This window comes from Agelaius tricolor, unplaced genomic scaffold (assembly GCF_023055355.1).
Source record: "Agelaius tricolor isolate 1412-34295 unplaced genomic scaffold, bAgeTri1.0.p SCAF_4, whole genome shotgun sequence".
Lineage (NCBI taxonomy): Eukaryota > Metazoa > Chordata > Aves > Passeriformes > Icteridae > Agelaius > Agelaius tricolor.
This window is the reverse complement of record NW_027269264.1, coordinates 23428741-23572919: the sequence shown is the minus strand read 5'-3', so window position 1 is coordinate 23572919 and position 144179 is coordinate 23428741.

The window sequence follows — 144179 nt, the reverse complement described above, 5'->3', positions numbered from 1 at the left end:
CAGCAGGGTTCATGGTACTATCAAGAACCAATATTCACCTGCAAGTAGCCTCTTGTGCTTGCAATAAACAGCCTGTATCACTTGGAAATTTATTTTACCTGCTAGTTCTGGGAGCCAGCAAAACCTGTTCCAGCTAGGAAAACAAGATGTCACTTCTGAAGATAGTCTGATTTTGTCAGACCTAGGGAAGGAAACACATGAAAAGAATGGAAAAATCTCTTTATAGCAAAAAAGACAGGTAATTTCATAGCCCTTTATATACCAACCAGCTTTAACGTACAGAGTTAAAGGAAATTCATGCCTAACCTTAGGAAAAAACGATATCAGTTTCAAAGATATCCAACTGGTTTTTGCCAGTCCAAAGTGACATCTTTCCATGTTGGCCAAGTCCAGAGTTACACAGGCAAAAAACCCAGGCTGCTTGTGCTGACAGGACCATGTGTGGAAAACTGAGTTCTGGTTTTTGGCTCCAAAGAGGTCAGAAGATAGGAGTACAGAAGAATGAAATTCTGAAAACTTTACACAAAAATAATCTGTGGAACTTTCATAAATCTTCTCCAAGTATGTTATAATAGTTGTTTTCCTCCAGCAAGTGGCAGGGTGATTAAGGGAGGGCTCTAGGGAGTGCGGCGAACAGGAGTGGGCAAATGGGCGTGGCACGACAGTTTTGTGGGATTTAGCGCAGCAGGGTAAGCAGACAAGGTTGCAGGTTTCCCCCTGCTAATGGGCTTTTTAGTTTGTTGTTTGTTCTGTTTTTGTTGGTTGGTTGGTTGGTTTTGGTTTTTTTTTTGTTAGTAATGGTTTTTACATGGTCAAAAACTGCAGTTAGTAAAAAGTGTACGTAGCCAAGTAGAACCCTCCAAAAAGGATGCATCTGTCCAGACCCCTTCCTGTGCAGAGTTTGTGAGCTTATCAGTGGTACCAGGGGACATTGCAGAAGGTGAATTATCTCCTTTTGCCCTTTTGCTGGTGCCTGAGCTTAGGTAGGAGGTTGAAAGACTAAGGAGTCTTAGGGAAAGTGAAAGGGAAATATATTGGTGGAGTTCTGCCCTTCCATCCTTGAGGGAGGCCCACCAGGAGCTGGAGGACTCCCATGCCTCCCACTGCCAGGCGATAGGAGGGCACCAGCTGATGGAGGGGAATGGAAATGGGTCCCTGCTCAGGGAGCTAATAAAAGTTCTTCCTGACCTGCATCACCTACCCAGGTGCCGCTTTAGAACAGGTATGAGGCCCTGGATCTAGAGGGTCAGACAGAGGACGTAGGAAGAAGATGATCTGCCCAATGAGCCTCCCAATTACACTTTGTCTGTAAGATAGATCACCACCTCTAACATTAAAAAGAAAAGAAGGGTAGTCATAGTGGGTGACTAACTCACTTCTGAGGGGAACAGAGTCCCCATATGTCGGACCCATACCACAGGGAGGTCTGCTGCCTCCGTGGGGTCTGGCTATGGGATATTACTGAGAGACCCCCTCGGCTGATTCAACCCTCTGATTATTACCCACTACTGGTATTCCAGGCTGGCAGTGAAGAAATTGAAAAGAAGAGCACCAGGGAAATTAAAAGGGACTTTAGGGCACTGGGTCAAGTGGTTGATAGAGCAGGAGCGCAGGTGGTGTTCTGCTCAGTCCCTTTGGTGGCAGAGAAAAATTATGAAAGGAATAGGAGAGCCCACATTATTGACAAGTGGCTCAAGGGTTAGTGCCATCAGCAAGATTTTGGGTTATTTGATCATGGGGCAACTTTCACGGCACCTGGCCTGCTGGAACTGTATGGACTCCATCCCTCTGTTAAGGGCAGAAGGATTTTAGCTCATGAACTAGCAGAGCTCATTGAGAGGGCTTTAAACTAGGTTTGAAGGGGGAAGGGCAGGCAGTTGGGCTGTCTGGAAGCAGGCCCAAGGGTGGTAAGCCAGAGGTAGGGGTGGGATCAGCAGCCCAGCTGAGGGGCATGTGCACTAATGCACACAGCATGGGCAACAAGCAAGAAGAGCTGGAGGCCATGGTGAAACAGCAAAGCTCTGATGTAGTCACCATCACAGAAACGTGATGGGATGACTCACATGGCCGGAACATTGCACTGGTGGCTGCAAGATCTTCAGAAGAGACAGGAAAGGAGAAGAGGTGGAGAGGTGGCCCTTTATATTAGGGAGGCTCTCGATGGCATGGGCATTGAAACTAATGACAATGAGACTGAGTGCCTATGGGTGAGAATTAAGGGGAAGGCCAACAAGGCTGGCATCCTACTGGGAGTCTGTTATCGTCCACCCAACCAGGAAGAAGAGGTGGATAACTAGAAGCACATGAAGGATTTTTCAAGATCACCAGCGCTTGTTCTTGTAGGTGATTACAAGGTGACTACCAGACACCTGCTGGGAACTTAAGACAGCAGAAAAGAGGCAGTCCAGCAAGTTCTTAGAGTGTGAAGGACAACTTTTTGTCACAGCTGGTGAGTGAGCCCACCAGGGGAGGGGCTATGTTAGACCTGTTACTTGCAAATAGAGATGGGCTGGTGAGAAATGTGGTGGTTGGAGGCTGCTTGGGGCATAGTGATCATGAAATTATAGAGCTCTCAATGTTTGGTGAAATCAGGAGGAACATCAATAAGACCTTAACATTGGACTTTTGGAGGGCAGACTTTGGCCTATTTAGAAGACTTGCTCAGAGAGTTCCTTGGGAAGCAGCCCTTAAAAACAAAGGAGTCCAGGAAAGGTGGGTGTGCTTCAAAACAGAAATCTTGAGGGCACAGGAGCAGACAATCCCTGTGTGCTGAATGATGAGGCAAGTGTCAAGCCTGGATGGCAAGTTTTCAAAGGAACTAAGGAATAAAAAGAGGATGTATCATCTTTGGAAGAAAGATCAGGTCTCTCAGGAAGCATTTAAGGGGGTTGCTAGGTAGGAGAAAAATAGAGAGGCCAAAGCTAGAACTTAATTTGGCAACTTTTGTAAAGGATAATAAAAAACATTTTTACAAATGTATTAATGGCAAAAGGAAGCTAAAACCAAACTTTGTTCTCTGTTGGATGAGGGAGGGAACTGAGTAATTGCAGATGAGGAGAAGACAGGAGTGCTTAATGCCTTCTTTGCCTCAGTCTTCAGTGAGAAGACAGGTTGTCCTCAGGACAACTGTCCTTCTGGGCTGGTAGATGGTGTCAGGGAGCAGAATGGTCCCCCTGTTATCCAGGAGGAGACAGTCAGAGAACTGCTGAGCCACTTGGATGTTCATAAATCCATGGGACCAGATGGGATCCATCCCAGGGTGATGAGGGAGCTGGCAGATGAGCTTGTGAAGCCACTCTCCATCATTTACCAGCAGCCCTGGCTCCCTGGGGAGGGTCCAGATGACTGGAAACTGGCCAGTGTGATGCCCATTTGTTTTAGGTTTTAGAGTTTAGGAGGGGAAGGTTGTGTTTGACCACACTTTTTTTATGACCAGGTACCCCCTTGGTGGGTGCAGGAAAGGCTGTGGATGTTGTGTACCTGGACTTAGCAAGGCCTTTGACACTGTCTCCCACACACACTCCTGGGAAAGCTGGCAGCACACAGGCTTGGACAGGAGCACTCCTTGCTGGGTTAGGAACTGGCTGGATGGCCAGGCCCAGAGAGTTCTGGTGAATGGTGCTGCATCCAGCTGGGGCCAGTCACAGGGGTGTCCCTCAGGGGTCTGTGCTGGGGCCAGTTCTGTTCAATATTTTTGTTGATGACATGGATGATGGGATTGAGTCTTTCATCAGTAAATTTGCAGATGACACTAAGCTGGGACTGTGTGTCAATCTTTTGTGGAGGGTAGGAGGGCTCTGCAGAGACACCTGGAATGGTTGGATGGATGGGCTAAGTCCAATAAGATGAAGGTTAATAACTCCAAGTGCCAAGTCCTGCATTTTGGCCACAATAGCCCCCTGCAGCGTTACAGGCTGGGGATGGCGTGGCTGGACAGTGCCCAGACAGAAAGGGACCCAGGGGTGCTGGTCCACAGCCGGCTGGACATGAGCCAGCAGAGTGCCCTGGGGGCCAAGAAGGCCAAGGGCATCCTGGCCTGTGTCAGGAATAGTGTGGCCAGCAGGAGCAGGGAGGTCATTCTTCCCCTGTACAGCACTGGTGAGGCCACACCTCGAGTGCTGTGTCCAGTTCTGGTCCCTCAGTTTGGGAAGGACCTTGAGATGCTTGAGCACGTCCAGGGGAGAGCAATGAGGCTGGTGAGGGGCTTGGAACACAAGGCCTGTGAGGAATGACTGAGGGAGCTGGGGTAGCTCAGCCTGGAGAAAAGGAGACTCAGAGGTGCCCTTATCACTCTCTACAACTCCCTGAAAGGTCGTTGTAGTCAGGTGGGGGTTGGTCTTTTTCTCCAGGCAGAAACTAACAGAACAAGCGGTCACAGTCTAAAGCTGTGCCAAGGGAAATATAAGTTGGATATTAGGAAAAAGTTTTTTATGGAAAGAGTGATGGAATGGTCTGCCCAGGGAGGTGGTGGAGTCATGTATTTAAAAAAGGTTGAATGTGGCACCTGGGGCCATGGTTTAGTTGAGGTGTTAGGGCATGGATTGGACTTGATGATCTTCAAGGTCTCTTCCAACCTAGTGATTCTATAATTTACAGCTGTTTGTACACTTGGATCTATACTGCATTTCTGGAAAGAGTTCTGAGTGAGGGACAGTGTGAAAATTGCACAAGTGTCTTACCCTTTCTGAGGCACAGGTGCTGGCTTTTGATGTGTATCCAGGGTTTGTCATGTGCATGGGGCTTCCAGGTCTAACTCTATCCTCAGAGACTGACAATTTTTAGCTCTAGCATTCCATATACCATGTGGGTTTTGTGAACCCTTAGAAGGACAAAACCCTCAGGGAGCTGATAAACTTATGCTTCTAGTGATCTTGCATTATTGGAAAGGCACAACTATGACTCTTAACATGTCATTCACAGCAGTGACAGCCCTAGACTGTGAAATTAGTTTATTTAATGCATGTGGCAGGCAGGTAATAATGTATTATTGTGCACATTTTGTACTCTGTACAAAACTATTTGGTATTTGGGAGTTGGTGAAGAAGCTCTGTAATATGAGTTTAGACCACGAAAATGCAGGGGATAGAGGAGAGGGCTAGAATATCAGAGTCCAAAGATGTTTGAGAAGAGGATGGTGCTGCTGGCTTGAGGGAAATTTTGTGAGTTAAAGATTTGTCTAGAAGAACAGTGAGAATATAAGGAGAGAAGCTATGTTGTTTAATGTATCCTGCACCAAAAAATTAGGATTGTCCAGTTGTAAATGAGCTGCATTCTATGAAATGGCTGACCACTCCTCTTAAGACAGAATCAAGCCTACAAGGCTTTTCTGAGGGTTTACTTCCTGAACAAAATGAGTTGAAAAGAACATATTAATAGTGATGGAAAAATTCTCTCTGATGGTAGCCAACAGCAGGTAAGGAAAACAGAAGCTTTGTATGTACTGTGAATGGAAAACTCTTGTACCTGAGAAGAAATACTGTAGTCAGTCTTTGTATTTAATATCCTTTGCAGATATTCCTAGCCTGAACTGGAAGCTGATTATTTCCTGCATGTTCTCGTGCATGTTCTCCATGTTCTCCCTACTCTGTCTTTGCCATTTACACTTCTTTTTAATGGATTTTTTTTTAAGGAGAGAGCAATTTTGAGCTAGAGGTAAAAAACCTTCCCCCCTTGGAGACACTTGGAGACACTTACAGCTTAGGTAAACAAAGTATATTTTTTCCTTCCAAATGAAAACTGTTTGTGAATTTCTTTTCCCCAAGATAAAGTGTGAATTTCTTCCTTGAGCATCTTGGTTTTTATGAACTAGGGTTGAATATTTTGAATTTCTTCTTACACTTTTAGCATCAACTGATTATTTTTTAGCAAACATGCTGATATTTTTTTAAATATTTTTTTCTGACAAGTGAAGCTTTAATATACTGCTATTTTTCAAAATATCCCAAGTCCCATTTATCATAGGATGATCTAATAAAGACAAATATTCAACCCATAATGAAAAGATAAGTAATGTTTAAACTCTATTGTATGCAGGGAAGTACATTAAGGCAGATCTAAGAGACAGTTTAATGGATTTAGCTTTAACAATCAGACCTGGACTTAGTATAAATCAAATACCACTGCATTTCAGCAGAATGTACACCCACTCATTCATTAATACTGTTCAGTGCAGATTATAAATATTAGTGAAGACACCTTCAGCATTTGAAGAATCTTTCCTCAGACACAGCAATAATTGAACAATAATGATGACAGTCTTATTTTTATGAATCGCTATAACTTATTGATTTGCACCTGGGACTTGAAAGAGCTCTCAGCCAGGATGCAACAAGGTATGGTTATAAGCTATTAAAAAGCTAAGGAAAGAAGGAGAGCAGAGAAGAAGAGAGAAAAAGAGAATAAAAGTACTGGAAAGATGGTGGAAGCAACTTTTGGTATCAGATAATTGCAAACATAATCAAGATGTAATAAGAGGTCCCCTAATTTACCAACAAGGTCATAAAAGATTAATTACCCTACCTCACATATGTGTCTCTGCATACACGTGCTGTTGACAAAATTTATGGTTTATCTTTATTTGCTTTCCAAAACAAAAAAGAGGCAACATACGTAAATATTTTATGAATTGCACATGTGTAATGGTGTAAGTGCAGAAGGAATGGGAACTTTGCTGCTGACTGTGATATACAGCTGCAAAACAACTTAAGCAGTGTAAGGTTTTGGAAATATGATTACTGTGAAAAAGAGTAGAACTCTCCTGTCTTCTTTTTGTAAAAGGTATTATGTTAGAGACCTTTTTCCTGTCTTGGATCTCAAAATTGGTAGTAAATTGAATACTCTGTACAGATATAACACTGGCATATATCTCTGTTTTGAAGTAGGAGGTGATTGTGTATGTGTGTGCATTATTATTAGCTTTTCTTCTCTCTTCTTTTTAGAAGACAGAAAAGATCTCATTTCACACACATAAAAGACAACTGGAATTGTTTAACCATTGTGCTGGTCTCAGCCAGAGTAGAGTTAATTTCTTCTCAGCAGCTGCTGAAATGCTGTGTTTTGATTTCAGAATGAGGATGATGTTGATAACACACTGATGTTTTGGGTTTTGCTAAGATGTGTTTATCCTGAGTCAAGGACTTATTTTTCCTTGTCTCATGCTCTGCCACTGAGGATATACACAAAAGTAACTGGGAGGGAGCACAGCTGGGACAGGTGGTTCAAAGTCCCCAAAGGGATATTCCACACCATAGGATATCAGGCCCAGTGTGTAAACTGGGGGAGTTACCTGGACAGGCAGGCTGATCTGGGTTTGGGAAGTAGGGTCTGGCATTAGTCAGTAGGCGGTGAACAATTGCATTATACATCACTTTCTTGTTTCTTTTTTATTATAATCATTATCAGAATTTACTAATAAAATTGTATTTTACTTTATTTTCAGTTAATAAACTGTTCCTGTCTCAACATTCAACTTAAACTTTGATTCTTCTCCCCATTCCACTGGAGAAGACTAGAGGTCTGAACAAGTGGCTGTGTGGTGCTTAATCTCTATCTGGGCTTAAACCACGACAGCCATTTATTTTATTATGCTAAGTTTGCATTGTATTATACTTATTGAGCCTCAAATAGCTTAGATGCCACCAAATATTAAATTCACATGGAAATTGTGGTATTTTTCTGTAACAGTTTGGAATAACAGCAGACTTACATATTTCATGCTAGGAATTCTTTATGCCAGCATTTAACAGTTGCTGTAACAATTGTTAAATTGTTAGCAGCAATCACAAAAAAATGTAACAATTACTTTCTTTTTCAATACCCTTCCTTTTAAAATGATTTGAAATCCTAAAGCCTAATATACTGAAATGAGTCTCCTCAAGGCCAGATTCTGAATAAGGCTCAGCTGTGCAAAAGTAATTTTGATATTCAGAAGTTCACCATAAAGCTCCACAGTGATTGAAGTAGAGAATTTCATTAATAGGGATAATAAATTATGGCTTCCTTTTAGATTCAAGTGTCCTGCTGGGAACTCTGAAGTATATATATAAGCTTGTAACACAATCCAATGAAACACAGATGTTTAGGAGTCTTTAGTATGAGTAAAAATGTCAAGAGTATTATTTTTATATGTTTCTTAATTGTTTTATCGTCTATATTCATAAAACCCTGTGTTGGCAAGTACAATTATGAAAAGATCTTGAATATGAAGTACATCCATATTGATTAGCTTAGTTCAAATTACAACACAGTGGTCATATATTACTATACAAATATTGGTACTGTAAATATGCTGAAAAAGAATTATTGCCAAGATACTGCAGCTGTGGACACCTTGGCAGTGGTTTTCAGGTTATGCCTCACTGAGATAACAGAGAGAATTAACCTTTGGTGAGATTGCCCTTCCATGAAAGAAAAAAAATCTTGTGAAGTTCTTTTAATAGGGCACCTGGGAAACACCCTTTTGGGTCAGAAGATTTGAAGGAAGTTAACAGTGTAGCATAGTCCAGAGGTTTGCTATATGGGAAGATGCAAACAACCAAGTAGGTACACCAGCCATTAATCTTATTTGCCCTTTCAGCAGCTCTAGGACTTTTTCTAGCTAAATCATGAGGCAGCAGTCCAGAATGGGAAGAAGAGGAACTTTAGTCTGTATCAGGTACTGCTCTGTCCTCTCTGTCGCCGAGGGATCTCCATGGTGAGCAGCTGAGGCACAGCAGCCCACTCTCGCCCTGCAGTAACTGCTCATGGAGAGATAGCCCCACCTGCACAGGTTCAAGGTAACACCTCAAACCCCAGTTAAAGCATCCACATTCTACATATGCTCCTAGCGGTGTAATTGTGGTTGTGTAACTGTGTATCATTACCTGCAGGAGGTGAATATCACAGGATTAAAAATGGCAATTTAATGTCAAATTTATTTGCAAAATGAACATGGTTGGATATGGAAGCTGTGTTACAAAGTGTGTTTGCAGAATCAAAGCAAAGCCTGAGAGTTCTGTGGACATAGAAGCAGAACAGCAGTACTTCGTGTAAGTTCCATGTCTGGAATGCCTTCCCTCCTGCTGGAAACTGGAATAAACAAAATAATTAACTGTGGTCCCTTCTTCACATTTCCTATGAACTCATCCAGGACACAGATAGAAAGATACAATGCAATAAACTTTCCATTTTCTGTGTCTGGTGTCGAGAACATAATTTGCCTTATTGGTGACTTTTCTGGAAGAAATTCATACTAAGATATTTGATTAAAAAATAAGTATTAAGAAAAAGGTGCTCAGTTAGACAGTCTGTGAGAAATGTTTATGACTGTGAGCAACATAGAGGTGTTCAGAGTTCCATTACATAAATATGGGTATTAAAAGGGATGCAAAATAATATATTGGAGCCATAATGATCATCTTTGTTTTGTTCTGAGTGATTTCTATAGTTATTAGGAATTTCTGCTGAATAGAAACAGTACATATGTACATTTGTGGGGCTCCAGCCATCAGCCAAATTCACCCCAGCCACTCCCTCACTCCCCTCTTCTGCCAGGTAGGAGGGAAATGCAGGGAGAGGGAGAAGACTCATGAAGGAAGGCACAGACAGTTTAAGCTGTGAAGCAAAAGCTGCACATGCAGGCAGAGCAGAACAGGGCATTCATTCCCCTGGGCAAGTGGATGTCCCAGCGGGCTCCCCAAGAAGCCGGGCCTCAGCACACCTAACACTGGCTTGGGAGCACAGACACCGTGAGCCTCCTGCCTCCCTCCTGCCACGGTGCTTGCTGAGCACCATGGGCCATCTCCTTGTCCACTGGGGTCAGCTGTGCCCTCTGTGTCCCCTCTCAGGCACTCGCCCACCCGGACCCTGCTCATTTGGAAGGCACAGGGAGGATGAGAAACAGAGAAAGCCTCGGCACTGCACAAGCACCGTTCACCAGCAGCTGAAGCTCTCAGGATTGTGTTATCAGGGTTGTTTTCAGCACAAATCAGAAAAGCAGCACTTTCTGGGCTGCTCTGAAGAAAATGAACTCCATCTCAGCCAGAAGCAGTGTGATGAGAAATGGAAATGAAAATGGAATTGGGATTTTTCATTCCTCAAGCTGCAAGGAGCAGTCATACTCTAGGAGAGCTGCACTGGCCCCCAGATAAAAGTGGAGAATCCAGATAGTATTATTCCTCCCACTGGCATCCAGAAGTGGCATAGCTTTTCAGATTTTTTTTTTTTAATGATTGACTTATTTTTCTGTGTATTTGTGCACCGGCTACTTTGGAGTTAGGAATAAGAAGCTGATATTTACAAATGCTCTAAACTGTCATTATCATGTGCTAACAATGTCCTGCTAGAAGGCTTACATATCTAATGCTTCAGTTCACAGACAGTGTGTTGCATGGTACTATTACTATAGCAATTCTTAATTGCTTCTGTGAACAGCCTCCAAAGTTGCAAACACAAAAACCCAAGATATATTCGATCTGCAAACCATGGTAGCTGGGAGAAACTTGCTGATTGGAGTTCTGTTATAGTTTCATTATTAGACATGAAGGCAGTAGAGCATTTTATTACACATATTTATTTATTATTATTTATTTGACTTACTTTATTGATAGTCGACAATTAAAGATAATGATAACTTGAAAATTAGTTACTGGTGGCAGGGACACCATTCCCTTTGTGGGAAAAAATCTCTATTTGAACTTGAAGTGTTCAATCCCCAAGAGAGCAATCCCCAACTAATCACTAGGAGAGATGAAAAAGATATATGTCTCTGAGAACAACTCTCCTGTGTGAAACATGATGTGCTAAGCCTCTCCAACAGACAAGACACTCTGTACCACTTCCGTATTTATAAAGATCAGGAGTATCATGATTATTTCAAATTGATAAACTGACAGGAAAAGTTGGTGAATTGGTTTTGGTTACGCTGTTCTCAGCCATATATGCTTGTGTTCTGCTTTAAAGGATTTTCATTACATGATCCTGAGGAACATAACCTTGATTATTTTTTTCTCTCAAAATAAAAAGGAATATTATAGCCTAGAAGAAGTCTGAAGATTGTCAAAATCAAAGAGGTCAATGGAAAATTGTGCTTTTTCTGCTGGGTATGCATGATGAATGAGAAGTGACTCAAAAATATGAATGACAATTCATTTAGCCTATGGAAGAAAATACCTAGAAGAAGTAAAAAAGGATCTTCTACCTCTGGAACCTTTGACTCGCCGCTCATCAGACTTTTCTCTGAAAATCACAGGCTTCCTGTGAATGAATAGAATGAATAGACATAAGAAAGTAGTTTAATTCTCATTTTCTTTTCTTTCATTTTATGTTAAGGCTAGTCATTAGCCTGAGGTTGCTGCTTGCTAGGGAACAGGGGATTGTTCCCTTAAGGTCTTTCTGAGAGATCCCACATATAGAGCTCCAATAGAAAAAAAACTCTTCAGGTCTTTGGGATATTTGTGTCTGGATTTTGGTTCAAACTTGTTTTTAGAGGTTCCTGTACTATACCATCTTCAGTATTATCCTGAAAATATTTAATTCCAGGTGTTTCTGTGCAAATATACACTTATGTTAGTTTGCTTCCTTACATACTAAGCTTTTAAAAAAACAATAACTGGCAAAGAAAAATTCCATTCATTTCACAAAAGTACAAGGTTGCCAAATATGTTTTTTGAAATAAGCAGAAAATGGCTCATTACTTGCTCAATGACATTTTTATATTTTATGTAAGGTAAAACTTTGAAAGTTTTCCTATTTTGGAGGTTTGCAGAAAAGACTATGGCACAGACAAAAGCAAAATAAACCTGTGCCATCCCACTATCATTGCTTCCAGGTGGGAGCTGTAGTCAGGATCCTATTAATACTAGAATGTAGCCCAACTGAGTTGATCTTCCTATGAGTTTTTGGTAATATAACCAGCAACTGTTTTCATACATAAGGCTGTTAAAAAAAAAAAAAAACATAACATTTGATCACTGCTGATCTGGGACAAATGGTGTAGAAATCCTCTCTTTCAACAACTATCTCTAAGTGACACACTTCCCTGATACTTACAAGGTGATTGCATCAAAGGTTGCTTTTTTAACATATTAGTGTCCATTTAAACTTCTTTTTTATTACTGATGGGATGAACACATAATGTTTCATTTACTCTGGATGGTGGTAACACCCTTCCCATGGGTAGGTTCTGTTTGCAGAGCTCATTAAAAGAAAAATTTTTTTGTAAAATAACATGCTACCTGTGGTAAGCCTCTGTTTTCTCTTTGCTAGCAAAGTCTGTGGCCAAAGAGCATATTCCAGTTGTTTTGTGCTATGCTGGTAATGTAAAGCAGTAGAAGCTTCTGTTTACTTAGGTGCTTAGACTGTAGGGAGGCTTCTTTGTGTGATGGCAGAAATATGAAGCAGAGAGACCATATCTGCACTAAGTATGACTTCCAAAGTGTACATTATGTCTAGTAACTGCTTTCCATATATACTGATCAAATATGCTGGGTAAGCTGAGTGTTTTCATCTGAATAATAAAAACCCTTGTATCTCTCAGACACCTAGTATTTTTGTGGCAAATAATACAGGGGGTTAACACATTTCCTTGGTATTTTAGGGTGAAGAACAAGTCGAATGGAAATTTTCTGTGGTTCAAGTAAAAGGAAGATACCAATCAGTGGGTTTTTTAGCCCTACCACTCTTTTCTTATCTTGGGGTACAGCTCACTGAGATGCAGAGCAGGGAGTACTCGGCTCTTTGAAAATACTGTCAGCACAATTGCCTGTGGGCTTCATGTTTAGGATAAAGGCTCTTGAAGAAAGGTGAAGAAAAAAAGTTTAATATTAAGCAATTTTTCAGCTAGGTTTACCAGGCTGTGCCAGGTGTGCCATAAGCAGAGGTATCATCTGCAGCAGAAGCTAACTGCTAAAGTGAACAGGGTATTTTTCTTTGCAAACTCACTTTCTCTGCTCCCTAACTTAATTTTTGGGCACATCCAGAACTCCAGGACCTCAAAGTGGGAGGACATGCTTTTATTTTTCTTCTCTTTTGATGTCATTTTGCAGTGAGAATTGGAAGCTTTTTCCTTTCCGCCTTTTATTATGAGACTGCTGACAGCAAGCTGTGCCCCCACCAGCATTCCTGGCTGTGACCCATCAGCTGAACCTGTCTGCCTTTGCTTTTTTCTTTATGCCTGTGCATGAATGCGTGTTCCAGCGTGTGTGTGTTCCTTCCATCCTACACCCAGCTTCCCTGTCAGAGGATACTGTCCTTGAACTTGATCAGAACCCTCACAAGCTGTGCCATGAGTTGAGTCGCTTACCTCTGCCTCTGGAGGAGTTTATCTCCCTTGACAAGGTTTTGTCTGGTTTTAGTGGCACGGCTGGTGACAGGCCATGCACGCAACAGCATGTGACCCTGGCTGCTTGCATCCGTGCGGGCAGTCGTCAGAGCTGTCACACAGTCAGAACGAGTTAATTCAGCCTGCAGAGAGAGAGGTGCGCTCTGTAATAATATCAGGCCTCTGGAGAGGGTGCTGTCAGGCAGCATGCACTGGCTGCTGCCCCAGCTGCTATCTCCTGCCTACGAGGATGCAAGCTGACAGGCAGCAGGTTTATCCGCCCGGGGCAGGCTGGAGAGCACGCATGTTAATTTTCTGTCTGTGCAACAGAGCTAGTAATATTGCTTGCTGTGCTGCTTGAGAAACCACTTCGTGCCTCTCACCTTGGACTATCGTGTGAGGCAACAAGATGCACTTGCTGGGGTGTTCAGAAGACTGTAGCAGGTCGGGGCTCCCTTCTGCTGCAGCTCTTGGGCTGCTCCTCCTCTGAGCTTTCTTACTGTGTTCTTCTTGACTTGCACGGATTACTCTGCACCTGTGTATTTCTTTCCCCCTTTGACAGGGGGTTGTTGCTTATGGTAATTAGATGCCTTTTGAAGCTACAGGGCTATTGATTCAGTTCACCTGTGATTGTGCGTACACTGCATATATATTCACACACTATACATGTGTACGTAGACACATGGAGTTTCTTGAAGGATTTACAGTTCTGGATGAGGCAAAGTAAGGCAGAATCTCTCCCTATAAAATGTATGTAATACTGTAATTAAAATTATACCAGTACTACTAATAATCGGTGTCAGTCAAATGAAATTTTTTTTCATTACAGACATGAGAGACTTTAGATCTGGCTGGTCAAGAACTCTGTGTCTATAAACATCCAGGTGTGATGAAACAGCAAGACTTGGTAGCACTTAATTTAGCAACCAGAATCAGCATGTGAAAATGGTGGGATAAACATAAAGGAAGAAGAAAAATCCCCATGTTTTTGTTTACTCCTATGCTCTTGACTAAAATACACTTAATCCAGGAATTCAGCAAGGAAAGTACGACTGCTGCGAAGAAAGTAGTAAAAATGCCACCAGGCTACCAGGCTTTTGCCTGGTAGGAGTGGGAAGTCTGCAGGAGATACTGTACATATAGATGCGTAGAAGTGGGCAGACCTATGGCTGTCAGCTGAAATGTGAGTTGGGGAAAATTCTGATCCTTGCCTGCAGCTGTACTGGCCTTGCTTCTTCTGCCTTGCACAATCTAAAGCAGAAAAGCTCTCTAATGAGATAAATAGTATCTTGTCTACACAGACAAATAGTGTATCTTTTGTCATAAACTGTTCTGTAGTTGATTGACTGAACTCAGGAAAAATGTCGCTTTCACTTCACTCTTTATTTTTGGCCTGGGTAAGGCTGTGGGAAGGGAAAAGTGGTAACAAAACCCAAGGGGGAAATCACTCTAAAGTCCATTGGTCTTTCTTTCTGAGTGGTAAAATCAGAGAGAGGACAAAGAATTTCCTTTTATTCTCATGACTGTAGTAATTGAATATGGATGAATTCGATTTGAGATCCACGTGTCTGAAACTGATTCTAGAATTATATATTTAGAAAAGAAGACAAAATTTAGTGTTTTAGGAAATGCAGGTTAAGAGTTGACTCATTACAGCTGAATTCTACTGTGGGCTCAGAACAAAGGGAAGGAAATGTCTTTTCATACCATGTTAATTAAAACTGTGAACTCCTTGCTGTAAAGATGACGTTGAAACTAAAGTTAATATGCATGAGAAAAAAGGGTAGGGCATTGATAGCTAACAAGAATATTCAGAATTGCAACAACTAATGATAGTGCATCCTTCAGAAGAATTATTAACCTGAAAATTTCCCAGTTCAAGTATTAGACAACTAAAGAATAGGACATACATTACTTTTAAAAGTAATGCTAAGAGTCAGGAGCAGGATAACACATTACTTGGACAGTGTGTTCTGACCCAGCTGTTCTAATACATGCCTCAGATGGGTCAGGGCTCTACCTCTGGTTGGGTGTTCTGTAAATGGCTGTGAGGTCTGGCTTATTTCCTGAAAGCAAACTCTTAAATTCTTGTCTTTCAGTTGGACACCAGGAACCTACCACTCACCTGATTTCCAGATCTTTTGATTCTTAGCCTTTAACTCACATTTTAAGGAAACTGTCCAGACTGAATCCAAGGCCTTTCTTTTCTAATTGATCTTGGAGTTTTCATCGCCTCATCGCACTAAAGCTCTTTTTTTTTCCCAGTAGCTAGAGACAAAGTATAATTCCAGATTTTTACAGGAGGAGAACCTGGGGCAAGAAAGCTGGGTCTTGGGGCCAGGAGGGAGTCAAAGAGAAACCTCAGACAGGCACTTGCCTCTGGAATAGCTTGCAGAAGATTGCAAAGAACAACTTTGCAATCAGCATTAATTTAAATACGACTCTACGCTACTAAAAATATTTCTTGGTTGTTAGGTTAAATTAGAGTTTTATGATTTCTTACCATTGTCATGAGACAAAAAAATGTGGATTAACACAGGAAATGTCAATCTCATAGCATGACTGCTAGAATGGACCCTAGCTCTGATTTTTTATTAATATTTACAATGAGGAACAGTTAAAAGGAGTTTAACTTCTTTATGTGTGAGACTTTTTGAGATTTCAGAATAATCTTGTGGTAGGTTATGCAGCACTGTGTGTTCTCATTTTGTGTATCTTTAAGAAACAGAATATTGAAATAGACAACATGTTTATACTATTAAAAATAACACTTTGACAGTGCCTGTTTATTAAGGAATTTGAAATCTCTTGAAATATCCTAGCCTTGTGTGCAGTGGCTTTTGTGTTGAGGCATTACAAAATCATGTCATCTGCAACACACATGTAAGATGTACTGGACTACTATATGTACTGGGGCATCTTATGCTGATGCTTAAATGATGCACATTATAAGATCCTTTGATATGTGGTTGGTCTCTTGAGTAAAGGCTAGAAAGTAAAAATGAGCTCATCGTGTGCTGCTTTTCTCTTGAGTAAGGTGAGCTTGGAAGAATAGGAATATAATAAAGTACTGATTTGCTCTGGTAGTGCTTTCTTTTTTTGGGTAAATTATTACAATTGTATTAAGTCAGTTTTCCTTAAATTGGCAATCCTTTCAGCAAGGACTGGAACAAAGATTGCTTGCATTTATGGTAGGAACTTCTTTCTTACAGGTTTTTGCTCACTGACTGTAAAGTACTTCTCAGTTTTGTACCCGTCTCTGTACTGTGTCTTGTCTCTTAAAATGTGGTTCAGATTTGCTTGTAGTAAAGTCAGTACATTTATTTCTCACCTCTCCCACTCTTTGAGGGCATATTCACCTGCATCAGGGATGAGCTGATCAGCTGTGGACAGATGGCGGGTTTGCCTCAGCCTTCTGAGCAGCTGCCTCTGCTGACAAAGATGCCCTGTGTCTCCTCAGCTGAAAGAACAGGACAGGGCTTGAGAATCATTGAATATTTAATCTGACATGAAGGGAAGAAGTGATTTTACAACTTACTTCTGGTGATTAAATCAAATAAATTCCCTTCACATGTATTTTATTCCTTGCTTGACTATTTCTTGTTTTGGAGAGGAGTGTCAGCATAGGCTGTATTCTCTCCCTCTTTTGCTCTGTCACACAAGCACCATCCCCTTCACCCAGCTCCTGAGATGTGTATAGAACTTTAGGTTCAGGTCTTTCTTTCTGAGAGGGGGGAGGCTGTATAATTTTGACTAATCTAATTGTATATTCTGGCTGTTAGAGGTTTAACCAAAGCTGGGTGAAAAGTCAGAGTAGTGTGTTTTATTATGTGGGGTTTTTTTCTCCCTTGTAGTCCCCAGAGATGCAAGAAGCATTGCAAAGGTGTGGTTGAGATCTGAATAAAAATGCTCTGACACTTGCTCACTACTGTCTTGTCAGTGTAGATAAAGTTTCAGCTCATCAAAACATCCCTGCAGGCAAGAACAAGACAGCTTTTCTCTCCAGTCTGCTGCTGAAAAGGTTTTAACAGAGTGGAAGCCAGTAAATTAACACTGGCTATTACCAGGTTGAGGAGCTTTGTTTCATACTTAATTTTGTAGTCTTTGGATAGGAGGATGGTGGTAAAATCTTCCACAACTTGTTTACTGGGCTATCCAAAACTATATGCAGGATGAATCTACAGAGAAATAGAGAGTTTGGTTTAGCTGCACTGCTCACTGCCATCGTTCTTGGTGCTGATTTTATGGATGCCAAAGTTTACATTTTATTAGACCAGTCAGGTGTTAGATATGACCCTAGAGCAATCACTCAGCTGGTGACAATTGCCTAATACTCTCCTCTTTAGCCCCATGCTGGGGACAGTTAAGGCTGCTTAGGATAAGAAATATGGCAGTGTCCTTTACAGAAATGTTTCCCCTTTGATTCAAGACCCCTGGAATATTTTGGTGTCTGTCATCTCTGCAAGAGGGATAAATGTTACATCAGGTTACACTGAGTAAAAGAGCCATGTATGGGGACAGTCAGAGGATGTGTGTTGATTTAGGTTACCACCTCTCTTCATACACTGGCTGCAGAAGGAATGGCTCTATTAGGGAGAGAAAAGAATAAATGAAAATTTGGATTGCTGTTTCTTTCCCTTAGATGTAATATACAACCATCTCCCACTTCCTTGGTGTAAGATCATCATATTGTATGAGATGTGTGGATTGTTCTGGTGGCTTGGTGAGGAATTAGGTACAATGAGGAGAAAATGAAAAATTTCCATAGAAGGCAAAGTTATGTAAAGTCCTGAAGAGGAGGTTTGCGACTCTCAAGTGCCAAAGTGTGAGCCCCTTCAGCAACTATATATGCTGGAGTGATAGGAGTAAGGAAAAACAGAAGAGAAAGTAATGGCTGTCTGGAAAGAGTAACAGGAGAAAGGTCTTGAGCCAAGATTTTAGTCTTCCCCTTCAATATTATTCCCACTCATTCCCATGAAAATGGGAGAGAAGAATTTTTCTTATCCTATAATCTTTAGTGATATGTTGATTTACATTGGAGTGCTGTTGCTTCCTGGACAGGTAAAAGGTTAGTCTTTGGAAAAAGCACTAATGGGAGAAACTCAGGTAGAGACAGGTACTTTTGTTACACATATTGTTATGCTTGTTTGAAAAGAACATGAAAGTTCTGTTTCCCTCAGTAGAGTAAGAGCTGCACAGCAAGAGCTCATGGCTCTTTGCTTTACCACTTTCTCACCTTCCAGTTCAGTCCCAAAGTCTGATCTCTGACAGTTTTTCATGGGTCACATTGCTGTTCCTACTGTGGCTGAGTCTAGGTTTTTGGCCTTCTTGCTCCCTTTGCTCTCTGTTTCTCTGGTCTTTTGGCATCCTTTTTTTCCAGACACACAAAACCTTTGAACATAATATCCAGTGAACCACCTTCACCCATGGCATGAGCTGGAAGGAAAAAAGTTCATTGAGTACAGAGATTCATCAAAACCACTTCCATTCTGTTCAAAAAAGCATAAGATATTTGTGGTCCAGATTAATTTCTCAGTTCTCTTTCAGGTGTTAGTGCAACCCTAGTCAGAATACTCGTTCTGGCTGTTCTGGTTCACCCACTTCTGAATGCCAGGAAGGGGTGAGGTAGCAGAAGTTCATGAAGTCCATAGAGAGCTTTGAGAAGTCAGGCTGGAAATTGCTGCAGAATGAGAAAGCTGCTACATAGATAAGATGAGGTTCTGGTAGTGTGAACGCAAGGACCACAAGAAAAACAGAGGCCCCTTCCCTGCCAAACAAATTACCTCAGAAGAGTGCAGTGAGCATGACCTTAAAATGAGCATATGACTCCATGAAAATTGTGCTGTAAAGAGTAATCATATACTAGCCAGTTTATTGTAAGAAATAACACCAGAAGGGCTGTAGAAGAATTTCTAAAATGGTGTTCTGATGAGCCTTGTCTCTTATAAAGGATGCAAGTTTGAGGGAGTTTTTACAGTGGGTAAATTAAAGAAGATTTTCCAATATTGAACAAATATGTCATGTGCCCTTTTCTCCTAGAAGTTTGGCTGATGAATCAGGTTTATGCTGGTATTTTCTTTTCCCCTTATAAATGCATCAGTCTGATTTCCTGCGTATGTATATAATCAATTTCTCTCTCTCACTCTCTTTTTTTTTCCTTTGTAGATTAAAGGAAGAAAATATATTGGTCTGATTGTTTCTATGAAAAGTACAATAAAGCTGATTATATGTTTTTTCATTTGTCTGTATTTTTTATCTTTGAATTGTACTACTTTGCAAAAGAATAAATGAAGAAAATAGAGGTGGAGAATTTGGTCTGAAATCCTCTTGGTGGTTTTGGTATTTGTCAGAGGTAGTCCTTGCAATTTGTGCAGGCTGTGTTTGTTACACTAGAGAACTGGATGAAAATGTCCACTTTTATTCTTTTCCTGTTTAATCCTAGACAAGATCAGGGGTGGCACTTTTAACAATTTACAAAGGTCTGTCTGTCTGTGTGTATTTATAGATTTATTGTAGTCAGCAAATGGATCACTGTAGCATGAGCAGAGATTTGATCATGTTCCTTTATCTCTGCTTGCATATCTTACCTGTGATGCTGAAGGTAGAAAAACAAGGAGGAAGTGTTTCTCCAGCTCTGGAAAGCCATAAAACTTCCTTTATATGGCAGGAATTTCCAGAATCATACTGTCTGATATTGTACTAAATTTATGTTAAATACTGTATTTTAAAGATGGGCCTGAGAGTTGCTGGTGCCTAGCATTTCTGGAAAAGGATAAAAATGTTATATTGGTGCAAAATTACATGTGTCAAGATGTTGTGGTATCCATTAATCAAATCTTCCTTGACCTAAATTATGATATTATGTAATTTTCATGTACTCTACTCCTGTAATGCATTTGGAAATTTTGTTAAACTTTTCTGACATCTTTGAAAATGAGATAGAAGTAATGTAAGCTTCTTGAAATGTACAAACACACAGAGCTTGATTTTGCTCTGGTCAAGGAGGTAAATTGATATGAAGGGAAAATTTTGCATGAAACTTTTTCTTTCACTGAATTCTGCTTGAATTCTCCACCTGACCACTTCAAGGCAATTTTAACTGACACTTCCCCTTATTTCTGTATTATCATATGGACGTAATTGCTTGCTCCTATTAACACATGGTCAGGATTATGAACTCTCCTCATTTTCTAAGAGAAGCAATATAATGATGTGCCTTTCAGTCCTTCAACCTTCAAGTCATCAAGTATTTAGCTCATTAGTGGTGTCATTCCCATCTGAATATAAGGAATGGTTACTGATGAATTAAAGTGGTAGGGGTTAACTTTTCATCATAGAAGCCTGTGGAAATGAAATGACTTTCACTCACATTTTTTGTAAGCTTTGTTGCTCCTATTAGAAAGACATAAAAAAAAAATCTTTGACATGTACATTTGGTATACATTAGCTTGGAACTGGAAGTTTAAGAAGGCGTATGAGAAAATTATGGGGGATGGGGGTGGGGTGTGGTTTGTAAGCATTCCAGACCGGGGATACACAGATGAAAGGTTTAGGTCACTTCAGCATTTATCTTCAGGATTATTTTCTTAAAAATATAGTCACTGATTTAAAATATGCAGAAAATTGTGCCAAAGCTGAACACAATATTGCTGGTACCAAATTAGCAGTGCCAAAGAAAATGTACAATAATTTTCCTCCATCTTCTGGCCAAAGTCAAAATGTAGTCTCTGTGACGTTTGTCTTATTTTGTGGTTAGAGCATTTTTTGGCTCGTATTCGGCCTAATCTCCACTGCAATTCCCTCATACTCTCCAAGAGATCAAATTTCAATGATATTTAGGTATTGTAAGTGTATTTTGGACTACTGTTGTTACTAGAATAAAGTTTGTACAACCCCACTAGACTTAGATGAGGGAGGATGCTTTTCTTTTTTGGCTATCCCTTTGCCAGAAATTTTCTTGTTGTAGGTATTTGCTTTATTGTATTTGAGTTAATTCACCATCTGTACTGTAGAAATACTAAGCATGATAAGTAAAGTCTATATTTATAATCCCTTACAGAAATGATGCCTCAGTAGTGTTTTAAAAAATGAACATCACTGTAATGGAAGGCAGCAATGACATTAAGAAATTTCCCTAAGTGATAGACAATACATATTTGAGTTTATGGCAGGGCTACAAATGCTGACCACTTGCTGCTTAAGTCTTCCAATTAATAAATGGATTGTTCCATTTATATTCATGTGCATTTCAGCATCTGTGCTGAGATTTTTCATGAGGAGGACTAGCCCTCATATTGTTTTGGTTTTGTTTTTTGTGAAAGTTTAAAAAAAAAAATTATTTGGGAACTGTTCTTTTATAGGATCTGAACTTTCAGCTTTTGCTGTTTGCTTATAGCCATCCTAGCCTACCTATTCTCTTGTAGAGGCACAAATAACTTATCTTTCGACTTGAGTCCTTTGATTAGTCCCAATAGTTTAAAGGGAATTACTAAACTGATAAGATTTCTCCCTGGACAACTCTTCTACTTTACAGAGCTTTCCCGCTTCTGCAGAATTTCATACTATATATCAAGTGCTTGAAAATAGAGAAGTGATGATGTAACACCCTACCTGGTCCCAGTCCCCATAATACCTTGACTGGCCAGTAAATTTAAACAAGGCCTAAACGAGCTTTGGGAAAAACCTGAAGATACTGATAGTTCCCCCGGGATAAATCTTTAATACTACATAAAGGGGTCATGGAAAGGATAGAGAATTCCTCCCCCCCCCCCCCCCCCCCCCCCCATTCATTTTTAATCCAGGGATCTCTTGTCTTGAGCAGCTAAAAAAAAACAACTTGAAAACTATATTAATAATTAAGACCCAGATCCTGAAAAAGACCCTTGGTGAATCAAACTCCTCTTTCTCTCAATAGTCATGATTTGAAATATGTTTCTGGCTGAAAACAACAACAGCACAAAAACCTCACTAAGAATAGGAAGTTGCTGCAGGAATGAAACTCCCTTTCTGGCTTACAGGGCTATGTTTTCCTATGCAAATGTAGCAAAGCCCAGAAATTAGCAATGACTGCTAAATTAACACACTTGAAGAGCTTGGCTGGTCCTAATAGGCAGTCAAATGGTCTTGTTACATTGTAATGGTGCCAAGCTAATTGAAGTGATTACTGTTGCTCACGAGCAACCCTTTTGAAGTAGAAGTCTTTTAAATTATCCATAGACGTTAAATGTCAGACACTATTGTGTAATTATACTTTGTAAACGCTGAATGTCATAAGGCATCACAGGTAATTGAGGTTTACAGAGAAGAGCTTTATCTAAACCTAATTGGGCATCAACTCTTTGTCACTATTTCTAAACCTAATTGGGCATCAAATTTTTGTGCCAGGGACACTCCAACACCTCACTGCAGGCCTCTCTCCATCATTACCAGTAGGGAAATACATATCACAGCAAATCTGACCTTCCAAACCCAGGACCTCTGACAGTCCAACCTGTACAGCCTGTCAATCCAAGAAATGGAAATTTTTATAGGGAACCAGACCTCTACATTTCACAGGTGTGGGGCATCAGTAGCTGACAGTGATTTCCCAGTTCATCTGTATGCTGGTTTCAGTTGTCACACTACGAAGCCACTACAGTAGTCAATGGAAGCTTTGAAATGAAGAGCAGAACTTGGCTTAGTAATATGTGTATTTTTTTCCCATTTACATGTTTTTTATAGAATTATTTCCTATTATTTGTATTCCTAGGAGAAGTTATGATTTATGTATAGAAATCTGTTTTACAGCAGAACCTCTGCCTTTTACTCCTATCATTTAACCTGGACACAGCTATTAACTCTCCTGAGGATTTCTTCCAGATAGATAGATAGCTGCCTACAGAAGGTTTCTGCTAGGATCATTCATGTACTGTGATTGATTGCATAAGTATGTCTGAATTTTATACCTGGCACCTGATATCCTTTCTAATTCCTCCCTCCATCCTTCCCACCCCCCTTCCCAAATCCAAGAATGACAGTTATGCAATCTTTACTCTGTCGTTCATTCATATCTCTGAAAGAATTCTATTTTACAGACTTTAGACCTCTAACTTTATTCACACAGAGTATTATTCAAAGTTTACTGAGATCATTGATTGCTTTACCCCTGAATTCAATGCTTTTGGTTTTCAAACCCATTAAAACAATCAGTATAGTCAGTGATTCACTTGTCAGAAGATATGGAAGTCCAAAAACTGCTTACTACTGCCACTTCTGCATAATTTTGTTTCACAGTCTGCTTTGCATGTTTTCGTCAGATGCTAGTGGGTAGAGAGTGTTGAAAGTGCTTATTACAGATAATGATCTTACATCTGCTTTTTATTAGTTAGTTTTAATAATGTGTTGTGACTGGGGAGGAAATTCAGGCACTTGTGGGATGAAACTCACTTTGTTAATGTGTATTTCAGTGTAAAGGTGCAGAGGGGTTTTCTAAGACATAAAAATTTGATCTCAGAATCTCAATCTGCTTGCAAAGAAAGAGTTTTCACTGGTTACTCTAAATATTTTCACTTTGTTTTATCATATTATTTTATATTCAGAAAACTCTGACTTTTTATCAAAGGATAATATAGGAAATGTTCACTCACTTGGAAAAAAGGTATAAACGTATCCTGTAACTTCTTTTTTTGATAGATCAGATCCTTTTTTACTCTCTTTTTTTTTGGTGGTGGTGGTGGTTTTCTTGCAGTGATGTAATTATATAATTATTTTCCTTTAGCTTGTCTGTATAATTGTATTTTAGAAACATAAAAGAATATGAATTTCACTTCTGGACAAATGCACTGAATTAAATTGTCCCACAAAATGTAGCAAAACTGGAAAATAATAAAAGGAAACACTGTGAAATGCATCAAGTGCATATCCAGTTATATTTGAGATCTATCACTTTGGTGTTTGATTTAGTCCTATCGTCTATGTGTTTGATAGCCTCTGACTTCCTCTTTCTCATATAAAATCATATACACATCCTTTCCTGGGGTGTGCTGAAGACTGTTGTCAAAAAGGCGTTTCATTCTCACTTGTCTGCAGCAGTCCTGACATGACTGCTAAAATATCAGAAAATGAAATTAAACCTGATGGCTGTGCTGTCCCCAAAGGGCAGGGAACTTGATTTCACTCAAGGCAGCACACACTAATCCACAGCATTAGCAGCTTGCCAAGGCTGTCTAAGTCAGTGCTTGTCTTTGTAAGGAGTGGGAATAGGGAGAGATATACATGGAGGTGGTGGGTAGGACAAGTTTGATCAAATGAAATTGGTGCTAACCAAAGAGATTATCTATAAACCACATTTTGCAAAGACCAAAAATAAATCATAGAACTGAAGGAATAAGAAAATGAACTAAAAGCACTGATTTATTTTTTCCGATGTGAGAATTTAGCTTCCTTTTAAGATTTTTAATTTAAACAAAGTCAATAGTCGTACAATTATGTACTTCTGGGATTGATAAATGCTGAAAATAGTGGCAATTTCATTGCTCATTTTTAAACAAATTAACATTGTTTATTGCGAGAAAACAAATACACACAGAAAAGATATTCTAGTAAAAAAACTTACTAGGGACACACAAGTATTTCCCAAAATAAAGCTGATATCTCGAAATACTAATTTTGAACAAATAACCCTCCACCCCCAAGGGTTGCAATAACAACAGGGTTGTCATTTGATATGTATCCATTATACCCAACACCTTCTGCTGTTACTGTGGAAAGGTCTGGCCCTTTCCAGCAATGGTGCATTTCACTGGATATATGTGGAACATTGTGTTTTTTGCAAAGGACACCATAGTTTTTATTACACATGGTAATCTGTCAACAGAATTGAGACAGATGACGCACACCATGACCTTGACAAAGTTTCTTTTCTTTCTAATGTTTTGACAATATCTTTTATTTTCTTGGCTCCATATTTTGGTTTTAGCAATTTTTAAAGGAGTGCAGCCTGCATCACACTTCTGTTTCTGTCATCTGACTTATCCAGTCTCTTTATTTGCAATAGAACTGGCAATATCTGTATTAAATATTCAATACTAGATATTGTATGAGTGACTTTCTCATCCTTTAATGTCAGCTCAAGCAATTCTCTCCTAATTTCCGTTGAGGAGGCTAGTGTATGTTCCTATTGCTTATAAAAATATTTGCAGACAACAGAGTTAATGGAAGTATTATAGAAATATGAAAAGTCCATTTATTCTTGAAATAAAGCATTTTACCTTTTGGTCCCTATCTAATGTTCCCGCTGCATCTCTTGCCCTGTTTCCCTGTGCCTCACTCACTGTTTCTCAGGAATTCTCAGAGCAGGCCTCATACTCACTCTTATTCTCTTCACTAAATTTAAGATGAAATTGAAAGAAGGTTCTGAAGAAAGACTTCCAGAAAGGGATTAGAGGTAGTTAGAGAAAGGGAAGTGGGTTAGAGGAAGGGAAATTACAATGCAGCTAGCTCTTCTGTATCAAAATATGACCATGAAAGTGAAAAGCCATATTGGAGCAGACTGAGACAAGCTGATAGAAGCACTGTGCAAGCAAAATGTTTGTGTCTACCATACTGAGCAAAATAGCCTCAGGACTTGCTGATTTCTTCCAGAAGTTCTTGTAGCTAACACTGACTCCTGTAAGAGCTACATGTACTGCTTGCTCAACGTTTGGTAGGGCGGTGGCCAAGAATTGTTAGTGCTTGTAAATTGCTGTGCTTTTTGTGCTGGTGGGTATAATGCTGTAGGTGTGGCAATGTGTGTATAATTTCCCCTCGCTGATGAGTAATTTTGCAGAGACAGCCTGGAACTTGTGGGTTTTTTGTTTTGTTGGGGTTTTTTTTTGCCTTTTTTCCCCCTTTATAATTTTCTCTTTTATTTGCATTCAATTATTTGTTTTTATTTTATTTACAATTTTATAATGGAATTTATTTTTGGCAGATGAATATTTCATAAATGAATTATGTTTAAATGTTTAAAAATGTTTGGTTTGTTCTTTCAGTAAACAATTTTATCAGCACAATAACACCATCCAGAGATTGTGTCTGGTGGACAGTACACACACCTAAGCTCTGTTATTATAAAGGATCCCAGCTATTTTCACAGGACACACTACAGTTTCCTGTGTCAAGCTGACCTCTTCTGTAAGAGTTATCTAGGCTTCATGTGGTGCAGTCGGACACTGACCTTGCACTGTTCCTTTGGAAACAGCTTCACTTTACTGCCTGAAACTGACTACTAGAAATCCCTCTTTTGTTTTTTAACCTTTTTATCAGTGATACCTCACTTATCCTCACTTTTGCAAAGCACCCTTGACATGTGTGAAGTGAAAAAATACTGGCTCATCTTTTGGACTGCAGATGGTTTTACAGATTTGGATGCTTTTGTCACAAGATACTTGGACCATTTCTGAGACTCTTGGAGGCAAAGGATGGTGTCATACCCCAGCAGCATGTCTGGCTTAGCTTAGGCTTTGCATTCAGCCATGTGAAAGATGCTCTTTGATCTCACTGGAGATATGCTAAAGCCCAGTGTGAAAGAGTTGACCGATCTCCTGGAGAATTATGCTTATTATGTATCTTACCAGCATATCCTTCCTGAAGTAACATACAGGTGGTTTTAGTTCAGTAATAAATCGTGACATGTTTCTAGGAATCACTGTCCTTTGAATGAGGTGATGGTGAAAATTCAGGTGAAAATGGCTGAGCTTAAAACATCTTCCAAGTGGGAGAGAAGCTGACTTTTAGATCCTGGACATCTGACTCTCCTGTTGGTTGATGTTTCCAAAAGCTGATTCCTAATTTCTTTGAAAGTTTTATAATTGATACATAAAATATACTACATTCTGCCAAACTCTGCTCTGTAGGAATAGATTGTTTAGATTTCACTGGTAAATATAAAGCTAAAGCTACACAAAAATTAGCAGCAGCTTTTCCTGAACATAGGTAAAATCACAACATGCTCAAGCACCCTTAACAAGTAAACATTTTGTTATTTGTATATTGTTAATTGATCCCTGCAGTTATCACTTCATTGCTAATTTAAAAGAAAACAATGTGGGAATTACAGAAATTGATAGGAACCTGGGTATTTAGCTTGACTTAATACCATAAACAAAGACAGGAAGAGAACAGATGGTTTGTATCCATGGTTGATATCCAGCCCAGCTGGGATCACTTTCTTGTTGAGATGAAAAGAAAATAAGTTGAGGTACAAGCAGGGTAAACCATTGCCATCTGGGTCAATTCTTGTGGTAACTATAAAGCAACCACTCCATACATCCTTGGTTTATCCTTCCTGTTTCCTCACTTATCAAATATTTATTGTCAACAACGGGCAGTTCTGTTTGCACACATTGCAATTGGATAATGAGATAGGTTTACTTCTGTTATTGATGGTGAGGGTTGACGGTATGAATAATTTCCTGTTTTTTTAAATGGGAATTGAATTATTGATGCTTCATTTAGGCAGTGATATAAGTATTAGTATGTTTTGCCATGGCTGTAGACTGGTAGTAGTAGCAGCCAAGAAGATACTTGCAGGTAATGGGCCAACTTTATTGTGTATCTGGAGTACAAACTGGAAATCTGTTCCCATGAACATAGTGATTATGGATTTACTGCTTTACAAATACTGCAGAATTTGTCCTGATAACTCTGCAGTTGACATCACTGCTAGTAGAAAAAAGACTACAGTTCAACAGCCTGAACTAGCAACATTTTAATTATGAACTCAGTTGCTCATCACAAAAAAGATAGTTTTTAAATAAGAAGAGAGAAAACAACAGTTAATATAGAAAGAAGTCTCTGTTTTGTATTGAAGGGGCCTTGAATATCTTCAGAGAGTTTATCTGAACTTTACAGATTGACTAATTTTAAACTCCTAAATTCTTGACTATCACTCTAATAACAGGGTGATTTGAGTTTCTGCAATTCAGGTTCTAGGATTTATCTTTTTTTATTTTTCCTTTTTTTAAAAATTTTTTCCCTCCCCATCCAAAACCACTTTACATTTTAAAAATGTAAGCTACACAGAAAGAGTGGCATTTGCATGACATCTTTTGAAAGAAGACATGCTTGGGAGAGAAGTAGTGGCTGAGATTCCCTTCTAGTACTCTAACGTATGATATTAATGTCCCTTGCCAAATGTAAAAGGTTGAAATGAAACCTTCTCTACCCCATTTGCATTTCTTCACTTGCTACTTGATGTACTCTTCTCTGTCCTATTTCTCAGTTCTTCAGTAGACTCAAATTCCCTCCTGCTTTCCCTAATCCCAGTCATCCCATCAGTGCATGAAGCATAGCAGTGCCTCCCTGGTCCGCAAACCTCCCCTGGCTGCAGTGTGAACCAGGTTCTTAGAGAAATGGCAAGATAGTGGGCTAGGAAATTTTAAAAAAATACACATTTTCCTCCTCAGATCATGTTAATAAATTTCAGAAGTGTCATGCATCTCTTAAGTCTTCCTGCCAGCCTTCATTTTTTGAACTGTGGGATGATGGGTAGGAGCCATTACTAAAAGTTTTGCGCAGTGTTTCTCATGATCAAATACAGAATCATGTAAAAAGTAAAAAAAATAGAATAAAGAAGATCTCAGGCCAATTATTTTTCTACAAAATACTTTATGTGACAACAGCAGCAGCCCCCAAAGGGCAGCATGTAACAACAGAGCCTAATTAGAATGATTTCAGTATAATCATTAACTAGCATCTAACACCTATGAGAGTATTTCTGTTTAAACTAAAACATGACCTGCATGGTGGAGAGGCCTTGTAAACTGTCGATGAAATGAAAAATGTGACAGTAAAGGTCAGAGCTGCGCTCATTTGAATTTCAAGCAGGAAGCAGGCTCCTCAGCCAGCATATATAGGAAGAGTGGTGGCTCTTTCCACAGGCTCTCTTTGCCAACTGTAGCTGTTGGAGAAATCCTCCAGGACTAATTACTGGGGCTGCAAAACAAGTATTGTTCTTTTGTCTCTTTTTCTGACCTGGTGAAATGCAAGGGTCCTAATTATTTTGTGTCAAAGATGTGGTTTTGTTTTTCACTGTCATGCAAGCAAAGGTCACAAGCTAAGAAAACCAAGTGGCACCTTACATCTCTCTCTATCCACCTGCTGACATCTTCCTTGATACCCCTGCTAATCACATCACCTTACTGGAGAAACAGGGGAGGGAGAATTTGCTAATAAACTCACCTTCCGGAGAGAACAACACTAACACATTGTGTTCCATTGGACCATGTAAATGCAGCTATCAAATCAGTGAGATCTGATTTGATTTGCAAGTCTCTGGTGAAATTTAAGAAGACAAAATTGTAAAACATTCTGTAAAAAGAACCCCAAAAACATTAAAAAATTTTTAAGGAAAGAACTTAAAAAGCAGGAGTAAAACATTACAATAAAAAAATGGCAGAAAGAGTGATATTCATTTTGGACCATTGCAAAAAGCTCTGTTAGCAGAATTTATCTTCTAAAAAATGCAGGAAAGCTAGTGCATTTAATTATTTTCCTATTTCCTTTTGTGATTTTAAGGTGCTGTATGTACAAACACAGCTTTTAACAGCTTTGAGGAATTGATGAAGCTATACATTTAGTATATAAGCCTTGCTATGCTGAACCTCACTTGTTTTTCTTCCCATCCTCTGAACTTCCTAAGTTTAATTTTGACTAGCCTTTTATTTCCCCTTTTCCTCTTCACAGTAGTTTGGGGGGGGGTTTTGTGTCCCTTCTTTACTTTCTAAAAATTTCCTTATATACTTCTCCTTTATTTTTTGTTTCTCATTGCTCATGTCTTTTTTTTGTTTTCTCTTGAACTTTGGAATAAAAGTAATGCTTGTGAAGTGATGTGACAGCTGCTACAGATATCCTTGATGACTTCACAGAAAAAACCAAATCAGTAGCAGATTATGTACAACAAATTTCTTTCCTTTCCTTCATTATCCCAGTTCTTTGCTGTCAGAGTAGCTCTGGCTTGTCTTCAAATGGCAGATGACAAATTGTACATATATTAATTATTCATTTATTTGTGTCTCAGCTAGTTAGAGTAAAATAGACTCTATGCAAAATGGCACAAAATATATATATGATATTATGTTGTAACCAGGAAGCGTTTCTGGCATGAGACATCACCCAGCACTGTATAGCTGTTTGGTGATTTCAGGGGCACTAAGAACAAAACATGAACAGAAGGCAGGCCCTCACTGTAAGCTGTTAAGTTTAATCACCTGTTCTTTTCCTTTCTGGAGAACTTTGTCCATTGAACATTGCTGCAGAATGCTTAGCTCTACATCCACAAGAGGGGGAGATAGTATAATCTTTCTTGAAGTTGGTGTAAGTCTGCTGATTTTTGGTGTTGAGGGTCATGTATTTGTAGCAGACAAAGTAAAGAAAAATCAAAACTAAGTTACCGGCACTAACAATTCAAGACTCTTCCTATTCTCTGCTGCTCCATTGTGGATGGCTGTGAAACCCTCAATGGCAAGTTATAGACTTGGGTGTAATATCTGTTTGTGACAGATCACTGAGGAACATGAAAATTTGTGAGGAAAAATTGTATTGTACTTTAAAAAACCATTATTTTCTGTGCATTTAACCTTCAGCTTTGTTACAGATTCTCAGCTTCTGCATGTCTTACTGCCTAGAGAAACCGTTAGGCTAGTGACATTTTGGTAATTTTACTCAAAGTATATTGTTTTCACAAATAATCCATATTCCAAACAACCAACGGCTTCCTGTTTGTGTCTTAACTTTTCTCCTTCCACTTGTGCTGGATTACTTGGCCATGAAGACGTGTGACTGTGGAGAATTCGGAAGTACTGGCTGTAACTTCATATTAGCCTAATGTTGTGGTTGGATGCTGGCTAAGCATCAGCTACTCACAAAAAACTATTAATTCCTTTTCCTCTACTAGAGGAAGGTTGAAATGAACCTTCAGAGAAGGGGAAAAAATCTCTGAAGAGTCCATGTTGAGATAAAGATTAGGAGAAAACACTAAGGGCAAAATAGGCTCAAACTTAGAAAGTAAAAGAAAAACTTACTATTAACAGAATTAAAAGAGGGTAATGAGAAATAAAATAAAATAAAATTTCAGAACACCTTTTTCTTCCCACTCCCTCCCTCTTTCTCATCAATAGTGCAGGAAGACAAAACATGGGGTTTTTGTCAGTTTGTCACTTCTAATTTTCTTCTCTTTGTTCATTCTGTTTGTTTCTTGTACTGTGGGGTCTCCCCATCAGGGGAGACACTTCTCTGTGAACTTCTCCAATTTGGTTCTCTTCTCATGAGCAGCAACCCCACCCAATCTGGTGCAAACCTGAGTGCTTCTCACAGGCAAAACAGGCTCCCAAAACTGTTGCCCGTGTGTCTCTTGTCTGTGTGAGTGCATATGCCTCCTTTTGGCATCCACTCATTCTGTTGTGAGAGTGGACCTCTGCATCTCTCATGGATCCAGTGAGATGCAAGGGGACAGCTTTCTTAACTATGGTCTTCTACCACAGTTTGCAGAAATAAATTGTGTCTCTGGCACTGGGAGCACTTCTTCTCCTTCTTTCTTTATTGACCTCAGTGCCGCCATTTTGGTTCTCCTCAATTGTCTTCACCTTTTCCTTTTCTCTGACTTGGAAGTAAATTTTTGTCAGTAAGTTTCTTTGTTCTCAAGTTCTATCAGCTGAAAAGCTCTTACGGGGTTTTGCAGTGCTGAAAGGCTGATCTCATCTGGGCTCCATGCCAAAGAGTCACTTGCTATGTTTCTGTTACTGGCCACGTGGCCTGCCAGCACTGTGTGGGCAGTTCTGGCCACCACAGTGCTGGCACCATTCAGCTCCACTCTTGCTGTGGGATGCCAGCAAGGAGACGCCACTCACACTCTCCCTGCCCTTCTGCCTGCAGCACAGCTGGCTAAAAGTGGCCAAGCAGGCACAGTTCACTGCAGATCCTGCCGAGATGTCTGCAGCCATGGCAGCCATGTGGCTGTGTGGCTGTGCGGGAAAGAGAAGCTGCTACCGCCACCCCTGCCTTTCTGTTGGTGGCACGGCAGGCTAGAAGTGGCCAGGCAGGCACAGTTCACTGCTGGCCATGCTGAGGTGGCAGCGACCAGGTGGCCCTGGTCACAGAGCCTCCTCATCCCTCGGAAAAGAAGAACTTTTGATTTCCTTCTTAAATATGGCATCACAGAGGAGTAACTGACTTCTCTCATTGGCCTAGCAGCATGTCTATTCTTAGAGCCAGCTGGAGATTGGCTTTGCCAGGCATGGAGGAAGCTTCTCACAGAAAATCACTTCCGTGGCTAGCTTCTTTGCTCCCCACCAAAGCCCAAGCCATGCAAACCAATGCACCTATTAAATGGCATCAAATTTTGGTACTGCCATGTGATTAGGATCTGACCTACTCTAACCTGTCGTTGCTGTGATCTGTTTTTGTTGGGAGATGGTGAATTTTGTGCTGTTGCATGTGGCTGAAGTCCAAATAATCTCTTTGTAGTATTAAGCCTTCAGTCTTCTCCTTAAATGTCTACTTCACTGAAAACTTTCTGCAAGATATATCTCCTATTTCTCATTAGGAAATAAGTATCTTTTATAAAACGTGAAGTTCTTTCATGTGCTAACATGATGTTATTGTGAGCAGTATTCCTGAAAAAATTAACTTAGCTCATATAAATGCTGTCTTTGCTTTCTAGTTGTTTTAACAACTAGACAAGACATTTACATGTTGCTTTTGATATCCTGATGATTACCATTTGCAATTTATGGATTTATATTAATAATTTTAAGTTTACAGAACTTTTTAAAATCCAAAGGATAATAATTAGAAACATATGCCTAGCAAGAATGTCAACTTTACATATCTAATATTCAGTATGGCTGGAGTTTTATAGCTGGTTTTGAATTTTTGCAAAGATATGGGAGTGTGTGGTAAAAATAAAAAGAACCTTGCAGAGTATTGTACTTCTGTAAAGCCTTTTCTATCGTTCTGCTATGAGTGGAAAGAGGGACTGCAATTCTTCTTTATTTGCTCAGCACAAGGACAGATACATATCCTTCTGACAGACTTGTTGTTTGACCACCACAAGGAAGATTTTCATTGTCTCACACAATTTTTGACGGTTTTGTTTTGCCTTATGCTTCCTTATAGCAAGCAGAAATAGGGAATTTAATAAGGTGACATACAATATCTGTAAAATCTATTATTTAATATAAAATCATGTCTTAAAAAATTCTCTTGCAGAGTTTTGCACAAAGGTCATCAGATCTTACTCAGGTACTGTTAGTAGCATTTAATTGTCTCTCTGCTTAGACCCACAATGCTGTGGAAATAACATTTTGTTCTGTTTCAATGTTGCTTGGAAGGCCAGTTTTATGTGCCTCAGATATCCTTTGTGAAGTGTCGGTATAGGTGGTGTGTGGGCCTAGGACTTTTTACATCCCCTATCATTAATAAGACTAGATTTTTCCTTCAATTTTGTCCAAATGCATTAAAAATTATGATTCAGAGCAGGAAAGAGTTATGGAATACTGATTATTGGAGAAAATGGGATTAGATAAGTATGAAAATTATGAAAAATCAGAAGGAAACAGAATTTAGGGAAATAGATAGTGAAAAATGTTTAGTTCTCTGTTTTCCTAGATGTACCTTTTGGGAGGAAGAGGTCTGGCATCTTCTGCTTATGGTGTCTGCTGAGTCATCAGGATGAACACAGCCTGGTTATCCCTGGTGCAAGATACCCCCTGAACCCACCAGTGTCAAAGGATGAAGACACTGTCCACATGCAACCGTGCAGGAATGCCAGGGGATGTTGAAGAGGTGAATCTTGGTGTTGGATGGCAGACCTTTGACTTGCAGAACACACTGCAAGCAGCAGTGCTGGTGAGCTCTGGCCTCTGTTTTCTCTAATGCCTGAAAAAGAGCAAGAAAATTGTCAAAACTCAGCGTGCTTTAGTGTGAAGATCAGTATTGTGACTTTAGGAAGGAGAATCCAGCACCCCCAGTGCTGAGACAGAAATCACATTAAAAAGCTTTTGGTAGCTTATGGCAATAGTTTTGGTCTATATTGCCATAAGGAAATTGAGCTTTATGATATTGTACTGGGGATAATTTTCAGAATTACAGAAGAGCATCAGTCCAATTAAGCAGGCTAAATTTCTGAAAGAAATGTACCACCTGTAGTTTGTTAATAAAAAGACAGCTTGCAAAACATTGTAACCACACTTCTTTTAATAGTATTTTATAAATTTTAAGCATGTTTCTTTTTTTAAAAATAATTTCTTTGCTTTAAAAGTAGTACAGAAATAATGACAGCAGTGTCTGTAATTAAACAAATGAAAATATAGATGGGACAAAGGATCTGTCCTTTCTTTTCCTCATTGTCTTATGTTCCTCACTCCCATGATATTAACAGATTCTTGCTGTAAAAGAAATTGATTCTTCACTCCCAGGCAGGTCATTATAAAACAGGTTTTAAATCATTTGGTCTTCCCATTTCTGAAATATAGACTTCACTTTAATATTCTCTCCATTACCAGCAATAAAAAGCCCATAATTTATGAAAAATGAGCTTTCTCTTCAATATGTTCTCTGATAAGTAGCATTTCTACTCCTCATTCACTTGTCCCACACCTGTTAACCTGCCAAACTGGTACTCAGTACATTGTGAAGATGCTGTATTTATTTCTGTTGCATAACCACGTGAAGATTAAAAACCATGTTAAAGGCTGGCCTCTTGTTTATTAATAAATTCCATTTTTTGATTAAGTTGACACTGACATTTGATCATTCATGGAGGGGATGGATGCACTGTCATGTTGGTATTCCAGACTGCACACACCTTTGTCTTTACACATCACACTTAAAGGCAGGCAGGTAAGGTGCATGTAAAGAAATGCATTCTCTCCTGCTGGCAGAGGTGGTAATTTGCCTGGTCTATTCCTGCAAAGACAACAGATGCAGGGCAGTTTGGGATAGAACGCATTTTCTGCAGAAGAGCGAGCTCACTTACAAGAGAGAGCCTGATGGTAGTTTACAAATTAAACTTCTGTGAATTTAAGACAATATGGCAACATTGGCAGTTAGTGCAGAAGAACATTGTGAATCCCTTTCACATGTAATATTCCATTCCATTCCATTCCATTCCATTCCATTCCATTCCATTCCATTCCATTCCATTCCATTCTCCCTAAGGAAAAAAGTTACCTGTAAATACATCTATGGTTATATGAACATGTCTGTGTGACTGCCAGCTTGCTGTAGTATTCTGGACTCCCATGTTAGGACCATGGCCAGATCCTTCTCTCTTAATTTAGTTCTGGTGGGGTTGTCATGTACTACTTCAAACTCATGCTCTCCATATTTATGTTTTTAATCATCTTCTCAAAGTTTCTTGCAAAGTTGGACAAAATGCCTTTTTTCTGAGTTAATTATCCAATCTGAAAAATGATTAAATCTATTCAACCTGCACTAATTTTGAAATTTTAACCTGCTCAAATTGAAATGAGATCAAAACAAGGTGGAATGAATTCCACAAAGAACAGATAATCAAAAAATGTTAGAAAAAAGCAGAATAGGTATTAAATTATGTTCTTTAATCAGATGGAGGCATAGAATTATCTTATATGTAAACAATGTTAGGAAAATGTTGATTCTTTAAGGTTATCAGTAAAGTGGATTTCATTTGATAAAGGAAAGTGACATACATTCATATTGCTTGAGAATAGTTGTCCACTGATAATTTTAGTATAATTCACGTATATTTGAAAGCAGTCATTTTCATATGCTTGCAAAATGTGTATTTGCATAATGGGAATAAATAGTACGTGTGCAAGAGTGAAGCTGGAAGCTGAAGGTGGCATTCATGACTAGGATACTGAAGATGATCTGCATCAAGAGCCACACAGTATAAAACTGCTCTCTAGGTTTCTCTGTTCCTTGTGCAAAGTTCAATAGAATGTAGTCAGGAGGGTGTGATCATCAAAGAACTGATCTGTCTGGTTAAAGTTATGAGATCACTGGGCTTGCCCTTTACCTGTGCTCCAACAATAGTATCTATACTATTTATACCATTTTCCTTTCCTCTTAATAGAATTTTTTATGCTATGGGAAACATAGTTGGAGGAGTCAAAACAAATCTCTCTTTCTATCTCAAATTTACTCTCAAGATAATATTTTAAAGATGCATTTCTGTACTATTAGAAGTACATAGATAATATTTTTATTTTTTTCTACAATATTATGACTTAGATCTAGGCTTTTAAGATCATAGAGTCATAGAATATTTTGTGTTGGAAGGAATCTGTAAAGGTCATCTAATTCAAACCCCCTGCATTGAGCAAGGTATTTCTTGGTAATTTCCAGACCTCATATGTTCAGGACTTTTATATCTTAGTTGCTCTAAAGCACATTTCTTTACAATTTGGTTTAGGTTTGATTGTAATACTTGTGTCTCTCTGCTCTGCTTTGATGCTCTTTGTCTATGTCGGTGTATTTTAAAGTTTGCGTGTAAACAACTCTTCACCTATTTTTAAAGATGTGCTGGATTTAACTTTGTCGTGGGCAACATGGAAATCTGTTGTGAAGATTCTTTCTGTGTCTATGTAAAACCATTTTTTGGCATACTTGCCAATGAAAATATTTCCAGTCATTTGTGTTTTCATTCAGGAATGTCCTTCCATAGAAAATCTGCACTGTCTGTAACTCTTCCACTCTCCTATTACTAAGAAAGAAAAGAAAGAAAAGGCTGAATGCCAAAATAGAGTCTTATTTCAATTTTGCCAATCCAAAATCTGTGCTTCCCTCTGAATTTCTATGGTCTCTGGGTACCTGTTCTAGGTACTTAAAATTTGCAAAAAATATTATGAAATATTTTTCCAGTGATAAACTGAGTCTGTTTATAGGCAGGAAAACTTTGGAAAACACATTGAAAGTACATAGCAGCAATATTTATACAAATATAAATCTGACATTAAGAAGACTACAAGATGTCTGGAGTTCCCTAGACATGTATTTCTCTTTCTGTCTCATAATTCTATCTTGGGAGACTATGAGGAAGGTCTGTATTTTTTCTGAGATTCCTAATATTTATAAGGAATATCTAGGTAGCTATATGTTGGAAAAGTCTAGACATGTTCTCTTTGCATATATTCACTGTGAACCAAAGTAAGGGCTTACTGTTCATGTAGGTGCAGTTTCCCATGGATTGCATTTATGATGGAAGCTTTAAATAGTAAATATGTATGTACTTCTGTCTGAAAAATCTTGGGCAAAACCAGGTAACCCATAAATACTTCCCATGATAGCGAGTAGGCTGCTTTTACCCCAAAGACCTTCCCTACATTTTCAGTTCACTATCTTTTCATTGTACAAACTGATTTTTTTTTTTAAATTAAGAAGCAGGTGGTTTTATCTGCATCTAAGAGTTTCTGGCATGACCTTGGCATGCTTTTAGAGGTATTTGAGGGAAAATCAGACAATTTCCTATTTCACTCTAATATTCTGATTCCATGTCTTTTGCTGATCAGATCTCCTTTTGATCTTTCCATCTCCCTCATCACTATAACTTCCCTTCAATGCCTCACATTTTTCTTCCTGCTTTTCTACTTCAGGAAGAAAAAGACACTTTTCAGACTCTTCATTTCTTGATTTGCCTGATCACTCCTCCATTTCTGCTTTTTTGCCTTAGGACTGCATCTGTAAGACCTATTGTTTCTAAGTGCTCTATGACTTAGTTCTTGTCAGCACCTAATGTTATCTTACCCTGTGCTTGCTTTCAACCTTTGCCTTTATCTCTTTGCTCCAACAAAGACTAGCAGTAAGTCTCTTTTCTCACCAGTCATTTCTCTTACATGAGCTATTGCCTGCTGAATAAGATAGATAACTGAAATCAGGGAATGTTTTCATCTTGTGATCTTGCAGAGCGTCATGTACACTTTAATAACACAACTTAATAGACACTGTGACTGTCAATACTGCCTATCCATTAAATGGAAAATAGCAAAGCTACTGACAACTTTCTGCTCTGAACTGCATTGGAAGGCTCTCCCAGGCTTTAGATTTTGGTGAACTTTCCTGTTGCATCTTCCTCTGGTAGTGAGCATGTAGATTGTTCTCTGAACTTCTCCCAACAACTTATATACTGTTGGAAATACCTTTCTCTTAGTTAGCACTTGCTAGAAAGGAGATCCTGAATTAGATGATTAATGAAAAGATGAAACAAAGAATCAGAAGAAAACCAGCATCCTTTAAAGTGCACATAATGACCTAACTTTTGTAAGAAACAACTATTTCCATATGGGAGATTGCTTGTTTGACAGTTGATCCATATTATCTATAGAAGTTCCTTGGATCTGGTGAAGAAATATTCCTGCCTTTTTCAGAAGAAATAGGAGGAAGAATGGAACTTTCTAGTAGGAGGTGGCCCTGGCTGTGGCAGGGGAAGTTGGGAGTAGTGATCTTTAAGGTCCATTCCAATCCCTTAACATTCTATGAGTCTTTGAATGTCACAAGCCACGTCAAAATTTGCAAATAATGTATAAAATCATTTTTGTTATAGATACATGCATTGCTTTCTGCATTCTTTTTAACTCACTGGCAGCTAGAGCCATTAATATGTGGATACAATATGATCTCTGTTTTAAAACTGACTTAACTGGTGCGTTAGCCTTCCTAGAATTCTCTCCCAGATCCAAAATTCAACCTTATTTCTTGGATTTTTGCATAAAAAAAATTTTGAACTTTCCCTATGACAATTAGTATTATATTTTTGGTTTAAACCTTTACCCAGTATACATATGAAACAACAACAATACCACAGTGAAAAAAATCACTTAGTATGTCTTAGAGCTATTTATTTTACATGCTTTCCCTTACCATTTTCAGTAACAACATTTGTATGACTAAATATAATAATATTTTTTTTTGATTGTAAGGCTGGAAAAATCAATGTTTGTTTTAAGGACACTTCAACTAATAATTTATAATCTGAATATTATATTTATCCCAATATATTGTTTACTGTTGTTTGTAGGAACTCCACTGTCACTATTGCTTGGTTTGCAGAAGAGGGATGGCTTGGAGAATCCACCTTTTCAGAGGTTCTTACCAGAAAGGAAGACTGTGATTTTGATCTTTTGGGCTACTATTTGTTTTGCATCATCCACATTGTTAAAGAGGGCTTCTGCATTGCTTGGAATTCCTGCAAATTTCTATTAAGAGAGATGGCAATGTTGAAATGCTTGACGTACACCTCGAAAATACTGTGTATTTGGCAGAAATAGAGTTCAAACAGTTTTTAACAAATATACTGGCAGCAGCTTCAGCAGAAAGTGGTATTAAGGTTTAAAAAAAAATAAAATTTCACATCCTGTCTCAAAACTGAAATTAGATTTCCAAACTGAAGCAGGACTATGCATCCTTCTATACTTATAAATAAAATATTTTACTGATTGAGAGTGCTGGTCTTTTACTTTAAATATTCCTTTCTTCTTCCACATACTTTTTCCTCCTTGCTGATAAGCTGCTGCAATAAACTTCAAGGGACAAGATGGCTTGTTTGCTTTTTGATTTAAGTATCTCAAAGAAAGACCTTTAAAGAAATAGCTACATTGATTAATTTACCCAACATACCTCTGTGTTTGTAGAACACTTTTTTTGCTCTATCTGAATTTAAAAACCTTCTTTCCTCTTTTGAAGGAATACTAGAAAAGCAAAAGTGTTTTCTTTTGCTACTTTTTACTTTCTAGTTGCATTGTTTCTTTGTACTGCCTGTCAAAGATGAAATATTAGTACATTAAACATAATTTCTTCTTTTCTTTTACAGGTGACCTGCTATTTTTGTTTTCTTTCTTTTTTCCTTCCTCAATTATACTAATTGATAACTGTACGCTAAATTTTGCAGTCTGGGAGGGAATAGGAACACATAAAAGATGTGAACTCAATCCTTCTTGATCATTCTTGAGGCTCTACATGGATACATGTTTTGGGGCTATTCTGTGTGTTATGGATTCAGTAGAGATTAGGTGGCACAGGGAGTCTTGGGATAAGGTGGCCTTGGGAGTCAGTTTGTGTTTATTTTGGTAATATAGAGGCTTTTGATTAAGACTAGGCACAATTCTCTCTCATTTTCTGAGCTCATTTCTTTGAAGGCCTCTTATTAATTTGGCTTTAACAAGAAGCATGCTGTGCCAACATTTTTTTTCTCAACACTGTTGAGCCATTTCTTTCTTTTCTAGTCCTAGAAGTAGTTGATAATGCAGATATTACCTTTCTGATGATTTAAGATTATTCTCAGCATCACATCCATGAACTTCATGTAGTCTTTTTTTTGAGTGCTAGGCCAGAACTAACCAGATTTCAGAGACAGGAAATTATTCCTGGCATTAATTTTGTTTTTTCTTGAGTCAGTTCTCTTTTTTCCTTTGCCACCTTAAACTGTTATTTTCTCTCATTTATTCATCCCCTTGTTCAAACAAAAATTATGAAAATTAATATAAAATAACATATGTTTTTGTTTTTCTGAGTTAGCCTTATAGCAAAGAGAGCCTACTGTTCTCATTATCTTTGGCTGCTCAGTTGTTGTGTGTCTGTATTACAGGGTTTTTCCCTCTCACACCAGTATAAATCACAAGGTGCTGTTGTTAATAATGCCACAGTCAGGATAAATCTAACACTTTTAGCATTCTTTCTGAATTCTTGACTGGGCTTTTAGCTAATGATATGTCAGCATAAACTGTGCAGAAATCAATAGTTGCCTAGATCACCATGGACTGGGCCCAAGGTATTATGTGATTTAAAGCATGTTATTTTTTCTGCAAAAATGATTTTATGTGCTATTGATTTTAGAGTTATACTGCTGTTTGGGTCCCTCTTCTCTTTTTTACTCCTTTTCTAGAGCAGTCTTCAAGGACATCATGAACACCCCGAATCTGGAGGGCAAGCCATAGCTTGTGATGTACTTATGCCAGTAGCAACATCTGCTGTTTGCTATTTTCTTTGGACTCAGATTTGAGATGGCAGAAATTTGCACATGGTGATCTCTTTGGATATTGGCTTCTGAAAAATGTGTCCCTTGGGTTTTGAACATGTGGTTATGCTCTGCCATGTGATGGTTTTCTTTAGAAATGTGGGACTCCTGCATTTGATCAAGGTTTAATCCTGATATGAACCCTCTTCACTTCTCTCTGCATTTGAGTTTCACAACAACCAAGCTCCAATGACTTCAGTAACGGCATTAATATCTTGAATAGTAAAATAGCACATGCAAGTGACTTATTTCCTTTTTCCTTTCCTCCCTTCCTGCCTGCCTGCCTCCCTCCCTCCCTCCTTTTTCAGCAAGCAAACATTGCATCTCTCTGGTTGCGTAGACTTGTGTAGAGGAAGTGGAATAAGTGAACCAATCCTGATTTACAACAGTCTTAAATGTACTCCAGACCTGAGGATAAGACATAAAATTCTGTGTTGCAGAGATTTGGAACCCACAAAGCATCTTATCTTAACTGTGTAATGTAGACTGTATTCAACCAGGTTATCACAGTGCTGAGGGCAGCAACTTCTGTTAGTTCAAAGGTAATTATTCTCAGTTTAAGGACACATGAACTTCTCTGACTCCTTCAAGAAACAGAATACAAAATTAAGCAAATGAAATAAGGTAAAAAGAAAGATAAGAGAAAACAGAAGCTGTGTTTGGAATATTAAGAACAAAGAACAGATCCTGTTATGGTTTACACATTCACACTGATTTTCAGAAGCATAAGGTGGTTATGCAGGGATGTAGGTTATGGAAAATTGCTTTGAGCTGTTCAAAAGAAGCAGCAAAAATTAATGTGCATCTCTGCATGCTAAACATAAACTTGCCAGTCTCATTGCTCTATCTTCTGCAGGGGTCACTAGAATAAATGGTTTAAATTCTCTGCATACCTCACTTTATTAATTAGACATGTTTTAGACGTCAGGGTGCCTGTTTTCTTTGCCTTCATTTCCTTCTTGTTTTCATTCTTCCTCATTCTGGATTAAATTATAGCCTGAGAACTAACTTATATAAAATCATACTGTAATAGTCAGTAAAAATATTGTCTACTGCTTGGGTACACCTGGGTGCATTTTACAAAAGCTACTGAGAAATAGGGAAAAATGGTTTGAGAATGAAAAAAATAAGGCAAGACATACATACAAGTGGAGCATACTCCTGCAGGCAGCTCCTCAGCCAGGGAAGTTTGAGTGAAAAAATAGTAAGGGCTTCCTGTTTCTGATTCATACCTCATGAGAGGCTTCTTTAATGATCGCTCTTTTGTGGAGCCAAAGTAATGTTCATTTGCCATTTATTTATGGTTTAATACCAATGCATCAGGATGAAAATTGAACAAGGAATAAGGTTAAATGAGAGGCATGCTCTGACATAGAAACTTCAGTGTTGATGAGTGTCTCAGAAAGCTGAATGGAAGGAAATAGTTTTTCAATAGTTCTTGCAAATAACAACAGAAATGAACTGATCACATTTTGGTTTAATGGTACATTTAACTAATTCTGAATTACAGGGAACTCTTTTGGAAGTGTTTCTCATAGCAGCATTAATACAAAATGAATTAATTGAGATCAGTGTTATTGCAGTGAATAATTGCAAATAAATTAATATAATTACAGGGAAATAAAAGTGTTAGCAATTTAATTTTTACATTTAATTCTTCATTGCCAAGATGCCATCTATTCTCTCTTGCAATAAGGTCTCTCTGCTTGCTCCTCCTTATCTCACTGCTTACATAGGGTTTGTAATTCTGGTGGTTCACATGTAAGGTGTATTGTAATTCCCAGGGGATTTTGCTCATTCATACCTGTCTGTGCATCTCTCTAGACTTCTAATGTGGTATCAGAGATGTCCTCATAAATCTTAGGGGACTGAATGACTATCAGTGATTTTGCTGAGTTTTACAGAGGAGAAGGAAACTGTAAAACTTGCCCATGGTTGTATTTGAGTATGTGAATAATGGTTTCAGCCCAACAGTCTTTTTTCTTATCTCCACTCATTTTTTGCTGACAAGTCTAAAATAACATGTTCAAGGTCAGTGGAATTACATCAATATAGAATAAGGGTAAATAAGAGAAGAACCAGGTTTCCATGTGCATTTCTCCTAGGAGAGCTCTTAGGATTTGATGGTTGAGTCGGCAAGCTGAAGAATAATTTTCCTTTTTTTGTAAATGCAATTAAAAAAACAAGCTAAATTTGTTTTGACTTTTCCACTCATATTTCCTCCAATCTAATGTTAATGAATCCGATAAGGAAGATTCCTCTGCCTATGTGATTATACAACTCATATTTGCAGATTTGAAGGAAGAATAGAGAAGAAGGATTTTGGAGTCTGATGGAGAATCCTTATTGGATAAAGCAAGGAGAGGACTTTGACCTGTGTTACTTGAAAAGCCCTTATTAAAGGTAACAGGATTATTTAAGCTTTAGCTTCCTAAGTATGGGTATTTAAACCTAGTGGAGAAGCTAGTCAGAAATTTTATTCTTTTTTTTTGGTGTTTGAGGAGGTTGCTGATTTTAGAAAGAAATTTTAAGATTTCTCTGTGAATGTCATGGGAAACGTCGAGGGAACTTGCTTTTTCAGTCTCTCCAATTAGATATCAATTCAGAAACAGGCTTTCTTAGAAGGATCAGGCTGTTAGTGCTTGGGTGAAACCACTTTAATGAAAGGTGGGTAGGGCAATTCCTGAATTTAGGAACCAGTATATTCCAGCATGCAGTATAAAACAAACGGAATAATTTTTTTTTTTTTTTATGATACCTGATGAGCCTGACCTGTGATGGCTGAGTGTGGGCTACCGTGTATCAGAAGTGACATCTGCAGTCCTTCCCATGCAGCTTTGCAGGCATGGTCTGCAGCACATGCCACCACAGCAGATAGCACAAAGACTACGCTTTTTATTACCCTACTGATAGATTTTATATCTGCACATTGCAGGAAGGCTCTCCTGGGTCTCAGATTTCCATGAATGGTGAGGAATGTTCTTTAAACTTCCATTCTACTATAATCCTTAATAATGTACAATACTTTCTAACTATTAAGCCCTATTGCAAGAGTCTCTTTTGGCTTCAAAGTATGGTTTGTGAGTTTGCAGGTGTTTAGCTCCACTGAAACCACTTATCTGTTTCTGCATTTGTCACCTGTCTTGCTTTATCAGAAAGAAAAACTAGTCATAAGAGAGAGCTGAGAGGCTTTTTATTGAAAAAAAACCAAAGTGCTGAACATACCCCATGACTTCGATATAGAATCCTTTATGAATTCTAGTCCCCATTTTTTAGCTATACAGGTAATTGGTGCCTGGCAGCTCATTCCTGTTGTATTTCTTTGGCTTAGCTTTGTGTTAATTACCTAAATTTACTCATTTAGAAGTAACGCTGCATGTGGTTTGGCAGGCACATGTTTTCCTAAAGAGACTTTCATGTATGCTTTTCTGCCTGCACTGGAAGCTGCATTTAGTGCACTGTACTTCAAAATGTTATTGTTTGCTTTTAGTCAGATAAACAAATATTATGATAATGAAAAGTCCATGAACAAATGGTGACAACAGCAGAGCACTAAACATAAGAATTAATTAGCAAGAACAGTCAGCTACCCCAGATGTCTGATGTAATTTTGAAGAGACAACTTGAAATATTTAAGGCATTGAAAACACTACTTTAGGAGGGTGAAAAACACCCATACACTTTAACATCTAAATTATAAATGTGATCTCTCTCTTAGCTACTGGCTTATAAATGAATGATACCAAGACTTACATGCCTACAGGTCATCAGTTGAAATAAAAAGACTATTCTTTTGCCAGTTTTCTGACCATATATTTCTTCCCAGTTCTGAATTTTTTTTGTCAGGATGGGCCAGGAGTCAATGGGAGCAAGGATTCCTCTCATTGTCAGGAGCTCAGACCTGCACATGTTGCACCAATTTCTAATATTTTGTTTTGGAAAGTGGACCCAGAACTCATAAAGTGTTATGGTGAAGCACAAGCATTTCCATTATGTCTGTCTTTTCCTCCATTTCTTTTACCACAGTCTTGTCTGTGAAATAACTGCTGAACACATCTGTTCTTACTTTGCCGAGGTTTCAAGGGCACATTTATAAGCCAGTTAAAGAGTGAGGTCTGCTATGTCTGTTGGGGTCCAGGTATCTAAAGCAGTGATTGACTTCTGATATGTCCTGTGCCATAATTTTGTTTGGTTTAAGTAGCAAGGAAAGTTGCTTGGAGGCTTCAGTTATCCTTGGTCAACCTGAATCTGTGTGCATCAGTGTTTTAGCTAGTGGACCTCTGCTGGTACAAAAAATACTCTGTAAATATAATCTCAGCTGCCAACCTTGGCAGGAGGAGTCCCTGGAGCTTCCAGTGTTCCTGGTAGATATTGCTAGACTGTGGCTTAGCTATCTACTCAGGAAAGGGGGTAAACTAGATTCCCTATTGCAAACTTTGCCATAGCCACATGCAGCTGAATTACAGCCAACAAAGGTATCCTCACGTGCATTGGGGTACAGGGAAGAGCTGCTGCAATTTTTCTTCTTTGTTGCTATTAGGCCAAGGCTAGCTACAACTTTTTCCTAAAGAAAAACTGTTCAGATGTGTTCTGCCCACCTCAAGTATGACCCTAGGAGTTTGTTTACAAATCTTTCCTCTCTTAGTTAAGCAGATCACATCATGCCAGGAGTTCGGTTCTGAATCCAGATAAAGATTATTGTGAGATTTAGTTTCACTGGAAATGAGAATTGTCCCTGTGTGCTGAATGATATTTGTAAAATGAGGAAATACTCACTAAAGCAGAGCATTGGCATATTTTCAAATTAAGATCACAGTGAAAATGAATTCAGTGCACTCTGGTTAATTAACTAACTAGAAAGGTATGAGAAATTCTACCTCCAATGCGGTAGAACACAGTCTGCCTTTTGATCTCAGTGCAATAAGAAGGAAGGCAGAGCTATTGAATGTCTTAACAATGTTGATTTTTTTGTATATTCAGTGGAAGTTTCCCAGAGTTGCAAATATTTAGAGTGAGAATATGTTCTTGCGTAGTTATTTTTCCATGACGACATCATCTCCATTTAGGAGGACTGTCTTTCTCTGATTTTGCTCCATCTCCAAAATAACCATTTGAGTGTCATTTCTTTTGCATAATAGCAACTACCTGTATTAAAAAGTAAAAGGCAATGTAGCAGTGGCAGGCTCTTCTTGATACACTTTCTCCAAAGAAAACTTCAAGTCCATTTCAAATGGACTCAGTTCTTTGCAATTTTTATTTCACATATTAAAGGTTTCTCTTTTCTTCTATCCAGGGAAGCCTAGCTATGTGCAGTAAGGGAAGGAAATCCTTAATAAACATCTGTCATCTTCATGGGACTGAGTGCAACTTCTGTAGGAGAGACTTGTGTCTTAGCAAAAAGCTTCATTTACAGGCTTCTGCTATGCCTATGAAATCAAAAGGTGGCTGGTCCCTGCCCTGTAACAGCGTTTAAGGATAAAATTCCATCTGGAAAGATAGTAGTTATGTGAGGGAGAAGCATGAAAAGGGCCACACATTTGCATAGGAAAGTGAGGAGGCAGCTGGCCTGTGTGAGGAACAAACAGCTAGAATGGCTTAGATGCATCCATTGAGTGGTCACGTCGCTTCCTTCACCCCATTTCTTGTCCCAAGCCTAGTGATTCCCTTGTCAATAACCTGAGGCAAGGGAAGAAAAGGCAGGGTCATTGGGAAGAATGAAATGGGGTCAAAAAGCAAAGTAGGTCCTAGGAGAGAGAATATTGCCATGAATGTGATAAGGGATACATGAGAGGAATTTTTTTTAAAGAAAGAAAAGGGCAGGTAAAAGAAAGAGTAGTGAAGAGAAAAGTGAAAAGAATTCTAGACAGTTGTGAAGTAAAAATTATGGTGATTAGTAGAAGTGATATGATGAGGAATACAGAAAATGAAAGTGAATACAAGAACAGAAAAAATTGTAGCCTTTTAGGACAGTTTATTTTCTTCTGTTTTTTGGCAGTCATCCTTGAAAGGCTTTAGGAAGGTGATCAGGTCAAATGCCTAATTTCTGATGACTATTTCTCTGCTGTAGAGATTGCCTTAAAACAGCTGGCACTGGTTGCTCTTTTGAGTTAGTATCTTAATGGCATAAACACTTATATTCTGGTCTGGTTGTCAGTGTTGGTCTTTCTTCCCCTGACAGTCATAACAAGACTCCAAAATGACATTACAAAAGTGGTGTAGCATGGAATTACTTTAAGATAAAAAACTTAAAACCTTATGAAGTGTAAGGTTATAGGTGCTAGTAGGAGCAACTTCAGGGGGTAGATTCTGAATACAATGTTTATAAGAATCTATAATAAAAATTAAAAATCTGTTAAAAGGCATTGGAGTTGTTAGTTCACAGATCTGTACCACAAGTCCCATAACTGAATAAAAAGGCCTAAAGATATGAAATAAGTGAAGGTTCTACTGTGAAGCTAGCAGCCTAGAAAGAAAATACATTTCACAGTTAGACACAGAGAAATAATTATTTTTATATAAATTTTTATATTTTTAGGACACTTGATTTTGAACAATTGTGTTGGCAATATGGAATAGTAGCAGAGTAAAAATAGCTTACCACTCTATAGACAGCCTGTGGCAAAGGGGAAATTTAATGTGAGCATTGCCTGAGTCATTCATCTGTGCCTAAACAAATTCTGATGATCTACCAGACTTGGGGCTGATTGCAGTGTCTGCCTTGTTTATGCATCCAGACTTCTTTTTTTTTTCGCTGGGGGTGGCGGCTGGGACAGGTAGCAAAAAGCAGATTCAGGAATTTGGATTGGAGTTAGTAGTTAATTACCTGTCATACGTTTTTGGGTTGTGTTAGAAGTTCAGAAGTGCTCTGAGCCTGTCCTCTACTCATCTTCCCTTGATCCCTCTTTGGAGATCTATGTTTTCTGCGTTTCTGCTGGTTGACGAAGATCCATGTCTAAAGTGCTATAATCCACCTTGCAGGTAAGGAGAGGCTACTGCTCATGTTATAAATGTACATGAGCCTTGAGAAAGTGTGCCTAAGGCCATTGAAGCTTTTTTTACTGCAGTTAATGCAGAGGAGAGATGAGAGGAAACCATCTTGTGAGATGTAAGTCTTGCTCCTACACCTCTCCATTTCTGGGCTGATAGAGGACTGCAAAAAATGTTGACAGGGAATGTTTTTCCTCACACAACCAATTACTTGTAGCAGCACCCATGAATTTCTCCAGTCCAGCAGACAGCCAATGAAAGGATGTAGAACCAGTGCTTGATTTCTAAATAGTTCAAACACCTTTAATCCCCTGAGTTTACAGCAAACACTTGTTTCATTCCATTTCACTTTGCTACATCTTATTTGAAGGAATAGCCTTCACTTTGTTCCTCATCATTTCTCTGCCCCACAGGACATGGTGCCAAAAGAATTGCTAAACTCCAGTGTTACAATCACCCTCATCTAGCTACAGTAGCATTCAAAAGAGACTAGTTTTGCAACTGCTTTATGTATTTACACTTTTTATCTCCCATTCCTTTAAATGTTGTGAGACAGGAAGAATTGCTGTTTGTTCCCCCACCCCTTGTCTCCCTTTCCTGAAAAGGAGAAAATATGGCTGTAATTAACAAGTTCTGACTCTCCTTCTGAAATCTCTTTTCCACTGAGGGGGCTCAGCTGTTCATTACTGAATGTTCTTCATTTTGGGTATGTGTTTGACTTACATAACTCAAGTCTCATTCTCTCTCACCTCTGTTTATATGGAGGAAAATAATATAAAAGTGGTTGGAGGAGAAAACAAAATATATTTTTAACCAATCATTTACCAAAATTAAAATCTGTTAAAATTCATATTTGTTAGTAGGTAATTCATCAGCTAGCTCTCTCTTTCAGTGATGGCTGTGGTGTTTGTTTTACTCAGAGAAAGTGGTGTGTGGGAAGCAGCCAGAAACAACCATAAGCCAAATGTGAGACTGAAAGAGGATCAAAGTGGTACAAATGGCTCAGAACGTGTCCTCTGTAACTGCTGAAGCTCTTGCTTGGAAGAAAAATTATCCCTGTTTGCCCTGATACAAACACACACATGAGGAAAAAAAAGGCTTTGGCAGATGTCCTATAGAATTTTTGATAGTTTGTTTAATTTTTCTGTGTGTCTGTTACATTATATCAGAAAGTCAGATAACCATTCTTCTCTACCCACTGAGGATGCAGAGTTATGAAATCACTGCTGTTTGTAAAACATGGGGAGATCCTTAATTGGAAGGATCAAACATTTCCTCAATTGGAAAAATCAAACATCTTGAATAAGTAATTTTGTACTGGGCAAAATGGTCTTAATGGCCTGGATTTATAGCAAGCTTTAATCTGCTCCCAGGGGGCCACTAATCCTGGAGAAACATTCAATTTTTTCAACAATTGGTCGCTTTAGTAATGAATATTTCTAATGAGAGTATAGAAACTGATCACAATCTATATATAGCACAAAACACCTAGTGGTCCACTTCAGGTGGTGATATTGTTAGAATTCATAGTTTATAAATGTTTTCTGTTTGCAGTCTATTTATTAACTTCTCTAACATCACAAAGAGAAACACATTGGATGAGAGCAAAGGAGAACTCTTGAAAGTTAACTGAATGCATGTTAAATCTGAGCAGGGGTAACAGACTTTGGGATGGTCCTGATCAAATAAAAGAGACAACTTTACCCCAAACTTACCTGGAGTTTGTGCTAACAGATTTGATCCCTGTTTGCTTTATTCATAGAGCCCCAAATTAATGAAGATTCTGAAGTGTTTCTGTTGCTCATAACATGCCTGACTTACCTTTGAATAGGAAATTTGTCACAGAATGAGAGAGCATATTGCTGGTTTTTGACATTTTAGGGAGAAGATAAGGTGTAAATGATGTTGTCAGAAATGTGGTACAGTAATTGCCTACAATGAGTTCAGGCTTATTATTCACAACAAGTCAGTCCTTTTAGAGACAGCTGCCATCAATACTCATTAAAAACGTCAGACCTTTATAGTGCTTCTAGAGCAAGGATTAAAAATATTAAATGAGATAAATTTAATAATACCCAAACCTGCCACATATTTAAATGCATCTACTTGCATAAACACTCTGAACATTCACTGAAAGCCTTCCACTTCTGATTTTTCTGATGATATACTGTTGTGCTGAGGTTTCCAAAATGAATTAAGTGCTACATTTATAAATACTTTTATTGGAAAACACATCACTTTTATGAATGACTTCTGCAGAGTGTGAAAAATTCCATAAGTATATTTAGTTTTCAGGTTAATCATAATGAGATTGCATAGGTTCAAATTATATAATTTTTCAACTTCCTTGAAAGTCAAGAATGCAACTGCTTGAATCAACACAGATTATAAAGACTATTCATATAACTTTATATCTTGAAAGTCTCTTTTGGTACTCTGTTATTAAAATATTATGAAAAATGAAAGAACTCTGATTAAATACGCCTGCATGGATAAATTTACATTAATGAGAGATGATTAATTATGAGTAAATACCCTGTTCAGAAAAAGCATTTTAGGTGGCATAATGAACAGGGTGTGATGATAATCTGGCAACAGTCCTCTGTTGAGAAAATCAAAAGCCAGACTCAAAGTGCTATTATGCATTTTGGAGCTATGATAATAATCACGATTCTGAACTCCCACACAGCTGTGCTTTCCTTGCTCCACAAGATGTCACTATGTAATCCAGGATGATTTCTGGCTTTTAAAATTTTTTAACAGATTTTTAAAGCTAAACTCAGAAACAGGTTTATTTCTTTTTCTGTGTTCTCAGGATAAAAAGAATCTTGTAGGATAGCCTATATTGAATACTCATCATGTGTTTTAAATAAATTAAAGGGTATAGGACTGCCAGAATTTTGAGAACAATCTCCTTCATTTAAAAGACTGTGTAAAAATCCTGCCAGCAGTCCTTGTGAAACTGCTGATGATCCATAAGAAATCCAGGAGCATGTTTATGGCAATTGTTTTTAAGTGCCATTTTCAAGGGTGTTATTCTGCTGTTCACTCTTCCTGCTCATGTCTCCACCAGGCAGTGTGGCTTTGTATCCTCCTACTATCACAAATACACATCCAACTAGGTGGAAGTAAAGCTTGTAAGAGTATTAAGCTGTCAAAGAATTGCACCAGTTTTAAAAAATAGCAGCAATTTCCTGTACTCCATGCTACAATTAAGCAGTCATAATATGGCATCCTATAGATCCCAGCCCCAGAAAGAATCAGTTGAAAAGAAAATCACTGACAGTGGAGATCTCATTTTCTGTATTCCTGTTTTAGAAGAAAAATATGTGTTTAAGTCTTTCTTTCTTTGATGTATTTCTTGGTAGGACTGTGATCTTTTACACTTCTGTCATATTTGGTCTGGATTTTTAATTTTTTTTTTTCTGGGAGATTAGATAAGACATGCTGTCTACACATATGCCTCTTTATGGCTGCTGCCTAAGTAAGTAAAGTGCTGTAACTTCAAGATAAGGCAAACACCACAGCCAGAAAATATTCTCTGGGAAAACCTTGTGCAAATGAACACTTCATCTTACCTCACCTTGGTGGTGGAATGAGAAAGTCACATCTAAAACATGTTTTAAGTGACTCTGCATTCAAAATGTGTTTCTTTCTTCTGACCTGAGGCTGACTAAGGTGCACAGCACGAAAATTTAAGCCAGCCAAAAGTATTTATTTACAAGCTAAAGATAAATTATAGAACCCTGACAGCAAGGACCGCTCTATTCAGTTATACATGTCTTTTGCTTAATTCAAATATCTAATGAAAAATTCTGTGGTAGGCCCTTTCTCTGATGCTATATGCCAGCAATATCTCTACAGCAAAGGGAGCACAGAGATTGGCACTGAGGTCTTGCTGATCAGATCAGGGAAGAGATAAAGCTTAGCTGCTTCCTTTTAATTCTGTAATATTTCACATACACCCAAGTTTTGTTAGGACCATGACTGACTACTCTTTCTCTCTCTTACACCTTAATTTGTTTTACTGCTTTTATACTGTTTTCTTTTCACTTTCATGAGGTAAAATCTTGCCCATGGAGCCTCTGAAATATTCTTGCTGCTATCATCCTGGCACCATAGCCACAGTGTCGTGGATGGGCATGGGAAGGTTCCCTCCATCCCTTAGTCTAATTCACCCTTGCTCCTGGCCTGACTGCACATTGCTATCATAGCTGTACAATATGGCCTGTTTCAGTGCATCGTTATTTCACTGTCCAGATTTTCCTAAATGCCATGTGTTGAGACAAAATAGCTCTGTGGTGCAGCTGGGGCACAGACTGTTCTGCCTAGCAGTCAGTCAGTCAGCTACGTCCAACTCCCCAGGCCTGCTGCTGTAGAGAATCATAGAATATCCTGAGCTGGAAAGGACCCACAAGGATCATCAAATCCAACTTCTGTCTCTGCACATGAAAACACCAAAAATCACACCATGTGCCAGAGACAGGGTGTGTGTGTAGGGGAGGGCATCCTAGAGCAGGCATGGCCTTGCAGAGGCACCTCACTGTCTGAGGACAATGGCTGAGCTGCAGGCAGCTGCCAGTGAACAGTGCTGTGCCAGGGCAGAGGCAGTGAGGGAGCTGGGATGGGCACAGCAACTCCAGCTGTGTTAGCTGGAGAGAAGGGAAGTGCTGTCCCAAGGTCTGAGGTGCTCCTTAGTCCTTGAGAAGAAGACCATTATGTATTCTGCCTGTGATATGTATGGCCACATTTTCAGCTGGTGGGATGTTAGCCACTAGGCATGGAAAGGGAAGAAGGCAGCATCAACTTGTTTTTATTGACAATTTTTGGCTGAAAAGGATGAGTATTTTAATACTCAGTCTCTCAATGTAACTATCACAGAGGTGTCAGTTACCTCAGCGTGTGGCATCAACAGTGGTATTTTAAATGCTGTTTATTCCTTTTTAAGCCAATACTGTTTATAATGCTACTTTAGGTATTCTATTTCCCCCACTGTCTTGCAGTGCCCTGCTGATAGCATTGCTTACCCTGTCCTTGGAGGAGGTGACAATGAAAGGCTAACTGGCCCCTCCTGCATCGCAGAGAGTCAAGGAAGAATGGCAGGACAGAAGGCCCACCAGGGATGGAGAAGCAAACTGGGGAATACTGTCAGTCTCTGACCTTGGACTTAGGTTATCTTTTGACCCACTACACATGCTTGGTTTTGGAAAAGGCAACAAGATATAGTTGCACTTACCTCTGCAGAACAGGTATTTGAAAAAAGAACAAAGATCAGGAGAGAGTTGTGGCAGTGCCTGAATGTGGTGAGGGCACAGAGGAGAGCTGCAGACCAAGTACACAGTGAGAATGTCTTTTTGGACTTCCAGAATAGCGTGTTGAGGACAATGCCTTCTCCATGTGAGAAGGTAAAGAAGCGTTGTGCCCTTTCTCTGTAGGTCTTCCTTGTCTTTATGCAGGTTCTAATGAGACTGGAAAGAAGGACACACATTTTACTTCAAACGAGAGAGATTGGGAGTCTGCTTATAGTTCATTCATGGTTGCTATCAGGCACCCCTGGTAGAACCCTTGTACCCACCAGCAAGGGATGATCTCTATGCATTGCTCGGCTGATGAGGCTTGCTCAAGTGTTGCTCAACCTACTTTTCATGCTGGTGCCAAGGATAAACACTGTGAATAGTTCTGAGCTAAAAAATGGCACTTGATGAATATTTGACTGGATGAGAAGATGCAGTAGAATGCACATCTCTTGTTGATTTATCAGTGGCTTGCACAATGACAGCACCTAGTACATAGATCCATGCCTCCAGGGAATGTACATCAGAGTGTAAAACCAAAAGGACTTCCTGCAAACACCAAAGGAACTACTGTTCGTGGCTTCTGATGGCCTCTGAGACAGGAGAGAATATTTGTCTCTACACATAAGCACAGCAAGTGTGGGCCCCTTCCCACACTTTGAAACACATTTGAAAACATCCTGATTGCTTTTAGGGACAGAAGTTCTCTGGGCATGATAAACTGAAGGGCACATGGCCTCACAGACTTTTGTGATAAAGACAGGTATAGGGAACTAAATTTCTGTTGAGACTGAAAGGGCAGAATAGAGAAATGGCATAAATGGTCCAACTGGAAAAAAAAAGATAGATAAAAACAGAGCAAACATTAAAATGGGAGTAAATCAGAATCTAGAAGCTGGTATGCTGCTTCTCTGGACTTGGAAGCTTTGCATCTAGAATTTAGGCATCTTCGGCTGGTCAGCACTCAGTCTGGACAGCATCATAGGCCACTAGTAAGTGCTTGCAATACATGCCCAGACAACCACTGCAGTCGTCAGACCTCAGCTGTGACAGGTTTCAGCCATGTGGATGTCCTCTTAGCAAATCTGAGGGTGGCTGATGTGCTTCTTTTTATGGAATGTAAGCTGTGATTCTGGGATGAGGTGGCTAGTTCTTAGACAGTAGCAAGATACAGATGTATCTTTAGCCTGGTAAGTTTACTGTGGAGCATCTTGGTTCTCCCCTTAAACCTTTAAAGTCACCATCTCTTTGCTGTGTTGGCTGAGAACAAAACAGTGGTAAGCAGTGTTTTTCATTAAGATTTTATTTTATATATATATTTCTGACCTAAGTTTGCTCCAGGCAGTGAAGAGCAGGGAAATATTGAGGTCTGTTAGGCCTGCAGTAAAGAAAAGGATGGTGAACATCAGACCACTTTTGGAGTGGCCTTTGAGAGCCACCTAAAGGAACAGTACAGCGAAAATTATTTGGACCAGCTTCTAGTGTATAGTGCTAATTATTATGAAAGTTGGCATAATTGGGCCCATTCAGTAGTAGAAATCTCACATGGAAGTTATTTTACTGTGTATATGACAAAACTGCAAAATACTGCTCTGAGAAGGTTAGACAGAGAAGACAGAAAGGTTTTAATACAGTGAAATTATACTAATGGGAAGTTCTCAACCTTGAAGAGGGTTAGGATTTTAATATGACCATTTAAAAGAATAATACTGCTCTCAGCAAACCTTTCTATGCATAATGAATTACTTTGCTGGCACCTGATTGACAAAGATGTTTTTTGGTATCAGACACAACAACAAGGACACATATTTTCTCACTGGAGAGCAACATATTATTGCCTCCACTGCTGTTTTTTAACATCACAACCTAAATGGCTTTAATGTTCTGAAAACAAAAAGCAGGGAGGAGAAAGAAAAGCTTTTGAAGGAAAAAAATAATTTTCCAATAACCCCCATTAACTGTAGAGGTCATTGAGGCAAAATGAATGGGACTAGAAATCCACTAAAAGCTACAGTACAAGGTACATTGAGACTGACAAGCCTTTCACCAAGTAGTTACAAATGGGACTAATTGTTAAAACTTGTTAGCCATTGCCAGAGCCTCTGATCCTTGAGTCAGCTATGGAGGCTATGGCAGAAATCAATAAGGCATTGCACACAGTGAACTGCTAGACCATATAGGTTGCCTGAAGGGAATTGCTCAGCTCCCTCTGGTCAGGAAACTGAAAGCAGGCAGCTGAATCTCCAGAAAAATTGAGAACATCACCCTGGGGCTATTGGGGCAATGGTGAGGATAAGGGGAAGGAATAGAAATCCAGCATGAGAGATTATAGGGTGAACTTCCATGCTGTGGTGAAGCTTGTGGTGGATGTTCAAGCATCATCTGCATTAAGAAGCTAATGACCTGAGGCTGGCACTTTTGTCTCAGAAGTAACAAAAACTTGGCAGTACTGTCACTGGTATGAAGCAAACTACAATTTGATAGCGAGCTACAGTCTGATAGCAAACTACATATAAACTACATCTGCTATGGAAAGGATGTCCTAGAATTTTGTCCTAAGACAAAATTCTAAACTGTTGGAGAAATTCGTTCCCATTGGCACATTTTGAAAGATTCCTGTTACATGGATGAGCTGCTTTCAGGTGAAGTACTACAAGGTTTCAATTAAATGAAGCATATTTTTGTAACAATTTTAGACATGCTACAAATTGTAAGCAAGCTATGAAAGAGAAATGTTGGTACTTGCATGCCAACAGACACTGTAAGACAGAGAGGTGCCATTGCTAGATCTGGTGGTCTCCTTGCCATTAGAGTTGGTTGTAGCCTCCATTTCTGACCAGCGCTGCACAAAACATTGGTATGCGTGTTATACCTCTGACTGTGTTTTGAAAAGGCATCTCTTGTCTCATATGGTCTCTCCACTGCTCTTTAGCTGTTCTTTAGCTTTTGTTCTCTCCTTTCCAGAAGTTTAATAATGCACTGCTATATGGCAGCTGGCTGACCAACCTCAGTTATTCTTCCAGACTGCTCATTCCCTTTCACCTCTGTGTCTGTCCAGGACAACTGAATATTATTCACATAATTTGTTTCAGTTTTTGTCTAATTATTGCGGGGGGAAGACCAGTTCCAGAATACTCAGTAGCTTGGCAGTCAAAGAACTTCACAGTTTAAGGGAGAAATGAAAATGAAGATGCTTTTCTGATCAAGAAAGTGTGCGGATGAACATATGCTATGCCAGATCCAGGCTCAAATTTTAATAGGGTAATTATCTATTCTGACGAAGGTGTGCATATGCGCTTGTGTGCTCATACATCTTTCTTTCTATCTTTCTCACTCTTCCTCTTCCTCTTCCTCTTCCTCTTCCTCTTCCTCTTCCCTCTTTCTCTCTTTCATCTTTCTTTCTCCCTTACTTTCTCTCTTTTCCCCCTTCTTTTTATCTTTCTTTCTTTTTCTTGCCTTGCCTTTTTTGTTTTTCTCTACAGTTATGTTTTCATACACAGTGGTGTAAAAAATTCAGAAAACTTCTGTGAGTTAAGGGCTGTTTTGTACAGGGATAGCTCCAGTGATGTCTTTCCTGCTGGAAAATGTTCAAGTGCAGCAAAGGCTAAAAATGCCAAGGTTGTGAATTTATTGCTGTCACTGTTTTCATCTCCTCTCATACATGGTGCATTTTGCCCAGGTTCTCACTACTCTGAAAATGACTATTGTTATAATTGCTTGATTTCTTATAGAGAAAAAAGCCTGTTAGAGGTCACTAAGGAGCTTTTTCTGAAAAAGATTTCCTAAATGATACAGTAAAAAGCATCTGGTGTGGTTAGAAAATGATGAAGAAAGTAAGTTCAGCTAGATAGTGTGGCTTGTTTTAGATCTTCATAAGCTGTGTAGGACACGACTAAGTTTTTCAAATTCCTCATCAGAGTGGGGATAACATTCTAGCAAACTTATGTGCACCTGGGGAAAAACAGCAAAGTCAACACAGTTAAGCTGAGAACCATTATCATATGATTTACAAGGAATTTCCTTAGTGAATGACACCAGAGCCAGCTAAATGCTATTATTGTCACATGTGCATTATTTTGTACGGGAACTTGACAAGAAGGTTATTTCAGGTGTAATTGGTAATGGTCAGTCAATGTAATAGGATATTTACTGCAATGCACATGACTGAAGGGTTCTACAGTAAGAAGTGGGCTGATTGTGCTAAACCCCATCCAGCAGTTTTCTCTGATAGACCATGGTATGACCATGCTTCAAGAAATTGATAGTGTCCAGAAGGAGAAGAGTTTTTGAAAGGAGTTTAGTTAGTCTTTTTTCCTTTCATTTGTTCTTGGAAGATTTACTCTAGAAGAAAAAGTACAATTATATGGTGCTATGGCAGGTTATTAAATCTAAATAAAACTTCCTATTTACCTAGCTTTACATGGCTTTCAATTTCTGCAACACGTCCATCACAATCTTATCATGAATTGCTGGCAAGCATATGCAAGTTGATAGCAGAAAAGTCCTTCCAATGCAGAAAAGTCTTCCAATGAGGTCAAGTCAGTCAGCAGTGTCTTGGTGCAGAAGCAGTTGATGGTAAACACCAGCTAAATCTATAGAGGAGAAATCAATTAATTTCACTTGCAAACCATATGACTCCTGCTTTCTTTTGCATATTCACAGTAAGGGCTCAGAAGCAGGGGTGTCGATAAAACTATTAAGCTGTAATTTTTCTATCTGTGATTCAACATCACTTTGACTGAATACCTAAAACAGCTTTTGCAGTACTGGAGAATCCTTTCTGTGAATGTGTTTTTCCATAACTCTCTTCTTAAACTTTTGCAAATGTACAGCAAGCATAACACAAACCTCAAAACAATCTCTTGTGTATTTATTCCACTTCATGGCGAGTGGCCATTCCATCAAGTTTCTCTGACTGTCTGGTTCTTCCTGCTGCTACAGTGACCCATGTAAGGGTTTGCTTTCTGTTGCCTTATACCATTAATAAATTTTGAAAGACTATGGGCAACTCTCACTTGTGCTTCATCTGATCTTTTGTCATGAGCCTGGACTGAAGCCTTCTCCAGACAATATTTTTTTGTATTCTTTGTGTATACATCATGTATTAGAGTCCTGAGTGAGAACTCCTGGTTAACTATCCAGGAAGTTAGATGTAAGTGGTAATGTTAGAGGAGATGTTTAATTCTGTTTCTTGTGATGAAGATTAAGTTACAGATAGGATATGTGAGCTTTCAAGAGTAAATTAACTGGAGAAGAAGTCACAGTGATATCCATTAAGTTCCCATTGTGACTGTTCCTCAGTGTGGGAAAATTTGGTGATTTTGTGTTTTCTTATGATAACAGTGTTGGAGTAATTCTTACAGAGCAGGCTGTACCCCTGTCTTCATAACTCCATTTTTGTTATCCTTTGTACATTATGGCTGCATACAATTTTTGATTGAGGATGAAAATAACAGCTCTGAAAGTAGCCTGGGGCTTATAGAATGGCAAACTTAAAATTATGAATAGGATTCCAAGTCTGAGCCTTCATTTAGGTAAAGATTTTTAATTCTTGAGGTCTCCAAGTGACCCAAGTCCATTTACTCTGCTTAACATGAAGTTGTAATATTTTCAATCAGGTAGAGCTTTCCAAGACTGCTGCTTGTGGTTTTCAAACAAGGAAGTAATAAATTTTTGTATTCATATTGTATTAACTGAGATCGAGAACAACATTTTAGCCAACCATAGAAAGAAAGGGAATGTATTTTGGGAGAAGGGTGGGATATGGACTGAGCTTATACAAATTGTATTTTCCCCAATACAGTCTAAAAGGACGCCAATGTGTGCTGCAGAATAATACAAGGGATTGAGAGCAAGGCATCAAAATCTATTGTCAAAGAAATAAACACTCTTGTTCATATATTGCCACACAGGTGCACAGCAGGGTGCCCTGGAGTAAGGGTATACCTGGCACTACTTAAGTAAATCTAGCAGTGCATTCAAGCAGCAGAGGTGATGAGTTCCACCTTCTGTAATAGCTGGGATGAATGGGTCAGGACAAAAATCTGTCACTGGCTGAGATAATTTCAAATTTAGTAACTTCCAGATATATAATTCCAGATAAAAAAAAAGCAGCTAAAAAAATGTCCAATTTTTATAGCAAATCCATGAATGACTAAATTACAAACTTTGCAACAATACTGTAATTCTTCATTTGGGTCTTGCACTTTGTCTCTTATAGAAGAATGATAAAAAAAATCATGCATTGCATCTATGCCTGATAATATATCTTTATGATGATAAAGACAATGCTCAAGGGTTTTTTTAAAAGGTACTTGTTCAGATTTACTCATGGTTTAATGTACTGTGACCTAGTTAATTCCTCTTAGTTAAAAGAGTTAGGAGTTTCACATATTTGCTAAAGCAGTCCCCTTACTATTAGTACAATATAAAGAGATCTTAAACCTGGCAGAGTCACCTTTTTTGGGTTTCTTATTAATGTTTTAGAAGGGTGAAGGCATCTTTGTATGAATTGAATTCAAGACTTCATGTTTCAGAATGTCCTTAGAGTATATCCCACCTTTATATTAATGGATAAATGTCAAATAAAGATACTGTGGCCATAATTACATTTTATTCTCCAAACCCTGTTTTTCATTGTGGAAATATCTCAGCCTATATTCTATAATTTGATTTAACAGCAGAATCTTAGTAACCAGTTCTTTCTCTTTGGCCTTTCTCCCTCTAGGATTAGAACTGTTAGGGCAGTGTAGATTTGTTTGTTCATTTGTTTTGTTAAAGTGCATAGAGCTTTACACTTATGTGGAAAAAGGCAGTTTAAATATGTTTTTCACTTAGACTTGAAAACACAGAAATTTGGGATGGCCTTTAGTTGTTATGGGGGCTTGTTTAACAGCTAAGGCTGCCCCTGAAAAATTTGTTTCAGGATGGTTACTGGTAGACTTACATTCACCCAGTTATTTCTCAGCATCAGACTAGAAGAATGTTCAATAGTTTGGATACCAGTATATCATCTATGGGTTGAAGTGCAATAAAGAAGTTTCAGCTGTAAGCCTAAACATAGCATGGAGTTTATGCCTAATTTCATTCCAAAGAAAAATTAAGACATTCTTTAGAAGTATGGGAAATTTATCTGCTTTTTATCATACAAGTCAGTAATCAGAATGTACATTTGGTAAGAGCAATGTTTGTTTTCGAAGTTATCTGAAAGGGAAATTGCTTACAGCATGGTCAATGGGAATTCTTTCACTCATGGCTAATCAGTCTAATCCTATGTTATGAAATTTGGAAGACCTGAATTCATTCAGTTCATCCCAGCCTGCAAAATTTTGTGAAAACAAAAAGTGATTGGCAGCAGCTTCATGAAAAAAGATGTGGAGAATATATTACTGCACTACTTGCTCCTTGGCAAGCTAATATATAGGCAGATTGATGCAAACACATTAATTGCTTAAACTTATTTTGAGGAAAATGGCCAAAGAGTTCCATCACTGTGTTAGGTCAGTAGCTTGAAAAATACAAAATAGGCATCTTGACATAATCCCAGTTCCTATGTTATTATTTTGATCTAATGCCTGGAAATAATGTTTTGGCAAATCAGTCCATTAGCCCATGTGTTCTTCTCACTAACCCATCTCATCTTGTCCTGGAATTAAAATCAAGAATAAACAGCACTAATTGTATCAGAATTCTCTACCAACAAACTTAATCGTCACTCTGTGGTATTTCTTAGAAAATAACCTTGAAAACATGCTCTTTTTTCAGTGTAGGCTGAATCCCATATCTCCTCAGTTTTTAAGCAAGGCTCTGACCCTAGATACTTAAATGGAGGTCAGATAAACAATCTCCTTTTGATGGACGGACACAGAGCATCCAGGATTTTGAAGGCTGTAATTCCTGAGAAATTCTTTTCAGAATGTGGAACAAACTCTATCCTCAACAAAATATTAAAAGCAAATAAAGGTGGCCATATTTTATTGCTGGATCAGCATGTTGCCTTTCCATGAGTCAGTTTAAAATTTTGCTTTTAAATGATGTTCCAATTTAAATAATCACAGAAATTTCAGATATTTTCCAGTAGATTTCTGGGATTTGCATTTGCATACCTTTAACACAGAGTAGATGTACCTGGACCAGCACCCTATGGAAGGGTTAAAATTACTCTGGAATGAGTGGGGGGTTGTGGATTGATTTGTATTTGTCATATATATCTTTGCTTCAAGTCCAAAGTTCCTACAATATTAAATTATTATTCTCTCCAGCTTTAAATGGAGTGCAGCATCTATTAAGCTTAATTAGTTTCCCTGGAGGCTTGCAGGGTAATGATAGAGTTACTAAAGGAGAGCAGCTTCAAATTGAGAGTAGCTTCTAAACAAAGATACATGTAGTTGCATACATGTACTTTCAGGGCTGAGTTAGTTCAATGATCCATTGTTTATGTTGGGAGATGGATGTGCTGTGGGGTTAATTGACTTGAAGGGTGCCAAGTCAACTTATCTTTGAGTTTGTGCGACTCACAATTCCAGTGAGTTAACAATTTTACCATTAACTTGCAGTGGAGAAACTGAGGTACAAATCAAAGATCTGACAGCTTGAGTTTTTTATTACAATGCCACCAGGTATTAACCTCCCCCTACAGTTGCACTCAAATTCAACTACTCAATGGTTTTGAAGTTAACACCTTGGCCTTTGAAATATTTGAACTACTTTTCATATTTACTGAGCAGTATGGAGCCTGAATAGAGAATCAGCCTCTTTTCATCTTTCAGATATGAGCTCCAGAAGAGGCTTTGACTTGGTCCCCATTGCTTGCAACAACTCCATGCAATGCTAGACTTGTGGAAGAGTGACTGGAAAGTTGCCCAACTGATAAGGATCTGAGGCATTTGCCAGAGAGATGAACGTGAGCCAGCAGTGTGCCCAGGTGGCCTAGATGGTGAATGATGTCCTGGCTAATATCAGAAATAGTGTGGCCAGTAGACTAGGGAAGGGATTTTGCCCATGTACCCAGCACTGGTGGGGCCACACCGTAAATTACATGTCCAGTTTTGGGCCTGTCACTCACTGCAGGACAGACATTGAGGTGCTGGAGTGTGTCCAGAAAAAGGCAAAGGAGATGGTGAAGGTTCTAGAGCACAAGTCCTATGAGGAGTGGCTGAGGAAGATGTGGGAATTTAACCTGGAGAAAAGGAGGCTCAGGGGGGACCTTACTGCTCCCTAGAACTACCTGAAAGAAGTTGTAGTGAGGTGGCAGTCAGTCTGCCACGTAACTAGTGACAGCACTTGTGGGATCAGTCTCAAGTTGTGCCAGGAGAAGTTTAGATTGGATATCAAGGAAAAGTTATTCACCAAAAAGATTGCCAAGCACTCTGAAACTCTGCCCAGGAAAGTGGTGGAGGGATCATCCCTGGAGGTATTTAGAAGACAGGTACATGTGGCACTTGGGCACATGGTTTAGAGGTGGGCTTGGCAGTGCTGGGTTAATGGTTAGATTTGATCATCATAGAGGCCTTTTCCAATATAAAGCATGCTATGGTTTTATGATTCTATGACTCCTGTATGCTAACCTAGCAAACCTGGAAACTGCTGTAATATTTCAGCACTAACACTGTTATTTCAACTGGTGTGTGATCTTCAGGCAGAACATAATTGCAAAGCACCATCAGCAGGTCATTCCTGAAATAATAGTTGGAGAAATGTATACATGTGAATAATATGTGTGTTTTCACATTAGCTTCCCTGGATCTGTTTGCTAGCACACGTGTGAAGATCTGTGTATGGAGAATTTCCTTCAGGAATCTATTTTACAAGGTTTTACTTGCTGAGGAAGTAGTCTGTGTAAAACTATGGTAAAGGGAGAACATATTGTGATTGGTGAAGAAAGAGGGTTTTGTCTATTATCTTGATAATCCAACTATTTGGGAAGATATGAGAAGGAGCTCTTATAAAGTTATCTGCTATATGAATTATTGTTGTGGTCTGTCACACAGGGAAAAACTTATAGGAGGAAATTAAACCCCAACAATAAATAAAAAGGACTTACCTAGAATATGTTTTATTTTTCAATAACTTCTGCTAAGAAGCATAAAGCTCCTTTGAGATTCTCATATTTTAGCACAAATTCCCACTAGACCAACAAACAATGTGTTACTATAATTTTCAGTCTTTTCTTTCTGGGAGTTATTAATTATGCATTTTTTCTTTCTTTCTTTTTTTTTCCTCCACGCCCCATCTTAAGGGGTTCTGATAGTTATTTCACATCAGTTAGACCATATAAAAATGCCACTTTTCCTAAACACAGATTTGTTATTTTGCCTGTCTAAGCAAGAAGTAAAATGAGATAGAATTAAATTCTTTCTCCTGATATGGGCTCCTCAGCATCTCATAGACAAAATCAGATCTTACAAAATATTTGGGTCTCAAATGCTTTAGTTTTTCAACACAACTTAGATAGCTAACTACCCCTGATGACTAGGGCTTTTGGCTACAAAATGCAAAGACATATCCCATATCTACACATCTAAAGGAGTAACTTGATTCTCAGAAACACACAGCCATTTTCAATAGGACTAAAAGACATTTGGTATTTCTGAGAAACACTATGAAGCTTAAGTAAAGGTTGACTTTGACTTATTTGTACCTTGCTCCTGCTCTAAGAAGGACAGCAATGCATTTCCACCTCTCTGAAAAGTGCACCTGAAATAGCTTAGAGAAAATGATGCTTTCTGCAATATTAAAGTGACCATTTGGGGAAGGAGACTTTTCTGAACAAACAGAACTATTATAAAAATCAGTCACTAAAGCTGTTTTAAAAGCAAAAAGAACACGATAATGCAAAAATTGGATGTAGAAGGTTGTAGTTAATTTAACATCACCTCTCTGGAGAAGTTCCCACTGACTTGAAAATGGAATAGGCAACCCCCATTTTTAAAAAAGGGAAAAAGACCCTCAGGATTCACAAGCTGGTCAGTTTCATTTCCATGCCCAGCAAGATAATGAAGCATATCCTCCTAGAAACTATGCTTAGGACGTGAAAAGTAAGGAGGTACTTGATGACAGTGAACATGGCTTCACTAAGAGCAAATTGTACCTAAGAAGGGTGGTGGCTCTCCATGGTGGGGTTACAGTGTTGGTGGATAAGAAAAAAACAACTGACACCATTTACTTGGAGTCCTACAAAGCATTTTACAATTTCCCACACAACCTCTTTATCTCTAAACTGAAGAGACATGGGTTTGGCAGGTGGACAGCTTGTTGGATGAGGAATTGGCTGGATGATCACACTGAAAGAGTTGGGGTCAATAGCTCAATGTCCAAGTGGAGGGCAGTGGTGAGTGGTGTCCTCAGGGGCTGGTATTGGGAGCAGAGATATTTAACAGCTTTGTTGGTGACAGGGACCATGGGATGGAGTGCACCCTCAGCAGCTGTGCTGAAAACACCAAACTGTGCGGTGTCAATGTGCTGGAGGGCAGGGATGGCATCCAGTGGACTGTGACAGGCTTGAGAGGGGGACCCATGTGAAACTCATGAAGTTCAGTGAGGCCAAGAGAAAGGTCAGGGCAATCCCAAGCACACATACAAGAGTAATCCAGAGGAGGAGTAGTTACCATGGCTCATGGTAACATGTTAACAAAGTTTAACATTTGCAGCTAATATCAAGAAATGCCCTTTAATACTTACCTGTTCTCTTTGGGCAGATTTAAGCTGTGGTATTATGCTAATGTACATAAGTAGCATCTTCTCCTTGCAAGCAAAAAACACCCAAAGCCACCGCAACCAACTTTGAAGAAATTCTTAGTAGTTTTAAAATTCCATGACTTTGGTCAAAGGACTGAGAAACCAGGTATTAAGGATTTCAGGCCTGTCAGAAGCTTCTTCCAATAAGAGGGCTTCTGTCATTCACAGTTGGGCACGTTCAAGTTTTCCTGCATTACTTACCTTCATGCTGACAGCTTGAGTGTCTCAGGGGACTGTGGGATTTTCTTTCCCCTTTTTTTCCTTTCAAAGTGTTTTGAGTGTCAGAGGGAGCTGAGGAGCAATGTGAAGGAATGAGAATGAAATGGGTTTTTTGGTGTTTCAACTACTGTCTATTAAATTTCAAACAAAATATTGGCAATTTGTTAAGCTTTTCCTCCCTAACTAATATTTAAAAGCATTCAATTAAGGCTGTATAATGTGTTCAATGAGTTAAACCACCCCATGATATTAGAAAAATATTACATATATAAATAAAATACATCAAAGCATTAAAAAGCTATTACACACTCCGAACATAAAATGGCAGAGTAATGATGGATCCTGCCATGCAGCAAACATATTCAAAAATATTATCTTCCTGGTAATGAAATGCCATCCGTTTCATTTTAAGCTAAATACATTAGACATATCAGTGGAGTCTGTGCTGACACAGCAGCAAGTTGAAATTGAAAATCTGAAATTATATATATGATTGGACACAGTGTTAAAGTAATTTATAGGAAAAACCACAAATGTGCTGGGTCTGCACCTTTTCGTGAACTCATTTTAGAGAATCAGATAGAGGAAAACTCTACCATTTCTAATGTGCAGTAGAATGGCAGCTCGCCAGGACCCCAATATATTCAGTATGAGGGGCAGAAAGGAGAGAAAGAAAGAAAGAGGCTAGTGAGACTTGATTCAAATTACAACAATTCTGCATAAGCCATCAAGAAAATGGCATTCGTTTTCATTGCTCTGACCTAATATGATATAGCAGCTGTAGGAACTATATTAGCTATCAAGACAAGAGGGAGATAACGGGGAAACATTTAGAGAGGAACATCAGGATAAGGCTAATTTCAGCTCAGCTGCAGATGCTTTGCATGCTTTGCCATGGAGAGCAAAGTGGCAGCAGGAATCATTATGACAATCATCTGATACTCAAAGTTTAGGCTGAATTCAGTTTCTGCTGACTGGAATGGAGCCTCGATTATTACAAACACACACACCCCCCCCCCCCCCACAGACCCCTCCCCCCCAACCCCACACGCCCTCTCCCCCCCCAACACACACCCCTCCCCTTGATGCACGCTGACAATTTTCCCCTCTCTCATAAGTCTTCCAATTTTCCTGGCTGTCTCGTCTTCAGTCAGCTAAAGAAAACCAAAGGAACTACAAGCATCAGAAAAGCTTTGTTCTTGGAACAGTTCTCCAAGACTTTCTTTCAGATATCTTTCACCCTATTTCCTGTACTTCTTTCCTGAATTCAGAATGCTTTTCATTTGGTCTGGGAAAAGAATTGAAGAAAGAGGCAGTAATCTACTATTAATGTATGGATTCAGTCCTTGCATTACTGTTACAGTTGCCAATGTGATAATTTATAGCTTTATATTTATTTATTGCTTATTAATCAGATATAAGGTAATTGGTGTGATGTAAAATATAGACAGATGTTTTCACAGCGCACTTGCTAAGCAGATCAGACACACAAGTTATTTTGGGATTTTATGTTAATATCTTACTTTATCTCCAACAAATATCCTAGATTTGCCTGATTTTTAAGAGCACCATTGTTCTGATTAGGCTTTGGGTGACCTAGTTGAGGCCTTCCATTACCTGAAGGGAGTCTGCAGGAAAAATTGATTAAGATGTTTTCCAAGGACTTGCAGAGACAGGATAGGGGGAATGAATTCACACTGAAAGTGAGCAGATTTAGATTACAGGTTAGGAAAAACTTCAGTGTAAGGGTAGTGAGGCACTGGAATGGGTTGCCCAGAGAAGCTGTGGATGCCCCATCCCTGAAAGTGTTCAGGGCCAGGTTGGACAGTGTTTTGAGCATCTGGGTCTAGTGAAAAATGTCCCTATTCATGGAAAAGGGTTTGGAAATAGTTGGCCTCTAAGTTTCCTGTCAATCCAAACCTTCCATGATTCTGTAGATCTATGATTTTCTTCAGAGATCACATCATTCAGAAAACATGAAAAGAAGTGATGCCTGGGTCTTTCAAATGTGTTTCACAGTTTGAGTGCACCAATGCTCTTCTGAACAGCAGTAAAAAAGTTCTTAACTTTGACTGCAAATATAAACAGCTTATCTTTACTCTGGATGGATGCTGCTTGTTTCTAATGCCTGTGAATGTTATCTTCTAATTTTTTGTTATCTGGATATTATAAAGAGGGTTTTGTCTTGTTAATGGAACATATGTAATGTTTATAGAAGCTACCCACTACAGAAACTGGTAAGTCATATTCTGCCCATCTGAAAGCTGTGTCTGAATCTTTATGGCACACAGGGAAAGAAGATTGTACATTGCTATTGCGTTTTTTACCACCTTGCCCTCATGCATAGTTCTTTGGTGTTAGGCAAATCCATTTTGCCCTGGGCAAGTCAGAGAAGATCTACTACACCACCCTTCTGGAAGCTCCAGAATAATCCAGAAACAGTCTGTAACATATTTGTCCCTTAGTTATAAATCAGATTCTGCTTCACAGCTCCTGTCTGATGACTTCATTTCTAGTTCCATATTGTGTCAGGCGTCCTCTTCACACTGTTAGAACATGAATTTGAATCCTGAGGGGTTTTCACTCATGCTAGACCCCAGAGGGACATTTCTAGTTTGAATTTGAATTTGGGATTTTTAGAGATCTGCTTTAGAGACTTCCTGTGCACTTCCTTTCAATCTCCTCAAGGAAGATACCACAGCACTTCTCCTTTTAGAAGAGCCTCTGATAATGATACAATAAGAAGAAGATAACTTCATCTTAAAAGGCTTATTCTCTAGCTTTCTTGGCTTTTAATTTTTTTTTGTTTGTTTGTTTGTTTGGTTTTTTTTGTTCATCCCACAGAAAATGCTCCAAATGGGAAATTTTTGAGTATGACTCTCTACCCTGGGTATCTTTCCTAAGCCTTCAGAAGGCTGATGTTGACTGGAGCCTTTCACAAGGCTGCTTTGTGGGCAGTTCTCTCCTGAAGAAGCTATGAAATAGAAGCAGGACACATAAATGAAGCTAGCATATATCTCAGAGCTACAGTGTAGGACAACATATCAGCACTTCCCTGTTTATGTTTCTTTTACTACTACTGACAAAAATAGTTGCTTTGCTGCATTCCCTTGTATATTATTGTCAGCGCTAAAGGTATTTTGAAATGAGATATTCAAAGAACAAGAAGGAATTTTGTCTGACTCTCTTGGTTCTGATTATCTTTTTCCCAGAATATTTAAGAAATGTGAAGACTCCTACTCACTGCTGCATTTGCATTATTCAGTGCTCATGATAGTAAAATGAGGGCCATTGCTTTCAGCAGTTCACCTGGTCTCCATCACTGAAAACTTTCTGGATACATCATCTGATATTTGTAGGAAGAAGCACTGAAAACACAGTGTTTCTTCCTGGCAATTACTTACTAAACAGAATTAGTTCAATACAACTGAACTAATGTTCAAGGAAATCAAAATTAATGAATGATTACAAATCTGTAATCAGCATTTTAAAACCTACATATCGCTGGTGGATTTGTATCTGTAAGATGCAAGGACACAACTAGGAATATTTGCTCTTTAAAGATCATTGAATGGGTTTTCTGCTGGGAAATGGGAGGTCTCTTATTCTCACTGTCAGCCTGGTGATGAGTCATGATTTTTTTGTTTATTCTGCTACTATTATTATGTTTCACATGTGACTTGTCCTGCAGGCTTAAAGGGAAGTATACTTAAATGGAAGTATACTTCTTTGCAAACAATGAATTAATCGCATTCACTGTGATGTAAAACTGAAGTAACATTCTTTTAACAGTCAGGGATTTTACCAAAATACAGCTCAAAGCAGTACAATGAGTAGGGATGATGACTCACAAAATTAGATGTTTTGGCAAATTAGTTAGCAACTTACAGAACTGAACATCACTAGTCCTCAATGGGAGGTCAGCAACTCTATGAATAGTGAAGTAGAAATGTGCTAAGATGGTGTACTGTAATCCCACTGTAGGGTATTATCAGGCAAAGAACAGAGAGCATCACTGATGAGATATCTAGACAGACTTACTCCCTGGTAACCATTATTAGCTCAGTACCTTTCTTTTATTAAATAACTGTTTCATTGGATACTACTTTCTTTAATTACACCATAACCAGCAAAGTTATTCAGACTGCAGACAATTGACAGCTGTTTTTGAGAATGATGTTAAACTGTACTAAATTAATCTTGTAAGTGTGCTAAAAGTATTTTTATGTCTGAAGATACAATGAGAAAGCTAGAAAGTAATTTGGACATCCTTAAACAACCACATACATTGAGAATTGGAACAAGCTTTCAATTTTATATCTTTTCCTGAGATTTGTTTTTGATGTCCAGGCATGATTTCAGAGGAGATATTTAGAGCCTCTGCCAAAATCCTGGGCCAGATCCTTATCTCCACTATACTGTCATAAACCTATACTGCCTTGTTGATTTCAAGGAAGTTAGTGCAGATTCCCATCAGTGTGTGTAGCTCAGAATATCAGGGCTCTAGTGGTATGAATAGTATTCCATTTGGATAAAAGTGTCATCACAAGGTTGTGTAACTTTCTTGTTGTAAATCAGAATATTTGTGCTATTTGCTAATTAGTACTTCTCCTTGTAAAGGACGGTTATGTTACTAGTGCTGTACTATCTACACATGTTTGTTCCAATTTTGCTCTCAGTTTTACTGGGGATGCTCTCAGGTAACTCCATTCATATTGGACCAACTTTTGCCTTAAATCTGAACATGAGATCAGAGATTAGCCAAGTTAATTATTATTATTAACAGAGTTGGTTATTGTTGGTATAAGAATAATTATTAACAGTTTCAAGATAACAAAAATGAGCACAGACTTTGCCCTCCATAAATGTGACAGCTGGAATGACAGGCAAGCCCCTACATCCATGGGACAGACTGCCTTTTCTCACAGACAGCCCTCACCAAACAGAAATACAGTTATCTATTTACAAATTTCCTGTATTTTCCTTCAAAGCTTCTCATATGCTTGATACTTCAAATTCTGACACCTAGGCAGTAAATGAGATAGACAATCTTCCGTAGCAAGATTTAGACAGGGGCAAGTCCCTTTCCTAAAGGTGTAGTAATAGAAACAGGAATAGGGATTAGGGTAGTTATTCTGGTTGTAATGGGTGTTACACAGCAAAGGACAAAAAACCAAAAACCCACCAAAAGGTGGTTCTCTTTATCTGGAAGTATGCATTATGAAAATCCATGTGAGTTTTTTTTTTACTACTGAGCTGGCGCTCGGTGCTCTGGAAAAATGATTCTGGTTCTTTGTCCCATTTAATATGCAGCAGAAATCCCAAATATCTTGTCAAGAAATGTCTTGTCTGATAAGAAGAGGGTGTTTTTCTGCAGCTAAATGAATAGAATTACCATGAACAAACCCAAATGTCATCAGTGACAAATCTAGATAAAGATGTGATATAGGGCTTTCCCCATGCTTTATGGCAATTTGCATCATTTATGGCAGACCCATAATGATGCAAGTAACCATCATGTAGGATATTTCAGGCCATTGAAATATCATAAAACTGCAGGAGAAATAAATTATCATCCCAGGGCTTTGTACTCAAATGGCTGTTGTGAGGAATGAACGTAAACCAGTCACAATGGTTCCACAAGTTTCCTGGGCACCATGCCAGCCAGAAATTATTTCATTACAGTAATTCTTTGTTGCTGCCAAAAAAGTAGACAAAAGACAAGCTCATGTATTATATTGATCAGAGTGAATTAAAAAGCTTATATGATCTGGGATTTAAAAAGAGTGAGAAAAGGAAAGAGAAAATAAGAATGATATTATTGAACACAGAACTACCATTTTGTAATTTTTTTATTACTTGTTTTCTGATTTCAGTAAGACTTTAAAACCTTTTTATCAAGATCTGAAATGAATGTATTTGACCAACTGAGAGAACAGATTCTTGAGCCTTTTTCACAGAATAAACGTTTGACACTTATTTGCAAGAATCAAGTTTGACTCTACACTATAATCTCTGATTTTATCAACGTGTATTTCTTCTACTCATTATGCACTTCAAATGTAATTTAAAATTTATATGAATTACAATTAATTACAATTAAATTTTTAATGTTTGCTTTTATTGTAATCCAAAATGGGTAAGTTTGGTATAAAACATGTTCAAATATATCTAGTTAGGCTGAGAAGGCCTATTCTGTGTGCCTGTGTTAATTGGTAGTCTACTGTTTCCTTTCCTTTCCTGCTCTTCTTCACCTAGGAGCCTGATCCTTTTGTGGGCATTATGTGTCCTCTGCTACAGGCAAAACTGGCAGAGATCATATAGGTCTCTTAGCTGTTTTTAAATTTTGCAGAGAAGGTAGTTTGGTTGCTTCATTAAATGCTTAGGAGCCTTACATCTTTTACAAATCATCAGTACCTTTTACATGAACAGACACGTGGTTATAGCCATATAAAAGAAATCACATTATTCCTTCCTGTGTCCTCCAGAACCCCCATGTTCTACAAGAATATAAAGTCTGTGTATTTTGGTACCCATTTATTTGAAGTTATTCAAAAGTCCTCTGCACATAGTCTTGCGCAACTGACCAAGAAGTCCAGCTTGAGCAAGGTGGTGACCCAGCTGATCTCCAGACATCCCTTCCAATCTCAACCATTCTGGGATTATGCAGTTTTAATATTTGTTCATCATGAACCTACCTTAAAGATGGTTAACAGAATGGTTCCATAAGTGGGAAAACACATAAATAGCAAGAAGTGGTAAGAGTGGAGTGACAGATCTTGGAGCAGGCCATCCTGTCAGCTTGTGTGTGACTCATATATACTAAGAGTTTGAAACAAATGTATTTCTGGAACATTCAGCTCTCTGCTGACTGATAATTATCTGTTGTTTTCAGCTGTGAAAAATAGAGAGTGTGAAAAGTCCAGAGTTCCCCAAGCACTGAGATGCTGCCTCCTAATTAGGTCTTGGCTCCGGTGCATGTAATGGTCAATGGATGAAGCTGGCAGAGCAAGAATGCACAATATAGACATTATGTGGCAGCACGTGGGGTTACCCAGCCTTTCTATGCCCCATTTTCCCTTCCCAGGTACAGAACTGGCTTTCTCTACAGCACACCAGGCTAAGAAATTCCTGTGCTGCATAGGTAACTAGGAAACCTTGAGAATCTTGAAGTGCCTTGGAGGTGGCGGGTGTCTGGCTGCTGGTCTCACAGCACAGGAGGACACTGCAGTCCTGCAGGGCTGAGAAACCTGAAAAACAGCAGAGTACTGCTACAGCGTTACAAACGGCTAAACCATGAAGCTAAGTACAGCCTGTCCAATGAGGTCTGTGGCAAGGATATGAACCTGAGCCTATGAAGTACTTGGGAAGGTCAGCTCAGAAAGTGTATAAGCAGAAAATGTTGTTGAAACACCTTCCTTTTCCTGAAAAGATATATTTAAAAAAAGGAAGAAAAGGGAAAAAATCTAATATAAAAATACTTTCTTGTCTATGATTTTTAAAAGCAAAATTGTCATTAAAGAGTAACAAAAAGAATCTGGTGTAGTCTCTTTGGTAAATAACATTTACAAGCAAAATTTTAACATTTATATCTTAAGCTTAAATGCACTAAAAGAAGGAGTTTAAAATAATTTTATTTTCACTCTTTCATAATGTTTAAGTACTCTGTCTATTTATTTATTTATTTATTTTTATTTATGAGCATGCTTTTAACCTTATCTTTTTGAAATTATCACAGATTTTTTTTTCTTTCAAATTAGATGAAAGTTTGAAAGGGCCTTTGTAAAGGTTTTATATTCTTCACAAGAATGCTTCCATTTCATGGGATATCTGAGATGGCTTGGTGTTTAATATCAAAAGAAGAATTGAATTATAGACATATAATTGTCATATTTATAAATGAACACAGATTTTTTTTCTTCAGTAGAATTACATGCTGGAGGCTATTATAAAGGCAAAGATTTTAGAGAAGTGAAGAAAGTTTAGATACAAGCCAAACCCCATCCTCCATTAGAGAAATATAATTGAATTTTCATATGTATGTCATATATTGCCTAATTTAATTAGAAAAAGCCTGAGCAGTTCACAAACTATAGTGACAAGGGGGAAAATGAAAGGCAGTTTCTGGAATTCTATAGAATCCTGTATTTTGTCCTGTAACAATGTCTATTACTTCTGTAAAAACCGCTTTCCAGATAAGATGCAGACTACTAGGAACTTATTAGGGCTGTTCCACATTGCATCTTCCCTGTATACTTCCTTGTAATTTTTTTTTCCTGTGAGAATAAGTTTCTTTGACTTGTGATAGTAGTAACAAGAATTCAATTTTTTATTTAGTCACATTAATTATGTCCAAGGCTGTACAATTTCAAACTGCTTTTTCACATTTTCATTTTCTTGTGTTGTACTTGTGTATGTATAGTCACCTCTGTTCTTAAGTGCTAGAGATTTCAGACACTACCTAGGCATTTGTTTTTGTGTCTTACTCAGGACCAGTAGTATAGTGTCTATCATTAAATTCAGGTTAAATGACCAGCAAGTGCAAATTGAAGAAAAGTCAGGGTAGTCCCCTTTCTGATGTTGGTGCATGCAGTTTCCTGTTTCTAACAGAAAGTGTCATGGTCTCCTTAAAGCACTTTCTTATTCTGGACAGCCTTATAGGGTATATGTTATTATTTTGTTATTTGTCTTTTCATCATTGTTATTCCTTCATAAACCCCATCATGATACAGGGTTTCAACTGTATTTTCAGAATATGTAACTTCAATCCTCTTCAATTAATCAACATTGTAAAACATCCTGAATTGCTTTATCAGACACATTCAATGTTCATGGACTTCTCAGGCAGAGGGCAAATTGGTTAAGTAGAGAGACAAGAACGAAGAAATTCTTTCACACAGCAAGAAGAAATACTCTAAGACCTACCTACTCTATCTTGTAGAACTACAGTGAGGGAAATTAATTTAAGAATGAGAGATGACCTTTGGAATCCAATTTAAGACCAGAAAAGGAGTCAAAATGGGAGAAGAGTATGGAGGAAACTACTCTTTATTATTGTCTGTAATAGTAAATGAAATATCTGTTACATATTAAATCTTGATTGTAATTTGTCCTTTTCTTTTGTTAGCGATAGCAAGTTAATGTAATAAAAATTGAGAAAAGCAAGGCAGGAGATATCATGACTATCCCTGCAGACCAAACTTCTCGTTTCGAGTCACAGTATGAGCCAATCCAGAAGGGAAACCTGGATGCAGGATTGCCAGTGCCTACTGGTCTGGTCTAGTAACTCTTTTTTCTTGGGTGATGGAGTGTGTCCATTCAGCGCACAAGTACAACAAGACACCAGAGGAGTGCATGCAGCTGGCATTCCTTCATCCTTTCCTGAACAACCTTTAGAAGGAAGCAATAAAATATTTATGGCATGTGAGCTTTCTTACTGGGACTTCTGGGTTTTCCTGAACCCAATAGTCTGTTGACAAAAGGAATCTCTGCTAAAAGCACTCCTTATTTCAAATAATCACAGATCTGGCTGAGATCTCTCTTTCTCTCTGAGTGCTCACCTTTTCCTGTTACATGCAGAGCGTCTGAGGGATGAAAACAGAGTAAGTGTTGGGAGAAATGTAATACACCTAAAGACATAAGACACATCTTTGTACTGTGTTCCTGAAATACCATGGTTCAGCAGTATTTTTCAATCTACATGGAATAAACCATGCAAAATTTATGGTAGCCTGCATTTTGAACTAAATGTTTACCTTTCTTTTAATTAAACTGAGATTCTCTCATTTGTCTCCTTTAGTTTCAAATACAGGATCTTTGTTTTCATTTCCATGTTCTTAACCCTACCTTATTGAGTGAAGTAATGTCTCAATGTACTTGTAAGCAAGAGTTCAGAATAATATTTAATAATTTAATAATTCAGCGTTTATTTGTTACAAACATTTTTATTCTTTGGTAAATCCCAGAGGTCACAACTGAAATCAGGGCCAAATTTTATTTAACACTGTGCAGCTTTTAAAGGCTATCTCTGCTTGGAAGAACTTACCATTTTCATGGATATGAATTCAAAGTTCTCTTTAAAGCTGATCGTCTAGACTGGGCAGAGGTGACATAAATTGTTGATGTCCTGATGTTGTTGTGGCAGTGCATTGTCTATGCTCAGGCTTCATTTACAAGAAAATTCTGTCTGTTTTAAAAGCCAGTTTGAGACTTCACAGTTCTGACATGACTTATTTTCTGCTTCTACAACCCCATATTTTTGTACATAGGGACATTTTTTGAGTAATTGTGTGGAAGATGTAAACACTTTTGACCCTTGATTTGTGCAGAGGCCTCTCTGGACTAAAGTGATATTGCTCTTACGGCATGGTATAGAATTGGAGTATAACAATATTTAGCATTCTATAATGTACCAAACCATATTTAACATTCAGGTAATCTTTTATTTTCTGTCAGAGTTTGTGACTCTTAAAATTAAAATAGCTCTCACAGTGATAGTTTGGCTATTATTATTATTATTATTAATTACTCTTTTATACCTCTATTATTTCACAGAATTCACAATGGCTTACTGCATCACTGCGACAGTTTTACAAGCAAAGGTGCTTACTTGTCTATTACTTGCGTTCTGTTAAATATTTCTTATTCCTTCAGACTGCACTACAAGGACCATTTCACTGTCCCCTTTGGCTTCTGCATCTTGCTTCCAGCATGAACAGACAGGTAATAACCGTTCAACGGGGCCATTACCTCTTCTAAAGACTATTATCAAAATTGTCATTATACATAATGGAGATTATTACAGGCAACTTGAGATTTTTTTAGCTACATCACTACAATAATAGGTGGCCCTTTTTAGACTTATATATTGGTGGGAATAATAGTAGGGTACAAAACACATGGCAAATGTTGCTTTTTATCAAAACTTTTTTAGTTTTTAATGTCTTTTCTTCTGAATTCTTGTGATATTTACAAAACTTCTGTGAACACCACCTGTTGGGAAATTTATCAAACTGTAAGTGTAGCAATGAAGAGTTAAAAGCTTAGAAGGCAGGTGAGGTATATTTGCCTTTAAAAAGCTATAAAATTATGAGGAAAAAAAAAAGAAATATTATAATACAGCCGTTTCTGTATGGGTATACAAGTACCAAAACAACAAACCCTCTATTTTTAGACAATCTCAAGCTGATCCCTGATAGAAAAAGAGACCATATGAAACCACTACTTTTCTTTATACAGTAGTATTTGTTTTACATTTATCATATTTTTTTTTTCATTTTAAGATTGAAAGCCAAAATCTTAGCTGATTCAAGGACTATCTGCAGGGGACTCAAACCTTAATCTTGAAGAGAGATGTCTTTTCATTCCTGTAACTTTCACTTACTATCCACATCAGTTACAAGCATATTGTTTACAACACTACTTCCGTGTAATCTAACCTACTATAAAGAGAAATGCCAAACAAACCAAATTGGGTTCATTTCTTGGGTTTGGCATAAATTTTCCAGATGAATAGGCTGGGTGGTGAAGGTGAAGAGGTGGTGATCTTTTTTTCCAGAGGATACCGGTATTTATACCTATCCTTTGAAACTTTCTGTGTTAGCAGGTGTTATGAGTAGAAAAAGCTGCCCATTTTTTTAAAAGGTTGCAGAGCTAACAGGTTGGGCCAGTTGCTGCCAGGGTGGAGTTCTGTTTGTTATTGTAATCACCAGATATTTTCATTAACTACCTGTCATTGATGGTTAAGAATTCCCCCTTTTGTTGAGTGACACCCTGCTGCTTCCTGGAGGATGACACCCAGAAGGTGAAGGGGAAGGGATGACTCGACAGGCAAATGACCTCAGAACCAGCATGCAATGGGAGAAACCCCTCACCCAACCTATCCAAAACCCCCTAAAACAATGAGCCAACACAAAATTGATGAATCAAAGTGATGACTAGATGTGAGGAACAGAATCCAGTATCTGCCAAGGCCTTTACCCCTCACCCTAACCTAAAGAAGCCAGCTAGACAGAGGACCTTGAATGTTGAACTGAAAACCAAGGGATTTCCTGATGCTCTTGTGAGGGCAGGGTCTTCAGCTCCGCCCGCAGATCAGTGGCCAAAGCTGCACTCTTTCTCCTACTCCAAGTCATTCCTGGGAGCAATAGTGGTGTGAGTGTGGACCTGTTGGTTCTTCCCCACCTGAGCTGATCACTTTTAATAAAGGTATTGTTATAAATGATCAAATTGGCAGCCAAATTTATAAAAAAAATTAACAAAGATTTATTAGAATTTTGAAAGACCACCACAGCCAAGGCAGCGTCAGCCCCGGGTGCAGGCACTGGGTGAACCGAGATCCGACTGACAAAGTGCCAGCGTTTCCCCAGGGGATCACCCCGACTGCTTCACGCTGCTGGCTTATATACAGTTCATTCTGCCTGAGGCAGAGGTGGCCGAACGTTCCTTTGTGTCTCTTCACGTGTAGAACTGGATCCATACATGTGCAGGAATAAACAAAGGTAGGTCCAGGTGTCCAGACAGATGTCTGAGTACCTCGGCAGAGCCTGTATTTGTATGTAGCCGGTTCTTAAGTACAGTAGATGTAATCTTCCCAGGTGCAGGTACTGTGAGTGATTCAGACATTCCACGGAAACTATCAATCATGGCCCAGGAAGGTTTCTTTCATATGTTAACAGACTTGATATTATCTTAACGTTGTCCGGGAACTAATTGAATAAAAATGAGACTCTGCTCCCAGCCAGGGTGATCACAGACATACCTTAGATTCTACAATATTTTATACACATATATCGCATGAATTATCTCAACCATATACTACAGTATTAAAAAGGAGAAAGGTCTCCTACCCGTGTTTATTTCAGCAGGCACAGCTTTGGTGTGCCAGATTGATTTGTAACTATGTCTCTGTTCCTCTCAGTTCTACCCAATCTTTAAATCACAGTTCAAAGTAATCCTGTGCTAATATGAACTGTGTTGATATGGGATTTTTATGAGAATTTTCCTTGTCTTGATTATACCTGCTTCATGTTGATTATATGTCTTTTTTCTTAAAGAGCATTCTCTCTTTCTTTTGGGATATATGCTTTGCCTACTCTGCTTCTGATAATGGCATTTTTATCATTTGAAGGAAGTTCCCCATTGCATTTCCCATCTCACAGACTTTGTTTTGCTGAAGTGTTGCATCCTTGTCTAAGACTCACTCTGTCTTTCTGACACAGCCTTGGCAAACAAGAGAGCACTGACCTTTGAAATGTGTATGAGCAGGCAGCGGCAGAAGAACTTAGGCAATAAGAGCTGCAGCCAAAAAGGTGATCAGAAGACATATTCTGTCCTACAGTATGTTTTACATCTGTTTAACAGTGGAGGCATTTTTTCGTCCCTTCAGGGCTCTTTAATGCCCAGCTTATATAGCCCAGTACCCTTTCCTAGGCTTTCAGTAACCAAACAGAAAATTATGAGAATTATGGCTTGCAGAGGGGCAGAAACAAGGACTCCTGACATAAATTTTGCTTTTGTGACTTGTGCAGTTCACCTGCATAAGAACAGGACTCTTCTGAGCAATGACACCATCTATGCCATCCTGTGACTCACCTGTTACAATAAGGTTTTTAAGCATTACCATCCTCTGGTAGAACCCACAGTTCTTCCTTTTTCTTCTCAGCTGTTCTTCAGGCATCAAACACATGATGATTGTTGTGGACCTGTGATGTTAGTAAGTTACTGTGCCAAATGGCAGCAATTGACCAAAAAGAGCTGTTTGGCTAAAAATACCACTGAAAACAGAAGTCTGAAGACAATTGAAAAACATTTCTGTTTTGGGATCGGTTGCTTTAAATCACAGGAATCTGTGATTCGCCAGACAAGATGATAGCATGTGCCAAGAATAATATTGCAGTCATATAATATTATTACTGGTTATGAATTCATACTTCCCCCCCCCCCCCCCCGGCCCCCACCCCCCCCAGGATATGTAGGTGTCAGATATGACAGATTTTGAGCCTTAATTTCGAGCCTCATTCATATCTAGTGCTGAGGAATTCTCTCTGCAAGAAAGCAATGACATAAAACATGTATAAAATTCAACTGACTGTTCTCTGAGACCTATGCTTGTGGGTACAGGGAATTAAGTTGTTCTGGCAGCTTGGAAGTCATTTACAATCCTAAATTGCAAAACCTTTTGACATAAACAAGGGCTTGGTCGGGGTGTGCAGTCTCTTTCAAATGAAAATGTTATTGTGAAAAATTAGCAATACCTGTGCTGATTTAGACTACCCGAGAGGGATTTCCATGCTTAAAATCACATCCAGGAACCAGTTGTGCTACTGCTATGTCGCTTTGCCTTATTTACAGCAGGAAAATGGGTGAGTGGAACAGAAAGAATAATAGGTGGTTTCTTGATAATGTTAACATTAAAATGAGACCTTTTTTACTGGTGCCAGAGCCTCTGAGGGACATAACTGCATGAAATCCAGGAATTGTCACTTCATATGGCACTGTCATTTCTACAGTGGCTTGTAGGATTTTTTGAAAGAAAGAAAAGAAATGTACAACAGGAAGGGAATTTAAGTAGAAAAAAGATTATTATTATTATTATTATTATTATTATTATTATTATTATTATTATTATTATTATTATTATTATTTTCTAATCTTACCTATTCAATTGATTTGCCAGTTTGGGTATGCAGGAAAAAGCACTTAACTGGTTGGACTGCCAAGTCCCACTGCCCCTTATACCGTGGTTAAGTTAGGAGCTGTAAATGCTTAGCAATATGTGAATTAGTTTGATAGTTTGTAGCGTCTTGTGACTCTGAGGGAACAAAAAGGTGGAGGGGGGAGAAGGGGGAGGAGGGGGGAAATGGAAAGGGGGAGAGAGAGAGGGAGAGAGAAAGAGAAAGCCTGCCAGCTATTTGTGAAGTAAATGTTCCCATTTCTTTTAAAACACAATAGCAAGTGTAATTTTGTCACATGCATCTGTTGCTATCACCTCTCACTTTGTGCTGAAGTGCTCACCAGAGCATTTACAGAAGTGATTCTTCCTCCCACCCCTGACATCTGCCACCGAAAATGCTGCATTATTCATCAGCGTGCTAATGGCAGGTGATGAGATCTTTTCACGCTACATCCCTCTCAGTAGGTGTTTATTACTCTGTTCACCAGCAGCCCTGCTATTACTGCGGGGCCAGAAGAACTCTACATACTCGCTTGACAGGTAATGGGAAACGTGCTCTGCTCACTTGGCTCACAAGTGCAGATGAAGGTTATTACTAGGGCAGCTGCAATATCGTGGGTGCAAAGAAGACGGTCACTTTAAGTGAACAGCTTAATTCTGGAAATCCATACAAATCATGTCAGCACCGTGATAATCCATCTTCTTTACCTTCTATCATTTCAGCAGTCATCACACTGTAATAATTTTCTCCTGGTTCACCTGTGGTCTCTATGAATAACAGAGTGGGGTAAAAAAAAGAAAAGAAAAGAAGATGAGTTTGGCTTAGTGTCTGATGATCACCGTGGTGAGGAATTTATCTCTGTCTAGTAGCAAGATGCTGTCGTGTGTGTGTGTGTGTGTGTGTGTGTGTGTGTGTGTGTGTGTGTGCACAAAGGTTTGTGTCTTGTGGAGGGGAGAACCTTGCAAGCAGCACTGAATGTGTTTAATATTATAAAAAAAGCCTGACAAGAAAGGCAAGCCTCTGCTGATTTATTTGAAGCCTTGTGACAAAAATTACAGAAAATAAACATGCGAGAACACCATGAAAATTGAAGGAGGAGAAATTATTTTTACTCCAGAGAACTCAGTTCACTAATAAGCCTTCCCCAGTTGTCTTGCTTCTAGGTTTCTCACTTAGACACATCATGCCGTCCTGAGCAATCCATAAAAAAGCTCAACCCACATGAGGAATAGGCAAACTTTTTCATAATTTAAAGGTGCAGCTTCCATTTCACTTAAGGCGCAGAATTTTCACAATCTAATGTTTTCTTTACTAAAACAAAAGGTGTGCTGGATCTGCAGAAGGGTGTTGTAAGGCACTGTGTTTTTGGAATATATCCTCCCAAAAATGTAAGCTAGGGAGATTTAGAGACAGGCATGATTTGCTCCAATTTTATAAGTGTTGCAACTGCTGAACTGCGTCTGTTTCCATATTAGTACAGCCTAAAGTAATTAAAACCAGAACAGTGAAAGAATGATTTTTTCTTTTTTGTCAGACTTTTGTCTCTAAAGTCCTGGTCTTTATTTCCATGTAACAACCCTGGAGTTGCTTGTTATGCCTGGCAGAGGAGAAATATCTTTTAGGGAGTGAACTAAAAGCAAAGAAAAAAATCCCCTCATTTCAGGTATCTGTTCTGTTTTCAATATATCTGCTTTTTTGGCAGGACCGTTCATTTTTATCTGTTGACTTTCTGTATCAGTCCAACCTGTCAAACTTTTGGATGGTTGTTATAGACTAACACATGAATTACTTGCAAATTTAAAAGTATGACAGTCTGGAGACAAAATGGAAAAGTGATGCAAACAGCAGGACTTGCTAGAGTCACTAATAGTTACCTACAGAAGTAAGTGGGATGGAGGCAAATGGAGTAGTCTTGGGACAGACAAGATCTCCTCCATAGGAGTTTGCTTTCACCTCTGATTGAGGAGTGCTTTGTGCTGGGGAGGGAAGGTGGTGAGTGGCTGGCTGTGTTTGCGGAATTAGAGCTGCAGAATGTTAATCCTTGGCTGGAGTTTAGGCAGGGAAAACAAAGAAGATTCCAGAAATGCAAAGCATTTTCTGTGGAAATAGTTAGCTTGCCTTACTTATACTAAAATGCTGATTTCATTAAGGTATTGCTCCTCATTTCAGTGGTGATAAAAACACAAGCTGCAGCTTATTGTTGACCATAATTTCTGTATATGGATTTTTTCTTATGTAGCTGAAGGGTTTAGTAAGATGGTGGCAGACTGAGTACAGAAGAGATATCATTCTCCAAAGATTTAATAGGAATTTAGTTCATAACAAGATGACAACATGGATGTATTTGCCACAGTTGGGAATTACTCACTTTGCTTTTTTTTCATAATGTCTTCAAAAGAAATTTCTATGTGCAAGGAAGTGACAACATCTATCTGATGGCTTTCTTATTGCTAAACACATGTAATTTATGATGATGTCATCATTGCCATTGAAATATAATTGTGATATAAATGCAAATCTTTGTTGGGGTTCAAGCGTTGTTTGAGATTAAATTACATTTAGGAAATCACACAGCATACCTTAGATATTAATAAAACCCCAGTAAAGATCAATGTTTGTGTTAGAAACACATCTTTGTTGTTGCATAATGCTGAACTTGAGAAGGAAATAATTATCTTCTTACCTTAACTTCCTCCTCAGACTAGGAAAAACCCCACTTTGGACAAGTGAAAGCCTCTGATAATTTTCTCTAGGCACATGGAAACAGAGATAATAAATGAGTAGGACAGTAAAAGGTAAAGAAAACTCTAAAATAATAAATATTAATATTATTATTGACTAAAAAGAAAACGTGACCTACAAAGAGCTATGAAAACCCACACAGAGAAAAATAGGTTTTTAATTAATATAGAATTCTATTCAATTTCCACAAGGACGGGGTTCCAGAATATTTTATCCAGTCTTGTGAGGATGACATCCAAGATCATAAAGGAAAGTTTATCATCAGTCTTATAAAATACACAGTAGAAGAGTGTGTAAAATACACAGTAGAAGAGAGTCTCTTTCATATACAGGTCTTAAACTTGAGATTGCAGCATTCAGCATATCTATTTATACTCCTTTCAGAATGAGGAAGCAGCCAACATCATCTTGCAGCTGAACTATTCTTCTTGTTCTTTCTCAGTCATCAATGCTTAGGTGAAGACATCTCCCTATTCATAAGAGTGATGCAACAGAAAGTTTTACAAATTTTTTTTTCTCTGAGTGCATGGCAACTATAACTAGCTAAAGGAATTGTGGATGAAATTTTAAGGAAAATTCTTGTATTTACTATAATGCAAAAACAATAAAACTCTCAAAATTTGTCATATTTTACTGAGTTTTTTTTTCTTTTTCAAATAATGTTAATGTTTTGCTTATGCTCCAAGGATAGAACAGAATGTACTGCTAATATAAAAAACAATGTCCACCAAAAATCATATATCCACCAATTTTTTTTTCATAATTTCAAATGAAATTTTGAATTTTATTGTGTTTGTTTTATTTTTCAGAACTCTCCTGGCCCAGAAAACTATCAGAAATTCCCATGAAACTGGGAATTTCATTGTTGCTCATCTTCACTCTTGAGCGACCATAGCCAGTGGGATATAATGAGGAAGAGATATAGGCATGAAAAAATCATTCCTCATTGCTCTATTATCTGGTTGTTTTATTATCCATGCTGACTTTCACTATAGACTACAGAAGCCACTGAAATATTCACAATTGTTGTTGGGCTAACTATATTTTGCCTGGCCATTTCAATTGCTCAAAGTTACTATGACTTTTGATTCATTCTCTTTCTCCAGCTATGCTTGTTGCAGGAAAGTAATGTAAAGCATTGGTGTTTTCCCAGCAATGTATGTATATTTTTGAATAACAACAGATTATACAGACAGTTCATTTTAATAGAAACTGAAAGTGATTTTTGAGAGATTTGACTGATCACAATATGATAACAAGGGAGGACTGACAGGAAGCACTGTTCAAGGACTCTTACAATGAAGGAAGGACTGCAGGCAAGGAATGATGAAAACAGAAAGTAACTCAAACAGGAAAATCACCTTCTTGTGCAGCACAAATAATTTTATGCAAAAGTTCTTAGGAGAAGGAGAAGTTGGGTCTCTCTTACAAGATCTAATGAAATGTGTAAAACTATTTCCTTTCAGCTTTACACATTGGATATCCAGATTTTGTGCTGATTATTTATATCTTATATTATGTGATTTATGTTCTGTAGCCATGCTGGCAAGTAACTTTTTGTTTAAAAAGGTTTTAACTCTATGAAGGGAAAATTGGACACATGCAATGAACTCTGTAATCAATAAACTGTAGACTAGTTGTTGCCTGGTGTGAATTACATGCAGAATTTGAAAAAGGGGTATTTTTGGATTTGAGTTTCATGTGTTGTTTTATGTTTGTGGCCTGCCTAATGGAAGTTATTAGTGTGCATGAGGGTTTTTTGGTTTTGTTTTGTTTGTTTGTTTGTTTTTCTGGAAAAAACCCTTCTCCTCAAATTAACTCTGAAACTGGAATTCCTTGGGTTGCAAAATATGACAGCATTGCTGATGGCGCTGCTCTGGAGGAAAGGGAGCAACTTTCTCTGTGGCATTGATCCGAACGCAGGCTGTCATGTTCGCCTTGTTTTGATGTCCTCAGGAGGATGGAGGTACTCACCTCCTTGGAATGGCAGTCAGGCAAGTTGTCAAAAGACAGCAGTCAATAACCATTCACCCTAGATTAAACAAAATAAGTTGTTATGGACTGTCTGGAAGATGCAAACCTTGTTTTCTCATGAGGTCCACCTTTCAGAGATGCAATGCAATGCATGTGCACTTAAGTCCTCCCTACCTACATCTAAGATAATAGATGACCTTCCTTTTTTCTTGGTCTATTAGCATTGAAAGCTGAGTATTTTGAAGTATATTCTGAGGAAACTTACTCACAGTCTAAAGACCAGAATGGCTGAATACTTCTGTACCGCTGTGTCTGTTACATTTTTTTTTACCTAGAGCACTGAACTATATATTTATTTCTTCTTTTTGGTATGAGAAATAGAATTACTTATACCAAACCTGTTGCATATGTACAGAGACAAGCTAGCATTGCATTAATTTTCTTGATGATGGTGGTAGTGTAATATATATCAGTTAACCCTGAAGAGTAAGCTTGGTTTTGAGCTGAGACAATCTCTGTGTACACCTAGAGTATCAGAAAAAGCTCTGCTTTTAAAAGAGCATAAGTTTTCACAGTTCATAAAATTAAGCACAGGTGTCACTCTGTGATGGGTTAGGGCCTTACTGTTTCTCAGTCTGCTTCCTCCAAAGGAAAGGTTTTTAATCGTGGTTGTAGTGTAGAATGCAGACAATCCTAGAGCCTTTCTTTGGCCTGCAGCTACAAACATTGTCTTCTGATATCTTCCTGAACAATAAAACATTTCCTCATTTCATTTCATGTGAAGACAGATATATCTAGTAGTTTTTAAAAAGCAACAAAGAAGGGAGTGTTTTCTTCAATTCTCTTGATTTTTGTCCATATTTCTTCTTCTTATTATTTTTTTTATTATTCCTAAACTTTTTTTACTGTGACGAGTAAAAACTCTGGAGGAGCAGGCTCAAAGTGGCTGTCAAGAAGACTTTTTCCCAAAGTAAAAGGTGCTGACAGACAAAAGAACTATGTCATGAAAAATTTATAACCAAATTTCCCACAACAGAAAAGGGGCAAAACCACCTCACATATTAAGTGCCAAATCTTCATGCATACCTGCTTCCACACCGATTCAGAGGCAAAATAACTTTCAAAATGTTTTATGGTCCAAAGCAGCTATAAAGTAGCTGCATTTGTCATTTTAGTAAAGTAAAATCAGAATTATACTAATATTCAGTGGGGTGACAGCAATATATTATCTTGTCAAGCAGGAGATCTCGTTTTGCAGGAATATGTGATAGGTTAGGGAGAGAAGCTGTATGAAGTCATATGAAGGATTTAATTACATAAACAATAATAAGAGTAACGATAAACTATAAAACTAACTTTACATATTAGAAATACATAATAATATGTGGATTTACATATTTATATTAATATATGACTGTATGTAAGCTTTCTGGTAAATACCAATGCATATTCTAAGCTAATGTCTCATCTTTCACAAACCTTATAGGTCTTATTTGTATAAACGTATTTTTCAGATTAAAATAAACTGTAAAGTACTTTTCAAATTAATGCAAGCTATAAACTGATGGGTTCAGCATTGGATGCAACGTAGAAGGATGAGAATTTGGATGCGCTTATTGATCTTATGTTAAGTGTGAGTCATTAATGTGATATACCAGTAAAACCAGCTAATCTGATTTAGGGTATATCAAACAAGATATTTTCAGTAAAAGTGGTAGTGATATTTTTATAGAAATTATTGGAGACAGCAGTAATTGCATCCTATGCTGGCTACTCAGAGAGGTGTACTCAAACTAGAATGGGTGCAGAAAAGGGCAACTGAGAGACAGGAAATGTCTCATATCAGAAGACCACCAAATAGATTGTGTTGGTAGACCAAGAAAAAAATTGTATTTTTAATTATTATTGCATTAAAATCTGAGAAAATATTTATAATATTTTCTGTTGGTAAACGAATTGAAGGACTGGAGCAAATAAAGGGCTGCAAACTTGCATTTTCCCACATGATAAAACTGAGACTTAAGCATATGTTGGGCATAATGAGCACACAAACCTTCTGAGAAAAAATCCCAACTCTTACACTTGTCTTGGTAAAGTTCAGTAAATACATGGAAGGACTTTATGTTGTGGCTTTTTGTAGGATCTATCAAGCTTGCTCCAGATCCAAATTCTGGTGGGTATTTTCAAATAACAATGTAAGAAAAGTCAGTTAATTTAAAGGTCAATGGATTATCCCCAGATAGTTGGTACTTCTAGTTGCAACATCTTCCCAAATTTTGATGACTGTTTGATCAATCTTTTTGGTAAGTAAAAAAACCTTAAGATTCATGTCAGTGACAATAAAACAATATTCTACTAAGATAAACATGTTCATAATTCTTTTTTAAGCACTAATAGGTTATAATACTGGGTGCTTGTCTCTTTGTAAGTCATGGACTAGAAAAACCATATTTATATAAACAAAAAATAAGTACTTGCATGTTTTGATTCCACAAGTGTGTGTACAAACCTTTCAGTAAGCTGGAAGGTGTATTTATACAGGTACTGGACTTTTTAGTTTTGATTGACTATTACAAATTACAGTGATGTTAATATTTTTGAGTAATACAAAAGAACAGTTTTTCTTTGAAAAATGTTCAGTTTTTGTATTTTTTTAAAAGATTTATTTGTTTTATAATAACAAAAATTAAAATCAGTAGGAAAAAAATCTTTTTGCAATAAAAGTTCTGACAGCTCTAGCATATAACAAATGCCACCCCTCAGTCCAATAATTATTTCTTGAAACTTTTCTACATTTGTATATTGTTGCAGAAGACTCTATATGATACAAAAGAAAATTTTCTAGCAGGAAGATATTGTCCTGGTAAAATTTTCTCCAGCTTTAATAGTGCTTTAAATGACTGATGAAGAGTAACAGTGAAAGGATTATACATAAAATTCTGTCTACTGTGTTAACTGCACCCATCCCCCCTTATTAAAAAGACAGAGAAACTTTGCTGTTCCTGATTTCTTCCAGATATTTAAGCTCTGTTCTTATTTATAAATTGTAGGTTATGAGAGGGAAGGGTGGTCTTTAGATTATCCTTTTAACGGAACTATTAAATACTGATTGCTGAATGAGTTATTAGGTTTAGGTAGGAAGCAGCAATCCTATTGAAGATTTCTAGCCCTTTATGTAACATGACGGGGAAATATTAAAACTTTGTAAAACTGCTTAGTTCCTTCTTGCCTCCATACGATCGTATATAACTTCTGCGAATTATTCCAAAGCAAGACATATGCATTTTCTGTTTCCTGTCTTTAGATTATAAAATCAGTTTTCTTTTTCCATGAGATGCAGTAGTATGCAAAATACATTTCATGTTCAGTAGAGTATTGGTAGAGTCATTCCTTCTCAAACAGAAAATAAAATCCAAGAGACAATCCTCTTATAAAATAGAAAACAAAATAAAGCAGGAAATGAATGACTGCATTTTTATTGGTATATGTGAACTTATTCCATTATACATCTGTAATATAATCCCAGATGCCCCCTCTACTCATTAGTTTCTTGTAGTTTCCTGTAGTTACCGTAACAGCTGGGGTTCTTCATGACGTACTGAATTCTGGTTTTGCAGGCTTGTTGATCAGCTAACAAGGGTCTTTTATGTGAAGAGTGGGACTGGACAAAAGCATGGTTAGTCCTACAGAAGAACAACATCAGCATATTAATTCTGACTATTCTGTGGATAAAACATGAATAATGTTTTTCTAGTATAAACCAGCATACTCTTCATATGGACATTTCTGTTGTTTTGAAATTCAGCATTTTTTAATTCAGGTTTGGATATTGAAAGTTGGCTAGATTTTCCTCAAGGAGAAAGGAACATTTTTTTTCTCTATTGCGGGACAACACCCTGCATTCAAATAAAATGCAAAATAGGTTAAGGTAACTTTATATGCAAACACCTCCTATTGATTTAAAAATCGGAGCTGGAAAAAAACAGAGTAGATATTTAAAATGTGCATAGCAGCTGAAATTACCTCACATTATGGGTAATACATGCCTTGTAGCAATTATGTCACTTATGCTTACACTAATTAAGTGTTGATGTGTGAGCACTAAGTTGCAATGATGTTGTTAACTAATGTACATAAATATTCCCTTTAAATGGTAATTGCACTTTGCCATAACTTAAAAGACGATACACTCAGCTGGGTGTATATGATTCTGTTACCTTAAGGAATGAATTACAAACTTCAGTCTGTCATTAAATACCATGCTTGAGCTCTATCTTTTAACTTAAAGGTGAAAAATCCTTTTGTCTTGGAGTTTGGAATGTACATGACAATACTGCCATACGAGCTTACATATAACTCATTTAAAAGGGTAGTAGTGATTTGCAGAGTAAGACAGTTCAGACCACCAAGTGCTGAATGTCCCAAACCTGAAGGGATCCCATGTAACTTGATTCACAATTTATCTGCACTGCATTTCTCTCTAAAGAACAGAGCGGATCTCGGGAAAAACTGTTGTGTTCTGCCCATCTGGTGAATGCAAGATTTATGGCAGCCTAAAGTTAATGTTGTTTCACTTTTTACACTAGAAATCCAGTGCTTGATCTAAAACTGATGTGGAGGAAATTTCAGAAATATGTGTTGCCCAGAATGATCATTTTAACAGGTGCAGCTTCAGTGCTATGAAACTACAGAGCAATACTGTCATAGAAGATATCTCAGGTCTCCTGACAATTGCAAGCCTGACAATACCTAGTTTTGCAAAATAGTTAGATAAATTTTTAAAAAATGTATGCCTTTGTGATCTAAGAATAAAAGGAGTATTACTGTTCTTTATTGTGCATACAACATATATTGACTTGCACCAAGAAGAAAGTGAGCAGAGAAAATGATGCTCTTGTGATTAGGTGCAGTGCCAGATGGGGTAACAACTACTATCCAACAAGCATCAGTTATACTGAGAAAACCAATGCTGCCTGGGAGTAAAGGAAGATGTTTTTATGCTCAGAAATTCAATCTCTGTGTTCAGTAAAAAACTGTGCTTGTTCCGTTCAGTTCATGAAAATGTCTTCATTTTATTAGTGTCTTTACAAGTATCCTTCTGCAAAAAATGTTCAGCACACACCTAGACAAGTCCATAACACACTGGATGAGCAATTTACTGGTATTTTAGGCTCAAAGGTTTATAGTAAGCTGAGTTAAATCAGGGTGATCACCAGTCAACAGCTGGGTTCTCCGTTCAATTTTAGGGCCAATGCTCTTAAATGTTTTTGTAAATGTTCTGGATGCTGAAAACAAATGCCACTAAATTTGACAATGCTGCTAAACTAGGAGGAGCTATGGACTCCCAGGAGAGTAGAGAGGGTTCACAGAGAGATCTGGGTAGGCTAGAATACTGGGTAGTCCAGGATTCTCTGCCTGAGACAGGATAATCTTAGTTATTTGGAAAAACTGGGGGATGGGAGGCTGAAGGCAGCACTGCAGAAAGAGATCTCTGTTATGATCTAGAAAATGAGTCTTTAAACTTTCTGAGGTTTTTAAGCCTCGGTAATTAGGGCATTACCTTTAATGATGTTGAAGAAACATTAAACACTGGGCTTATTTTAAAAATCAATCAACAAAACCTAAAAAGTCCACCCAGTCTTTACCAAGAAAGTCAACAAAGATTTTCCACTGTCTGAGTTTTGATAAATCATCCTGTTTGACCCTGATTTATTAAACCTGCTTCATTCACTTTAACAGGAGGTGTTTCCATGATGAAAACCTCAATTATCCCAATAAAATGCAAAGATTTGCAGAAACTTGAAAATAGATTAAAAGTGAACCTCTTTTCCTAGGGGGAAGAGAAAAGTCAACATAGGAGAGAAGAAACTTAGGAAGGCACAGAAAAGAGGCTTCATGGTGCAATATACTGCTGCAAACAACTGAGCAGCCTGACAAGTGTGAGCACAGCATTGAACTTCCACATTTTCCTCCTGATGGTCGAATAATCCTTCTTGTATTTTCACTTGGTCCGGTGTACTGGTCATGTTCTATTTCCAAGTGAAATCTGTCTTTGACTTTTACTCCTACGTATGCTTGGAAGATGCTAAGGCAGCTACAGCCTCAAAGTATTTTTCCTTTGGAGCACCCATATTAAAATTTAGGCTGAAGTTAGGCATAGAACACAGAGTAGCAAAATTCCAGGAAAATGTGAAAGGTTGAATCATGGTGAGGAGTGGTCTGCATCTTCTCTGGACTAGTTCAAAAAGGAATGATGATTGTCAGAGCCCTAATAGCTCAGAAGAGGAGAAACAGGCCATGGTGCTCTGCTTCATGGACTAAACTACTTGCGTTCACAGAACAACTTATTCTCCAGCCATCAACAAAAAAAGAGTGGATAGAGTCATGGCTAAATACCACATTCCTTGCCCCCTGCTTCATTATTCTACTTTAAGGCTGGCATCCAAACTGGAAAAAAGAGAAAAACTTGTATGGGAAAAAGTAATTAAATTAGAGTTACCATTATTTAGCTGAAATTTAGTTATCTCCCTGTAAAAGCAAATTCCTTTCTAAATAAACATGTAAGCACTTAAAGTTCTGGACAGTGAGAAAGGGTCAATTCATGCACAAGGAGAAGCTGATCAAAGCTAGCTACTTTAAAGCTAGTGTTTTGCAAGCCTGCCAGTCATGAATGTTTGATGTATTTGTGTAGTATACTGTGTCTGGTTTCCACTGTCATCCAATGTGAGTGCTAGGATATCTGTCGCTGTTAGTAGTGTATCTCATATCACAGTAAATGACACAAAAATATGACTAAACTTATGAAGCTGTCCTAGCTGCTACCAAATGCATGAAGTATAAATTGCAAAATGCCAAGCGCTTTCTCTGCCCCTGCCAAACAATCTCGTCAGGCATAATGAGATTTCTGCTCACACTCTGTAACCTCATGTAACCTGGACTGATTGGATTTATATTATCCCTATGAGTTCTGTGTGGACCTTTCATTGGCCTATTTGCCCTGAGGTGATTTGAAAACACTTGCTAGGCTGCTTCCCAAACCTTTTGGGGTCACTCTTTAGTCACCTGAGCAGCCCTAGTACAGGGGAAGCCTCAGACTGTTTCTAACCCACTCCAGTGGCCTGGATCTCTGCTCCAGCTGCTACTTCCATATCATTCCTTCTGGGCTGCCAGTGAGGAGGAGCAATGTGTAACAGACCTTTGTTAGACATTTGATAAATATGTATTTGGATTCTGCTGTGCCTACCAGGCTCCTTCATGTTAGGTATGCTGCACAAAGAGTAAGAAACACAAATGCACCTTTTGCTTCCTATACCTGAAGTTTATCTACTTCTCTTTCACACTGGTTTGGACCAATAAAAAAGATACTTTTTCCCCTTTATTTATTTATTTATTTCTTCCAAAGACCTTTTAGAAATTAAATAAAGAAAGAAGTAAAGGTCTATTTTGTTGGATTAAAGTACTAATTCAGCAAGATCCAAGGTCGCAAGATGTTACCGCTAAACAAGAACTAGTCACCATTAAGGAATTTAGTAGCATCTGATAAAAGACATCTGAGATGGTGTACAGTGATTTTGAATGACAAAGAGTTATCTTTGAAAATTTCTAAGCATTAAAACTTTCCAAAATTCGAAACAGTAAATACTGAAGTTCTGTAAAGCAATGGGCAAAGGATCCTTCGTTGATGCCAGAGAAAAGCAATGGGAAGGATCTTTGTGATTACATGAAAAGATGGCTTTTCTGATACAGCTACATTCAGGCCATTCAGATGCATATTGATTAGATCCCTTTTTTGGTCCTTCATTAAGAACTCAATTACCTAAGTATTAGAGACTCTAGCCCCAAAGAAACTTTTGGAATAGGGAGGAGAAAGAAAAAAATACATGCTTATTTCAGATATTTTATATATATTGGCAGCTCTCACAAATCTGTTACCTGTAATTTTTTTTCTGTTTCCTTGAGAGTTTTTATTTTATAAATGGAAATGGTTTAGTAGTTTCATTGTGAAGAAGGTATTCTTGTAATTTTTTCTTTCTTCTGGTTCTCGAGGTGAGAAATAGAGAATCAACCAGAACCTTTGAGTCCTCTCTGCATTTGTGTTGGGCTTGCTCAGCAAAGGAATGAATACTCTGGCCAGATCATATAATGATTCCTGTGCTCTATTCTGTATGTGACACCCCTGCTTCCTCTGCTGAGAAATTGTATAGTGACACTCCCTTTTCAGCTTGTCATGCTGGATTACAACACAATGTCAATGACAATATTCCTTCATGCAAATGTTAAAGCCTCTCAATCTTAAAAGAATTGCCAAAGACTACCAGAGTGCTGGTGATCTGGCTAGAAAAAATTAACCATATTGGGCAGAAAATCAAGTTACTCGCTGTCTGAAATGAAAATAAAACTGTGTTATACCTGGCCATTAAAAACATTTTCAGATAACTTTTAAAGAGTGAGCAGAATTTTAAACATTTAATACCTTAACTGCCCTAGAGATTGAGAGATTATTGAGTGAAGTACTAAGGACACATTTCTCAAAGACATGTCAGTAGAATTTGCTTCTGCCCATTGGCTGTGGCATCAGGATACTGTTCCTCACTTTACTGAAGGAAAAGCTCACCAATGATTTACAAAAAAATCAGAAATCTACTACATTTTTCTCCAGTGATGAAGAAATCTTTATGAAATGTTTTGTTTCCCCTTCACTTGGTTGGTCACTGGTTACGGTTTCTTTGGTGCTGCTCAATACTCTGTGGAAAAGTGGGTCTAAATCAAAGGAAATATATGGCACCATGGATAGGTACAGTGTTACATCCTTTGGTCATCGCCTTCCCTAAAGAATTTGCAACAGTGAAATTGCAGCAGTAATTGCTGCTCAATGTTACCAAAATTTCTATGCCTTTTCTGTGTTCCTATTAATTAAAAATACAACGTGAAATGACGAATTCTTTGCTGTACATTCAGAAGAGGCTCTATCTATGCTGTCTTATTCTTTTGTTGTAGTCTTTACTGTCTTTTTCCCCTGAAGGTATTTATTTTAATATTCTGAATTGTGGCTTTTATCATTCATTCTTTTTGACATAAAACTATGCTCAACTGACACGAACGAGCCTATAAACTTTGTTCATGCTGTCACATTTTCCTGCTCTCATCAGAGAAAAGTGAGTAATCTCCGGTGAATAATTTGTTAAATTTAGCCTCTTTTTCCCCTCAAACTATATGAGTTCCTCAAATGGCACTATTATTAGACAATGTGGCACAAACACTCTGGGCTGTATTCCATTTAGTGAATATGAATATTCAAAATTTGAGCTATCTAGTTTGGTAGAAAGAGGTCACAAAAAGGACAACATAGTATTTCTCACTGTTATTTTTTAAAACCGTCTTAGTCAGTTAAAAGCTTAAGTTGTCATTGTGATCGTTATGGTGAAGACTGAAATTAAATTTCTTTTCTAGGAAGCATTGTTTATGTGCTTTTGACATTGGTAAAGTCAATGATGACTTTTTACCTTGAATTTCCTGAACATAACAGTGGTAGCTTCAGCTGGTATATCTCTTTTTTTTTTGAGTTTCTCATTTCTACTTTTTTGGTTTGCGTGAAAACCTGATTTTCATCACATGATGTACGGAGATTTGGGATATTCTTATTCCAAGACTCAAATTAAAGCATGGTTATGATGATTATTTTATGACAATGTTGTAAAACTGTATAAAAAGTCAACAAAAATTGTGAAAGCAGCTTAGCACAGTGGGAAGATACACATTTTTTAAAAAATGCTTTTTATTCAGAAAAGAAGACTGCTGCTGCATTTCAGCTTATGCTTGCTACTTTATCTGTCTCAAGCAATGATTACCTGGAAAATTAAGACTTGAAGAAAACTATTCCACAACTGCTCAACTTGTCATATTTGTAGGAACTGAGATCTAGGATTTACTGTACCTATTTGAATAAATACAATTGTTGTCTCAGTTGCTCTATTTAGTGAGCAAAATGAATGCTGTGTTTGCAGAACTACTTGATATTTTTCTATACAAAAAAAAATTGAAAACTTGTTCCTGCACTTTTCATGCATTTGACTGCTGTAAGGTATTCTGAAAGTTACAACTGTGAAAAGTCTTCTCAGCTTTCTTTCCAGTCACTTGAGTGCAGGAACATACCCAAATACATAGACATACTTTATTATGAAGAAGATCAAAAATATTTAGTTGTGCTTTTCAACTTGTTTAATCTGGGAGGGAAATGGAAAAAACCACCCAAACAACCAGCCAACCAAACCCCATGAAAACCAGTATCACTTGAAGCTCTAAACTGTCTGCAGAAGAACTGAAGATGAAATCTAATTTGGGAATGAAACCAACAACCCAGCAGAAACACATCTACACCAAATGCACACAGTGTGGGTAAACAGGAGGAGCTGGAGTGCAGTACGAAATCTACAGCACAATCACTGCCATGGAAACATAGTGGGATGACTTGCATGACTGGAATGCTGCCCTGGATGGCTACAAGTTCTGGATGGCACTGGATGGCTGCAAATTCTTCTCAAGGGACCGGCAAGGAGGGAGAAATGTTGGAGTGTCTCTGTCCATTAGGAGGTGTTTCAACTCTGCATTGCTCAAGGCCAGGGATGGTGAGGTTGAGTGTCTTTTGCATTATAATAAAGAAAAAGTTGGCAAAGCAAGTATTTTTAGAAAGGATGGGTCAGGGAGATGAAGTGGTGGAATTGCTTTTTATGTGAGAGAGCAACTGGACATATCCAACTCAATCCAGGGACAGACAATGAGTGGAGAGCTCAGAGGTAAGTATTAAGGGACATGCTAAAATGGGTTTCAGTGTTGTGGGTGTTTACCACAGGCCACCTTATTAGGAGGAGGAAGTTGACAAAGATTCCTAGGCAGCTGGAAGTAGCCTTGAGATCACAGGCCCTGGTTCCGAGGGCCTTCAATCACCCTGACATTTGTTAGGACAACACAACTTGGCAGACACAGTCCAGGAAGTTCCTGCAGATTATTGATAATAAAGCAAGTGGTGTAGAAGCCAGTGAGGAAAGATGTGTTGCTGGACCTTATACTAACAAACGAGGAGGGACTGGTTGAAGATGTGAACATTGGTGGCAGCTTTGGCTGCAGTGAACACCAGATGGTTGAACTCAGGATCCTGCATGGAGGAAGCAAAGCAGTAAGCAGGACTAGGTCCTGAACCTGCAGACAGCTAACCCAGGCCTCTTTGAAGACCTATTTAGAGGAATCCCATGGGATAGGGCTCTAGATGAGAGGGGGATCCAAGAGAGCTGGAAGACTGGAAGGGCATCAGCAGTAGTACATAAGAACAAAAAGAAAGATTATGGAAAATGTAGGGCTGCTGTGGAATCAGAGTCATGTTCTGGTAACAGAAGATGCAAAGGAGGCAGAATTACTGAATGCCTTTTTTCCTCAGCCTTTACTGATGAGACTGGCCTCAGAAGTCCCAGACCTCAGAAGCAAGAGAAGAGAGCAGGAGAAAGGATGATTTTCCCTGGGCTGTAGAGGGTTTTGTTAGAGATCCTCTGGCTAGGCAGACTTAACATCCATAAATCCAAGGGCTCTGATGTGATGCACCCACAGGTGCCAATGAAGTTGACAGATCTTGTCACATTCTCCACCATCAGTGAAATATTATGGAGGAGAGGTGACTGGTGACTGGAGGAAGGCAAATTTTACTCCCATCTTCAAAAATGGTAAGAGGGAGGACCCAGGAAACTACCAGCCAGCCAGCCTCCCCTCAGCTCCTGGAAAGATGATGGAACAGGTCATTCTGGAGATCATCAAAATCATGTAGAAGACAAGAAGGTCATCAGGAGTACAGGATGGATTCTCAAGGGGAAATCATGCTTGACTAATCTGATAGACTTCTATGATGGTATGGCAGGATGGGTCTACAAGAGAAAAGCAGTGTATCTTGACTTCAACAAGGCTTTTGATGCTGTCTCCCATAACATCCTTATAGGTAAGCACAGGACATGTGGGTTAGATAAATGGGCCCTGAGGTGGACCAAGAGCTGGATGAATGACAGATCTCAGAGGGCTGTGATCAGCAGAGCAGAGTCCAGCTCGAGGCCTGCAGTCAGTGGTGTTCCCCAGTGATCACTACATTTGTACGAGGTTAATACTTTCTGTTTCTACTTGAAATATATAGACCAATATAAGTAGGACCCAATTTGCCTTCTTTCTTAGCTGGGTATATTGAAAGTACAACATGAATTGTGCTCATTCATAGATAAAGGTATTTCCACTCTTTGACTACTGCAATATTGTAAGCAGAAGTTGCTACTAACTACCTTGCTGTGCTGAGACTAAATTTTCTCCAGATCTTGTGCACAATGCTACATAGGTATATGCTGGAGGGAACTTTCCAGCCTGGAGTGCTGTGGAGTACCTGTTGGTGATGAGTGCAGAGGCCTTGAGGTGAAGGGGAAAATTATCTATTTGTGAAAGTCTGTTGACTGGAGAAATTCAGGGATTGAAGCCGTACAAGTTCTGCAGCTTGGGGAGAACTACAGTGGGCCTAGCTTCAATCCCTCCCACTCAGGTCACAGCTCCTGGGAAGTAGTACCCTGGATTTCTCTTGGGTGTGGGTGGAAACCTAATGTTCATGGCAGCCAGCTCTACAAAGCAGTTGCTAGTCATCCTGCTCGTGCTGGAGAATTTGTGTGGAGTCCCAATGTTTTTGTGAATACCACCTCCTTGGGAAGCGTGTTCCAGCTGCTCAGCCTGGAGTGGGGAGCCTGCTGCTCTGTGTCCTCTTGGCACTGTTGGCTGTGGGGTGATAGTAAAAGGGGATATGGCAAATCTTATTGTCAGCAGAGAGAAGGACGGGAAAGATCTCCCACTGATACTTGAACCAACAGGAGCTGCTGTGTATCTAGTATATGACTCCACAGAGAATGGCAAGTTGTGGGGCTGTTTTCATCTGCTGTGTGGATCTTCAGGAGAACATATCTTATGCAGGTCTTAGCACCTTTTCTCTTTGGCAGCTCAGATTGCCCTGTCCACTTGAAAAGATGATATTAATTTCAAAACTACTTTGCCCAGGAAATCAGCTAAAATAGTTCCTGTGACTACATTTGTCTTCAGGTCCTTCTGGTGTTTTAATTTTTTTTCCTGTTCTGTTTCATGCACCTGTTTGAATGACCTGTACAAAAATGAGGTGAAGCTAGTTAAAATGAGGAAAACCATAAAACTAGCAGCGGAAGGAAATACTTTCAAGTGTACAAATTAAAAAGAATGGAAGGGTATTTCTCTCTAGTCTCTTTTGAGTCTATATACCTTTGGCGTAATTTGTAACAGTAGGAGTTGAAAAGCATGTAGACAGAGTGTGATCTTTAAGCTCATGGTGTCTTGAATGAAGGGTCTTGAGCCCCTTAAAGAGTCTTGAATGTGACCAGGTACAAGATGCAGACAAGGAATAGAAAAAGAAAAATGAAAAACTGAAAAAAAAAATTGGGAAATAGGGCAAGTCTCTGGAGGCCAGAGAAATAACTAATGCAATGCTCCAATTACTTTTGAAAAGGATCTAAAAGAATTGCAGGAAATTAGACCAGTCAGCTTGACATTGATTTTTTAAGTCTCAGAAGTATTTTTAAAGGATCACATGTGGATACATTCAAAAGCACAGCTTGAGAATAGAAAATCAGTGTGGCATAAGGATAGCGTAATGAAATTTAAGTAAGTTCTTTATATGAATTTACAAATATCTGTTTTAAAAATATTACCATGTGAAGTGGTGGGAGAGCAATAAACAACATGAAACAATGCAACTATCTGAAAAGGTCTCCCTTTTGTTTAAGAACTAAGGTATGAAGTCCCCAGAGTAGAGGAGAATATGGCAAGTACAACTGACAACAGAATAAGGCAAACAGAAGAATAGATGTCATTGGCCCTTGCAGGAGTAGTTCCATTTCACATGTCATCAATACCAGAAAGCTCTGGCAAGCACGTGATGTGGTTTCAGAAGCTCTTGGAAGACCTTGTGTGAGTGGATTTGCCTTTGTGTATCAGGTACCAGAGTACCAGTAAAATGGTGCCTTTTGTTTCAAAGTATTGAGAAAAAATTCCCACTAGAGAAGAAACCATGCATCTGAAACACATTTTCTGATATTAAAAGCATTCAGCTTAATGTGTGGCCTATGCATATGGTTGGTGGAGCATGGAGAGAACTGAAGGAACTGGAAGTGGTGGACAAGCAAGTGCATAAGAAAAGGATGGATCCGAATGTGTGAATGATGTAATTATTTGGTATTTGCATAAAAAGAATATGTGGCCTTACAGAATTTTTGGAAGAAATGCCCAGGTCTTAATAGACATGGCTGAGAGCAGGGAAGAAGGGCATAATCAGAGGAATCATTTCAGTGAAGTGTAAGACCACCTGCAGGGATTACAATGAGACACATATGTCTGATATAAAATTCACTCCTGTATGCTGAGAGCAATGAGTAGGTTTATCTACTTTTAGATGCTGATGGATTAGAAGGACTCTGCAGGAAGATGAGAAAACAATTCTGTCACATACATAGATAGTGTGCTCTTCTAGTAATATTCAAGTCACAAAACTGGGATGAAGATCTGCATTTTAAACACTCCAAAGCTTCACTATGTAGATAGAAAACACTTGCAGAAATTCAGAATTCAGTTCAGATTTTTCAAACTCAACCAAGAATCAATCTTTCTCTAAGAGCTGGGGAGCACGCAGGACTGTAGTGATGACAAATGCCATACACCTGTAAGTGTAAGCTGATATTCGTATTAACTTTCTGCTGCATTTGTCGTCAGAATGATTAGATCATTCTTTTTTTGATGGAATCATAGAATGACTTGAGTTGGAAGGGATTTTAAAAATGGCTTATTCAAATCTCCCTGCTATGGGCAGGGACACCCTCTACTAGACCAGAGTCCCATCCAACTTGTCCTTGAACACTTCCAAGAATGCGGATGCACAACCTCTCTGGCAGCCAGTGCCAGTGCTGCACCACATTTCCAGAAAAGAAATTTTTCCTACTATCTAATCTAAACCTACTCTCTTTCCATTTGAAGCCATTCCCCCTAGTCCTGTCACTACATGCTTTTGTAAAGAGTCTCACTCCATCTTACTTGTAGGTAAGTACTTCAGGTACTGGAAGGCTGTGATTAGGTAATCCCAAAGCCTTCTCTTCTCCAGGCTGAACAGTCCCAATTCTCTCAACCTTTCCTCACAGGAAAGGCGATCCATTCCTCTAATTGTTTTTATGGCCCTCCTCTGCACTGTCTCCATGTCCTTCCTATTCTGAGGAACCCAGAGGTAGATCCAGAGCAGAGGGGCAGAATCCCCTCCCTGGCCCTGCTGCCCACGCTGCTTTGGATGCAGCCCAGGACATGTTTGGCTTTCTGGCTGGGAGTGCCCATGGCTGGGTCATGTCCAGCCTCTCAGCCACCAGCACCCCCAAGTCCTTCTCCCCCCAGGGCTGTTCTCCATCTGTTCATCTCCCAGCCTATGTTGGTACCTGGGATTTCCCTGATCCAGGTGCAGCACCTTGCACTTGGTCTTGTTAAACCACATGAGGTTCCCATGGATGCATTTCTTGATATTGTTCAGGTCCCTCTGAATGGCATCTTGTCCTTGAGGTGTAGGAACTGCACTGCTCTGCTTAGTGTCATCTGCACTTTTGCTGAGGGTGCATTGATCCCTTTGTTTCTGTCATTAATGAATATATTAAATAACACTGGTCCCAGTATGGACCCTGAGGGTCTTGTCACTGATGTCTGTCAGGACTGTGAACCATTGGCGATTACTATCTACATGTGACTGTCTAGCCAAATTTTTATCCTTACAAGGATAAATCCTTATATCCACCCATCAAATTTATCTCTCTACAGTTAAGAGAGAAGGATGTTGTGGAAGAGCAGGCTTTACAGAAGTCTAGATGTGACAACTTCCCTTGTCCACTGATGGAGTCACTCCATCATAGAAGACCACTGCGTTGGTCATGCAGGACTTGCCCTTGGTGGAACTGCACTGACTGTCTCTGATCACTTCCTGTTCTCCCTGTGCCTCAGCACAGCTTCTAGGAGGATCTGTTCCAGGATCTTCTGAGGCACAGAAGGGAAGCCAACAGGGTGGTAGTTCCCAGGGTCCTCCTTTCTACCCTTTATCAAGATGGGTACAATGTCCAGTCCTCTGGGACTTAAAATGTCATGGCTTTTGAAACGTCAGGGAGAGTGGCTTAGCAACTACATCATCTAATTCCCTCAGGACTTTGGGAATGCATCTCATTGGGTCCCACAGACTTATGTATGCTCATGTTCCCTAGATGGTCATGAGGTTGAGCTTTACTTGCAGTGGGAGGGACTTTGTTGTCCCAGTCCCCATCCTGCTGTCCGTCCACTCACGAGTCATGGGAAGAGAAGCTGCTATTGAGTACTGAGGCAAGAATATTGCTGAATACCTTGGCCTTCTCATCATTTGTTTTACTAAGTATACAAGCATTGTTGTCCTGTATATGGAATGGTTAAAGTCTTCTGAGCTATATATGCAGCCACTGCTTTAATCTAATTAGCAGCCTGAGCAGGGCATATTAATAAAAAAGGGACAGAGGGTAAATTCAGGCAAATATTTAGGTTCTCTGGTAAACATCGATGCTGCATGTGAATTCAAAGCAAGAACTCATAATGGCTTGCGTGGCCTATGACACAAAAATCATCTGAAAAAAAGGAGTGAGAATATGTGGGAGAAACAGCCCTGTGGAAAACAAAGTCAGTGAAGAAGAAGGGTGAGGAGGTGCTCCATGTGCTGAAGCTGAGATTCTCCTACAGCCTGTGGTGCAGACCATAGTGAGGCAGCTGTGTGCCTACAGCCCATGGAGGTCCATGGGGATGCAGAGATCCACCTGCAGCCCATGATGACCAAGTTTTAGAGCAGCTGGGTGCACAAAGAGGCTGTGACCCCATGAAGAGAGGCACCTGCACTGGGGCAGGTTGCAGCTAGGACCTGTGTCTAGAAGAGAAGCCCACACTGGACCAATTTTACTGGAGGGAACTGTGCTTGCTTGGAGGATCCGTGGTGGAGCAGTCTGTTCCTGAAGGGCTGAATTCTGTGGAGGGGACCCACATTAGAGCAGTTCATGAAGAATGGCAGCGTGTGGAAGGACTCACATTGGAAAAGTTAATGGAGGACTGTGTGCTGTGGGAAGTACCCCATGCTGGAGCAGGGGAAGATTGAGAGGAGGAAGGAGTGGCAGAGGAGGAAGGAGTGGCAGAGACAATGTGTGATTAACTGACCACAAGTTCCATTCCCCATCCCCCTGAGGTAAAGAATTTGGGAGTCACCTTGAGTCCAGGAAGAAGGGACAGATTGAGGGAAGGTGTTTTAAAATTTGCTTATATTTCTTATTATCCAACTCTAACTTGTTCGGTAACAGACTTATTTCCCCATCTTGAATCATTTTTGCCCATGAGTGATGTTTTCCTGTCCTTGTCTTGACCCACGAGCCTTTTGTTATATTTTCTCCTCCCTGTGCCACTCAGGAGGGGATTGACAGAGTCACTTTGGTGGGTACCTGGTGTCCAGCCAAGGTCAACTTACCACAGTGCTTGATGCAGTGTAACCATTTTCTGTAGCCATCTGTCTGTCTCTCTTTTCCCTGAAAAAACCCTGTGATTTAAAAGCATGTTCTTGACTTGATTGGCCTCAGCTGAAATAGTAGCTATCTGGTTATAGTAGCTAATCTAATGAGATTTGGTCTTGCTTTTTTGTACATTTACAGATGTACAAATGTCCAGAACCTTCTGTAATAATTTTAGCGGCTCTGTGCTGGTGTTCTCTGATTACACAAAGTGTGATAAACTTCACAGATAGGCATGCTCGGCAAGAGCATAAGACTGACCTCTGTGTTATGTAAAGGTTCACACAATCTAGTGCTGCACAGATACTAAAAGAAGCAGACACTGACATGAACTTGAGAGATTTCTGAACAATTCCTTATACCGGCAGCTTTTGCCAAATCTCCCTATGCAAAAGTAAGTGCCGTGGACAGCAGGGCCTCTTGACCCTGCCACTGGGACATGTAGCCACTTAAAATTGTGCATCTAACCAGAGTGACAAAATACGAGAAGGTGACAATAACCAAGTTATATTTTAACCAGTTACAGCTTAAAATTTACTATTAATCAGTCATATTCATGCCATGTTTTTTCATGGTTCTCCCAGATGACTGAAGGTATGGGAAACCCTGATTAGTTGGGTTTGCTAGTGGCAAACTGGAATTTATAGCTTTCTGGGCAGAGAGTAGCTCACACTGGGCTGCTCACTAAGCCCTCCCTATCTGTATTTGTTTGGCTCGAGCCCCACTGCAAAGTCCCATGCTCACTTACATCCAACATCACTCTTGGTCCATGGTTGTTATATTGCTGCCATCTCCACAAATAGCAGGTGACTTCCTGGAAGAGCATCTGCTCCTTCTCTTTGCTAGCCAGAAGCAGGGCAGGAGACTCTGCTGTAGCCATACATGATCCAAGAGGAGGAAGGCAGTTGATGAAAATGGTCATTCCCTGCATAGTAGATTCCTCACAATCTACTGCCTTCTGGTGTAAAATCATGTCCAAAAGAGAAATGCAGGCAAAGCCTTACAGATTTTGCAAATCCTAGAGAAACAAGCCAAATTTATTCCACCTATTTACTTACTTTTCTCATCCAGTTATCATGACTAGATTCTTTATTGATATCTTTCTCTGCAATATCTAGTGTGATGGTTTACTTGTTCCCTTATGTACTATGTGGGTTCTGAAAACTCTTGTTTTATTCTCCAGGGATTACCAGAATATTATTAAATATATTACTACTTAAGGTTAAAATATTTTTTATCCTAGACTGGTGGTCAGATTAGAAAAAGGAAAATCAGAATACAAATGAACAAGAGATCAATGCTTCTGGAAGCAGAAAAAGAAAAAGCAGGAAAAGAAAGCAATCCATGCATTTTACTTCATGTACATACTCTCAGGTTGGGAGAAGGGTAAGATAAAAGATTTTTTTAAGGCTCACATGTTGCACCCATGATTTCCAAGACCAATTCTTCACCATCTGATTACCTGCACAGTAATGTTTCAATAATTCAAATTCATAATAAAATCAGTTGTCCCACCCAGGAGATCTGCTTCAGTTCAGGAGTCCATGTGCATTTTGGAGACCCAAGGCTGTTCAAAGGTATCTCAGTTTTACCCTTGTGTTGGAGACCCATCCACTTGAATGCCACCCTAAGGGCATTTTGCACCCTTGTTCTTTCTTCCTGCTTCCCTCTTAACAGGGCTGACCAGCTGGGGTGGTAGGAAAGTCAGCTTGTTACTCAGACGTGGTACAACAGGGACTCAATACCTGCCTACCTGGTATTGCTGTAGTTCTTGCCTGAGAACTGCCTGACAGATGTGGTGTCAAGCACATGGCTCTGCATTTCTAAATTAGTGACGAAGGTCCCTACTGAATTTCAGTCTGACCTGAAAGCTTGAGAGCAGCCATATGGCAACCCTCCATAGCCGAGGTTACTGCCTTTGGATTCAGTTGACTTTTCAGATTTGAGTAGTCTAATTAAATCTGCCCACTTCTCCACATAGATAATTATCAGCCTTTCTATTACTCATGTTACTGCACAATATCCCCTCTCAATGACTTTATTCATTTCAGACAGGGACAGCAGGTGCCAGATGGCAAACCGATGCTGTGTGATACTTGGTATTTCTAACACTTGGTGCTTAGAGTTTCACCTTGCTCCTGTGCATTAGCCTGATGGGGATGATTGCTTTGGTTTGCTTTAATAAGCTCTGGAGCATGGGAAGTGATAGTGTGTCATTGATTTGGAGGAGCAGTTTAAAGGCAATGAACATTGTTACCGTCTATAGAAAAAGGGACTGCCCGTAGTCTCTTAGAGTTGCAAGGAAAAGAACAGCTTTCAATTTCAATGAGTATATTAAGTGCTCTTTAGGTTAGGCTGCAATTTAGTAAAGCAACCCTGACTCCGGGTTCAATTATAAAGGCCACATTTTTCCTCAGAAGGAAGTTCAACACAAATAGTTTGCATTCACTGCTTACTGATGGTGGTAGCAGCAGTATTGGAAGCCACAGTGGCCACTAGAAGGTGCATTTTGCATTTATTTTAAGCATGCCTTGCAACCAAAGAGCATGGGTGGGGATAAGTCTGTTTTCCTTCTGAAACTGTAAATTACATGAATAAAAAGAAAAAGAAAGAAATTGAAACATGCACAGACAAAGACTTTGTTTATTTATTACCAGGAGAGACCCATTACGATTCAGTGCTGTGTTTCCATGGCATCCCAGAGGCATAAACAGAAAATACAGGCTAATGCATTCAGTTAGACTGAGATTTTAAAGTCTAATGCACAATCTAAATATCTATCACATATGCCCACTATTTATTTATCTATTCTGTATATTGCAGGGAGATGGAGAACTGGCTAACAATTCCAGGGCTCTAATCCATTTACATACATATCTCCTGCAGATGTCCAGTACTTTTGGGGGCAGTGTTAGTTGGCTGGCTTTCAGATTCCTCTCATTTCTCTCCATATCATTCTTGACTTTGTTATTATTCTCATATCTGTAAGTATGTCTCTAGTACTTCTGGTTAGGAAGCCCAAAGCAAGTTCAAAGATCCAGCCTTTCAGGACTAGATTCTGCTTAATCCCTTCTTCCTGATGGGCTGGCTAAACATCCCTGCCTGTTTCTTGAATATTTTAATTTGTGACTACAAATGCCAAGGCTTGTGCCATTTCTCCCGTGTTTATAAACATCCTTTCTAAAGCTGAACAAATTGTCCCAGTAAGATTATTCTTTCACCTTGCAACTCATAGTTTAGCTTCAGTACATAGCAATTATAAAAGCTCATCTCACAACCAAAATGAGGTGGAGCTGACAGCACCTCCCATTTTATCAGATTTCCACCTGCCTATGTGGGGTATGAGAAGAGATAATTTGTAATGCTGCAAGAAGTCTGGAGAGGTGTGCTAGAGTAAAAGATTACCTTGGAGGGAACATTTTAGGCTGCCTTACCTGTGTTAGGTCTTCTGGTTTGTGAAACTGTCTCCCAAAGGATGTGGTGTGGGCCCCTTTGGTGCTTGAGTCATTTAAAACACTATCAGAAAGAGTCTGGTCAAATGCCACATAAGGCACTCTCTGGATTTGTCTGTTCACCAGAAATGCTTTTCAAGGGGGCTGGTAATTTGATTAAATGGCTGGGTTCATATCCATTATCTGCAGGCATTTAGAGATTCTCTGGGTTTTGGTAAATTTTTTTTGTCAATGAGAAGGAGTTTACTAATCTCACAAATTTGGCAACAAAATATCTCTTCATGCCATTATTTCACTCCTTATAAAATCTTGCAGCTGCTACTCAGAAAGCAGTGACATAGTTAGTCTGCCAATTACATGAAAGGTCAAGGCACAATCTGTAAGTAAGCCACCATCTAAATATAATTTGTCCTTGTCAATGACTCCTCTAGCATCTTGGCGACACAGGGATCTGCTATACTGGGCTATCAGATTTGAAACTGGGGAAAATTCAGAAGCACTGGAAATGCTTGCTCAGCTCAGGGCTTTCTTCCTCCACTGAGCCTGAAGGCCCTGGGCTTCTCAGCCCTGAGCCCTTAGCTGTGTCTCTGAGAGTGTGCTGTGATCCAGAATGTGGTGTCAGGTAAACCAATGGGAGAACGGGAAGGTTTCTGGTGGAATTCTGCCTGTCTTTTGGTAAGAGTTTGCCAATTATTAAATAAGCAGCAGCTTTGAATGAAAACTTGTTGTGTTAGAACTATCTCAACCACTACTATTTCATGGCATCCTTCTTAAACACTGATTTATCGTGCTATGGTAAAGTTATGAAAGAGGAGCTGGAGGTATTTTGTATACAGTTACTTACTTTTTCTATTGAAAAGGGAAACTTAAGTTCCTTGGGAAAACATAGTTTGGGTAGGAGTGAAATAACCCAGGGTGCTTTTCTAGGTAGCCTCTTTCTTGTGAGATCCATGCGTTCGAGATGGGCAATGGAACAGAAAATGGAGAATGATTACACAAAGGAGAAAAAAGAGAGGTAGATGGTCATGGAGACTATCCCTGTAGTACAAAGGATTTCTGTTTAAATCCTTGGCAAAGAAACATAAAAGTACATTTGTAAATGGTTTTTATCATTCTTTTCTTGTATTAGAGAAAAAAAGGGAATAAACTCAAGGGGAGAGTAGGCCAAAAAATTAGAAAAGAGCAAATGGCAGGGTAGGAGGGAACACAAATGAAGGAAGAGCAATGTAAAAGGAGTTTTGTAAAAGTGGTGAAGAGGACCTAAAATCATCCATATTCTCAAACAGATCTTGCAATTCTTCTTCACCTGCTTTTCTGTTTACATGTAACAATATTGTAATAGAAGCTCCTTTGACCGGAGCTGATCTGACTTGGAAGTGTTTTATTTAAGCAAACTTTATTTTACATAAATGAGTAATTGTTGTAAAAGATTAAATAATTAAATAATTAAATAAGCATTCCATTATGCCTGCTATTTAATTGAACTGAAAAATATTTCTTTAAGATTTCTTCAGAAGACTGTTTTATCCTCCTAGGAGGTAGAACCTTAGGAGAAAACAGTGCAACATAAGGCATAGCTTGGACAGGATGAAAAAGATTGCTCCTTCTTCAGTAAACATGGAACCAGAAAACATCCCTGTTTTCCCATGTTACAGAAAAAAGTATGCTCGATAAACTTTAGAAACCAGTTTATAATCCAGACTGACTTTATGATTTGCTTTGCAAGGTGCAAACTGTCTCCTTAAGCTAACAGGATTTTGCTTTGCTCGTCTCTTGCATAATCTACTGCTGGATCTAGTGTGCTCTCATAAACTTTCAAAACAATTCTACTGAAATCAATTCCACCTGTGTAACTTATGTTGCAAGGTTAAAGTTACACAGTAAAAATAGTACAAAAAGTGATTCTGTGCAATGATTTCCACTGAGATTTGCGGCTGCAAGTGAGAACTGAGTTTAGTATTCTCTTTCTGGACAGAGTTGTCAAAAACAGCTCAGGAGAGAAGGCAGGAGCTTAAAACTAAACCTATTGAGTTTTTGTGAAAAAGAACTGGAAGAGCTTCAAAAACAGGTTTCAGAGGAGTAGCCAAGTTGCATCAGCATTTCCCTCTGGGCTTTCTGAACTCTGATAAGGCTACATACTGCCTTGCTGAAAGGTGAATACTCTCACAGGACCAACAGGGATGTTTTCTGGTTCCATGTTTACTGCCAAGGCTCTGGAATAGGAGGGGCTAACTTGAGCTATTTAATACTTTTAACACAGCTACTGTTGCTGCTACTAATATTACAGATAATGAAAATATTATCAGTTTGCCATGGATTTGGGAACAAAATAAGACCTGGAAGACCTTCTATGCAAGAGCAGAGGGAGGAATATCTGAAGGGTCTGAAGGGTCTGAAGAACAAATTTAGGTAGGGTATGAGACAGGCTCAAGTTCAAGTTAAGTGCCTAGGGGTCTTGGACAGGAAATTGTGGGGTTTGAATGGGCTACTGCTAGTGGCCACAGATTTTGCTTTCCTTTTCACATCTGGCAGTGAGAAGCTGGGTCTTCAGGAAAAATCCAGCAGGCCCATCTCTGTAGGTGCTGATCACCTCTTCACATCCCTTGGCCCACCCACTGCTGGCAGAGTACAAAGTTCCTGGCTCATAGTACTTCCGATAAGACAGATCCAATTTTGCTGATAATTGTGAGTTTTGAATTTGTGGGAGTTACTTTGTGCAAACTAGATAAAGCCTTGAAGTAGATCCTAGATCTGCAATATTCCAATTTCTTCTTCTTCTTCTTTTTTTTTTTTTTTTTACTTTAAAATACTGGAGTATTTGAGAAGGTCAATTTAATATTGATATGCAGAAGTGAAAAAGACGGTAACCCTATGGCCTAATTTCTAGCTGCAAATGTGCTAGGTCCAGGTCTCATTAAAAATTAGCTAGACATCTACATTTAAGATAATAGTTTTAATTTATTCAAAGTCACAATTTAGACATTCTGGAGTAGGATCCAGATATGAACACATAGTAAATTTTTGATACAAAGAGAATACTTTTTACATTTTTTTATTGCCTCTTTAAAATGAATGGACAACAGAGAAGGAAATCAAAAGGTTTAATGTCTTTATGCATTCTTAATTGTGATGACTATGAAATTTCTGCTGTCTTTCAAAGAAAAATGAATGATTACTACCACCTGACTATTAAAACAGCCTATGTAGATTGGTTATTGTTTCAAATTATATGTGTTATGCACTGTTGAATACTTAAACACTTAAGGACTAATATACAAAATAACAGAAATTCTTGAGTTTTAAACTTCAACTTTTTTTTTTCTCCAGAGATCATTTTATGTCATTTGCTATAAAACATAGCATTAAAATTTATGCCCCAAATCAGATGTTTAGATCAGATAAATCAAGAACAATTATACAATATATTTAGATTAAAGAGGACATGTAATTATCCAAGAATCTTGTGTTCTAATTTTGCATTTCTCTTGTGTTCATATACCAGATCAGAAAAGATATGAATGGGTGCTGATTCTCTTACTTTTCACATTTGCATTAGTTTTGGCTGGAGCAGTGTTAAATTTCTTCACAATAATTAACGTGGAACTGTGTTTTGGATTTGTGCCGGAAACAGTGTTGATAACTGGGGAATATTTTCATTACTGCTGAGCAGTGTTTACACAGCATGAATGCCTCTTCTGCTCCTCATTCCACCAGCAAGTGGGCTGGGGGGTGCACATGTTGTTTGGAAATGATGGAGCTGGGAAAGCTGACCCCAACTGAGGTATTCCGTATATTGTCTGATGCCATGCTCAGCAGAGAAAGCTGCAGGGTGGAAGATGATGGGGACTACCAATTGTCAGGGACAGGGTGGACATGGATCAGTAGGCTGTGAGCAATTTTTTTCTCTTACATCATTTGTTTGTTTAGGTTTTGTTTTGTTTCCTTCTCTTTCTCCTACCGTCCTTGCCCCCTTCCCTTTAAAAAAATTATTTATCTGTCTTTATCTCAACTCATGAGCATTTGTACTTTTATCCTTCTGTATCTTTTCCTATCACACTGAGGGGAAGAGTGGCTGTGTGGTGCTCAGCTGTCTACTGGGGTTAAACCCCAACAGCAACCTATGTATGGCATCTCATTGCTCAGTCCTTTATTGAGTGAATAAGCTGTTTCCCTACTGTCAGAGCCTGAAATAGGGCATGAATCAAACATTGGTATAAAGTTTTGCTTGTTATAACAAAAACTGCATAAAGAAGCTGTAACCAAAGAAGCCTCCCTGAAGATACCTGACTGGGACTTTGGACTGTAAGTTAAAACCACTAAGATCAAATAAAGGGAAAACCCATTATTTAATCATCTCAGACTGAGAAAAAACAAACAAAGCTGAAGGAGAGGAATGCATCCACATGAAAGCCAAATGCAGCAGAACTTCTTCGTCAGAGGCCACATCCATGGGACATTTACATGAGGGGAAGCTGAGGGGGTTCCTTAATCCATCAAAGGCCCCCCGAGGTGCCCTGCAGAGTCATTCCTGAAGCCTCACACCACAGCACTGCATGTGATGCACAAACCCTGAGTCTGTTGTAAGAGGCAATCTCGGCCCCCTCCCCTGGGAGGTGCCTGGGTTTTCCTACCTGGCCTAAGCATATATTAACCGTCGGATTCTATGCTTTTGGGGGGAACCTTCACCACCAAGAAGACGAGCTGGAGAGAATCGATGGAACATCACCAGGATCCATGGAGTGGTAATTTTTTCCTTATACTGTCCCTGTCACTCTCTTTTTGACCCCCCCCACCTATTTCTGATTTCTCTCTCTCTCTCATATTTACTATCAAATAAAACCCATACTATTGTCACAGGCATATGGTCTCAGTTGCACCTTAATTTGGGCAGGGGCATTTCTAAGAACTTTAGTAATCAGATGATGGCACCTATGGGACATTGTGATGACTCTCAGTGTTAGTAACAAAGGTTAGATTTCACCAGGTTTCCCTCTGTCTACCTACAGGGGTTATACTGTCATTTATATACTATCAGGCATCATATCATCAGAGAATCACAGAACATGCTGAGTTGGAAGGCACAATCCCACAAGGCACAATCCCACAAGGATTATCAAGTACAACTCTTAACCCTGCACAGGACAACCCCAAGTGTCACACAGTGTGCATGACAGCATCTTCCACATGCTTTTTGAACACTGTCAGTCTGAGATTCTGAGTCTATTAGTCAGGTCTGGGCTTATGTCAGTCATTCAAATCCAGGAGCAAAGAGTACTGTGGAAAAGACACAGAGATAGTGTTGAATCTCAAAGTAACCTCTTAATTTTCATACATTGAAAAAAAATTTTTTAATAGTTCTTGTCCTTACAGAGTACCCCTAATTGGTGTTTGTTGTCCAAGTAAGTTAAGTTTCAGATTATGTTTAGTGGTGTGGCTTCACTGATGGCATTGGAGTTTGACTGGTTCACATCTGTAGAAAGGTCAGTACTCTCTCTATATTAATCAGTGCAATATTAAGTTTGGCTTAAGAAATATTTGGTTCCTCTCAGTTCAGATTGGAAACTTTATTTCAGAGATTAAGAGAAACAAAAAGAAGGAAATTATATCAAAACATGAATGGGTAAAAAATCCAATATTTTTTTGCCTAATGGCACTTGCAAACCATGGAACATTTCGGCTATTCAATACTTCCTTGTTTACATCACCTTGGTTTTAATTGCAGATTTATGCATTGCATTAACATTTCATATGCTGCACGCTGCATTTCATGGTGACACCAAAAATGAAATCCTAATGTGCTAAGCTATGGATCAGACAACAAAGAATAGCGTTAAAGGAGTGTTCTTAAAATGCTCCATCATTAGGCAGCAGCATTAGGAGCTCTTTTATTTTGGTAAATGTGTTCATAAAATATTTCTTGCTTTCACTGTTTACCACATTAATTTTGTATTTTATATAAAAAATTTAAACCCAAGCAAATATTTTAAAATAAATGACATCCACAAAGTGCTTGAAAGGTGCCACTTGACAGTTTGCTGTTGACTTTTTGGGTAAGTAATAGCATTGGCAACAGCCTGAGTTTATCTACCCCTTAGAATATGGAGTTGTAGGACACTAAATTTGGGAGCATGTAATGAGACAGCAGGAGAGGAGCCCTGTGACAGGATGTCCCCTGCCCCCTCCACCAACACCTCAACTGGTGCTCATGGAAGAGGTAGCCCAGGACAGGACCAATGACTGACAGGGGGTTATCTCTGGTGCTAAGAGGGCTGAGACCCCCAGGTAAGCATAAATATCTTGGTCTGGAGAGCAGATGTGAAGAGAGACAAAGATTAAATATCACTGGCCAAAACCACTGCTTTACGCTATAAGGCTACACAAATTATCACGGAGACAGAAGCCTTCTAAACACTCCTTGGAAATGTGCAGGCTTCCCCCACAGAGTTTGGACACATCTCCATGGATAGTTTTCTGGAAATTGAGAGGAAGGGTCCTACATATGCCACATCAGAAATTGGATGGTAAGATACATTGAATCCTAATCTATACTTTAGATTTCTTTGCTATCTGTTATATAGGAATCTCAATTCTGTTCTATTGTTTATCCACTAGTAGTATTTCTTTGTTTATCCTCTATAGTAAGTCATCCATTAAAGTCTTATGTCTGTTAAATTTGTATCTATCAAATAATAAATTCATTTTGTAACAGACCTAATCAGCTATTATTAAGAACTTGCAATGAGTGGGTTTTGGGGTGCCGGCCTCTCAGTAAAAGTACTGTCTACTGCCAGAGGCCTGGGAAAGACAGAAACTTGTTAAAACTCCCCTCTCCATTTGTAACAAGCCCTTCACTCAGTAAATAGCTGTGACTGAGCATTGTCTCTTTTAAATGGCTCAGGTTCCATCTGAAACTCTAAAAATGTAACCTGTTATATTCTCAGCATGGTCTCTGCCACCTCTTGCTGCTATTTTGTTCATTATGGGTTGCTGGTAACACTTGAGAAAAACCTGTTTTTAAACATAAGTGCAGTTTGTGTCTGTTTATGACCAAAGAGAGGAGTGAGGCCAATGATTAGGCTTAGCTGGAAGATGATGGCTGATGTGTCAGAGAACAGACCATCTTGCACAAAGATCTGGGCACTCTCCTCCTTAGCCCTGGTCCCCTGGTCAAATCCAGGGGCACTCAAAGAGCAACCAGAATTTGGGCAGTGGCAGCCTGTGTGCTCAACATGCCTCTGCCTTTCTCTGGGACCCTTTCTGCCCTTTGGGCAGTACTGTGTACACTCTACTGCTGTGCAGGGAACCTCTGTGGAGAGATGGTGATGTGAAAGGAAGTGGGGGACGGGATGAAGATGGAGAACACTGAGAGGATGATGACAATGGAGAAGGCAGGAGGGACGTGGGAAGCCAAATGCTGCCCCGATCTCCTTGGATGGTCAACAGAAGCAGGAAGGGCTAAAAAGTCACAACATATTACCCAGTGTTCCAGATCAAAACCATTTCCTGACATGCTTAATATTTACTCACTCAACAAGGAAACATCCCAAAGAAAAAAACAATGTTTTTTATCTTGAACCTGAAACTGTGTATTAGCTATAATGCATTGGTACTGTTATAGTCTATCTTGGGTGTCTCCCATCAAAATGATGAAAACATTTTTGAAGGAACATTTCTTTGGTGAATTGTGGCTACCACTGTGTGAATTTCTGTCTCAGATGAGTTAAAATTCAGGGTTTCTAGTCTAAAAAGCATAGCAATCTTTTACATGGGGAATGTTAAAGTACTGAGTTTGGTGTTCAGAGATCAGAATTTTCAGTGGTTTTTGTGTAGCTGAAGTTTAATAAATTTCTTGTATTTCTTTGTCTTCACTGTTTCAACCCAGATATATAAGGATCTCATTTCTCTTTATTTTAACATACAGCTTTCTGCTTTTAGAAAGGTTCTATACTTACAAAGCAGAGTTAATAATCAAAAGAACTTGCTTCTGTGCAAGGTCAGAGAATGTTTCCAGTGCTCCTGCCACTATATAGTCAGAACTTAAGTAAATCCCTCCACTGCATTCCCAGTGTTGCTGCCCTAAAACTACATGCCAACCTAGGCTGGTTCAGTACATTCATTATGAAATGTTTCTTTAAAACTTAACCTGCTGTGCCCCATCATGTAATTTGTGTTTCATCACATGATACTGGTATATATGAGATGTCTAACACCTGAAGTGTCTTGTTGGAATGGGTAACAATATCACTGTCTGCACATCTGGTTCCTGGGGTTTTTGAAATTATAATAATGTTTTTCTGTCTGTGGGAGAAATGGTCTAACCTTGTGAACTTTACAAGTCTAAATGGACAAGTGCTTTCACTTACTACAGGTTTGCTAACTTTACAAGGAGACCAGGTGTCTGTGATGCAAACAAAATAATAACCAAGATGCAGTAGGATGAAAAATTTCCCTAGCCCAATTAAACATGTAGCAGTTATTTAGCTGTTTTCCATATGAGATTTCTGAGGTGCTTTTAGCTTTGTCCTGTGTCAGGCTATGTCGTTTCACATAATACTGCCAGTTCCTTATTTTCTCTTTTTTATCCTTGAAGGGAGATTGTTCACAAGGATTACTCTACTTTATTGTCCAGAAATATCAGCTATGATTAATACTCTGCCTTGTATAGTACATCATATCTTCCCTTTGGGGCACCAAGTGCAGTGTCCTTTCGTACACCTTTGCATCCTGACAAACAGGTTCAGCTATATTGTGTTTACACAAGGACATATTTTCCAATGTCTACTGTCTGCATGCATTCTCAGATTGGACTGCAGTATCTAGGGCTTGAGATAAATCCAAGTTAAGCAATACATGCCTATACGGCTATTGAAAACTGAAATTTTAGATACTGTGTTGCACTATCCTGGCTTGCAGTTCATTACAAAGTAAAAACAAAACATGAAAAAAATAAGATCAGGGTCTGAGTTCACAAGATATAATATATAGAAGATTGTTGCTAAAGAATGAGTCAGAAACATTCTGCATTCAGTGAATTAAATGCAAAGAAACCACAATTTTTTAGCACGGTGTTAAAAAGTATGTTCTTATATTGAAGATGTAAAGCAGGATTAAGTGCCATTAGCAAACTGAGAAAATTCTTTCTTTACCAGTAGATACTCTTTGCTAATTCAAGGGCTGCTTTCTTTTTAATTCTTCAGACTGTATTAAATGCCTTCTTTCCTTATTAAGCAATACAATGTGTATGAATGAGACCAAAAGCTGAAAAAATTAATGACTTCTTTCAGGAATAAAAACCAAAAAGTACTCTTTCAGGAATTATACTGTTCCAGGGAACTGAAGGTATTTCAAATGAGAAAAGGAAGGAAGGAAGTGGTGGAAGGAAGGAAGTGGCGGAAGGAAGTGGTGGAAGGAAGGAAGGAAGGAAGGAAGGAAGGAAGGAAGGAAGGAAGGAAGGAAGGATGGAACTAAAAAGGGAAAGAAAGAGAGAAAGAGAGAAAGAAAGAAAGAAAGAAAAAGAAAGAAAGAAAGAAAGAAAGAAAGAAAGAAAGAAAGAAAGAAAGAAAGAAAGAAAGAAAGAAAGAAAGAAAGAAAGAAAGAAAGAAAGAAAGAAAGAGAAAGAAAGAAAGAAAGGAAGGAAGGAGAGAATGGGCATTTCATGCATATAGGATGTGTACATATTTGTGTGTATGCGTGTTGGGAGGAAAGGGTTGAAACTAAAAGATTTGGTGAGGAGGGAATATTTGAATAGTTTCCTCATGAAGCCCTTTGATACATCAGGAAGGGCAGCAGACTCCACCCCCAGCCTACCCCCATCCCAGGGCTCGTGGATGAGCTAACCCTAACAGAGCCAGTGTCCCCATGTGTGTCTGCTGCCTGGTATTGCTAGTAATCTAGTGAAATAAATCTGCTCTTTGTATTTCAGCTGTAGCTTGGTGGTTGCCCTGGTTACCTGTGTGTGTCAATTCATACCATGAGTAACTTCAGTCACAAAAGGAAAGGCTATATGTCTCCCATGCTCATTTAGTTTCATGACGGTCTGTGCTCAGCTCTGCTGTTTGGGGAATTATTTCATATAAGCTAAGCTGTGTGTGAAACAGCATGTTGCCAATCCATCAGCTCAGTGCAGAGAACTCACTGGGCTCTCTTAAACGTTGTTCACTAAGGTCCTCTTACACAACTACTGCTTGTAAATCTGTATGCTTGTACTTCAGCAGTTGCCATTTCTACCTGTCTACTTTGATTAATTACCTTGAAAATAGTTTCTGGCTCAGAAGACCTGTGGTACACAACTTTTAGGAGGAGGTTGCACATACATCAACATGCCCATGTCTGCTCACTATCTTTGGTCTCAGTTTCAGAGAAAATCTTTTCCTTATCTCATGATAAGAACCTGTGTAGAAAGCAGTGCAAAGCAGCTTTCAACAGCTGTTTATACTACCTCTCTGTACTTCTTTTTTGTTGTAGTCTGAGTAATGATGACAAAGCATAATATGTTTTTTCTCTTAATTACTCCATTATTTTTCAGAGACTTCTGCCATTTGTGCTCATGTGTTCCTCCTCCTTACCTGAGAGATTTTTAAACACTTTTTTGGTCTGCTCCAGCTTTATATCTCCAGCTTTGTATCACTTTGGATCCCACATCTGTCTGAGCTAAACCAACAATCCTTAGGGTTGTGTTTGTCTGTCAGTTTGCCTATCTGCTCTGCAAAGTACATTTAATGAAAGAGCTGAATTGCTTTGAATGCAACCACACAATGGCTGTACGTAGCTGGGAGATCTGCCTGCAGCTGCTACATATGTGACATGTAGCAACTGCAAATGATATGAGGTAACTTTAATTTGAAAACTCTGGGAGTAATTCCCTGTGTACCTACACGCCTGCATCTTCTTCCATACATGAAGAGATGTTTGTATAGAATTTGTATTCTATATCTAAGCAAGGCAGACAATGGAATGAAGAAATTTGGAAGCTGTATAAAGCATTACATTGATTAAAGACCTGAAAATGTTCTATAGTCACACTTTATGAGCAGGTAATTAGCCAATTGTTCAGTTGTGCACATTAATGGGAAAATGTCTTCATAGAACTTTGATGTTTAAATATTTAAAAATTAATAATAATCCCATTTTTAAATTTTTGTTTTTAAAATTCCAAGGTATATTTGTTGTAGTTTACTATAGCTTGTTTGAAAAACTTTCTTTGGAAAGCAAGCTATTTTATGCAGCTTAAATTGCTTATCTCTTTATTTCTAGAGTTGTGTTGACTTAACTTTCAAATAACCAAAACTCCTTTTAAATGCATGAAATAAATAAAGCAAAAAATAACCAACCAACCAAAAAAGAAAAAAAGAATCCTGATTTACTCCTCAATTAAAGATTTGTTTGCCCAGGTGGAGGTCAGAGTGAATTTTTACAGTTGAGATATAAACTGCTGAGAGTTTAGTGTTTTAAAGGAAATGCTGACAGACCTTTAGCTGCAGTGATGTTCATGAAAGCAAATAAAAAATAAAAGTAGCAATACAAATCTCCAAGTCTTTAAAATCCTATGTGTTTCTCTATCTACAGAAATGATGTGGTGTATATTGAGGCAGCTACAATGATATGATTAAAATATAAAGCTCATAACCCTAGAAAACAAAAGGTTCATTCATTTTTCAAACAATATCAGTGGGAGGAAGTATCTTAATGCCTCAATTGCCTTTTTCATTCAGTAACAAGAACTAACTGTCTCGTGCAAAGTAGGAAGAGTTGTTATTGTTCCTTGACCAATATATTCCTGTGTCTCACTGAGCAGAATGAAAGGTTAAATCAAAACCCATTGGACAGCACGGGAAGGATTCCCTTGGCATTTCGTGTAGACATCTGAGAATGTCATTGTCCATGATGTATGTAGCTTACTACCAGCTTGGTTGGACAGCATTAGCTGAAGGAGGATGCCTTCTGGCCACCTCATGTACTTCCCTTGAGCACAGGACTGAAACCTCAAGCAATCCTTACATGAAGTCCAGCAGGAGTTGTCTCTGCCTGGTGACTCAGTTCCTTCAAAGAACAGCAGAGGAGCACAGATATGTAATGAATATGTACAGGATCATGCCTCTGAGAAGCACTGCTCTAGAAGTCTCCATCTCTAGGAAATGCCTGGAGGACTGTAGTCCTTGTGCCACTTACTAGGTCCTGCTGTGCACCAGCATGGCAAACAGGATTCTGGGCTGTCTGCCCTGTGCCCTCATCACAGCTCCTGGAAAATAATTTAAATAACAAGACCTACACTTATAATACTTTCCTTCATGTGTATGCTTCCTTCTTGACAGCACTGAGGGGAGGTTAAGAAGTTTCATGCTATTTGCCTTTGTAATTTTAAATTTTTTTTCATCATTTTCCATCTGATTCTGCAAATCCCAAATTCTGTGAGTGTTTATCTTGACAGGCTTATTTCCCTTTAGTTTAGAAGATTATGAGTTCCTTGCTGTAATACGGAAAATAAACGTGCTTGTACTGACTTTTAATAAACTTCATTCTTACCACTTTTCTTTACATCTTTCACTGCCATTATGTATGCAAAATGCTTAGCTACTCAGAACATCTCTACAGGTAATTTTCTTCTCATAATAGCCAAATCACCAGCAAAAGTACTTCATGGTTTACATGTACTGACCGAAGAACTCCAGCTGTAGAAATATGTACAATACAGTAACTTACTTCATCACAAAGGCTCGGGAATTTCACATAAGCAGAAATTTATACCTCTCCAGCTATTCTGTAAAAGGTGAGCAAGACACACTTTTTGGCTCTGCACTATCAAGTGCCTTTGACCTAATGATGATATTGATTTTTGACTACTGTCCTTATTTATAATGGTCCATGAGGACAAACTGTGCTAGTAGTCTCTTCCAGCTATTATTTGTGATCTCTATGATAACTGTGTGGAGGAAGCCTTTTAAAGAAGAACAGAATTCAAATGAATGTTCATGTGCGGGTAGCAATAGACACCCAAGGAGAAGGGGATATACGCGTATCTCTTCTGCAGTGCTGGGGAAATTATTTCAATACATTACTCAGTCACTTCATCTCTTTGCGTATTTAGGAATAGATTTTCATTTGTGCTAAGTCTCCTCTGTACTTTGACGAGGAGTAGAGGGACATTAAAATAAGTACATACTTTATGAACAGAGGTGAAAAGGATCTTATCATAAATAAGGATTAGACATTTAGGGTAGTGTTTAATTCAGTGTGAGAAGATGCCACATAAGACATTTGAAGATAGAGAGCTATACAAATATAGGTTCTGTTAGCTATGTAACTGACAAAGCTGATGGCAGAAATTGGGCCATTTTCAATGTTCAGTTACTGTGCAATCACTGATCATGTGAACAAAGCTCACATGGTTTCCAGTAATGTCAAAGGTAATAAACTATTGTGGGGCAGAAATCTGGCTACTATAAATGGCCATCTCTCTCTATTGAAGTATACTTTATAGCCCATTTAAGAATGACACTCAACCAAACTTTCTAGTATTTATAGAAAAATTCTATTAGGAACAGCATTTGCTGATGACTTGGATGTGGGGATCGAGTGGCCCCTCAGTAATTGGGTGGGAGTATTGATCTTGAGGATAGGGAATTTCTACAGACAGACCTTGAAAGGCTCGATCAATGGGCTGAGGAACAGCTACCTGAGTTTTCTCAAGGCAATGTGCTGTGTCCTGCACTGGGTCACAACCACCCCATGCGGTGCTACAGGATGGGGGAGGAGTGGCTGGAGTTTGGTAGGGGGACTTGGGGGTGCTGGCTGACAGCTGGCTGAACATGAATCAATATATCCTGGCTGGTATCAAGAATAGTGCGGCTCACAGGGGCAGGGCAGTGATTGTCCCTCTATTCAGCACTGGGGAGGCCACGACTCAAATCTCTGTTCAGTTCTGGGCCCCTCACTTTACAAAGGACTTTGAGGTGCTGGAGAGGAGACCAACAAGGCTCGTGAAAGGACTAGAAAACCTGTCTTATGAGGAATGGTGGGGGGATCTGAGTTTGTTTAGTCTGGAGGAGAGGAGGCTTGGGGGGACCTCATCACTCTCTACAGCTCCCTGAAAGGAGGGTGTAGTGAGGTGGGGGCTGGTTTCCTCTACTGTGCCAGCAGTGAGAGGAGCAGAGGAAATGGCCTTAGGCTGAATCTAAGGTGAGATTCAGATTAGATATAAGGAACAATTTTTTCACTGTTCGGGTGGTCAGTCATTGAATTGGTTGCCCAAGGAGGTGGTGGAGTCACCATCCTTGGAGTTGTTCAAAAGAAGTCTGGATCTGTCGCTGGGTAATGTGGCTTAGTGGTTAAGGAGTTGCTGTGGTAATGCTGGGTGGATGGTTGAACTCAATGATCTTGAAGGTCTCTTCCAACCTGGATGATTCCATGATTCTATGATTCTGTGAAAGAACCAAATCTTTATGGTGATTTGGACAATTTTATCACGTGTATTTGAAGCCAAAAGCACTATTGTGCATATGTGTTCTTTGGTACCTTTTGTTTTAATGAGTAATTCTTCTGACTACACATATGCTTGGAGTGGCTGATTAGCTGAATATGCAGCTTTTTATATGATTTTCAGTAGTCATGCAAGTGGTGGGATTTTCCTTTCTGGCACCAGTATGAACTACACACTGCCAATATGCTTAACTCCATGTGCCTCTGTGTTGTACTGAAATGATGAGTTTTAATTTGTAGCTATTGATGACTACTTAGATGTGCCATACAGTGTAACAACACTTTAATTGTCTGGTTTATCCATTAGGTTTGTATTTTTCATTTTCTCTAGAGACCTCTAGGATGCTCTCTCTCTTCAAATAAAAATGATTTTGTGGATGGCAAATTAAGAAAACATTGATTCTACTCTATTTTTAACAAAGATTTTATACTCCATTATATATTTTTAAGAATATCCATATAATTTTATTACTAAAATGTCAGCATTTCCTCCTGTCCTCAACACTGGTGTAGGTTAATGGAGTGACTTTACTCTGTCTGGATGCAAGGCATCTACCGAGCCAGTCTCTCACTCCCCTCCATGGCTGGACAGGGAAGGAATATGTAACAAAGGGTTCATCAGTTGAGACAGAAATAGGGAGAGGCCACTTGTCAAACACCATCACAGGCAGAATGGCTGGAATTAGAGGTAACTATTGAATTTATTACTACAAAAAATTGGAGCAGGATAATAAGAAGTAAAAACAGATCTTAAAAACACTTTCTTTTCCCCCTGCCTCCTTTCCAGGTCTACCTCCTCCCCCCAGTGATGCAGAGAGACAGGGAATGGGGTCTATGGTCAGTTCATCACATGTTTTTCCTGCCACTGCTCAGGGAGGGGAGTCCTTCTCCTGCTCCAGTGTGGTGTCCCTCCCACAGGAGATAGCTCTCCATGAACTTCTCCAATATGAGTCCATCCCATGGGCAACAGCTCACCATGAGCTGCTCCAATGCAGGTCACTGTTCATGGGTTGTGGTCCTTCAAAGACAGGTTGCTCCATCCTGGGTCCCCCATGGGGTCACAAGTACAACAAGGAAACCTGCTCCAGCATGGGCTTCTCTCTCCACAGATCTGCAGGTCCCTGCCTGCCTGGAGTCTGCTCCTTCATGGGCCTCCCACAGGGTCACAGACTCCTCTCAGGCATCCACCTGCTTCAGTGTGGGGCTCCTCAATGGGCACAGCTGCTTCACCACAGTCTTCACCACTAAAGCCTGGAGGGGAATCTCAGCTCCAGTAGCTGGAGCACCTCCTTCTGCATTGGCCTTGGTGTCTGCAGAGTTGTTCCTCTCATGTATGCTCATCCTGCTCTTCTCTGGCCACAATCACAGCTGCCAAAGACCTTCTTTTCAGTTCTTTTTAAATATGTTATCACAGAAATGCTGGCCCAGCCTTGGCCCAGCCCAGTGAGTCTCTCTTTGAGCCATCTTGGCAGTGGGCCCTAAAGGACACAGAGGAGGCTTCCAGCAGCTTCTCACAGAAGCCACACCTGTAGTCTTGCCCATCTGTATTGGGCTGGCTTGTTTGTGCCAACCCAGTACAGTTAACTACCTAGATTTACACATGCTAGTGGGGAAATTCTATAGAACATATCCAGTATCTTGTCAAAGCTGCAGTCTCTAATTTTATATCATTCTGTCCATAGAAAGTCTCTCCCTCCAATACCTACCTGTGCATTTTAAAAAAAGATTCATATAAGTCATACAGGTGTGACTCTTCTGTGAAAATCTGAAGTTCATTGATCTTATGTCACAGAGGTGAATAATCACAGAAAATGAGATACTCTCCAAGTATGTTTATTGTGACTTGAAACCAGAATTGGGGAACGGACCCATTTAGTTGTTTTCACTTGACAATAAATACCTTTTTATTCCCCAACACTGCAATATATCAGTATTTGTGATTCTCACTGATACTTATTAAATGACTGAAATCAAATTTAACAGTGGCAGTTCCTGACATTAACAGACAGGTGCTGATACATTCCTGCTGCTTAGCAATCAACTACATGCTGCAATGTTAAATTCAGATCTCTTAAAACACAGGGTTTAATTCTGATATTATTTACCTTTCTTTTTCCCCTTCACTTTCTTCTTTTGTCCATTCCCAATACCTTTTATGCAGATTTTCTGCTAAGATTTTCTTTTTGAGATGTCTTTCCTTCTTGAGCTAGTCAAGAAAGTTGCTCAGTGAAATTTCCCCTTAACAAGCGTATTTTGGTTGCTGAGAAGCAAAATAACTAAGTTAAATAAATTACCTATTTATCTGTTTATTTCAGTATCCTACCCTTCTGTTCTTAAATAAAAGGGGAAAGGAAACATTTTAGAAGACCAGTGTGGGTGAATAAGCTCCATTGATAGGAAAATACATGCCAGTGAATGTAGGAACAAGCTAGGTGGTGTTGAATGATTAAAGACTGAATGAAACAGAATAAGTAAGGAGTTATAACTCAAAAGACTATGAATAACAAAAGAAATTACATTAGTCATCAAATTGGTGTTTTTATGTGGTGTTTGCATTCTTTCCATCTTTTACATATTTTAATTTAATTTATTTGAAGCAGGAGCTCTTGCATTTTGATACCTGAGAAACAGCCCATGATTTTAAACCTGGTCATCCTACATCCTTTAACTCTAAAAGACATGATAATTCCATCCAAAAGGTCATCACTACGCTTACTGAAACTGAAAGTGTAGAGGACTCCATCTGCCTTAGGCAGTCTTACCTCACGCTGCTGGGCATAGAGCACACTAGTTAGTGGCTGCTTTTTATTATTGCCTTGTCTAAAGGAAAGGATCTTTTGGCTGCTGTTGTAACTCTAGAAGCTATATTTTGGTTTTAAAATTTCTTTTTAAGCATTGATAAGATGTGCAAAAGAATTCAGAGAGGGAGCTGTGACTGGCAGATCCCATTCAATCCTGAAAAAATGCAATTCTTGCTAATTCCTCACCTGTACTCAGAATCAGTGTAACAGCAGGTTAACCCTCTAACATCTTGGACTTCTCAGATTATTATAGCACTTGTAGATGTTTTCTGTCAGACATTTGCAAAATTTTACTTTGATCTGTTCTGCTCTAGAGACTTCTGAAGTAATTTGAAAAACCATCCATCTCTTTCAAAGAGAGCATTTCAGGACCAACACTTTGAGATTCACTCAGGAGTTAATAAAACGTATGTCTATATTTGCATTTATAATGCACTGGGTCTGTATGCCAATATTAGGTAACAGCATATATAACTGATTAGATATATGCTTAAAGCCCAACTGGAGAAGATGTTGATATATGTATGCTAATGTTATACTCTAAAATCACCATTTCCATCAGTTATGTCAAATCCAGTGAATCCTTTTTTTCCATTTACAGGAAAGGTTACTTGGGATGCTGGTGACAAAAATGACACAAGTGCTCTTCAATGCATAGAGAAACAGATTTTGCTTCATTTCTGGAATATCCTTTGACTCATGGAAGATGTTTGCTGAAGCCAAAAGTACTTATCTCAGGGATGGCTCTTACCTCTTGCTGAGGTATTGGATAATGTCTTCAGAACACAGGCTGACAGTATCATCATCTTGGCTGCATTTAGCCACAAATTCACCAGGACACATCCATCCATGAGTAGAGTCAGATAAAAGAGCTTTTATTCTCTCTGGCTACTGAAACAGAGCAAATTAACTCAATGTAGTTTCAACTAGTCTATAATTTCCTTTATTGTCTCATTCAATGTTTCCTCCCAGGTGAATATTACTTCAACTTGCTATTCCTCATCTGCATCCCTATGTTGCTAATGTGAAGTCAAATAGTCTAAGCCTTAAAATCTGGGATATGCCCTGCCCCTACCCCAGCTCTCTTAAGTCTGGAGACCATGGTCATGTGTAGATCCTGTTAGTTTTTAAATCTAAAAGACCCTAGATTTATACAAATGCAAAGAAAAGCAGATGTGTGCTATGATGTACTTATGAATTATCACCTGGGCATATGTGGACTGTGCTGGTCATATGGTACTGCTGTGCCTAGTGTGAGTTATGCATAATTTCATTGCTATGTGCTTCATTTGAACCCAAATATTTCCCACTGAATAATTTAATTTTTTTTCCTTAAATATCAAACCAAAAGAATAATGCTAATAAGGGAAAAAGCAACTATTCCCAGTTTCCAACCCAACCTTAGTTTAGAGATGCTTTTTTTAATCAGAGAACCTTGAAACGCCAGACATGAAAATGAGCATCTTCCTCACCAGACTAAAAAATGTGTGAAATTTCATAGAAATCCATTCTCACAGTTTCATTATGCAGAGGATTAATGTTTAATGCTGGCAGGCTGCAGGTCCACACTAATAAGAAAAGCTACAAAAGGCTATTGTACAGGGGATGAAAATTTCATCAAACATTCCAAGAACATCTAAAAGGTTTACAGAGTAAAAAGTTAGCTAGAAGAGGTTCTATTTGTGTTCAAGCAATTTCCTTGATGTAAAACGAGATTTTAATCGTACTGTAGTTTTACAGTGTCCATATTACTTTTTTCTTCTTTCATCATCTTTGACCTTGATCACACAGATGTAAGAATTTGAATTTTCTTTGACCTGTTTTGTCCCTGCATAATGCAAAGCAGCTTGTTTTTGTTTTCTTGCTTATTAGATAGAAATTAATATCTAGGCTATGTTTAACAATACCATGACAGTCAAAACAAAACAGTAACAAAACAGTAGGCAGTCAACCAAATAGTATTAATGACTGTGAATTTTTAAAGTAAAAAAAAATTATACAGACTTCTATTGGAAATCCATTGCAGACATTATCTACAAATGCTCTTTTCCAGAAGTTTGCCACAATATGAGCAACCTGCCTCCAAAATCTAGAACGGAGTTTGAAACTGATTGGAAGGAGATTCCTTTACAAGCTGAACAGATATTTCCACAAAACTGTTGCCAGTAGCTTTTTTTGTCAGACTCATTTTCTTATTCTTAATTTATATGAAAATGCTATAAAGAGTTGAGATGAGAAACCTTCTCTATAGGATATTTTGGGTTGAGTTCAATATGACTTGAATTTCACTTAAGATTAACATCTTCCTACTCAATATTAACAAAATACCATGTTCTTAGTCTATAATAATTTGAAAAAAAGTGTGGATTTAAATATGGAAGGAAACAATCTAAATTTGTGCTCACAAGGAAAAAAAAATGCAAAATTAACTAATTTGAACAACAACAAAAATATTCCTTACAGAACTGTTAGTGAGAGGTTTTGCCAAAAGTCATTCATTATCAAGTTCTTATGAAGTAATCTAGTAGGTTTTTATGGTCCTTTTGTGGAGTTATGGATGCTTCTCCATCTAATTTTCAGGATATATCAGAAAAGATTAGCTGAGAGTTTTACCTGGGTAAAGTCTACAGAAATAGTATTGAAGGACAATCTTAGAAAAAATATTTTAGACTTGATGCCTACCCACTCAGTGCTGCCATCTTTCAGTATGAGTTTCTAGCCTCTAGGATGGATTTCCAGCAAATGTTTTTTCTGTTCCACAGTCAATCATGGCCACACTGTTTTTTAAAAACTGATTTTATTCTCCTTTTGCAAAGTTAAGTAATCCCATGTAGAACTGAATCCCTTGAAACTAAGGGTAAATTTTCTGGATTGAGGAGACTTCCTTCTTCTTCTCTGGATCAGCTGAGACTCCCTGTACTGTTCTGATGAATTCTTATTATTCATGTGGTCAGTGGTTTTTTGTGAGAACTCCCAAGTATGTACAATCTATCCATTGCTATTGATTATCTTGAGCCATCCAGAACAGAAACATGCACAAATAGGCAGGAGAAAAGGTCATCCTACATGGCTATTTCTCTATCTTCAGGACATATTTTTGAAATTCACTAGGGTCTCATTTAGGTGCAATTAGGTCAGATATGCAGCCAAAGCTGTCTGGATGGCCAGAATCTCCACCCTGGATAAAAATCAACCCATGTAAGTGTATAAATAGTAAGCATCAGCTGACCTATACACAGTTGATGGAGCAATCTTCCAGATTCCAAACTTTTCCTGAAGTGTCCTGTAGCATTTAGTCAAATATCTTCACAGAACTACATAATATGCTGAGTTGGAAGGTACCCACAAGGATCACTGGGTCCAGGTCCTGGCCCAGCACAGGACCATCCCCAAGGGTCACACCATGCGCCTGAGAGAACTGTCCAAGTGCTTCTTGATCTCCCTGTCACAAAGGCAGCTGGCAGTGGAGTCCAGCACCATGCCTTATGTCTGTCTGCTCTCACACCTGTGCAATAACTGATTAAAGCTCTCCTGGATGACCTGGGGGCTTGATGACAGCACACAAGCACAACCCTGGCATACAGTTAGAACAGGGCTGTGGCTTGAATTTCCTCTTTACATAACCACTGTAATTCAAATTCATTACTTTATTATCCTTCAATATTTACCAGAGAAAAATATTTATTAATTGTAAGAGACCTAATTTCTTATATTAAAGCTTTGCAAGTGCTGCAAATATACAACAAACTGTTCCTGAAATCATCATTTGTTTTTGCATTGAAGTCAGCAAGAATGTAGTATGAAATGTCAGGAACTCTCCGAGATATAAGAGCAGATTATACTCCAAAAAACGTCGCTATTTTCAGCAAATCAGTCCCATGAAAACATTAGAACTTTATGTATTAATATACATACATTGTTCATCATGTTTATTTTTAATGTGTAATCAAAGTATGCTTATAAGAAATAATAGGAAAAAAAAAAAGAAAAGCAAACATCTCAGAAAAACAGAAATAAGAGAAACACTGTGAAGAAGTAGCAGCTTGAATCACTACTGAGAGAGATTTCTCTGAGAGTAGATGTTTTTGAACTCTTCTGTCTGAAAGGCTTTGCATACAGAGGAAAGCAATGCTCTTCCTTGCTGGATTCCTTGATATTCAGAGAAACAGAAGTTTAACTTTTTTACCCCCAGTAATTAATAACTACTTAATACAGGCAGACTTTTCCCCCTAGATCTAGGGCTTTATTTTGATATTAGATATGGCATAAAAACTTGAACAGAACTAAATATGACCACAGGTGATAAACAGATAAAACACTGTGCTAAGCATTACTCATTACTTTGGGAACAGCTAGAGATACAAATGAGTTTTAAGAAGTGAATTTATCCTTTCAGTTTCAATAAAAGAGCAGCATCTAATCCAGAAGCTGTTTTATTCTGACAAGATAACAAAGATGATCACTAACCAGCATTGTGCCTTATGAATGATGGACAAAATACATGCTTCTGTAACTGTGATTATCTTTTGTAAAAATCCAATACCAAAAGCTAATAAGGAATCCCTCAGATTTTTTCACCTTGTTGCTTTTTGAAAACAGCCCTGTAAGTGCTTTCTTTTGACAACACTCCACATCTCACCTCTCCAGCCCCCTAGTGTTAGAGATGGTTTGTCTGGTACACTCATTCAGCATCACCTGGTTACAACTGAAAAATTTTCTTGATGAAATATGTAGTTGTTTGGTTGGGGTTCTTGTTTGTTTTGTGGGGGGTTTTTTTTGTTCGTTTGGCTTTTTGGTGTTTTGATTTTTCTTTTTTTTTTTTTACTTTACAAAGAAATGCTTGGAAAAAATCAAAGGGGGAAAAAAAGAGCCCAGCTAGAAGGATTTGAAACCATTGCTGACACTTTGGCTACATTCATACTACTATCTCTGAGCTTCTAAACAGCAGTTATGGTACTTTGTTGGTGTGATGTGTGCACTGAAATCTCCATTAATATGTACTCTGTCATGCACTGCACCAAATAACAATGTGATTAAGTCAGTGTGCTAAGTTTATTTTCCCTTTTGGGATGCCTTGGTATTTATTCTCAGTATCTTTTTATGTATTTCCTTGCATTTCTTCCCTTCCTCAAAATGCATAGTTCCTGTTCATTTACAACAACTAGATGCTCAAAAGCTCTTGAAAGCAGAGGACTAACAGGAAAAAAAAGTTGCCTTTTTTAGTATAAAACTAGATCATAAGTTTAGAAATTTGAATTGAGTTTGGTAATAATAATTTTAGTTCTAAGAACCTAGAAAAATTTTAGTTTTCTGGAAATGAATGGTTCAATTATACCAAAATGTTCAGCTTAGAGGCAGTGGTAACTTTTCCTATGATTATTGTGCATGCTGGCATTCAAATATATGGATCACTCTCACCTCCCATCCTGAAAAGGAACTTAAACCTATAGCATTGTCTTCACAATAGTCCTCCCCTGTAGGGCTTTTGGCACTATTAAGTATACACCATGAGAAATATTTATGATATATAGTAAAGCCTGACTATGCCTGAAAGTAGGGATAGGATAGCTGGAGATGGGAGGCATAACACTCAATTATAAAGCATTGCATAAAAAGAAAAAATTGATAACCTTTCATTTGAAAACAAAAAGCTCTAGTGGTTAGTGTAATATATTTTATGGATAAAATTTGTCACCATAGTAACAATACAAAGAAATGAAATACGCTGTAGGTGAGAAGTGTTATCTAGCAAAGTCTGAACTGGAGATAGAGGACACTCTCAGCTTGTTCAATACATCAGAATAATTCACTAATGGATGCTCTTTTCCTGAAGAAATCCCCGCCCGAATTTTCATTTCAAACCTAAATAGATCCCATATACTTTTGTGTTCAGTTCAGAAATAGGCAACAAAAATAGTAAGAAGGGTAAAATGAAGTGGCAGAATTCTTCTCAGGACATGTTATCTCTCAGCTGTAAGTTTTAAGAGTGTATTTGTTATATGTGTGTGCCCTACTTTTTCAAGTGTGTGACCCCTTTGTGTGACAGTCAAATTGATATTTCAGAATAAGTTGTGAGAGTTAATGTTGGAGTTTCAGATGGTGTGCGCTGCTCGTACTTATTTCCACAGAAATGAATATCATGCCAACATTACTACAGCAGTATCACCAACAAAGTTATCCTGTGAAAGAAATAGGGGCTACCACACTTTAATGCACCAATGCATGTAGAACATGCATGTTGATTTATTCCAGCTGTGTGAATTTCATAACTGTGGAAAATCATGTATGCTGTATTTAATTCAGAGAATACATACAAGACAGAGAATCAAATTTTATTATAGAAATATAATCTGATTTTTAGCCTGGAAGAAATATTTCTGAGGATAAAAATGTAATTAATTTTAAATAAAAATTATGTATTGAGATTTACAAATTCCATGAAAAGGCTTTCACTTTTATTTTCAATATGGGGGTTCTGTATAGGGCTCAGCCACACATTCATATCTCTGCAGCTGTCTATCTGACATACTACTTTTCAGTCTTTTATTGGATCAGGGTATAATTTCCCAGTCCTGTATAAGTATGGTTTTCACTTTTAAATTTTTATTTACATAATTTCCCATTATTTCTTCTTTGTAAAGGGCTCTGTTAATTCCTTACTGTTCAACCATTTTAATTTTTTTGTCCTTTAATGTGATTTGGGTCATTTTCAGTTTATTATTATCTTAGTGCAATCATCAAAAAATTTTAAGATGTCTTAAAAAAAAAGGTTTCTTTGCTATCTTATTAAGGATTCACTATCTTTGTCTTAGTAAAATTTCTGGTCTGGATAGATACCTAAGTATCCACTGTAATTCTGAAATTAAAACATTTTTCCAATCTGTGAAAAGAAAAAAAACAAAGAAGCTCAACCCCCACAATCCTGAGATTTTCTCTCCTTTTTTTGTCAGCTATACAGTTTTAATTCTCATAAATTCCCTGTGTAGAAATGCAATTTGTAGGCAAAGGCCAGTAGACATTCTGATGGCAAACTCTGAAAGTTGACTTCTAGAATCCCTTAAGACTGGGATGAAAGTGGGACCTTTTAAATGCATCAAGTACTCACAATAGCTTTATTACCGCATTGCTACTTCACTCTGTAGATTGTACGAAGGCCTGGAGACTAATTTCGGCAACAGCCACAATTTACTAGCTGTAGTAGCCCTCAGATGAATAGTTTCTTGTAAAATCAGTGGCAGCTTTATCCTGCTGGAGCACAAATAAATCAGCTCTTATTATTCCACATTCATTTAATCCAGGGACATTAGTCAGCGAGACCTTTCTGCAGCCTAATAAACAGCAGCAGCAGCAGTTTTTCTTTATGAGAGTAGTTGTTCATCCTAAATTAGAGCCGACATTAGGGGAAGACAGAAACTTTTGCAGCATGATTTAAAGATATACAATGTGAGACTATAACAGTGTGTGAAAACTGCACCCATGTGTATAAATATAGCAGGGTCATAATTTTGCTATATGTGGGTTACTTTAGAACATGTAGGTTATTTTATCTTGAAAACATGTATTTTGTTGTGGCAAGTAATATTCATATTGTCTAGTTGTTTCAGTGGATTTAGCAGTGGCTCCTAATAGTGTACCTTTTTTACCATGTGTGGGAATAAGAATAAAGACACTAGTTAAAAAAAAATTAAATAACAGTACATTATTATTTCCCTCTCAAACCCCATAAGCAAAAAAAAATCTCTGCATTCATATTTACAAAAATATATTTTGCTTTACAATGTTCAGTCTTTTTTGTGAAATGGACGGCATCTGGATTTTTAAATGTACACTCTTCTAGTGATTGCAATACGTGAAAAATAATGGCTGTTGTTCTTTCTAAAATCTTTTATTTTTAACTATTTTGACATTTCTTTTTTTATGGATATCAGTGTTGGTCTCTGCTATAATTTACAATATAAAAATTTACAATTCAGTTTTCGTGAAAGCCATTTGCCTGAAAGCTGTACAAGAGCTCCCAACCTCTTCATGGTATCTGCCAGGACATTCTAGTGGCACCCTGTGAAGTCTGACCTAGAACAGAGGCTAGACAGAGTTAAAGGAATAAAGTAGGTGTTTATTAGAAGACCTCAATGGATACACCTTGGGTGTTACAAGAGCCTGGCCAGGGCCACACCCAAGATGGACCCAGAATGGTCACAAAATGGACGACTGGGCATGTGGTCTCACACTTTTAGAAGTTCTGGGCCATTAGAATATTTGAGCTAATTGTCCAATTAAAGCTTTAGCTTATGAGGCCCCATCATTTTTTTCTCTCTTCAGTCTACGTTGTTTATGCTCTTGGGCCTGACATTTGGATAATTTGTCCTTGATTCCCAGCTAGAGAAGCAATTGTTTTGGCTACCTACTCTCTGAAGAGAGCTTACTATCCCCTAATATGAAGTATGGAATCTGAAAAATGTAAAAGCTAAAACCTGAGGCATCACTAGGGCTTTACCTGTTGCTAACTGCAGTTTCTGTTAAATTTCTTGGGATTAGGTGTTTGCTTGAATGATAATTTCAGAGTGAAATTCCAGAGTTGAGGAGTGAGTCAAGGTCACATGGATTGGGATGAATTCCTTTGAATTAAGACTTTTGAAAAATGTTAGCATTTATTTTTTTTCCTGGTAAGTGCACTATGTCTATAGTACTGCAACAGCATGCAAATGACTATTATTGTTATTTATTGGATCTGACTAATAGCCCATTCCTAAAAATCTTCCAGCTGAAAAATGGTGTCTCTTGAAGTACTTATTTTATGTCAGTTTAGATCCTTAAGTAGGAAAAATAAAGCATGAATCTTTCCCTAAGTTCTTTATATACATCGTAAGTTCCTCTGCTTTTAGCTGACAGTTTTCAGTTCCACTATTATATAAACTAGATATTATATGTTTATAAACATATATGCAGACCCACAGGCAAATGGATGCATACACATTCCTCCAATGTTATCATCAGCTATAGTCAAATTTATTCTGTTACATTATTGTTATAAAAATAGGGAGTGAACTATTACTGTCCATAGTCACTGCTATCTTGTTGTCTTGTGATGTAGTTTATTTATTTATTTATTTATTTATTTACAATATCCTTTTAGGTTCTTCTTCCTTTTTGTACAACTGATAAATAACAAAAATTAAATTAAATATAATATGAGCACTGCTTTTTGGGTTAATTTTTTGTTTGTGACTGAGTTTTTCTAGGAATAATATAATTGCTGCCAAATATCTGGATGAGTCTTTTAATGAAAATTACAGCTTTCATGCTTGCCAACAGTGCCACAAAGACAGAGTACATGGAGCAAAACCATAATTTAGTACTTCTACCAAACAGAATACATAAGTAACGCCTCTATTTCTATACTGTTGACATACAATATGGGGAGGTGTTCACGTAAAATATCTGCTGTCCAAAATACTAGCACCTATCAGGCTACTAGTCTCATGCAGTAAACATTTTCCAGGATTTTTAATTTCCCTTCCTTTTCATACACTGTTAACCTTGTAGAAGACCAGAAAAAGAGATGATATTTTTACTTATGAATATTCTTTGAATAATCTTGAGTCAACAAAGAAAGAAACGTGACAGCTCTGTCTTTTAGTTAAACCCACCTACACTCTGCTTTTGGTGCTTATATTCAAGATTCGTTCTTGCTGCCTCAAAAATAATTTTTCCTCTTTTACAAGAGATATCCCACATACATGCTGCCTGTAGAATATGTTTGACTTCAAGCTCAAAAATTGTAGCAGAAAATGGAGGGTTTCTTCTTCAGAGCAACACTGCTGGTTTTTGCAAAGGTGCTGAGGGCAGAGCTCCCCCCAGCCTTTTTTGACAACTGAGCAACCTTTCAGTATCACTCAGTCTATTCTGGTCTACATAGTCTATTACAGTCCAAGACAAATACTATGTCTGACTAAATTCAGCTAATGTACTCAGGGTTTGTTTGTGTGAACCAGTGCCACTGAATTTAAAGGATCTGGTTTAAAATTAATGGGGCTAGGCACATGCACTCTTCTGTTCATTGCTCCAATATACCCCTTTGAACTGCAAGTGTAAATCCTTTTGAATACGTCTCATGGTGTATCATAACATGAGCTGCTTAGTGACAAATGAACTGCTTGCCTGGAGTAGCTAATATGCTAAGGAATAGTTGGTTCTTGATGTCTTTCCTGCTGCAGCAGGAAAGACCGGGAAACAGGTTAGTAACCTAATACAGAAGTTGTTATCTAGTATTGCAGTGCATGTTTGAAACACACAGGCTGAGTCATAGACTGGAAAATGTCCTCACATTCTCTAAGGAGAAGGTGTTGTGGAGAAATATCCTTGTACAGTTGAAAAAAAATTTGCCCTGCATTTTATGACTCCAAAGATTTTAAAGATCTGACGCAATTTACTTTACTCACCTGTAATACCTATATCAGTATCTAAGATTGCCCTTAACAGGCACTGTCTGAAGTGGCTAGCAGTGACCTGCTTTGGAAATAGAAAACTGAGGTAGACTGGTGGGCTGGCCACAGTCAAGAAATGGATTTCAGTCCACCAATGCCAAGAAGGAAAATTAGAAAATGCTTTTGAGACTTTTTTCCCTACATCCTCTCCAGCTCATTTTAATACTGTCTGTGGAGAAGAACAGTGTCTTATGACATCCAGGGTTAAATTTCCAGCATGTGAGGATTAGTTGCATTCTCTTCCCCATACAAGTAATGAGTCGTTCAGCTCAATGCCTGCATACTGTGCTGAACATTTACCCCTAGGGTCTTAAGTATCAGCAAGGAGGGAGGGAGAGAGCTCCGGAGATCCCAGGACAGGATAATGGAAAATGGCAAATATTGCATCTGATAGAGAGTAAAGCTCAGGACTGAAATAGCAGGGGGATTGCAGCTAAGGATTAAGTCACATTGACAGAGTGGGTATGGAGCAGGCAGAACATACTGTGCCCTGCTCCAGCCACTCTTAAGTTGTGCCCCTCCACTCCTGTCTGTTGGTCAAGGGAAAAAAACCCCTGATGTCATGGTAAACAAACTAGGTGAGTCCAGTTTTCAACACTCATTTACATATGCATTGCTCACCAGGGAACCCTCCATGGGCAAAGCAAAACTCTGATTTGCACACTCAGATTTTGCCTTCATATTCTGCATTGCCTCATCACATGCAAATGTATGCATTCAGTTGTGTGCACCAAGGCTGGGAAATCATTCCTCTGGTTTCAAGAAAGAAAAAGAGAGAATAATAATCAGACCACCACTACCCTCCCCTGCTCCCTTTCACCCCCCAGCCTATTGTCAACAAATTTCAATTCATCACTGTTGATTTTGCTGAAACCTACTTTGGAATGTTACAGCTTGGATTGATGTTATCCAATGCCATTTATATCAGGGTTTCACTGTGCAATACAGAGTATTCAGGGAAGTCACTGCAGGCTGCTGGTGCCCATGATTGCCTCTGACATGTACAGCTGAAAGGACTCTTATTCAAAGAATGATCTTCTTTTTTAGACTGTATTGAGTTGGGACTGATTTTGATAGCCAGTTTCAGTCAAGAATCATAAAGTTATTGCACATTTAAGACCGTCAGTATGAGAATCATTCTCTGTCTCTCTCACCCTCCCCCTCTCACTGTTCTTTCCCCTCCCTTTCTCTCTCTCATCATTTCACAGGACTGCAAGGTTACAGAAAGGTCTAATCAATTGTCAAACTCTCCTTTATCTCTGAGAAGGTGGTAAAAAAATCTAACTGCCCTGCTGTAGGGGGTTCTTCTGACTACACAGCACCCTTTTTCACATACAATGCTACCATGATTAATGTCCTCCCACCTCAGACCTTGTTAAAACCTGTTCTTTAAAGCAGGCTGGTGCACCACAGTGAGAGCAAGAGCAAGGTTGCATAAATCAACGTGTTCTCACAGCCCCCAGGATATCCATTATAGATGCCAGCTGGATGACTGGAAGATAGAGAAAAATGAATATTGTATCCTGTGGCCTTTTGCCTCTAATGACCACTTTTCAACATTTTTGAAGGCATGATTAAATTTTGATAACTGGGGAAGTCACTCTGAGCAGGCTGAAATAGAGATAAATTGACTGAGGGTCTGACATCCCAGTGGAGAGCAGGCAACTAATTAGTGTGTGAATCTCACTCTGAAAGAGATGTAAAAGGGAGGCTAGTTTAATCAGAGGAGCTGCTGAGGTACAGGAATAGTCAGGGATAATAGCGGCCTAGGTAGAAATCACAGGCTCAATGAGCAGCTTTTTCTGTCTGCTTGATTGGCAGCCGCTGACCTAGTGTCCAAAACCTTTGAACTCTTAACAATAGTAACAGCCTTGTCAAGGCAATTTGCTTGCAGCTTTCTGTGACCAGTTATTTCAGCAGTGGACTGGGACACCCTATTTGAGAGGACACTTTGCTTCTCTGCTGTAGTGGAAGCTGGGCAGAACACTCTCATTATTTTTGATGACTTTACTTTTGAACCCTTTATATTCCCATCCACCCCTTGCCACCCCCCCCAGGTCCTCTCTTCCCCAATGCACTCCACACAGTGCATACATCCCCTCTCCCTGGGGTCCTTGCTATAAGGATGAAGTGTCAGATCAATTTAGTTGTTGATTGCAGCAAGGGAAATGGGGGTAGGGAGAAGGAAAGACCCTCACTGCCTAGTGTAACACTGTGATTTTATTGCAGGAACAGAACTTCCTTGGCACCTGAACTGGTGGCGTTTTTGGACATACGAAACATTAGGGTATCTGGAATTCCTTTTGCTGGGTTTACAGGAATTAAGGACAACATATTTAATCCCTTTAATGAGCTGCTCAGATAGAACTTTCTTTTGCTGGAAATGAAGGATAATATGCCTGTGCAAAAGACGACTTAATAAATTTTCTTTCCTGTAATGCTTCCTATTTACCCATCATATATATGTAGAATTTTGTTTGTGGTAGGAACAGTGTTCTGAACCAAACTGGAGTTTAGGGGAGTAAAAATAATCCCCTGAAGCTGCATTAGCTGGTAGAAGTAGATTTCTTTCTCTTTTTTTCTCCCTGTAGGGGAGGAGGACAGCTGAAGAGAGAGTAATATTATTGATAGAGCAGAAAGCTTGCTGTCTTCTTCCATTTGGTAGTGTGAATTAGTGTTGCTCTGAATTATTTTTTTTTGCCTGGGGCAGACTAGTTTCTCTTTTTAAACTCATCAGTCCCCGTGGGTCTTGTATTATGCCAAGGACCAGGAAACTTGATGTGACTGGGTTTTGATGTGATAGCATACCTTTCTGCAAAGCCTTCAGCTAGGATTTTCAAGAACCACAATTTTTCACATAAAAATGAGGGCCAGTTCTTACTTTGTCTATGTAATTAGGCATTTGCTGCATATTAATTCTTTATTAGTAGGTGGTTTATTCTAGTGGTAGCTTGGGTCATGGCTACATGAATAAGGTAAGCTCAGCTGCCAATTGATAACGTGCTGGCTGCTTCATGACCCATGCTCTTACCTGCAGTACAGGGCTGAAACTGCCTTTATGCTCACACGTCTCTCCACTAAGCAGCATACCAATGGCCAAGGCAGGACACATCTGGACCCTTCAAGGCTGTGATGGTATCTGACTTCCTCTATCACTACTATCACTACAAATATCAAAACAAATAGGGAAAACAGGTGTTTTTTCTAAGTCCATGCATAAGGTCAGGTGCAAGGCAAATGGTTCTGGCGTGTTAGCTTCCATTCCTAATGAGTTTAGGAATATCAAAAAGAAATAATGGAATCTTCAATTTGCTAACTAAACTGAGAGGAAAAAATTTGGTAATTGTTCTTCTTAGATATGAGGCTTGAGATAAAAGCCTGATGATTCCTTTTTGATCTGCTGTAAAAGAGTAACTTAAACAAGTCTATGGACCCAATGAGATGCACCTCAGAGTCCTGAGGGAACTTGCTGATGTAGCTCCCAAGTCACTCTCCAAGACATTTGAAAAGTCATGGCAGTTGGGTGAAGTCCTAGTGATTGGAAAAAGGAAAACATAAAAAGAGAAAGGAGGACCCTGAGAATTGTCACGTTCACTGCTGTGCATGGGAAGGTCATGAAACCGATCATCCCAGTGTGGGAGATTAGGGACCGGCCGCAAGATCTCACGTTGTTACGGGCAGAGAGAACCCCTCCCCTTTACCGTTACTTAGCCCCATGTGTTATTGACCGTTAACCCCTGTTATAAATGACCCTGTCTAACTGTTAATAAATGCCATTTACCACCCACCACATTGGTGCATGCGAGTACTTGGACCAAGTGGCAAAGGGGGTTGCCTCCGTGCCGTTCCTGATCCAGGCCGTCATGCCTCAAGTGGAGGCACCAAAGGAGTGGCAAAGGGGTTGCTGCCATGCCATTCCTGATCCAGGTCATCGTGCCTTGAAGTGGAGGGAACAAAGTGGTGCCAAAACCTGGGACACACTGCCCTGGGGGTGGGGATTGCCTGGACGGGTGAACGGTGGCCGCAGCGGCTGGACCGACTTTGGCGGGGACGATGCTCCTGGACCAGCGAGGAAGAATGGAGTCACTCGGGAAGGTAGTTTTTCAGGTTCATAGGCAGTGGGGGATTGACTGCAAGCCAGGGTATTTTGCCCTCGTAGTATCGAGGCTGATGCAGACTGGGGTTATTGGGCAGTCGGTGGATATTCTCCACCTGGAGATGTGGGATGGGTGTGCCAAGGCCCTAGTCGAGGAGGCGGTGTCCTCAGGCTCGGGGCAGAACCTTAAATTATGGGGAAGAGTCATGCAGGCTCTGCAAAAAGTTCAGCGGGAGCGAGAAATGTGGAAAGCCGCGCAGGACTGTTTGCTGGTGGGGCCCCGGCTGGGTGTGGGGGTGGCCGCGCAGACTGCGGACGATCATGAGTTTGCGGAGTGTGGGGATTTACAGCCACGGGGATGCTCTTCGCTGCTCCCGAGCCCAGGCGCGCCAGCTGCGGGAAAAAAGCAGCCATATTGGGACGGGCTGTTAGAGGAACCACGGGGGGCAGCCATTAACTCGGAAGCACGGGGCGCTGCCGTTGACTCGGAGTCAGAGGGAGCCTGGGCAGGGCCTCTGCCTTATGCGCTGCAGAGTGGCAGGCCCCAGAGGGAGGGGGACACAGACGCGGGCGCGCTCGGCAGGGACGAAGAAGGTCTGCAGGACAGCGCAGACATGCGCGGGTAAAAAAGAGGGGAAAGACATGGAGGGGGAGCTGACGCCGCACGGAGCGCACGTTTGAAATCTCATTCTTGCAAGACACTAGCCTCCCCCAGCAGGAGGTGGGGCGAGCCTAGAGGGAGGGAGCGGCCCAATGATAAGAAAAAGGAGTGAGGTCGAAGCCTGACAAAAAGGTCCTGGAGCCTGGAACTCTCCAGTCAGTTGAGTTCCGGTCCTGAGTCGGACTCGAGCTGGGACGAGTAGTTCCACAAGTGGTCTATTGCTGATCCTGATCCCGATTCTGATGAAGAGGGAGTGAGAGCACACAAGGGTAGCCATCACAATCCTCCGGCTTGGGTCAAGGGGAAAAAAGAACAAGCTCCTCTTACTGACTGGAGGAAAATAAAAATAGCATGTGCCGAGTGGGCCCCATCAGCCACGCTGCTGTCCGAGTAGGGGGGGCTGGGTGGAAACCAGAGAACCTATACGCCGGTAAACCCTAAGGAGGTACAGGCAATTGTTAAAGCAATTGCGGACAGGGGGAGTAATTCAGCGATGGTCTCCACTCATCGATAGTGTTTTTGGAGGGGATGCCATGCTTCCATTTGACATCAAGCAAACATACAGATTAATTTTTGATGGGGCAGGGATGGTTGTTTTCAAACAAGAATGGGAGGACAACTGTGGAAGGCAACTGGCCGTAGTGACTGGAGGAGACCACCCGCTACATGGTTCAAGCATACAGAGCTTAATGGGCACAGACCAAACTATGATCACTCCCCAGGCGCAGGCTGAGGGCCTTCGGGCCCATAAGGTCATGACAACAACCCGAGTTGCCAGAGAGGCTATTCGCTCCGCATCTAAAGTTATTGCCAGACCATCACCATGGTCTGCTATAAAGCAGAGTGAAAGCGAAAGCTTCACGCAGTTTGTGGACCACCTCCAGGCAGCACTTGACTCCTCAGCCCTACCATCAGAGGCAAAGGGCCCTGTGTTAGCAGAGTGCTTGCGCCAACAGTGTAATACCGCTACCAAGGACATCTTATGGTCGCTACCACTCAGGTCTACCATTGCAGACATGATTAGGCGTGTTGTGAAAGAGGAGCATCTAGCCCCAATTCAGGCAGCTGTCCACACTGCAATTACTAGCGTGCCCTTTTGGGTTGACGTGGGACCAGATGTCACCGTTATTCCAAATATACACTGGCCTTCACAATGGAAATTAGAGGAAGCCCCCATGGTAGGCGGAGTTGGAGGGCTGTCTCAGGCCCAAAAAAGCACCCAGCTGATAGCAGTAAGGCTTTGCACTGAAAGGGGACCAGGGAGAACCATCACCCTTTCCCCATATGTCATGTCAGAATGTCCACCCTTGCTAGGGAGGGATGCCCTAACCCTGTTGGACGTCAGAATGACAAATTTATTCTAAGGGCCACTGCCGCATCCCCGCAGCTACCCATCAAATTAACATGGAGATCACTGGACCCAGTATGGGTCGAGCAGTGGCCCTTATCAAAGCCTCGAATGACTGCCCTTCTTGAATTAATTACCCGGGAGCTGCAGCAAAACCACATTGAACCCTCCACAAGCCTGTGGAACACCCCAATCTTTGTTATACACAAACGGTCAGGTGAAAGCTTCCGTCTCTTACACAACCTACGAGAGGTGAACAAAAAAGTCCAGCCAATGGATCCTGTACAAACTTCGTTGCTGATTAATTCAATGGTACCAAGAGGACAGCCCTGTGCAGCGCTTGATATCAAAAACTGCTTCTTCTCTATCCCCCTGCACAATGAAGACAAAGAACGGTTTGCCTTTTCCATCACCTTCCTGAACAGCCAGCGGCCCAACCTGCACTTCCAATGGTGAAGTGGAAGTGGTATTGCCTCAGGGAATGGTCAACTCCCCTGCCATTTGCCAAATCACAGTGGACTGAGCACTAGTGCCAGTCCGGCAGAGTGATCCCACCACAACTGTTATTCAGTACATGGACGACATCCTGATTGCCACACCATCAACAAGCCAAGTAGACCGGCTAGTGTCTGCAGTCTCAGGGACCTTGAAAGCAAATGGGTTCGAAATTGCGAGTACAAAGATAAAAAGGGGACCGTGCATGACCTTTTTAGGTATGGGAATCTCGCATTCCTACATAACCCCTCCCCAAATAAAAATCTGCCGAAACATCAAGATGCTCCACGACATGCAGCAGCTGGTAGGATCCCTACAATGGCTCCATAACATCATCCTGATCCCTCCTGAGGCCATGGACCCCCTAAATGACTTCTTAAAAGGGAAAAACCCATGGGAACAAAAGACCCTGACACCAGAAGCAGTAAGCTCGCTTGATTTTATCGAACGTTAGATGTCGGTGAGCATGCTTGCCAGACGGGACTTGAACGTGCCGGTCGATTTGTATGTCCACCTTACGAAGAAAGGGGGAGTAGGAGCACTAGCCCAAGGACCCCCCGACAAAGTCCAACCAATACAATGGGTGGTCTTGGGAAAACCATCACATGCTTTTTCTCCGGGAATTGAGTGCCTTAGTAGCCTTATTATGAAAGGCAGGAAAGTTGCCCTGAGGCATTTGAGCATTGAACCCATCAGGATATATCTGCCCTTCCATAAACAGCTTTCCGCACAGTCATCAACAATATCAGAGCACCTAGCCATAGCCCTTGCTGGATTTGGAGGAGAAACTTGCTAAGCAGCAAAACCTCCTTGGACGCAGTTGCTGACAATTGTTGACATCGACCTCCCACCAAAGATAATTGACCAGCCGTGAGCAGGACCCACAGTCTTCACAGATGCATGTTCGTTAACCTCTACCGCAGCGGTGGTATGGCAGTCAGGAGAGCAGTGGCGTTACATTAAAACAACAGATACTACACTTTCGGTCCAGCAACTCGAAGCAGCCGCTGTGGTACTAGCGTGGACTGTTCCCAGAAGAACACCTTAAAATAGTAACGGACTCTATATTTGTGGCCAAGCTTTGTCTAGCCATGGCTGGACCCGGCGTGTCAGTGTCCGCAGTGGCGATGATGCTGGAAGAGGCACTTTGTTCGCAAAAAGGCACCGTGTCTATCATCCATGTCAACAGCCACAATCCAGTTAAGAGAGTCTTTCAGATCGGCAATGACAAGGCAGATGCTGCCACAACAGGGCTGTGGACCCTGAGAGATGCCCGCCAACTACATGAATCCCTTCAAATCGGAGCTAAAGCACTCGCGAGGAAATGCGGGATCTCAGCTGTTGATGCGAAGCACATCATCGCCTCATGTCCCCACTGCCAAAAATCACCACTGTGGTTCAGCGGTGTCAACCCCAGAGGCCTCAAAGCCGCAGAAATATGGCAGACAGACTTTACATTATGTCAGCTGCTAAAACCCTGAGCATGGCTTGTGGTGACTGTGGATACCTATAGTGGAGTGATTGTGGCCATGCAACATCAAAAAGCAGATTCCAAAGCAACCATCCAACATTGGTTAACGGCCATGGCATGGCTTGGTGTTCTGAGGCAGATCAAAACGGACAATGGCACAAATTTTATCTCAAAATTGATCCAAGCATTTGTTTCAAAATGGGGTATCACTTTAGTACATGGCATTCCATACAATAGCACCGGGCAGGCCATTGTTGAATGGGCAAACCAAACTTTGAAACCTAAATTGGAGGTGTTGGCAAAAACAGAGGGTTTTACTAATTCCATTCCCCTGAAAGACCAAGCGCGCATCCTAGCAACTACCCTGCTGGCGTTAAATCAATTCCCTAGGGGAGATGAGACAAAAAGCCCTGCCCAGAGACACTGGGCCACCCGAGCACTAGAGGAAGGCCCACAGGTCATAATTAAAAATGAACTAGGAGAATGGGAACAGGGTTGGAGACTGGTACTCACAGGGCGAGGGTATGCTGGAGTTAAGAAAAATGGTAAAATTAAATGGTGCCCACTTAAGTCTGTCAAACTGGACCTTCAGGGCAAAACTGATGAAACTTGTGAAGTTTATTTTGCAGGACTGAATCCTTAGATGCCCTCGCAACCCGTATACCCCACTTCCTGAAGGCCGCCACAAATTGTCGAGGAGCCCGGCAGCAGACCATACCAGGGTTGTGAGAAACTCTGTGGCTGAACTGAAAGAAAGACTGGCACAGAGAAGGACTGGGAGAGAGGCTCAACAGGAATGGGTTCAGTCATGGTTCAAAGTTACGGAGGGATTCAATTGTATAATGGTTTTATTGATCTTTCATCCTAAAGATTCCTATTCATAATTGCTGTTTTCGAGAGTCTTGCTTTAAAATGTAAGTGATGTCCATCAATTAGAGTTCGAACTCTGGCCAAGTTCTAGCTGTACTTGAATGGAATGATTGCCAATCAGCCCAGATGTTTTCTGCATCAAAAAGTATTCAAGTCCTTTTGGCTTGGCAATTTGACCATATATGACAGCTGAGCCTGTTTTCAAAGGGAGTTTGGAGAAACATGAATCCGGACATGAGTTCTCCAGTTCTCTCTTGTTTTAAGGTTCATCAGCTGTCGCAGACTCTGGGATGATAGTTCAGTGTAGTCATCAGTAATTGTATGGTTTCAGATGTGTTATTAGTTATGTGTGTTATCTGATTGATTTCTAATTGCTGTTATCTTACATTTCCCTATGACTGAAACAGAGCAGATCAAAGTTTTTTTTTCACATCAGGACACATTCTTCAGCATCCTGCTCCATCCAGATGGGGCTCCTCCAGTTGCATTTTACGTCCCAAGCATCAACAGGGAGCAGCCTCTGCAAAAGTGCCAAAAAACTGAGGAAGAAGCTCTGCAAAGATATTTTGAGTCATGGTTCGGTCAGTCCCCATGACTAGCCACCCTTGGTTCCACCTTATTAGGCCTTCTCACTGTGATGCTCCTGGCATTGATTTTGGGCCTTACATTTTAAACAAGTTAGCAATGTTCATTAAAAACCAATCAGAAAGAGTTAACATTTTGTTTGTTAAACACTTACAGTTGCTTTGAGACGAGCTTGTTACAGAAATGTTGCATTGTTTTTACCAGTTGTCAGTTTTTTACGATGTATTTGCTAGCCTTTGTGTTTTTATAATCTTTACACTTTCTATGTTTTTAATTAATCATAAAAGGGGGGGGAACTGTGGGAGATTAGGGACCGGCCGCAAGGTCTCACGTTGTTACGGGCAGAGAGAACCCCTCCCCTTTACTGTTGCTTAGCCCTGCGTGTTGTTGACCGTTAACCCCTGCTATAAATGACCCTGTCTAACCGTTAATAAATGCCATTTACTGTCCACCACATTGGTGCATGCGAGTACTTGGACCAAGTGGCAAAGGGGGTTGCCTCCGTGCTGCTCCCAATCCAGGCCGTCGTGCCTCGAAGCGGAGGCAACATCCCAGAAATTATGTTAAAGCACATGGAGGACAGGGGAGTGATTCAGGACAGCCAGCACAACTTCACCAAAGACAAATCCTGCCTGACCAACCTGGTGACTTTCTACAATGGAGTGACTCCATCACTGGACAAAGGAAGGGCTACAGGTGTCATTTGTCTGGACTTCTGTGAAGCCTTTGACATAGGTCCCACAATATACTTCTCACTAAATTGGAGACAGATGGATTTGATGGACAAGAAGATAGTTAGACAGTCGTATCTAGAGGGTAGGAGTCAATGTCTCAGGGGTCATATCAGTGACAAGTGGTGTCCCTTGGGGGTGCATACTGGG